Raw genomic sequence first — 144,179 nt, forward strand, 5'->3', positions numbered from 1 at the left:
CAAACTATGTAAAGATCTGGTGAAACTCTTCAATAGAAAAGGAATATCAGGTGCAAAGTTCTCAAAGCAGAAATGAGCTTGGAGTGTTGTAAAAACCTTTAGGAGGCCAATGTGACTGAAGTGGAGGGTGTGAGGAGGAAAAAAGGGGAGGGGGAAGGCTGGAGTGGAGCAGAGATCAAGTTACATAGGCCAAGGGAGCTCTGAAGAAGGAGCGAGGCTGTTATTCTAAGAGTGCTAAATCCATGAGTTTCTTTTCTTCTGTGAGGGAATCAATGAGGCAGGGGATGAGTTACTGCCGGGGAAGTGATAGAATCTGGTCTGTGGTTTAAAGAGCTCTCTGATAACTGCCTTAGGAGAAGAAACTGGAATGTTGCAAGAGCAGACACAAGGAGACCAGTTGTGAGTCAGTTTCTACCATCCATGAAAAAGATGGTATCTTAGAGTGTGATGTTTGGAGAATTGAACAGAGGTAATGGATTTAGATATTAATATAGTTTGAGAGTGAACCCAACAGAGCTTTCTGATGGATTAGATATGGGGGAATTAAGGTGAGAGAAAGATCTGAAATAATGGAGGCATCTATATTCGTGCAGGGCACAACCTTCATCTGTACACAGGTGAAGCTTTAGCAAGTAGATGAATGCTGGTAGCTACAATAAGGAGGAGAGTTAAAAAGGAGACTTTAGAGGAGTTGAGGTGGAAGTACACAATTTTGATTTGAACATATTGTATTTTAGATATCTCTATGAGAAATCTGTATGCATGCAGGTCAAGGAGCAACAGTTAGAACTGGACATGGAACAACAGACTGGTTCCAAATCAAGAAAGGAGTACATCAAGGCTGTATATTGTCACCCTGCTTATTTAACTTATATGCAGAGTGCATCATGAGAAACACTGGACTGGATGAAGCACAAGCTGGAATCAAGTTTGCTGGGAGAAGAAATATCAATAACCTCAGATTTGCAGAGGACACCACCCTATGGCAGAAAGTGAAGAGGAACTGAAGAGCCACTTGATAAAAGCGAAAGAGGAGAGTGAAAAAGCTGGCCTAAAACACAACATTCAAACAGCTAAGATCATGGCATCTGGTACCATCACTTCATGGCAAATAGATGGGAAAACAATGGAAAGAGTGAGAGACTTTATTTTGGGGGGCTCCAATGTCACTGCAGATGGTGACTGTAGCCATGAAATTAAAAAATGCTTGCTCCTTGGAAGAAAAGCTATGACCAACCTAGACAGAATATTAAAAGGCTTTACTTTTAATATTACTTTGCCAAGACCATTACTTTGCCAAGAAAGGTCTGTCAAATCAAAGCTATGGTTTTCCCAGTAGTCATGTATGGACGTGAGAGTTGGACTATAAAGAAAACAGCACCAAAGAATTGATGCTTTTAAACTGTGGTGTTGGAGAAGACTCTTGAGAGTCCCTTGGACTGCAAGGCGATCAAATCAGTCAATCCTAAAGAAGATCAGTCCTGAATATTCATTGGAAGGACTGATGCTGAAGCTGAAACTTCAATACTTTGGCCACCTGATGTGAATAATTGACTCATTTGAAAAGACCCTGATGCTGGGAAAGATTGAAGGCGGGAGAAGAAGGGGACAAGAAGGGAGATGGTTGGATGGCATCACTGACTAGATGGACATGAGTCTGAGTAAGCTCAGGTAGTTGGTGAAGGACAAGGAGGCCTGGTGTGCTGTAGTCCGTGGGGTTGCAACGAGTCAGACACGACTGAACAACTGAACTGAACTCATACTATTACTGTTAGTACTAACTACTGAGTTAAGGACAAGTCTGCAGTCAGAGAGATCTGGATGGAGAATGCATATTAGATGACATCAGCACGTCGATGTAGCATGTAATATAGCATGATACTACATAAGATACTGGGGTTGGAAGATCACTGAGGGAAGTAGAGAGAGAACAGGGTAAAGGACAAAGAATGGAAGGACAATTTTCAGGAAAGGATAGAGGAAAAGTAACTGGCAACTAAAACTGAAGTGGTCTGTGAAATAAATATATTTCTTGGAGAATAAAGAATGTGTATATTTGCAATCGCACCAAATGGTGGGGTTAAGATAAAGACATCAAACTTATTTAGTGAGAAAAAGGTGTTGGTGACATAAATGAGTGATTAGTAAGGAAAAGAGCCTGCTGTAAAGTTAAAAAGAAAATGGTCTTTAAATAAAAGTTTATATTAATCCCAATTCCATCTTTGATGTCTTAAGTTTAAGATGCCAATAAATAATCAGAATGCCTTCTGCAGATCGATGAATCTGTAGATCAAAATAGGAAGTTAGAAGGTGAAAGAAGGAATACCTGCAATTAATTTTACAGACAATAATGGTAGTAATGTATTTTTTAGAAAAATATACTACTATTGTCAGTGGATATTTCCTTTAGGATATTTTTAGGAGAGTGGAAGAGGATAGAGTTAATTGTTTAGTAACATAAGTACTTCTGTGATACCAAAGTATGTTATTTCCTGCATACTTATTCAAAGTATGCAGGGCTTCATCCAAATATCAATCATTTACAAATAAAAATATTTGTAATGCTATAAAAAAAAGAAAATGAAAGCTAAGAAAGCGGGGACTGGAATGTAGATGATCCATTCAGTGACTTTTCTCCCTAAAAATAGCAAAATAAGTTGACAGTAGCTCAAAGAGGATGTAGAATCAAGAATTTTTTTTTTTTTAACAACAGTATTTGTATGCTGTGTTAGTCAAGATACCCTAGATTGCTGCTAAGTCACTTCAGTCACGTCTGACTCTGTGCAACCCCATAGATGGTAGCCCACCAGGTTCCCCCATCCCTGGGATTCTCCAGGCAAGAACACTGGAGTGGGTTTGCCATTTCCTTCTCCAGTGCATGAAAGTGAAAAGTGAAAGTGAAGTCACTCAGTTATGCCCGACCCTCAGCGACCCCATGGACTGCAGCCTACCAGGCTCCTCCATCCATGGGATTTTCCAGGCAAGAGTACTGCAGCGGGGTGCCATTGCCTTCTCCGACCCTAGATTATGCTGCAGGAAGAAGTTAGGCCCCAGATCCCAGTGGTTTACTGCAACAAAGGTTTATTTCTCTTGCATGCTACGTGTTCTAGGAGAGTCAGTTGAAGGATGTGCTACTCATAGTTTCGGGGTTACAATCTGACTTAGATTCTTTTGCTTTATATGTGCAAGGTCTCAAATATGCAAAGTCTCAGTGGCTACAGTAGAAGAGAAAGAATAGAAAAGAATGAATGAGATTTTCATTCTGTAAGCCTGAACCAACGCATGTTTAATAGGTCACAAGTAATCACACAATCTGTCTAACTGGAAAGGAGGTGGAAAATGTAGGAGCACTAATGAAAGCTGTAGTGAGCCAGTAGGAATGATTTGACAGAGAAGGAACATTAAATGTAATAGTCAAATTCCTGAGCAAACTGGAGGACATGGGAAACAGTACACTTTCGGAGAGACTAGTGTTAGCAGCCCCATCTGAGTAAGGATGTTTTACCTGCTGCATCAGGAAAGAAAGTCGGCTAGAGGGATACTGAGTCATGGAGGCTGGGAGATTTGATGATGGAAAGATGAGAGCATTGTTTTCTGAAAACTTTATTTTCCTGGGGAAATAAAGACAAACAAACAAGATCATAAGTTAAGAATGAAGAAAGGGAAGCAATTTCTATAGATTTGAAGAGACTGTCAATAGTGGCCTCTAACAGTGGAAAAAACAAATTTACTAGTGAAACCAAAGGAGATGGTAGAGGTAGAATGGTGCACTAGTTACTCTGTATAGATTCTGGAGCGAGGCTGTGTAGGATGCAGTCTTAGCTGTGTCACTTTATGACTGTGGCCTTGGGTAACTTGCTTAGCAGTTAAGTGCCTCAGTTTTCAGGTCTGCAAAATTGTGATAATAATAACACTTACATCTTAGGGTTGTTTGGGAGATTAAAACAGCCTGACCTTATGAAGTGTCAGCTATTATTGTGAGGATAGCCTGACTGTGGGACAACTTTAGGTTTATGGTCTAAAAATGAAATAATGCTAGGTAATACAGCTGTGTGTCTTTTTTCCTCCCTCCATGTTCAACTGCTGAGTTGCTAGTAGGCAGATGTGGAATAGGCAGAAAATGATTAGATTTAACCATGATTAGACTGATGTGTATGAGACAGGGAATTTTGTCCAGTGCGCTATTGCCAGATCGTCTTAATCTCCCAAGTGTGAAGACGTCTACTTCCGTATTATTTTTTATTTGAAGTCTTAAGCATTAAAAAAAAAAAACCAAACAACAAACTATGACCTACATCAGATTTCATAAGGTAAAACTTTGCAGGAACACTTTAGATTATTTAGAACGTTGGAATTCCATTTCTGAGTAAGTTAGTGCTTTTCTCTAAGAAAAGCACCATCAGTGATTCTGTAAAAGTGGCACAGCTGGCAACCACCAACCTACAAGTCTCTCTATGAAGAAATGTCAGTTAGAGATACAGAAGTCAAGTAAATAATCGTCAAATTTTCTCTCTTAGAAATAATGAAAATTATTCTTATACAAATGAAATTGCATGATTGGGATAAAATTCACATTATTTTTCCCATATGTGACTCCTTTTTCCTCTATTTGAGAAGCCCCCAGTATTTGAACTTTGATCTTTACTGGGAAACAGCACACCAAGGATCTCTGCTTCAGTTATCCTGCCAGCTTATACACTGCTTTTTCAGTTACTAATGATCTGAAGCAAATGTCATCAGGTAGAAAAGAGGAAGAATTCTAATGAGATTAAATGGACATGCCAAATCTATCTTCTTTGCTCACTCAGGAGTCTGCAATGAGACCAAGAAAGGAATCTGTTGTTGTGAAATAACAATAGGACAGTCTTCTCCATGTTTTTCTTTGCCTTCAGAAATCTTTTTACTTTGGCTTCTCTTTCCAAAACTCATCTCTAGTTTCCTTAGTAACTCAATCTTTACAGAAATCTTTGTGATGTTTGATACTTGATAGTACTCGCTATCTAATTCAAGGGCCTTCCACATTCTATAGCTATTAGATTTCTGATTTCAAAGGGCAAGTGGGCAGTCTCCATGAAGGCCTCTTCCAGCTCTCATTTAAAATATGATTGCAAATATATGGAGTGAAAAATGTAGAAACAGCAAAAGGTGAAAACTCAGAATAAAGAAATGAAATTGGAAAATAATACCAAAAATTAAAGAAAAATTGTAATTATTTATCTTGCAGTTGGAGCCAGATGGAAAGATGGGCCATACTCCATTCTATTCCAAAATCTGGACGACCAAGGAAGCAGGCAGTTCTTCTATGATGTCAGATATGATGCTCATATTATTTGCATGATGGAATCGTGAGTGATTCTGATATATTTGCCAATATTTATTCTGTATTTTCAAATTTAAAAACCTAAATAGCTTTAAGCAAAGAGTATCTATCTATTGACAGAAGATGATCTCAAATGCAGAGCGGTTGTTTTGGGGTTTATTGCTTCTTAAATATTTTATTCCCTAATTCGTATTTTTTATCTCCAAAGTTAGAAAGACTGTCTCTTCCATGAATAAGATTTGTATATAAAAAAAATTAAAAATGGTTGCCTGGATTCTTACTCAAATGGACAGTATATTTGGGTGTTATGCCATAAAATATAGTCTAGGTAGCATGCAGAACTTACAGTGATTATTCTAGAGCTATTAGTATATTGTCCAGAAGCTAAAGCTGAGGATGACTTTTTAATAATAATCATTTTAAGAATGTGTAATTATTGAGCTAATCCATATCATTAATAAAATATCTTTAGATGCATAAGACATATCTGTGCCTTATGTATAACTGTGGCATATCTTGAAAGATATAGGAGTCATCTTCAAACACAACTAAAACTGAGGTGTGATAAGAGAGGCTCATAAGCTAATAATTTGGAAGCACCTGCTTTACACTATTATTTATTATTAAGACATAATTTACATATATTGAATGTGCAAATCTTATGTGTATAGTTCTATTACTTTCGACAAATACCTATAATCTGCATCTGTATCAAGATACAGAACATTTCTATCACTCCAGAAAATTCTGTCAGGCTTCTTTCCAGGCAATTTGGGCTCATTCCAGTTTAGGGTTTTTATGAATAAAGATGCTATAAACGGTCTTGTACATTATGGTAGACATGAACACTTATTTCTGCTGGGCATATGTGCAAGATGAAGTTTCTAAGTTATGGGTATGTTGAGATTTATTAAGTACCTTAAAACATTTTTTTCTATGTGATTGGACCAATTTACAGTCACCCTGCTAACATAAATTCACAGTTGCTCCATAGACTTGCCAACACTTAATATTATTCATATTTCTAATTTTACTCCTTTTGATATATATTGACAACTTATTATGGATTTAATTTGCATTTTTCTGATGATTAATGATGTGAGCCCTTTTGCATAGTTTATTGGGTGTTTTGATGTCTTCTGTTATGAAGAACACTGCATATCACAGTGTATTATAAATGTCTATTTGTTTGTCTATAATTATGTTCTATCAACTGGCCTGTGAATTCCCTAAAGGTAAGAATGTTTTTAATAGATCTTTCTCTTCCTGATGCTTAGCACATCACACTAGCACACTGCAGATTCTAATAAAGTATTGGTTTGAATGAAAAAAGGATAATTATTAAATAGCTTTGCCTATGTGTCAGATGCTTTTCATGTATTACCTTAATTAATCCCAAATTACTGATGAGAAGTTGAAGGTCAGAGGCTTAAGTATTTGCAGTGATCACAGAGCTCTAGTGAGTGGCTTGCATTGCTATAATCTGAAACCTAGACTTTCTCCTTTGAAAAGCGTTTCCTTTCTTTCTTCCAGTCTATCACAAAGGCTTTAGATTGGATTCATGTATTCATTTTGCACCCATTTTTACCACTCATGATGGCAGAGGATGCTATGCTAACATCCAAGTTTCTCTTTTTTTCACTGGTCACACAGCTAAATTACCTTCCCCAGATTCCATGAAGTTAAGTAGGGTCTGTGACCAAGTTGTGACAGTAGAATGCTGTTTAATGTTTAGTGTGCCACTTCTAGTTTCACCCATAAAAATCTCCCACACGTAATCTTCTACCTACTGTTTGTGTAGCACACTAGGAATCCACACACTGAAGATGGTGGTAACATGAGTTATAAGGAGCCTGGGTCGCTGAGTGGCTGTGTGGGGCAGAAGCTCCTCCCCTCTCCCCTTCATACTGGCCCATCTGAGTGAACGCTGGGCTGTCAGCATAATAGACCACAGAGATGTCAGGGTTTGTTATAGCAATCCAGTCTACTGCAGTCTCTGTCCAAGTGTTGGTCATCCAGGGATGAATAGCTGTAGCCTTTGAGAACTTTAGTTTGGTAAATAAAGAATTCTAACACATGACAAATGGTTTAGTAAAGGTACAGAGTAAGTTCTGTGGCAAATGATAGAGACAGATCATTCTGCCTGGTAAACTTAACGAATATCTCACTGAGGGAATAGTATCTTTTTTACCTTGTCCTTGGAGGCTCAGATCAAAGTGATGGGCATTTCACTTTGTAGAAACAGTGGGAGGAAATGTGTGGAATGCTAAAAATCAAGCTGTACTTCTTCCTGGAGATTTGTAAAGGTCAGTGTGACTAGATTACTCATATAAGGGGAATGGTAAGAGAAAAAAAAAAAAAAAGATTGGTGGCCAAAATTGAAGCATCTACTCTGCTATGAAAAGGAATTAGAACTTGGTGTTATGGTCAATGAGGAGCCACTTTTTATGCATTGAAGGGAAAGAAACTGAACCAGGAAAATCATTTAAAGGCCTTGCAATTATCCAGATGAAAAATAATCAGGGTCAGAACCAAGACATTATCGATGAGAATTAAGAGTAAGTAGATTTTTAAAATTAATATGGCTGCAAAGATAAAAAGAATATGACATTTAGACAGTTTCTTTTGCTGAGTGTCACCCACTATTAGAAAAGTTACATAAATCAAGTCCAAATGAATCTTTGGTATTTTCAGGTCTTATCTTTGAGTCTATGTTTCTTGATAAAATGTCAGTTGTTGATTTCTTTTACTAACTTCTCAGAACTTTTGGAAGGTTTGTTTTACTTAAAATGTGCTCGTCAATGATATTCTATCAATGGAAGAAACAAGTTATGATTCTGTAATTGCTAGTTCCTTGCATGCCATTCCCCAATTTTTCAGTTTCTTTTTTTTTCTATTTTAGATGAAAGATAAACAGTTTTACTCCACAGATAGTTATTGAGCTTCTATTATGTTCTCAGCATAGCAATAGGCAATAATGATAAAGAGAGTATAAACTTAATCTTCAGCCTTTAGGAAATTCCTGGTCTAGAGTGGGTAGGGAAAAGGAGATCAAGAAGGATGACAACCCCGGATAACAACAATACAGTCTCAAATTACTACCAAAATGAAGTATGAGGGTTCAAAATGAGGGTTCAAAGTGCTGTGAAGATTCAAAGGAATGATGTTAGGTGTTGGGAGTGTTAAGTGTGGTTCTGGGAAGACCACACACAGTGTGGTATAGGTTTCAATGATGAAGACAGTGATGCTCATGATAATGCTAGAGAACAAGTTCCTTTATCATCTATAATTATATTAGTTACTGCTGACATGCCTGTGGGCATATAACCAGGAAGACTATTCTACCTGTGCGCCTGGTCTCTTTCCTTAATGATTCAAATCACTGATTATGTAATAATGAGACTTGGTAGCCAAAGAATCAGTTTTCACTATTTGACTTGCTTCTTCAGGTGAATAAAGGCAGTTTTAGAAAGGCTCCCATGAGTTCACAGAATAAAGCAAATACACAGGAGAGAAAGTGTCACCAAGGATTAAGGAAGCTCATGTCAGAGTCAGAGTAGGGGACACACAGAAGCTTAGCAAAAAAAATGAAAAAGCAATTTCTTTCCTTACACCCCTGAAAATATACTTATAAACTGAATCAGAAGCAAAGGAAGAAAAGGTAGGCTATTGTATGATGAGGGGAGATAGAAAAAAAAAAGGCAGCAAGTAGGATTTTAGTTCAGTTTTTAGAGGATTAAATAAGGCTGATGCCAGGAACATGATGAAGTAAATTTCCCAAAGGGGTAAGACTTTGGCAGAAAATCAGAATCATGTATTTAGAAATGAGCATTATTCTTTATACCAACAAAAACTCAAAATTATTCAGCCTGGAAATGAATTTTGGAAAGACTATAATAGATGTATTCATTCATTCATTTATTCGGCAAACATACATTGAATGCTTATTATAGACCAGACAGTATGCTAAGCATTGGTAGAAAAAACTGCCAAGACTGTGAGGCCTCCCCCCAAGAAGTTCATGCAGGGTGACTCACAAGAAAACACAAAAACAACAATGAAGATATTGATGTGTATTGTGAAGCTAAAATTCTTCTTCTGGCTGGGGTAGCCAAGAAAGGCTTCCCAGAGGAGAAACTATCTTGAGTTAGGATGTGAAAGATGAATAGAAATTGACCGAAAGGAAAACGTGGGGGCAGATATTTAAGGCAAAGAGAAACAGATCATGCACCAGTGATAACTGATGAACTTAAGACTCACTGTCGGATGCTAAAATTAGTGGCTAAAACCTTTCAAATAAAATTTACACAGTCTCAAAATATGTCCCCCAAGGTATGTATTAAATACAAAGGCAAAGATAGTAATTTTTAGTAGAAAAATCCAGCAGAAACCACCTTCCAGTATGTAGAGATCAACATCACCAATAATAAGATATCAGCATTATGAACCCAGCGATACAACACACTGAAAAGAACAGAGCATTTCTATATTTCTGCAATGTCCTTGTCCAAAATAATTTCACTTCAATCATGAGAAGACATCAGACAAAAGAAAACCAAGGAGCATTCAACAAAACTACTGATTGATACTCTTCAAAGGTGTCAAAGTCAGGAAAGGTAAGGGAAGACAGAGGAACTGTTATAGACTGTAGGAGACTAAGAAGAAATAATAACTGAATGTAAGGTGGGATCCTGGATAAGATGTGGAATCAGAATAAAGTTAGTGAAAAATTGGTGCAATTTGAATAAAGGTATTGGCTTAGTTAGTAACAGTCCCAATGTGAATTTCTTTTACTCGATAAATGGACTGCTGTTATGTAAGACAATAGGAGATGTGAAGGATATATAGAAACTCTCTGTACCAGTTTTCATTTTTTCTGAAGTCTGTGGTTCATAATTTATTGACTTATTTTAATGGTTCAGAATTTAAAAGTTTAAAAAAGTCAAGTTTAAGATAACAGAAGGTGGGTACACATGGGAAGATGAGCACACTGATAATGTCTGCACGTTGGACATTTGTGGGAGGTGAGGTTGGCTGAGTGCCTCTGAAGGAGTTTGAATGTGGTCCTGTAGGTGACAACAGGCCATTGAGGAAATTAAGCAGCAGAATATTATAACCAGGTTTATGTTTCATGTATCCTTCTGGTGACAGCATGGACAGGAAGGTAGGGATGCTAGAGCTGGGGACAGTGTTAAAGTAGCTAGAGATGCAAAGAAAGATGGTAAAGACTTGTAGCAGGATGGTGGTACAGGTAACAAAATGGACTTACAGAGTTCCACAACCATCCTCTAAGAGAGTCATCATTCCCTTGCTAAAATGACCTATGAATGTTTCCTAGGCCTATTTTCTACATTCATCACCCATATACCTATGTATGTAGCTGACACTATTGTCCACTTTATTCTGATTAGGAATTTACTCATCTTCTATCTCATATGTGCTTCTGCTTCCTGAATTCCAGTCTAAAGTTTGATGTCATTACCTGGAGGTCAGAATTCTTTCAGTGGATTGTCCGTCCAACCTGGCAGTGAGCTTTTCCATTCCCAGAACACTCTCCATGTAGGCAGCAAGTAACGGAGATAAGCAACTTCTTCTCTTTCCTTGTGTTCAAGTTACTAATCCATCTAAGTGATCAAGACCACTAGAATTTAAGGTCAAAGAAGTTCTTAGTCAAGAATCACACTACCTGTTTGTTAAAGGAAGAAAGAAAAAAGGAATAAAAAAGTGAGATTGTCAAAGAGAATATTTCTCAAATTTCAAAACAGAATACCACTCCCCCTGCAAACAAACCATCTCTGTTCTTTGGGTCTTGTCACCACTTTAGAGTGCTTAGCCACTGGCTCCAAAATCCACTACCTGGGCTTCCACTTGAGGTTGATTATTTCTGCATTGTAATTTATTCTAGAGTTTCTATTTTAAAAGACCCAGAATGGGAAAGGCTTCAAGTAGGATAAAAAGACTGGCAAAGCCTCTATTCCATCCTACACCCTCTACCATATTCTTGAGTGCCTCCCTGTAAATGGAGCTCAGGTAACCATCAGATGGCTTCATAGTAAAGCAGATCTGAGTTAATAAGTAGAGGAAATAAGTTTCCTTCCCCACTGATATTTTATCTGCTTTGTTCTACTGGAGACTTACTCCTTTTTAATTAAGCATGGCTCCCAGTTCTTCCTAAATTTTTTTTGAAGTATTATTAAAAAAACTTTATTGAAGTACAGTTGATTTACAATGTTGTGTTAATTTCTGCTGTACAGCAAAGTGATTCAATTATACACATGTATACATTATTGTTTAATATTCTTCTTTCCCATTATGGTTTATTATAGGATATTGAATATAGTCCCCTGTGCTATACAGTAGGACTTTGTTGTTTACTCATTCCATATATCAGCTTATATCTGCTAACCCCAGTTTCCAACTTTGTCGCTCTCCCAACCTTCTCCCCCTTGGCAGCCACTAGTCTTTTTTTCTGTCTCTGTGAATCTGTTTCCATTTCGTCAGTTCAGTTCAGTCGCTCAGTTGTGTCCGAATCTTTGCAACCCCATGAATCGCAGCACACCAGGCCTCCCTGTCCATCAACTCCAGGAATTCACTCAGACTCACGTCCATCGAGTCCGTGATGCCATCCAGCCATCTCATCCTCTGTCGTCCCCTTCTCCTCCTGCCCCCAATCCCTCCCAGCATCAGAGTCTTTTCCAATGAGTCAACTCTTCGCATGAGGTGGCCAAAGTACTGGAGTTTCAGCTTTAGCATCATTCCTTCCAAAGAAATCCCAGGACTGATCTCCTTCAGAATGGACTGGCTGGATCTCCTTGCAGTCCAAGGGACTCTCAAGAGTCTTCTCCAAAACCACAGTTCAAACGCATCAATTCTTCGGTGCTCAGCCTTCTTCACAGTCCAACTCTCACATCCATACATGACTACTGGAAAAACCATAGCCTTGACTAGACGGACCTTAGTCAGCAGGGTAATATCTCTACTTTTGAATATGCTATCTAGGTTGGTCATAACTTTTTTTCCAAGGAGTAAGCGTCTTTTAATTTCATGGCTGCAATCACCATCTGCAGTAGATAGGTTCAATTTTGTCGTATTTTAGATTCCACCTCTAAGTGATATCATGTGGTATTTGTCTTTCTCTTTTTGACTCATTTCACTTTGTATGATTACCTTCATATGAGTATCATCCATGCTGATACAGGTGGCAACGTTCCATTCTTTTTTATGGCTGAGTAGTATTCCACTGTACACATGAGCTACATCTTCTTTATCCATTCATCTGTTGATAGTTAGATAGGTTGTTTCCATGTCTTGACTATTGTGAATAGTGTTGCTATGAACATAGGGGTGCATATATTTTTTTGGATTAAAGGTTCATCTGGATACATACCAAGGAGTGGGATTGTTGGATCATATGGTAATTCTATTTTTGTTTTTTTGATGAACCTCCATACTGTTTTCCATAGTGTCTGCATCAACTTCCATTCCCACCAGCAGTATAGGAGGGTTCCCTTTTCGCCACACCCTCTCCAGGATTTGTTACTAAATCTTTTTCTAACAAAGCAAAGACCCCCTGATTAGGAATGCTATGCCACTGCCATGTAGTGTGTTCAGTGCTATTGGATCTCTGTCTTTGAGTAAAGCAGGTCCTTTAGTAAAGCCTGAATACACCAGATATTTTAAGAGGAGCAGTGTTAGAGGTCCAGAGTTAAAAAGATATAGCAGAGATTCTGACTTTCCAAGGATGACAGACCTCCAGGTATTAGCAGAATACCCAATTATTCCCACATTTTCCCTGTTGCTCTGCATTATGCATGCGATTGCCTAGCACATGTTATATAGAGCTACCCATTGCTTTGTACACTGGGGTTGGTAAAAAGTAGCTTGGTTTTAGGTGAGAGATAGTAGAAAAGAATTTCTGAAAAAGATCTTGAAAGAAGTTCGGGAAGAGACTGTACTCACGAGAAGAACTGGAGTTAACATAGAAAAAAATCAGCTAAATGCCCAAGTTGAGTTGGGAACAAAAAAATAGCCAGAACCAGAGTTTGTGACCAGGATAATGCAAAGCCTGGTGGCAGGGAAAGATGAATCAGAAAGAGAGTATAGACCCATAATCATTTGCCTATTTGTCTGAATACCTTGGGTCTAGTTACCTGGGATGTAGCTTTGCTCCTATCAACTAATGTAAAAGACATGATAAATGCTGTCAAGGCTAACAGGTTTAGTAATAAGGTTATTGAAATCCTTGGTCTATTTTGTGACTCTGTGACAGGGAAGAGGAAGTCACTGTAGATGAGAAATTCAATAACAAAACCATCCCAGGGAGAAATTGAAGGTGTGTTTCTATGTTAGCAAATGTATTGGGAAATATTATGGGAGATTTCCAACTTGTTCTCAGGCTCCAAATTAATTGGATCTTTTCATAAGGAAATAAGGAACATTTGGAAAATATAAGGGAAACTGGACAGAAAAGTTTTCAGCAAAGTCCTTTTATTTTCTCCTCAAAATGACATTAATAATTAAATATTGCCCACATTGATTTCTTAGTTTGGTGTGAATGAATTCTTTTGCTTTTAAGTTTTCAAATGCTAGAATATAGATTCAAGATCTCTTCTGTTTTATGAGGAGGAAACAAAAGAGATTCTTTTGCAGCCAAGCTTACTGACAATGCTCCTCCCTACCAAGACCATTAATAGACATAGTAACCTGATACATTATTCCCTTTCTTATTTGAATGCAGGAGGTAGGCTGTTCTTTTCTGCTCCCCAGCTTTTACAAAGTAACAAGCAGGCAGAATTCTCTGCGCAAAATAAGATACAAAGCCCAAAGAACATGCTACATTCACTTCTCATTCTCTTGTTGTAAATTGTGCCCTGGAGTGTACCATGCTATTCTAGGGACAGTACTTAGTTCCTTATACTCATGGATGAAAGAAGTATGAAAGAAGTATGTCACATGGAAAATGGTCAGGAAGAGTTATTCATGGGACACGTGGTATGGTTCCAAAGATAAAACTTCACCTAGCTCATAACTTTATCCTGAGTGCGCCCTGAGTTCAGGGAAGAGTCCTAACAGCCATATGGACTGACCTCTCTCCATCACAACTCCACCACTCAGGACTCTGGGATTGTAGAGCTTCACCATTCCATGTACTGACTGTCCATCAGTGCTATGAATGCTGCTGTTGGGTTGCAGAGGTTGTCTGTGTGGATTGGTGGGATTTTATAACAATTACCAAGAGCTAATTTTCATTCAACCTCCATTAAGCATGATGTGCTATATATTAAAAATATTACTTACCAGGGATAATTTATCCATGACCTTTTTCAACATGAGGAATTATCTTGTCATGTATCATTATAGTAAATCTTCTCTCTCCTTTATCTAACAGCAAACATTTTTAATGGGTCTCTGAGGATCTATTTTAAATATTCAACCTAATACAGAATGCTGTAAACATACATCTTTTGCAAGAAAAACAGAGCTGCTATTCTTTTTACTTGGAGATCCTGGGCTTTAGACTGAGGTACTTCTGGGGAGGTGAAATGTTGAAAACGGTATATCTGATTCAACCCCTTCACTTTAAAGCAGAAAGCTAAGAGGTTAGCCAATTGTCTATGTTCATGGGTAAATCAGATGCAAAGCCTAGACTCAGCTAAGTTTCCTTCATACTATGTCCAGAACTCTATCCTGCACACTGACCGACAGGGTTTAGAGAAAGCTTCTGTCAAGCAAGCCAAGATAGGGAAACCCATGCAAGAATGGAAGGAAGGACTATATAACATATACAGTAAATTGTGTTGCTATTACTCTGCTGCTAAGAGATGCTTTACAATTGTGGTGCTGGAGAAGACTCTTGAGGGTCCCTTGGACGACAAGGAGATCAAACCAGTCAATCCTAAAGGAAATCAACCCTGAGTACTTATTGGAAGGACTGATGTTCAAGCTGAAGCTCTAATACTTTACACTTGATGTGAACAGCCAGTGCACTGAAAAAGACACTGATGCTGGGAAAGATTGAAAGCAAAAGAAGAAAGAGGGTAGCAGAGGATGAGATGGTTGGAAAGCATCACTAAATCAACGGACATGAACTTGGGCAACCTCTGGGAGATAGTGAGGGACAGAGAGGCCTGGTGTGCTGCAGTCCATGGGGTTGCAAAGAGTCAGACATGACTTAGCGACTGAACGACAACATAAGAGATGAAGTATTCTGTTCTCTGGACAATAAAAGAGGTCTCACTGGAATTCTAACATGGGCCACCATACGCGTGCAGGATTCATGGATGTTTGCTCTTTAAACAAATATTTATTAAATACCTCTGCACAACAGACATCATAGTAATTGTTGTCTAGGGATCCTAGAGGCTGGGTTGGGCATCTCCCTTTTCGAGCTTCAGGAGTCTATGCGAAGAGATGCTGCTTGTTGTCTCTAACCCCCTTGGCCACCTACACCCCTCCCCCATCTTCTTCAGTTAGGGAGTAAATGTGGGCAGTGACCTACTTTATTGAAGACTTTTAAGAGGAATCTGGCATGACTCAGCCCCTTCTTATTCTTTCTTTTTGGAATCTGGTCAGTTCTTGGTTATGTATTCAACTTAACAGTAAGAGCTCTGTTCTAATGGTGACCAGTCTGTGGTTTGCCCTCCATGCTTATGAGAGGTATTGTCAATTTCTCTAATATAAAGGCTCAGTTTTATGAAACCAAACTTGCCTCACACTGATGTAAAGTTTTGCATCAGCTTTATTTACAAATTTGGCTGAAGTCAGGCAAATGGTGCCAGGTCTACAAACAGCTTTTGAGCCCCCGCAGTGCAGGGCTCAGGTCACGGGTATAAAGGGAGTGCAGTTGTACATGTTCCTCTCCTTGAGGAGCCCATGTTAGTTAGGGTTAATATTTTGCTGTCATGGTCTTGAAATTTTTAAATTTTGAACAAAGGATTCACATTTTCATGTTTTGCTTCGCCTTACAAGTTGTGGAGCCAGTCCTGCCAAGGTTCTCAGCTCAACGGTGCGGGGGGGGGGGGGGGGGCGGGTCTTAGGACACAGGCTACATGGTTTAATTTCAAGTTACTCAAGATAAGCTTGGCCTGGTGTTGCAAGATCATTTTAGGCCTTAGTGGATAGAATATCTGCCACTCCTAAACAACAACAACAACACAAACGTTAAGGTGGCTGGGGTCTGCATACAGAGCACTGGTATGACTCAGGCGGTAAAATGTTAGCTTGACCTCGATTTGCTACTTCCAGATTCCATTCCATTTTCAGGACTATGGAAAGAATTCTGTATTCCTGAGGCTTATTGAAAGCCTGGAATATCACTACCCTCACCCCCTCCCAGACACACAAACTGACTTCAGATTGGTTCAGGACTAGTTAATCACTAAGCTATTGCTGCATTTTTCTGTGTTTGGAGAGCACATGTCAGAGATTTTCATCCACATACAAGTTTCAGAAGCAATCAAGGCTTTGCTCCAGAGTACTGGTCCTGCTAAGACCTAGGTAAAGAAAGGGAAAAACTTGGAGGCGATTTCATAGGCCTAATCAATTCCACAAGGGACTTGGCTAAGAGACACTGAGGTATAGAGGCAAGAATGCCTGCCTGCATTCTTAGTATAAAATATGCTTCTAGAACAAGTTATGCTCAATAGGACTCAGGGATTAAGGAGAAATATGCATGTATGCTTAGTCACTCAGTCATGTACAACTTTTCTTGACCCTTTGGACTGTAGCCCACCAGGCTCCTCTGTCCGTGGGATTTTTTCAGGCAAGAATACTGGAGTGGGTTGCCATTTCCTACTCCAGGGGATCTTTCTGACCCAGGGATCGAACCTGAGTCTCCTATGTCTCCTGCATTGCAGGTAGATTCTTTATCCACTGAGCTACTAGGGAAGTCCAAAGGAGAAATGGAAATTAGTAAAGTTTAAATACAGTGAATGGGGAAGAATGGTACCTCAAAAAGGACTTGATGATTGGACTGCAAATTTCTAAACCCCAGAAGAAATACTAAATCAAATGGCACTTTCTGGGTGACAGAACCCTTAAGTGGAGCTCCTTCTCAGATATGGTAAAGCACCAAGCCCAAATAAGCTTTCTTTAAAAAGACCTTCCAACTGAATTTAAATTGAAAGGTGATGGCCTTCTTAAATCAGCCTAATTGACATCATTTGGAGCTAAAATTTAAAAGTTCCCAACAATCCCAATTCTTTCAAATACCATCAAATCTTTGCTATTTGCTATTCTCTGGCAGCCCTAAGTTATAAGTTTCTTTGCCTGAGATGAGGACTTGAGGACTGAGAATTGCCATTGTTTTTATGTTTGAAGCACTTCTGAAATAATATGTTGTGTTCTAATAGATCTCTGAACTCTTTAAGGAGTGAGGTACATTAAAGATTTTATATGGAACTAATCCAACCAGTCCATCCTAAAGGAAATCAGTCCTAAATATTCATTGCAGTGACTGATGGTGAAGCTGAAACTTCAATACTTAGGCCACCTGATGCGAAGAACTGACTTATTGGGAAAGACCCTGATACTGGGAAAGATTGAAAGCTGAAAGAGAAGGAGACAACAGAGGATGAGATGGTTAGATGGCACCACTGACTCAATGGACATGAATTTGAGTAAACTCTGGGAGTTGGTGATGGACAGGCAGGGCTGGCGTGCTGCAGTCCATGAAATCACAAGGGGTCAGACACGTCTGAGTGAATGAACTGAACTGAACTGAATTCAACTTGTAAGGTCCAAAGGAACTGCCTGCATTCTAGTGATGAACAGTCTAGGTTGTAGCTTCTGAAGGAACCCAATTCCTTTTGGTCATTGAGAGAACACCTTCAATGAAGACAAAGCAGAATACAAAAAAGACTTCACTTTCTTTGGTCTTTTCATACCCAAGAACAATATCTAACTTTGGAATTTAATTGCTTTCACCTTTGTTGTGCTTGAATTTTCAAGGGACTCTAATCTATGACCTTTATTTTCTCCCAAGGAATTTGATCCTGGGAGGGAGTTTATATTCAGGTATTGGGAATTTTATAATTGGTTGAAGTTTCCCAATGAGTAATATTAGGTAATGTACTTGAACATAATTCAAAACTGGTCAAAAATAAGGCAGAAATTTCACGCGGTTACCATGGTTTCAGAATTAGTTTAATTAATGACCCATTTCAATGGGGAACAGTCTACGCTGTCATCTGCAACCTCAGGAGGGTCCTTAATGCAGGAGTGATTTGATTGGTGTAAGGGAGAGCTTTATGAAGGTAGAATCAAACCACCCCAATGGGCTGCCACCCTCTCCCCCACTGAGATAATCATGCCATTGTTGGCTGTGTATTTAGGATTAAGCCAAAGGAGTTAAGAGAACCAAAATCTTAGGAATGCTGATTAGAAAGCGTCGTTTATCCTGGTTCACGTTTCCGAGAGAAGAGACATCGATCATAACCTCATGGCTTTGCTCCTCTCATCTTGTTTGTTCCTCTCTAAGGCAGATGGAATGAAATATCAGGTTGGCTTGATAGGGAGGGGGACTGGGGATGCTCCGTCTCTCGCTCTCTTTTTGAACTCTCTCTCGGCCTTCAGAGAAAGTGTGTTCTTGTCTGCTCCTGGCCATGTGCTCAGCTTAGTGCTTGAGGCTTCCTTTGGGGGGGCCTGCAGTTTTCTTTTGCTGTTTGAGATGAGGGTACAGTATTATAAAGTTCACTGTTGCTTTTCACTTAAGCTGGAATCTCATTCAGCTGTATAATGGAAAAGTTAACATTTTAATCTTTCACTGCCTTGCTGTAGACGCTGGAAAGACTTCCATTTGTAAGTTAGATGATCTTTGTCCAACTACTTAACCTCTTTCTCAGTTTTGTCACGTGTAAAATAGGGAAAATACCTGTACTAACTTACACAGGATTGTTATAGATGAGAACAGTTAGTACCAAGTGCTTGGGAAAATGCTATCTCACTGTTTGCTGTTACTGCTTTATCTACCAATTCATACAGAATTTGAGGAGTAGGAATGAGAGTTGCTTTTTATTAGGTTTCCTATGCAGTTCAACAGTAACTAATAGGTACACACAAAAAAGAATGTCATGGTCCTGGCTTTAGACTGACTAGTGGGAAATACAGATGAGTGAATCAATAATTGTAGTATAGCATGTGACATGTTATAATAAAGATCTGCGCTCTGTGTTATGGGAACTCAGAGATGGGGGGCAACTAAAAATTCAACTGTTACTATAGCTGGAACTCAAAGTTGATCCAAGATAGGATGTGAATTGGAGCCTAATTATTTTTCAGCCCTGAGCTTCCCTGGTGTTATTAAATTTTAGCAAAATTACAAACTCATGTAGATACACAAACAAAAGTTAGCTTGATGCATTCTTGAAGTAGTCAAAGAATTAATGTCATTAAAATAACGTAATCCAGTAAAGAAGCTGCCTGCCAATGCAGGGGATGCAGGTTCAATCCCTTGGTTGGGAAGATCCCCTGGAAAAGATAATCACAACCCATTCCAGTGTTCTTGCCTGGGAAATCCCATGGACAGAGGAGCCTTACAGACTGTAGTCCATGGGATCACAAAAGAGCTGGACATGACTTAGTGACTATACAACAACAGTTTTTCAGATACAGAGTGCTTCATTTTAGTGCTCTCTGTCCCTGTTTTTATGCCATACCATGATCTATGCTTGTGTGCCACTTTCTGGCTTCCCTCCTGGAGTTGTTCTGTCCAACATTCAGTTTCAGATTCAGTAGCAGACCATCACAACAGCTGTCTGAGGCACTCATCCATATCAGCTGCCAGACCATCAGTTGAGGAATGAAACCATCACTAGATATGTAACAATATGGAGAAAATTGAGCTTATCAGAAAGGAAAGGAGATTGGGTATCAGATGAGGAGTATAGTTCTAAGCAACAGAAGCTAACTCAGAAAAGACTGAGCAGACAAGGAATTTATTAAAAAGATAATGAGAAGATCACAGAACCATTGAAAGCAAGCTAGAGACTGTGTTCACAGCAATGCTTTAAAACCACATTGGGCAGGAAACGGTAGCTGAGGCCGCTATAGACTAGATGACAGCGTGTGCGCTACTGTGACTGTACGTCGGGATCTCTGTTTCTGCAACCAGAGTTGCTGCCTGCACAGACCCCAAATGATGGACACATTCTTAAACCTTGCGAAGACAGCGTCAACAACAACAGGACAATGAATTCTGTCCAGTTCTTGCTTTTGCTACTGCTTACTTTTTACCACAGTATTGCAAAGATGCATCTAGCTAGTAGAAGTCCAAGTCATATTTCTGAATTCCAGGGGCAAGGCAGCTGAAAGAGCCACTTCTTTGGCTCCTCCCTTGGGGTGGTGTTGGGAAAGCATTAGCCAGAAAATGTGACAAATGTCTAGTGTACTACCAAGAGCCTTGGAGGAGGAATGAGACCTTTTAAAGACGTGAATGGATAATGATTGACGCCAGTAAGAATCTCATAAGGTTTTTTCCTTTCTTTTTCAAATGAATGGAAAGATTTTCTTTTTCTTTCTTTTACACGCAAGCATGAAACCAGAACTCAGAAAAATATGTGCAAGGCCACCTACCTCCTCTGTGGTTTCCTTTTACCCAACATTCTCCACGCAGTGATCTGCCTCTCCTTTAAATGCTGGATATAATTACTGAATATAAATGTTTAAAAGCAAATTATTCTGAAGTTGTATTCAGTTATTAGCCTACCTCAGACACCCACATGTCTTAATATGTAATGGTGTTCCATAGTAAAAGTCTTTCTCACCACCCCCTCCAAGATACACAGTCAAGGACTCTCTTATTCAATAGTGTAGTGTTGGTTATTGTCCAGAAGTCAGATCCTTCTGAAATCTGGACTAAATGATTTCTCCATCTTCCATATTCTTTCTCTCACAGATGCAGCAACCACACTGGACACAATGGACCTTGCTCAAACATTATCCAGATACTCAATATGTATTTAGTTTGTACCTCCAAATATTATAAATTCAGGCCTTGAAGCCAAAACTGCCTTCAAAGTTTATTCTGAAATGCTACAGGTGGAATACTTCCATCAAGTTTTCTTACCTAAAATGAGAAACATCAATACTATCCAGTAAATATTCAGAAAACATTAAATATTATTATTAGTTTTTCATTTACTTCTTTCACTGTTGAAGTTCTGCTGCTGCTGCTGCTAAGTCGTTTCAGTCGTGTCCAACTCTGTGCGACCCCATAGACGGCAGCCCACCAGGCTCCCCCGTCCCTGGGATTCTCCAGGCAAGAACACTGGAGTGGGTTGCCATTTCCTTCTCCAATGCATGAAAGTGAAAAGTGAAAGGGAAGTCACTCAGTTGTGTCTGACTCTGTGCGACCCCATAGACAGAAGCCCACCAGGCTCTTCCATCCATGGGGTTTTCCAGACAAGAGTACTGGAGTGGGGTGCCATTGCCTTCTCCGGTTGAAGTTCTACTCAGGCTCTAAGTCAAGATGAGATCTAAACATTCCTAAAGAACCCCACCACACCTCTTTCCCCTCAAATACAACTGTGCTTTGCTCTCCTTTTATAACTCATCACAGTTTCCAAGACAGGCCTTTTTTTGAGTCATATATTTTCCCACTGATGTAGCATCATTTGTGACCTTTCTAGAAGCCAGAATTGGTTTCATATTGGGATCTCCCACACATAGGTAAGTTGCTTACAGAGGGCAGAATTTCAGCAAGTATTTGTTGTATTGAGCTAAATATTAATTCTTATTTTGTCTCACTGCAGCCTTTTGTTAATTAGGCATAAAGGATAAAGGATTTTAATAGGATATGGAGTTATCTCTTCAAGTAACTCATTTTTTATTTTTATTTTTTTTTAATTTTAATTTATTTTGATTGAAGTTATAGTTGATTTACAATATTATGTTAGCTTCAGGTATACAGCAAAGTGATTGTTTTATATATATATATTCGTATTATTTACGTTATAAGTTATTACAAGATATTGAATATTGTTCTCAGTTTTGGTACTTATCTATTTTATATATGGTAGTGTATGAATTCAATACGTCTAATATTTGCCTTCCCCCTCCTTTTCCCCTTTAGTAACCATAAGTTTGTTTTCTAGGTCAGTGAGTCTGTTTTCTGTTTTATAAATAGATCATCTGTATTTATTTTTTAGATTAATATACTTGTCTTTCTCTGATTTACTTCACTTAGTATGATATTCCCTAGGTCCATCTGTGTTATTGCAAATGACAATATTTCATTCTTTTTTATAGCTGAGTAGTATTCCATTTTGTGTGTGTGTGTGTGTGTGTGTGTGTGTGTGTGTGTGTATAAATATATACACACCACATCTTCTCTATCCATTCATCTATCAATGGACACTTCTTGCTTCCATGTCTTGGCTATTATAAATAGTGCTGCTGTGAACATTGGAATGCTCAATGTAATGTTTTCATCTTCTCCAGACATATGCCCAGGATTGGGATGGCTAGATCATATAAATATGGGAAACCACATCCAGACCGGACATGGACAGGATTGACAGATTGATAACTCTTTCTCAATTCCGTAGGTGGTGGTGCATGGCCGTTCTTAGAAGGTGGAGGAATTGTCTGGTTAATTCTGATAACAAATGAGACTCTGGCATGCTAACTAGCTACACAACCCCCAAGCAGTCGGTGTCCCCCAACTTCTTAGTTTTTTAAAGTAACTCATTTATTTTTATAAGAAACTTCTGGAACCACATTGCAAACTTCTTAGGTAGACCCCAACACTCGCTGGGGCAGCACCAGGTCCAGTTGGGACCAACTGGTCCATCCTTTGTAAAGATGTAAATACTTAATTGTGGTTTTCTATTCCTCAGCCCAGTGTCATACTGACATTGGTGTTTCAGAATTGTTCTCAGATGGTTCTCCTGTGCTGCCCTCTTTTGCTCTCCTATTTTGGGGGAGGTTTATAAAAAGAGAGGACTGGGGAGGGGCAGGGCGAGTAGCTTCTTTTGGGCTCCCTGATTGTGGAACACACATGCACACACACTTCTGAGATTCTGAACAGGGAAAAAAATGATTGACAAGTAAACACATTTTGTTTTCTTGTGGCAATATGTCTAGAGGTCTCTGACTGGCCTGTCCATCATGGACTTAGCTCCGTGGATGGAGCTCAGATGACCTGGAGAATCTTTGGCTTGGGATGGGGGGAGAGGGTGTGGGGCAGGGGGTCATATAAGGTATAACTTAAGCTAAATGTAATCTATTTATAAAGCAAGAGACTCTCATCTATTTTTATGAAAGGAAAGGTTTTTTTAAAATCTAGGGTAGGCAGTTATGGTAGCCCAGCATTTTTCTGTGGACAAGATGCATGTTGCTGCTGGATTTAATATAATCAGTACCCCTCACCTTTTCTCCTCATCCTCACCACCTGCTCATCCATACCCATGGGCGGCTTCAGCAGCGCAAAGGTCACCCCTCACCCCATTTCTCTGTCCCTTGATCCCCCAGCTCCCTGGCCATTGGAAGGCTGGGGGGCGGGCATTTGTGGTAGTGGCTGGGCAGTGGGGAATTCAGAATGGAGTAGGGTGGTGGGAGGGAAAGGGGGTGCTGGGCGGGGGGCAAGCTCTGCTTCAGAGGGTGGGCTCTGATTAGTTGCTTCGACTCTGGTCGGCCACGATCCATTGCCAAGTCAGCTGTATTTGGGAGACAGCTGAGAAATGAGTGGAAGACTTCCAGGCTCGGGGTGGGCTGTGTGTTAGGCTCGGGCAAACCCCTCACCATTCCCCCTGCCAAGCCATCAAAGCAGTGAGGTAAAGGCACCCTCCGCCCATAGACTCCTTCGTGGACATTTTCGCATCTACCTTATTTTTAGCCCCATCCAGGGAGACTTTATATCCTGAAGTCCCATCCCACCCCACTGTTGCTGTTTGTCTGCCAGCTGGGTTTAGCGTCAAGGGGAAGGGGGGGTTTATACTCATTGAAAGACTACTGACCCTACCGGAAACCAACCTGTTTACTGTATTGTTGTAAATATCATGCCCTTTATATCCTGTATATTGGCTTCTTTTAAATAAAGTGAAATGTCTTAGAAAACAAAACAAAACAAAACAAAATAATATAGGTAAATATCCATGAAAGCAAGTCTAGTAAAGCCTCATGGCCCAGACAATAGATATATCCAGAATCACCCCCTGTGTTTCACAGGAGAAAAAAGGAAACTTTCCTGATTTTCAGAGAAAGAATGACAGTAAACTGAAAGAGCTGACTTCTAGAACCAATAAGGGTATTTCTGGGTTGAAGTCAGCACCAAAAAGTAAAGTCACTTCCAATCTCTTCTTCCCTTGAAAAATCATTAATGGAGTCTGGTCTAGTGAAAACTTAGTCATGTCCAACTCTTTGCAACCCTATGGACCATAGTCTGTTAGGCTCCTCTGTCTAAGGGATTCTCCAGGCAGGCATACTGGAGTAGGTTGCCATTCCCCCCAGGGGATCTTCCTGACCCAGGGATTGAACCTGGGTCTCCTGCATTGCAGGCAGATTCTTTACTATCTGAGCCACCTAGGAAAGCCTGCATTACTGGACATTGTTAGCCAAATTCTTCCATGATGCTTTCTGGATATGAAAAACCATGAGGTCAGAAACTACAACAGACTGATTGGAAAGTCAGCCTCTCCTTCAGACATGAAAGTCCAAAGAAGAGGGTTGGCAACCATTTTCTAAACTTCCTCTGTGAGTTTGATCTCATTTTATCTTAATTTGGAGAAATAAATTGTGTCATCAAACATTTGGAAGCTGTGACAGACTTTATTTTCTTGGGCTCCAAAATCACTATCGACAGTGACTGCAGCCATGAAATTAAAAGACGCTTGCTCCTTTGAGGAAAAGCAATGACAAACCTAGATAGCACATTAAAAAGCAGAGACATCACTTTGCCAATAAAAGTCTGTATAGTCAAAGCTATAATTCTCCAGTAGTCATGTAAGGCTGTGAGAGTTGGGCCATAAAGAAGGCGGAGCATTGAAGAACTGTTGCTTTCAAACTATGGTTCTGGAGAAGACTCTTAAGAGTCCCTTGGACTGCAAGGAGACCGAGCCAGTCCATCCATAAGGAAATTTACCCTGAATATTCTTTGAAAGGACTGATGCTGAAGCTGAAGCTCCAATACTTTGGCCACCTGATGCAAAGAGCCAACTTATTGGAAAAGACCCTGATTCTGGGAAAGATTAAGGGCAGAAGGAGAAGGGGGCAACACAGGATGAGGTGGTTTGATGGTATCATCAACTCAATGGACATGAGTTTGAACAAACTCGGAAAGACAGTGAAGGACAGGGAAGCCTGGCATTCTGCAGTTTCTGCTGCTACTGCTGCTAAGTCGCTTCAGTCGTGTCCAACTCTGTGAGACCCCAGAGATGGCAGCCCACTAGGCTCCTCTGTCCCTGGGATTCTCCAGGCAAGAACACTGGAGTGGATTGCCATTGCCTTCTCCAGTGCATGAAAGTGAAAAGTGAAAGTGAAGTTGCTCAGTCATGTTTGACTCCTAGTGACCCCATGGACTGCAGCCCACCATGCTCCTCTGTCCATGGGATTTTCCAGGCAAGAGTACTGGAGTGGGGTGCCATTGCCTTCTCCAATTCTTCAGTTTATGGGGTTGCAAAGAGTCAGAAACAACTGAGCAACTATTCAACGTCAAACTTATAGGCTGAATTACAGTATTTGAGAGTAACATATTTTCACTGCTATAGGTGAAGATTGTGAAGCTGGATGGGAAAAGTGTGACAGGATAAAATATAGGTAGAGGTGACTTAATGTGGTCACAGATAATAGCTTTTCTTCAGAGTAAGTTCTAGTTGCTATTTATTCTTCCACTGCCTTGTGAAGTCCTTTTGAGAGACGGATCACAGAATGTTTGTAGAAGAAACTTGGAAATTGTCCAGTCATTTCATTTGACAAAGAAGTACCTTGAAGGCCAGTGAGGAAGTAAAATGTAATAAAAGTCACACAGAGTAAATAGCAGAAGTGGAACTGGAATCAGATCTGTTTTGTACCACCTGGCCTGATCAAAAAATCATCTAATACCCAAAGACTCCTAATACTCTAATACTCTTTAACTTTTCTCCTAAGCATCAGGCAGACTCTGTTTCAAGTTCTCACTTGTAAAATGATTACTTTTCAAAAATTAGCAGCCACGTTGGAAAACAACAGAAGTCCAATGTTAATTACTGAATGAAAGGGGAGGGGGACTTTGCACATATTTTACACCACCCATAAGCAAATTCAGCTTTGGGGCTAATCTTTTCTTTGAGACCTTCCTCCTCAATCCCAGTCTAAAAATACTTGCTGATGAATAACTGTTCCAACTTGTCCCTTTTCAGAATATCAGCACTTCTCTTTACCTCTCTTTAACATTGGGCACCTGTGGGTCCTGTTTTGGCTTTGTTCCTAATTACTTTGCTATTAACTCACTCTTCATCTGTTCCTGTCCATTTAGTCTGTGTAGACTGGCTTTCTCTGCCCTACTGATTATGAGCTGGGCAGTAGGATAACTGAAACAATCCACTCCAACCCAATAGATAACCTTGTCCAAGATTAATTGTCTCTTTTGACCAAATTATCACCAGCCAGTCCCTGAAGCATTTCCTTTGAATTCTAATCCATTAGTTGATAAAGTTTCCAAATTACCAATCAAGAGTCCATATGGCTTAGGCAGACAAATCTTATGAGTTCATCCTATTAATCCAGTTTGTTGGTGATGAGCACAGTTTAGACCCAAGGTTCTCCTTGAGAAGTTTTATCTAGTTTTAAGGTTGTATTTGGCACCTTTATTGTGGTGAAATTTACTATATAACCTGGTATATATTTTTCTCTGGGAATCTGTGTGTGTATGAGTAGGTTCTGCACACATAACAAAGTGAAACTGGTTGATAACCCAGCTGTAGTCACCTAAATGAAAAGCATGCTCTAGATGGTCTGTTCAGCAGAAAAACGTCTGGGCCTCTGACTCATTCAAGTAGATCTGAAAAGTCCCAATTAATTCATTCTACTTAATGGACTCCATTTCTAACCATTCACTTTTTATTATGGAACAGTGAGAGCAGGGCCTCAGAAGAATCCCACAGTTAGTGTTGTGTCTACTATTGCTGTCTTGAAACATGATCATTTAATCTTTGAATGTGTTTTGTAAGTGAAGTCTGATGGAACAATGGACCATATACTTGAGCAAAGGATATATATAATATTATAGAAGAAAGGCATGAATGTGCTTTGAATGGCACTTTGCCCCTGATTTTTGAGCAAAAAATCATTTTCATGTCTGTTCTGAGAGTGGCATATATCACAGAGTCCACACTTCACCTTGGACATTCATCTTTACGTAGGGCCCTATCACTTTCTGTCCTAACCTACATTCTACTGACACTCATCTCACAGACTAAGATTCACTTTCTCTCATTTTTCCTAATAGTTAAACTATTTTTTAAGCACTTACTCTGTGCCAGACATGTATTTAATCCACATTAGTTATGTAATCACCATGACAACTCTTCTGGAATCACTCTTCTCATTAGTCCCATTTTACAGATGAGGAAATTGAAATTTAGGTTAAGCAGCTTGCCCAAAGTCACAGATAAGTGTCAATGTCAGAATTTGAACTCTGGTAGCTGAAAGCCAGACCCTATGCCCTAGATTCATGAATATAATTGAGAAATATCTTTAAAATGCTCAGTCCAAGAATATGATTGGAACATTACATTTTTATTAATCAATTTCATTAATCATTGGCCTTTTTAACCTTTTGTTAATTTACTTTGAATTCTAAAAGTATTTTTAATATAGTACTCTGTCATAGTAAGGTTCAGTTCAGTTCAGTCACTCAGTCGTGTCCGACTCTTTGTGACCCCATGAATAGCAGCATGCCAGGCCTCCCTGTCCATCACCAACTCCCGGAGTTCACTCAGATTCACGTCCATCGAGTCAGTGATGCCATCCAGCCATCTCATCCTCTGAAATCCCCTTTTCCTCCTGCCCCCAATCCCTCCCAGCATCAGAGTCTTTTCCAATGAGTCAACTCTTCGCATGAGGTCACCAAAGTACTGGAGTTTCAGCTTCAGCATCATTCCTTCCAAAGAAATCCCAGGGCTGATCTCCTTCAGAATGGACTGGTTGGATCTCCTTGCAGTCCAAGGGACTCTCAGGAGTCTTCTCCAACACCACAGTTCAAAAGCATTAATTCTTTGGCGCTCAGCTTTCTTCATAGTCCAAATCTCACATCCATACATGACCACTGGAAAAACCATAGCATTGACTAGACAGACCTTTGTTGGCAAAGTAATGTCTCTGCTTTTCAATATGTTATTTAGGTTGGTCATAACTTTTCTTCCAAGGAGTAAGCGTCTTTTAATTTCATGGCTGCAGTCACCATCTGCAGTGATTTTGGAGCCCAGAAAAAGAAAGTCTGACACTGTTTCCACTGTTTCCCCATCTATTTCCCATGAAGTGATGGGACCAGATGCCATGAGCTTATGAATGCTGAGCTTTAAGCCAACTTTCTCACTCTCCTCTTTCACTCTCATCAAGAGGCTTTTAGTTCCTCTTCACTTTCTGCCATAAGGGTGGTGTCATCTGCATATCTGAGGTTATTGATATTTCTTCCGGCAATCTTGATTCCAGCTTGTGCTTCTTCCAGCCCAGCATTTTTCATGATGTACTCTGCATAGAAGTTAAATAAGCAGGGTGACAATATACAGCCTTGACATACTCCTTTTCCTATTTGGAACCAGTCTGTTGTTCCATGTCCAGTTCTAACTGTTGCTTCCTGACCCGCATACAGATTTCTCAAGAGGCAGGTCAGGTGGTCTGGTATTCCCATCTCTTTCAGAATTTTCCACAGTTTCTTGTGATCCACACAGTCAAAGGCTTTGGCATAGTCAGTAAAGCAGAAATGAATGTTTTTCTGGAGCGCCCTTGCTTGTTATGACCTGCTAAAATCCATCTTAATGAAGCATTAATGAAGTGATGCCTGCATGCGTGTGTGCTCAGTTGTGTCTGGCTCTTTGTGACCCCATGGATCGTAGCCCGCTAGGCTCCCCTGTCCATAGGATTTCCCAGGCAAGGATACTGGAGTGGGTTGCCATTTCCTCCTCCAAGGCATCTTCCTGACCCAGGGATTGAACCCAGGTCTCTTGCGTCTCCTGCAGAGGCAGGCAGATTCTTTACCACTGAGCCATAATAAGGTGATAGTAGGTAATCACCCCACCTTCTCTCATTTTGTTTTCCTTACTGAAAGTGAGGAATATTTGAGTAAGCTATATTGTTCTGCTTAAGGTTCTTGGGTCACTGTTGCACTGTAAGTCAATTAATTATCACTGTTTCCTGATCACTCCTCTTTCTGAGACTCAGTTTAAAAAACTGTGTGCAATACAGATAGAACTCAATTTCTAGAACCCAGTTCCAGGAAAGCATCCCTGGCCTCTGTATCAATCCTGCAAATATAACCAGAAGCTTTCTTTCTTTCTCTCTCTTTTCTTTTCTTTCCTATTCACCCTCTAATTCCAAGAACAATCCACAACCCCTACCTTCAGGCCCTCACTGTCTCTCCCCTGACTGCCATACCCATCATTCCAAATTCAGAACTTAGAGCATATTTCTGTCTGTGAATGCAAGGAGTAGAAAAGTTCACTATTCATTTCTTTTCTCATCTGTCCCCACTGCTGTGAAGTCTAAATCCAAATGTTACATATTCTGTAGGGCTTCCATTGAACAAGCCCATGAGGAGCAGGCAACTGAGGGAGAGAATGTATAGATCTTATGCTGAGTGTTTCCTGTCCTAACCGTAGGCTGCTGTATTGCTGGCCCTTCACTGCAGGGTAGAGGGAGTGAGGAAGGTGCTTTCCCTCTTGCAACTATAGCAAGCCCCCTACATACAAATGAATTCTGTTCTGAGAGTGCATTTGTAAGTCCAGTTTGTTCCTAAGTCCAGCAACAATAGCCTAGGTATCCAACTAACACAATTGACTATATAGTACTGTGCTAAGTTTATAATACTTTACACACAAATAATACATAAAAACAGACACAAAAAATAAAGCATTTTTAATCTTACAGTACCTTGAAAAGTACAGTAGTACATTATAACAGGTGGCACTTCTTAGCAGTACCAGCTACATCCCCAGTGCTTTGAACATCCTAGGCTTGAAATAAAGATATTGTGCCATTGTACTCTATACAGTACTATACAGTATGGTACCCCAAAGCACAACCACTTGTAGAGGATGTACAGATGTGACAACGTATGCCAAACACATGTAACTTACATGATTAGACATGTGAACACATGCTTGCATCTTTGAAAACTGCAATTTGAAGGTTTATATGTAGGGAACTTTCTGTACTGGAATGGGCAAACTTGGTTAAAATGTACACTTTAGTCTGCCTCTCCCAGTGATTGACACAATTCATTTTTCTTATGATTTTTGATCTGAGAAGTGCAAAATGCAACTATTTTCAGGGAAACATTTTCCTTTGAATCTGTGTTCTGTTTCATGTGAGTTTTCCTCAAGAAGGCAGATGCTCTTGACTTACAAGGAGAGGGAACATGGCAGCAGCAGGAGCCTGCAGAGGAGGGTACTTGATGAGCTACCAGAATACCCGTCATCGCTGAGAGTGCCTTGGCTGTGACCTTTTTAGGCAGAAGTACTTCCAAAGAGAGGCAACTTTGCAACTTACACTGGCCTCTGTGCTGTTAGCCTGACAGTGTTTCTTGAACTTAGAGTGATTTAGTGGTAGTTTTTATCTGAGGGCTTCATTGTCCACGTTGTTGTTGTTGTTGTTGTTGTTGTTGAGCCGCTCAGTCAGGTCCACCTCTTTGAAACCCCATGGATGGCAGCACTCCAGGCTTCCCTGTCCTTCACTATCTCCCAGAGTTTGCTCAAACTCATGTCCATTGAGTCAATGATGCCATCCAACCATCTCATCCTCTGTCATCCCCTCTCCTTTTGCCCTCAGTCTTTCCCAGCATCAGGGTTTTTTCCAAAGAGTTGGCTCTTCGAATCAGGTGGCCAAAGTATTGGAGCTTCAGCTTCAACATCAGTCCTTCCAGTGAATATGCAGGGTTGATTTCCTTACACCAGCCCAACTGGTCTAGGAAGAGGAAGCTGCAGCTCCTGCTGTGACCAACAGTCAACTGCCCCCCAGGAAAGAACCACCTGTTTTGAGCTCTCTCATTGCTGCTGTCCAAAATTACACTCACCGAAGCTTCTGATACCAGCAGGGTGGGAAGTAAAGGAGGAGCTGTTTGGGCCTTATAGACAGATCCTTCTAGGCCTAATGAACACACTCCTCTGTCAGCAGGGTGCTTCTGCCATTGTTTGCGGAAGTGTAAGCATAACCAATCACCAGGCACACACCTTTCACACCCACTCCACTCTCCAACATGGAGGCTTCCCTTCCACACCCTGCTGTTCCCAAACTCTTCCACCATGCCTCTGTAATCACAACCCCAGTGGGCAGATTCCCTCATCCTTAGCTTATCTTGCAAAGGTACTCTGTCCATTTTTTTTCCCTTTTTTTAATATTTCTTTATTTGGCTGATCAGGTCTTCGTTGCAGCATACGGGATCTTTGTTACATTATGTGGCCTCTTTCATTGTGGTGCAGAATCGTAGTTATGATGCATGGGTTTAGTTGTTCCCTGGGATGTGGGATCTTAGTTCCCTGACCAGGGATCAAACCTTCATCTCCTGCATTGCAGGGTGGATTCTGAACCACTGGACTGCCAGGGAAGTCCCTATTCTTTTATTTTATCTGAACCCTGTTTCCTGTAGCCTACAGAAAAGGAGAGTTTATCTAATAATAGGGATGGGAGATGGAATTATCTCCCTTTCTCCTTGGGGCTAATTTCAGACCATTCCATACTCCTTTGAGAAGGAAAGAATTCTTCTATATCATCCTTCCAATCCTTTACCAACATGGAGATGTTATGTCACTCTCACTGAATATCATATGCCCTGTTCATTGTTTTAATATCCACCTCAACTTTGACCGCAACCCCCCCCCCCCCCCCCCACCAACCCCTGCTTCCAGAAAACTTCAAAGACAACGCCTGTCACATCTTCAGCGCGCTGGTCTCTCACTTCCCTGAATTATTTCTTCCCTGAAGAAGGGAAAGTCTACCACTCCAGCATTCTGGCCTGGAGAATCCCATGGTACAGTCCATGGGTTGCAAAGAGTTGGACATGACTGAGCGACTTTCACACTTCACTTTGAAATGGCCTTCACGTTCATTTCAGTGTGACCACCCATTTCCACATACCTGTGTGAAAGTATGATTATAAATCTATGATCTTAAATTTCAACTGAGCTTTCAGAAATGCTTAGCATCCTAACTTGTCTATGCTACTAAGTAGATTCTTCTGCATGCTTTAAAATATAGTTTGTATACTTTCTACCTTTTTCATAAAACCTAACCTTCACCTCTACTCAGTTTCATCCTTGAATACCTTGCCTCATAACACAAAGATAAAACTGAAATGTTGAAATGGGACTTCCATTTCATCCAAATCAGTTTTCCTACATAAAAACCCATCTTCCGCTTTTTAAAGGAAAAAAGTATGCTTTACAGATATCAAGGCTCACAAATACCCAGGTCCTCTTTTGCCTTCCTGGAGAAAACCTCTCTATATGAGTTATATCTTCTTTGTCTGAAATTTGAAGTGTTCTCGCTTAGTGGAGTCTTCTCATTAGCATTCAGATGTGTTCTTGAGCTACCAACTTGATCCCCATCACCATTCAGCCACTGCCCACTATTTTCAACTGGTCTTCACCATTAACTTCTTAAATCATCTGCCTCAGCATCCTTAACTTCTCTCACTCATCCGTAGCATTCAATTTAATGGCAAATTAAATCAATTGTAGCTTCAGAATATTTCCATAATTTTACCTTTTCTCATCCTGTCAACCACTAGCACCTGATGCAAGCTGCTCTCATCCCTCACCTGTCCACTGCAATAGCCACCTGCGTGCCTTCCCTCCTTCCTCCACCCTGTCTCCTGAAGCAGCATTTGTTGAGAACCCCTCAATGGCTTCCCATCTCAGAAGAAAATCCTAAGTCACAAGAAAAGATTTTCAAAGCCAGACATGATCTGCCCCACCCCCACACCATCACCACTCCAACCTCACCTCCAGGCATTTTCCACTTTGTGTAGTTACTTTAGCTAACCTGGCTTCATTGTTGTTTCTCCAAAATGCCCTGTTTGCAATTATCTTTTGTCTATGCTGCTCCTGTTGCCTGTCCTGTGTTCCCAGAAAATTCTCTGTCTCTCACTTTCTGTAGGTCTGGGCTCCAACATTAGAGAGAGGACGTCCCTATATAAAGCAACAACTGCCCCCCACTCAGTAGTTCCTCTCCCCCTTAATACCACTTTATTCTCTCCATCTGCATTTTGCATATTTAACTATTTGTGTGTTTTTTGTCTGTCTCTCCTCTATATCAGAAGTGTCTTCAGGCATGTTATTTTGTTTCTATTTTTGATTTGCAATTTACTACTCTTGCCCCAGCATCTAGAACAGAGCCTGGCACGTAGTCAGTCTCAGTAACTATTTCCTGAAAATGTCTCCATCTTATCATTCCCTCTTTATTCTCGTGGTCATTCCAAACTGGTCTGCTTCTTTGACTTCTAAATTTGTTCTTATTAAGGTCTTCACTGACCTCATTTGCTAAATCCTCACCTAAGTTTGCCTCATAGCAGGTTTCGACAGAATAGGTAACTCCTTTCCTCTAGAATCATTCCTCATGGCTTCTGTGACTTCCCTTCTGGGTCCCCGGTCCTCAGTTTCACCCCTTCTGGCTTTTACTGCACCCTTAACGCTGTGGAGTTCTTCAGAGCCCTCTGTTCTCATGTGGCACTCCTTCCTGGTGATCTCATTTCCTTCTACAGATTTATGAACACCACCTATTACCACTGGCCTCAAACATATTCTCCTGCCTAGTGTTATCTTCTGAGCTTCATGAAGAATCTCAATATGATGTGTGAACAACCAAATGCCAAACTTCCTATCCTTGAGAGTTACTTCCCTCAGCAAATGGTGCACTCTTCCATTTCCTTTATTTCCTGATTTCCGCTCCCCGTGGAGCCCTGTGCATGCTGCTGTCACTCCACACCCTGTGCCTATGGCCTTCTCTTTGTCTCCTTTGTCATATCTAAACCACCATCACTTCCCACCCATAGTGTCATCTACGTGGTCCTTCTACCTCTATTCTGTCACCTTTTGATCTGTTCTCCACACAGTCTCTAGTATGATCAGGCCACTTCCCAGCTAAAACCACTGCAAGCAGTCTTCAGCACAGTCAGTTATTATAAAGTCCATCACAAGCTGGTCTGTAGCTATTTCTTTTGCGTGATATGTTACACCTTTCCTTCATCCTCAGCTCAGTTCAGTCGCTCAGTCGTATCTGACTCTTTGCGACCCCATGAATTGCAGCATGCCAGGCCTCCCTGTCCATCACCAACTCCAGGAGTTCACTCAGACTCGCGTCCATCAAGTCCGTGATGCCATCCAGCGATCTCATCCTCTCTCGTCCGCTTCTTCTCCTGTCCCCAATCCCTCCCAGCATCAAAGTCTTTTCCAATGAGTCAACTCTTCACATGAGGTGGCCAAAGTACTGGAGTTTCAGCTTTAGCATCATTCCTTCCAAAGAAATCCCAGGGTTGATCTCCTTCAGAATGGACTGGTTGGATCTCTTTGCAGTCCAAGGGACTCTCAAGAGCCTTCTCCAACACCACAGTTCAAAAGCATCAATTCTTCGGCGCTCAGCCTTCTTCACAGTCCAACTCTCACATCCATACACGACCACTGGAACCTGCCTATACATAGCTGTGCTCATGAATGGCTTTTATTAGGGCACCTGTTATAGGTACTAAGGTAGTAATTAGATCTATGTTATCATACCCCATCAAATCTTTCATTCAAATGAACATTAATGTCCTAAATTTTTATATGAGAAAGGAATGTTTAGTTGAATTCCAAGGAAATTGATTCTGGCACTGAAATCATATTTATTGAATGAATGAATTATTGAATTTGCCTAAGACCGCGTATCTAAACATTGCAGAGCTTTTCTACCATGCAGGGTTGTTAGAATTATATACAGGCTAATTTTTTGGAAAGGATAAAGTAATACAATTTAAAGCTTTAATAATCATGGTAATTTTGGAAATGTGGGTTGCCCTGTATTACACAAGCATTACTGATGAGTTGGAACTAAATAACTAAAAGACTGAGTCCCCACCCTTAAGGAATTTATCTTCTCACTGGGCAAGCAGGGCTTACATATACTAGAACTCATAGAGAACAGTATAATATGATATTAATAAATGCTGGTGAGAATAACTGGGGTCAGACTTTTTATTTTTGGGGCTCCAAAATCACTGCAGATGGTGATTGCAGCCATGAAATTAAAAGACGCTTACTCCTTGGAAGGAAAGTTATGACCAACCTAGATAGCATATTCAAAAGCAGACACATTACTTTGCCAATAAAGGTCCATCTAGTCAAGGCTATGGTTTTTCCATTGGTTATGTATGGATGTGAGAGTTGGACTGTGAAGAAAGCTGAGCACTGAAGAATTGATGCTTTTGAACTATGATGTTGGAAAGGACTCTTGAGAGTCCCTTGGACTGCAAGGAGATCCAACCAGTCCATTCTGAAGGAGATCAGTCCTGGGTGTTCTTTGGAAGGAATTATGCTAAAGCTGAAACTCCAGTACTTTGGCCATGACATGGGAAGAGTTGACTCATTGGAAAAACCCTGATGCTGGGAGGGATTGGGGGCAGGAGGAGAAGGGGACGACAGAGGATGAGATGGCTGGATGGCATCACTGACTCGATGGATATGAGTCTGGGTGAACTCCAGGAGTTGGTAATGAACAGGGAGGCCTGGCGTGCTGCAATCCATGGGGTCGCAAACAGTCAGATACAGCTGAGCAACTGAACTGAACTGAACTGATGAGCCTAGAGCATGTGTTCTGCAACAAGAGAGAACACTGAAATGAGAAGCCCATGAAATACAACAAAGAGTAGCTCCTCTTTGCCGCAATTAGAGAAAAGCCCACATAGCAGTGAAGACCCAGCACAGCCAAAAATAGATAAACAAATAAAATTACCAGAAGAACTATTAAAAAAAAATGTGTTCCATATGATCCTGCAAACTAATATCTAGCAAAAGAGGCCCTCTCTGACCCTATGTCCTCCGTACCCCTTTAATCTGGCTCCCCTTTGATGTGATTTATTTTATTTCTTCTCACCACCTGACACCATATATTTATTTTCTTATGGTCTGCTTGTTTTTGTTTATTCTATCTCCCCCACCTAGAACCTATGCTTGAAGAAAGCAAAGATTTTGGTTCGTTTGCAGTTGTGTCCCTGATCAGTAACAGGCTCACAGTTGGCAGTCACTGGATAAATAACATGTTAAAAGCATGAATCATGATGTACTGGGTTGAATAGAGTCCATTCTTTAACTGAGGGAGTCAGTTAGGGATTTGGGTGACCACTTCAACAAAGCTCGAGTATTATCCTTTCTTGACTGGAAAATACCACCTACTTCTCTGTTCTCAATTTCCAGTTGCAGCCACCCTATGTCCCCAAGAATACGATTAGAGACCCAGGTCATGCCCTGTGAGAGCCTCCACTGGCAGCTGCCTGCCATCTCAGTGGGCCTTACTTTGGGTGTGGCTTCAATCCCCAGGATCCCCAGTTCATCTCCAAATGCACTGTTGAGATTTGATCCAGATACTGCCCTCCAAGAGGCCCCACACTGTCTCCATTCAGCTGCGACAGTGTGCCCAAAAGCTGCCACAGCTTTCACTAAACTCTGCAGTGAAAGTCAGGCTTCCTTTGCATTATCAGACACATCTTACATGGCCTCTTTATTGGGTTTTTATACCTTGAGGGGGTCCTAATAGGATGAAAGGGAGGCTGGCTAGGTGCAAATGAGTGCCGTTCGACTATTTAAAGGCACATTTAATTAAACCGAATTCATTGCCTGCATGGGGCAAGTTAAATGAAAACTAAATAGATGGAGTATGATTACATATTATTAAGAAGAGAGACAGCTCTGGAGACCAAAGTCTTTTAACACAACATTAAGCCGTGCTCATTTCATATGCACAGTTTAGCACTAGCCTATAAGGAGGACGTGTTTTGAGAAAATCAGCAGAATGGTTATGAGCACTAAACAGCTTTTAATAAAATGCAATGTTTCAGGCAAGGAGCAGCTTCTAAGCTTCACTTAAATATGCTAATTAAAGAAAATGAAGTTTCCTACTGCTTCCAGGTTCGCTTTGTTTTCCCCCTATTTTTTATGTTCATCTCAGCCTGGCTACTTTCCACTTTATTGTATAAACTCCTAGAAGTGCCCCAGATCTCTTATTTACAAGATGTCAGGACTTTCTGAGAGTTGGGAAAAATAAATAACCAACACAAGTCTGTGAAATTGATGACTTTATTCAAATAGGCAGTCTGGGTCTGATTGTCCGTAGACTGAAGTAACCCTAAGTTTCTAGCTGGTGAATAGACTATTTTAACCAAATGGGCCCACCAAACTTGGCAATAATAGTAAAAATGGCTGTGATCTGTTGAGTCTCTCTAGTGGGGCAGGTTCTTGACATACATCATCTAATTTGATGCCCGTCATCTGCCTATAAGATGGGTGTTGATATTCTCTTTCCACAGAAACAGAGTGAACAAGGCTAATAGTCATTGCTGGAATTCACAGGCAGTCTGAACGACTCTAAAATCCCTTCTCCCTCACTGCCAATGCCTGCCCCAGTCCTATCCTGGGAATTACATCTCTAGAGGAGGGGGCATTATTTGCAAAAGCATGTGAAATAGTCAACGTAATTTGATATTACAAAATAGAACAAAAACGTTTCCAATAACTTTCAGGGCTTCCCAGGTGACACTAGTGGTAAAGGTAGGTAGAAGGTAGAAGAGATGTGGGTTGGATCCCTGGGTCAGGAAGATCCCCTGGAGGAGGAACTGGAAACCCACTCCAGTATTCTTGCCTGGAGAATCCCATGGACAGAAGAGCCTGGCAAGCTGCAGTCCATGGGGTCGCAAAGAGTCATGACATGACTGAAGTGACTTGGCACACAGCACACAATAACTTGCAAAGCATGAACCCCTTTAAAGGAAGTTTTAAAAAGTTCCCTTGGCTGCTTGTCCACAGGTTAAAAAGCAAGATCAAGAAACACTAATCTGATTTTTATCCACCCTAGATATAAAACCTTCTGACTTTGCCTCACCAGGATCCCATCCTCTGATAGCAACACTTTGGTATAACTTCTTAGAATCTGCTTTCCTCCATTTTCAGACCCTGTGGCCTGAGCTATGTTTACACTGCCCTTTGGTTCCGTTTGCACATGTCCTCATTCTGGTCCACAGTGTTTCAAATTGGTTCATGAAATCCATTCCAAGAAAGGAACTTAAGCCCTTATACTTTTCACTGGAACTCTTGGGAAAGAGATGCTCTCTAAGGTTGCTAAGCTGGTCAGATATATGCCTGGCCTTGCTTCTGGCCCCCTTGTCATCATGAGGGAGAGCCTGCCTGAAATAAAGCCAAACCCAGAGATAGAAGGGCTCAGAACCCCAATGACATTGTTTGAAAACCCATGTCTAACCGTGAATGAAATCAAATATCTACACATGGACTTTGTAAGTTCATGAACCAATCAATTCCATTTTGTCATTAAAGCCAGCTCTGAGTCATTTTTCTATCACTAATACCTGAAAAAGGATGTCCTGCTTATCTCTACCAAATTTATAGTTGTAGAATCTGAAGCTCAGAGAGGGAGAATGATGTTCTCAAAATTTGTATTCCTAGTTACTGTTACAGTAAGGCCTAGAATCCGGGACCATTCTTCCCAAGTTGGTTTTGTCTCCATTGATCATTGATTCTCAAAGGTTTGATCTCCAGACCAGTGGTACCCAGATCATCTGGTATTTGTTAACAATGCAGGTTCTGCAGCCCCTTTCCAGATCTACTGAGTCAGAAACCCTGGGGTTAGAACTAACAATCCAAACTCTAGGGGTAGGACTAATGCATTAATATTTTAATACGTCCTTTAGGTGGCTTGAATGCCTGCCCATATCTGAGAACCACTGTTCTGGATCAGTGTTCTCCAACTCTGCAGTGGCAAAACATTTTCTTTAAATAGAATATTGCATAGGAATTCAATATAAAAAACAGATAAGGGCCACTTACTTTGCTTGAAAGGTGTCTAGCGACCTACTTGTTCCTGAAGACATATGGCAGCACTTGAGGACATTTTCAGGGAAGCTCTGCTGCTGCTGCTGCTACTGCTGCTGCTGCTGCTAAGTTGCTTCAGTCCTGTTCAACTCTGTGTGACCGCATAGACGGCAGCCCACCAGGCTCCGCCGTCCCTGGGATTCTCCAGGCAAGAACACTGGAGTGGGTTGCCATTGCCTTCTCCGGGAAAGCTCTAGGATCCCATGACTCACAATTCACAGAAAGACTGAAGAGATACTATGTTACATCCACGCCCCTTTTCATCACTTTAGGGTACTGTCCCGTTACCATTTATGCTCAACTTTTCTGTAATCTCTTGCAGAATCAGAGGGGAAATCTGGGACTGGGGAGTTCACAGTAACAGAGATCTGCCTCGGGATGCCCCAGGTCCTGTCTCAGCTCACCCCAGCTCCAAAGGTGGATGTAGGAAGTGAAGAGGCAGCAGTAATTTTTTTCAGAGCTCAAGAGCCAAACCTTTAGTATTTGGAAATGGTGTAGGAAGTGATTTATATTGCCCTCAAACATGTGTTGCTCTAAATCTTAGAAATTCAGTAGGGTTCCTCCTTGACAAATTTATGGAAAATGGCAATATGTTACGGAACCTAACACTTTCCTTGCTCTGTGCTCGCCCAGCCTTGCCCTTGGCAGACTTTGTCTCTTTCACAGAAAATTGTCTAATCATCCGTGTGTGCTGCGGCCTCAGATACCTGGTGGTCCACCTTCCCAGGGATGTTTGCAGGAGACAGGGCAGTGTTCAACAGAAAAGCAAACATCTGGTGAAGATTAGGGGATGGGGCAAGGAGATTTTACAGTTCCCCCAGGAACCACTGGTAACCACTTCTGTGTCTTAGCAATGGTTAGTCAAATGCCTGGTGACCTTCAACTCAGCCCATTTACAAAACTTCTTATTTTATAATAAGTTCAACTATTGGAAGTTCGACTGCTACCTCCCATGTAAAACTATGCATGGCTCCCTATCGCCCTTGTCTTCCCTGACCTCCTTTTTTAGGGTTCCCACTGATTCTTATACATGGCTCTGTTACAACATTCATCATATTATTTTAATACTAACAATATATTTATTAATGTAATTTTGGTGACACATCTCTTCATTATGTGGTAAGATTTGGGACCCTGTAGTTTCATCCGTGTATCTCAATTGTCATCTGTCATGTGACAGGTGCTCAAAAATATCTTTTCTGTGAAAAAAATAAATTTCTTGCTAGGCCTGTTCTCCCAAGGTCATCTATGGGGTTCACCAGATTGAGAACTTAATCATGGCCACTGTGAATCTACTGCCGGATACAGGCCAAGCCCAGTGCCTGGTTAGTTTCAGATGAGGAACCTTGTGAGCTTCTCCAAGATCAGGTAGCTGGCGGGTGATGGAGCAGTGACTTAATCCCAGTATTGTCTGTTTCCAAAACCTTTGCTCTTGTCATTGTATCTGTCTCTTCCTCTCATTCATCATTCACTCATTTAACCCACACTTAAGGAGAACCTGCTCTGCTTCAATAGCGTGATGTATGTATATTCTGAGAGTCTGTCTTCATCCTCAAGGGCCCAGACTTCCCTGAGCTCACAGAACGGTGGAAAAAAAGTCCCTAAAACTACTAAACAAGTAGATAAATACAATCCTGTTTGATAAAGGCTCTTGTCTGGGATCTACATAGTACTTTTCTTCTAAAGAATATAAAACTCTGACTACCTGAACAATGAGATCGTAAAGAGATTGTTGTCATTTCATTCCTTTCCCCCTGTGAAAATGAAGCCCATTCCTATACAACATCCTGAGACCTGGATGCAGATCAGATTAAGCAGGGTACCTTGGTACTGCTCATTATCCCAGACCTACCTGCCTGTCCCCTGCTCTGACTGCTAGCTTTCCTGGGCAGAAATATTTCTGAGCTGTACTCTGCACTTTTTCCTCCTTTTTAACATCATCAGATTTGAAGTAGACATACGCTGCAGTAACTTGCTGGAAATATTATAGAATTCCAGTAGGAGATCGTTTACCTTCTGTTTGACAATAACACGTGTTCACAGTCTCAGCAGTTTGTTCACTTTGTCTGAGGAAAGAGCCAGGAATATATTAGCAATCTGAGAAGAAGTTTTGGGGGATGGGGTGGTTACAAGTGATTTCACTTTCCTTAATGTTATTATTCCATGAAGTTTCTGTTTTGGCATAATTTCCTGGTACAGCCTTCTTCTGGCCTTGACAAACACAGAACCTTTTGGAATTCTCCCCAAAACGTACCAAGCATTTAGATCAGACTTTGCCAAACTGACTTTAATGACACTCATTGTTCATCCTTGACAAAGATAATTTTGTCAATTTTTGTCAATCTTTTGGATAACTACTTAAGATGTATCTGTTTTGTGAATCACTTTCAACTTTCTAAAAGTTTTTCTAAAGCCCTTAAGCAAAGGGGAATGCAAATCTGACTCCCAGATAGCTAGTTTGTAGTCTCTTTCTAGGAAGAGAATGAAGATTCTAGAAGACATGTTTTAATACAGAAAGATGAAAATTAGTGACACTGCATCTCTGGCAGACAGTGTTTGTATTAAATTATCTTCAGCTATCCCACCAGTTTACTCTAATTTTGAAATAGTTTAAAATAAATGAGTTCCCTAATGAACAGGCTGAATGACATATTGGAAAGATAATGGTTTTGATGTTAGACAGACCTAGACACAAATCCCCACTCTCCTACCTAATTGCAGAGGTCTTCTGGGAAAGTCTTTAACCTTTTTGAGACCCAGTTTCATCAGCTGTAATATCGGGACGGTCTTGCCCACCTGCATGATTCTGTAAGTTTTAAATGACAAAGAAATATGGGGGAATTCTGAGTACAAAATGCTCCAAAACTGTAAGTAGGTGTACACTGACCATACTTTTGTTCGATGACCATAATCTCGGGGTACATATTCCATTTTTTACTATATTTGTATTATAACTGTTGTGTAGTTTTAGTGCCATTACTAGCTGTCTTTGTTTCCTATGGCTGTGCTGTGCTGTGCTGTGCTAAGTCACTTGTGTCTGGCTCTTTGCGACCTTATGGACCATGCCCACCAGGCTCCTCTGTCCATGGGATTCTCCAGGCAACAATACTAGAGTTGGTTGCTGTGCCCTCCTCCAGGGGATCTTCCCATCCCGGGGATCGAACCAGAGTCTCTGTGTCTCCTGTATTGGCAGGCAGGTTCCTTATCACTAGCACCACTTGGGAAGCCCTTTTGTGGCTACTGTGACAAATTACGCACACTGAGTGGTTTGTAACAGGAAAAATGATTGTCTCACAGTTCTAGAGGCCAGAAGCATCAAATCAATACGCTGACAGGGCTGTGTTCTTTCAAGGTTCAAGGGGTAAACCTGTCCTTGCCTCTTTCAAATTCTGCTAGCTCCATGTGTTCCTCGGCCTGTTGCTGTTTGACTCCAACCTTGGGCTCTCTTCATATGACCTTCTTTTTGTTTTCTCCTATTTTGACTATTATAAAAACACTTGTCATTGGATTTAAGGTGTACCCAGATGATCCAAGAGAGCATCATCTTGAAATGCAAAGACTTTTTTCAAAACAAAATCTCACTCACAGGTTTTGGAGATTAAGGCATGTATATATCTTTGCAGGGACCATCATCCAGCCCACTACACCGTGTCTTGTGAAACCACACTGAAGCAACTTCAAAGGTTAAATTCCCTTATTTGAATGAGAGGATGGAGCAAAGTCTTTAAGTAAACTATAACCTCAGTGGACCCATGAAATGGATGTCATGAGATGATAATTAAGAAAAATTAGGCAGGAAGCCAGAAAAGAATATGTTTAGATGAGATGATCCCAGTTTATAAAAAGCCAAGTCTGTCTACTCTAAACTACTCTCCAGCTTATCTACAGTAAGCCCAGTCTTTCTAAAATTTCCCTGTCTCAAGTATTTCTGAAATCCCAGAATAGGAATAGGGGCATGGCAGTGAGTTAACTGACACAGTGAATTAGTCTTCTATAGTTCAAAGAACTGCTGCTTAAGCAGGTGGGTTAGTGATTAAGAAACCACTTGCAATGCAGGAGACGTGGGTTTGATCCCTGGGTAGGGAAGATCCCTTGGAAAAGGAAATGGCAGCCCACTCCAGTATTCTTGTCTGGGAAATCCAATGGGCAGAGGAGTCTGGTGAGTTATAATCCATGGGATTGTAAGAGTCAGACATGACTTAGATACTAAACCACCCCTACCATCATTTAAGCAGGAAATCAGACCCTGTTGAGACTCATTTGAATAGAGATATTCCCAGCTAAAGGTGTATGTATGGTTGAGTCCTTCTGTTCTCCACCTGAAACTATCATAATATTGATAATTGGCTATACTCTAAAATAAAACAAAAAGTTTTCTGAAGTCTATTTTGTATTGCTAAAAAACAGATATTCAAACAACTAGCAGCTGAACTTCATAAATACTGACCTCTGTTATAGTTCCTTGGGAACATCACTACTGCATCTAATATTTGTGAATGTTACAGGATTTGAGAATGCCGCCTGCTTTTATCTTGAGCCTTAGTCTAGGGTTTCTTATCATTGCCTCTTTGTAGTGAAAAGGAGTTGTGTTTGAATAAGGCAGAAGGATGATGCACTATCTATGTCATTCCTCACTTGGATCCTCAGTAAATAACCCAAGGCTCCAAGAGTTGCAGTTCTTCCATTCTTACCAGACCAGATGCCAGGATGAGGTCCTATTATCAACTAACATATTTGTTTGGACTCACTAATAGCATCCAACAGCTTAAGCCATGGTACTGAGTCTCATGCACATTGTCCAGGCTTCCTATTCTCAAAGGGTCCAGATTACCTTTTTTTAGAATCTGGTCTTCAAACACAATTCCTATACCCATCAAATCTGTTTTATCTCTGGATGCAGAGCTCTGGCGGTCTGAATTCCATTCCCTTTTGACCAGATCTTTTTTGTCCCTTATGCGAAAAGCATACAAATAGACATAGCAAAGTTAAGTGCCCAAGTCTACCCACAAGTTGTGCCCAAGTTCCAGACATGGCCCAGCCATGTTATTTTAGGATTTTACACCTGAATTTTTCAACTGGAACTGTAAGTGAAGCTTGGTATCACTCCCCTACATACACACCTTTTATAAACTCCTTAGAAAAATATGTCTAAGTAAGTGGGCTTCCCTGGTGGGTCAGACGGTATGGCTCAAATTTCTATTTATATGCTTAAAGACAAGAGAAGTGCAATCTTTACATTATAGGGACAAATGAAGTACAAGGATCACTGGGTGAGGACCCAATTGAGGAGGTGCACTTGGGGAGAGAATCAAAGACTAGGCACACATCCATCACTTCTCCCCTATATATTATCTTCTGGAGGTCTTTTCTGTTACCACAGTGAAGAACCTGGGTCTTTTTGATTGATGCTAGTATAGAGGGGAAAATTACAAACCTTGGAATCAGAAGAACCTGGATAGAGTCCAAATCTACCACTTACTAACTTTGCTTTCTCAAACAAGTTGTCTAGCTCTTTCAATCACTTGCACCATTATTAAGTTGAAGAAAATACCTGCTAACTTAAAGCTTTGCAAGCAAGGTTAAATGAGAATTGAAAGCTTTTAGCTTTGGCATCTGGAGAAGGCAATGGCACCCTACTCCAGTACTCTTGTCTGGAAAATCCCATGGACAGAGGGGCCTGGTAGGCTGCAGTTCGTGGGGTCGCTGAGAGTCGGACATGACTGAGTGACTTCACTTTCACTTTTCAGTTTCATGCATTGGAGAAGGAAATGGCAACCCACTCCAGTGTTCTTGCCTGGAGAATCCCAGGGACAGGGTAGCCTGGTGGGCTGGCGTCTATGGGGTCACACAGAGTTGGACATGACTGAAGTGACTTAGCAGCAGCAGCAGCAGCAGCAGCAGCAGCAGCAGCAGCAGTTTTGGCATCATAAGAATTCATTACCTTATAACTTGGCATAAGCTTTAGTAATTTACAAATTAACTATCCATGGCACCTTTAACTCGGAGCATCTTTTCTGCTAGTCCCACCTCTTTGACTTGTTATCTCCTCAGATTCTCAGGCCTGCCACAAACTTTGTTCCCCAGCAAGTTAATTGATGGGTGCTGAAGATTTAGATGGAAGTACAGTCATTTTCAGAAATCTATCCTTAAATAAATACACAATATTCATATCCTCATCTTTCATTTGCCTTTAAAAATAAACTAATACAGATAGAACTTTCTGACACACTTAAATGCTAGTTTGAGATCACTCAACTCATTTACATGGATGACCTCTGCTTGAACTCATTTCTCTGGAAATAAAAGTTTAGTGCACTACTAATTCAACTTAGAAAGTAATTGGAAGACTTCAGCAAATGAGGAAAATTCTAATTTTATAGGGACTGGGGACTTAATTCAAATGAAAAAAGCTCCATTGATGACATGAGTTAATTGTGCAGTTAACATGAAATAACCTTACCTAGCATTACAAAGATTCTAAAAGCACCAGCTTGCAGGTATCAATGATTAAAAGATTCTTTAAGGGGAAATCACATTTCTTGCATTTTCTCTGTGTTGTGTATTGAAAGAGACAGTCACCAGTCACTCGAGAGTCTAATACTACATAATATTATATAGCAGAGCCCTTTTATAGCCCCAAGGTAGCATACCCTCTCTTTTGTGGAATCCTCACCTTCTACCTCTAAATGCTGGAGATCTCAGGGTTCAGTTCTGGACCTTCTTACCTAATTACATAACTGCTTGAGATTTCATCCATTCCCGTGACTATTAATACCGTTCATATGCTACTGATGCCCAAATGCTCCATCTCTCTGAGGCTGAGTCATCTATCAATCTGCTTACTTAACACCACCACTTGGATGTCTCATCCTCATGTCAGATGTAACATGTTCAAAATTAAAATCCTCTCTCAGGCTGGGTTCCTTAGAAGCAGAGCCTCAGACAGGAATTCTCCAGTGATTTATTATATTGTTACTGATTTAGTGATATTCAGGTGATTTATTTCACAAAGGCTCTCAGGAGAAAGGGAAGGAAATAGAAGAGGGCTGGGGAAGAGATCTAAGTGAGACCAGCTTCGGTATCATCCCACAGGAGACCTCTGGAGGGCAAACTGCGCACGAGGTTGGTCTCCCCTTGAGGCAAGGGGGCTGGCAGTTTATAACCACATGGCAGGTTTCTGGCTTCCTAGAAATGGGAGGTTGGAGGACATAACTTCCCAAGAACTTTAGCTACTGTTTTACTTGGGAAAATTCTCTAGAAAATGTGGCAGCTGTAAACAATTAGCACCCAACATTTATGGCAGCTGGGGAAAGGGAGTATCTGCCAACAAAAAGGGTAAAAGCAGGGGACCTGTATCATCCACTAAAGATTCTTTTTTAAAAAGAACTCTTTTTAAGTCTTTATTGAATTTGTTACAATATTGTTTCTGTTTTATGTTTTGGTTTTTTGAGGCATGTGGGATTTTAGATCCCTGACCAGGGGCATTGGAAGGCAAAGTCTCCCTCTCTGGACTACCAGGGGAGTGTCTCACTAAAGATTCTTAACTGAGCCCTCAATATGCCACTCAAGCATATTTCAACCTTTGTCTGAAATCCACCCATTTCGCTTCAACTCCACTTCTAATACCCAGGCCAAGCCACTATCGTGTCTCAGCCACACTGGTAAAACCCTTCCAACTGGTACCCTGGATCCACTCTTACTTACCAGCTGTACATTGTCCTCCCAGAAGCTAGAGTTCTTTTCTTTGTTTAAAACACAGATCTGATCACCTTCAAATCCTCTGGTAGCTTCTTATGGCCTTTGTAATTAATTTTGAACTCAAGGCCAAGGTCTAAATTCATCAGTTAGGCCTTTGCCTCCAATGCCAGCCTCATTAGAGGCCTCTCTCCCTCTGTTGCTGCCATTTGGTCCATTCCTTGATCATTAGGAGCTTCTGCCTTATAGCCTTCTCTTTTGTTGTTTCTTCTGGTGGAGCAGCTCTTTCCTCACCCCTTCATCTTCTTTTTTCCTCATTATTCAAGTCTCTCAAGTGTTTGATGACACTTGCCTGAGGGAGGCCTCCCCTGGCCTGTTAGCTCATTCATAGCACTAATCACAATCTTCAGGGTTATTTGTTCTCTAAAACTTGCCTACTGAATGAGCTGGACTGATGTATGAATGCAGAAAACAACTATTAGTCTTGCTCTCTTAACTCATTAGCCTCCACAACAGATAATCCCATAGCTTCTCCTATTCCTCTCAGTTATTAAATTCTAATTCAGTGAAACATTTACACTTCACTTTCCTAGACTTATACTACTTAAAGCTTTTTACATTGCTCAGCTTGGGCCTGCCTCAGGCTGGAGGGACTACATTGGGCAATGAGAGCAAGATCAGCTTCTTTACTATTTCCCTTAGTTTGTACCCCTTCTCCCCCCACTGAAGGGTATAGGCTTCCTGTGTCTTCTTTAGGATTGAAGCAAGGGCAGAACAAGATGGGGCATAAAAGGAACTTACTCTACCGGGTAATTGTAAGCTGGCATCAGGGCTGTCTACATGTTGTAGGCCTGACTGCTGACCTCCAGCTGGGATGCCCCCTCTTCAATTTTCTGATACAGTTAATGCCTTAGATGCTGGCTGATTATACCTCCCTCAGCTCCTGGCTTCCTGTGGCCTCTTCCACCCAAACAGCTGTATTGGGGTCTCCTCATTCCTTTTTCCAATATACTTTTGAGATAATCCAAGTACAGTTCCCTTTTGCAAAGACTATATCTGGAACAGAGAAAATAATTCAGCCTTACATTGCCAACCTCAGCACATGCAAGACTGTCTCAATCCATTCAGGCTGCTACAACAAAAATATTATAAACTGGATACCTTATGAACAACAGACATTTATTTCTTATAGTTTTAAAAGCTGGAAAGTCCAAGGTCACAGAGCTGGCAGATACAGTACCTGGTGAGAGCCCACTTCTTCACTGATGGTCATCTTCTCACTGTAACCTTACATGATACAAGGGGCAAGGGAGCTCTCCAGAAACTCTTTTATGAGGGCACTAATCCCATTCATCAGGGCTTCACCCTCATGACCTAGTCACCTCCTAAGGGCTCCATTTCCAAATTTCCCCACATTGGGGATTAGGTTTCAACACATGAATTTTGGGAAGACACAGTCAGATCATAGCAGAGATGTTTAAGTGAAACCTGCTGCCAAAGGTTGTGCAGGGTTGGTTGGAGGCACTCAGCCATGAGTAATAAGATATTAGAACCTACGTCTCCCAGACACCTGCTTTCTGAGGATGAAGGAATCAGCTCCCCAACCCTGGGCCATACTCTGCCAACACGCTGTCTATCACCCTGTACCCCCAGGCCTCTTTTGTTTCCTGTTCTTCATAGCCAGGAGGTGAGTGTTGAAACAGATGGCAGAACTGACTATCCGGTCTTTTTGCAGAGCCAGCATAGACAATCTCACACTAGATTTAGAATCTGGAGTACATTACACCTGCTATTCTCAGCTTTAAGGCCTCAGTTAAATTCTGAGACAGGGAAAGCCCCATTTAACACCCTGTTATTTTTTCCCTTTTGTCTATAACTCTCACTAGAATATATATTATGAAAACTGGTATCCTGTCCATCTGGTGCTAGATGACTCCTCAGCTGGCTCAGTTACTGACACATATTTGTGACCAGTAAATATTTGGTGAGTAAATTTATAGTGCTGTGCATATAAACATTTTTTCTTAGTTCCTTTATCTGTAAAGTTAGTTTAAAACTTAACTCTCAAGAAAAAAAAAAAAGACTCAAATTTTGCATACAAAGAAAAAGTAGGGGACTGATGTTTGGATTATAACCTTTATTTAAGATTTGAAGGGTCTTGGAAGTCAGTATCAGGGATTTACAACCCCCCCATGGATTCCCCACAGGTCTTTTGTTTAAAATGTATTATTTAAACTCTTTAGTACTTTTTTCCTACCCAATTCATGGTAAATTCTTCCCAGCATTCATCTACACCCCTGTTCTCCCTAGAAGAACTGTTCAACATAAAATGGTCTATGTACTGATAGTTCTGTAAGGCAAGAGACCTTTTCTCCCATCAGGCAGGAGTCCCTTTCACCAACCCTGTCCTGCTTCAGCTGTTCCTGCCTCCCTCCCAGGAGTTCAGAGATCCACAGCTGTAGCTCTCTGTCTTTACCTGAGGCAGGAAAAAGAGAGCTCCCTGGAAAGTTTCCTCTGTTATTGAGTGATCAATCGATCATAGTTATTATTATAATTATTAGCATCAGTGTTATCATGTAGTTGTTTTTGTTTAGTTTGTCAGTCGTGTCTGACTCTTTGTGATCCCATGGATGGCACCATGCCAAGCTCCTCAGTCCTTCACTATCTCCAAGAGTTTGCTCAAATTCACGTCCATTGAGTCAGTGATGCTGCATAACCAACTCATCCTCTGTCACCCCCTTCTCCTCCTGCCCTCAATCGTTCCCAGCATCAGGGTCATTTCCAATAAGTTGCCTCTTCACATCATGTGGCTAAGGTATTGGAGCTTCAGCATTAGTCCTTTTAATGAATATTTAGTATAATCATGATATGTTAGTAAGCCACCCTGCCAGAGTCTATTATGTCATGGAAGTAATGAACCTCCTTTCATCACTACTTTCCTTTGTCAACACATAATGTTTCTCCAGCTAAATAAGAAAACTAGTATGTATTTTCATTGTCAAAGTGAGCAATAAGTTCTGTAAAAAATGTTCAAAAGGATGGAGTGTCTGTCAGGAAGACCTGAGGATTCCACCCTGGAAGCTTAGTTGTCTAAGAAGAGGGCCTCCAGCTCCTTATGGGGCTCCCTGTGTGTCAGGTAATGATTTTGCTGGATCAATGCAGGTGAAAATGCTGGAAAAGTGATTGATAAGTGTTGGGAGTTGTAATTTTAAATAGAAAGTCAGGGAAGGCCTCATTTAGGATGGAATTGAAGCAAAGACTTGAAGGAGGTAAAAGAGAGTCTTCTGAGTAAAGAGTATTCATGCAGATAGTAATAATTATTATCATCAGTATTATCATGTAGTTGTTCAGTTGCTCAGTGGTGTCTGAGCAGAGAAATGTAGAGGCATGAGTGAAAGAGGGGACTCAGGAAAGAACATAAGGTTTCTGACCAGAGCTTTTGGAAGGATGGCATTCCTATTCATTGAGATGGAGCAAAGATAAGGGGTTGGATTTGGGGAGATTAGGAGTTTAATATTTATGCATATTAAATTTGTGTAATGCCTATTACATGTTTAAGAAGAGATTCCACAAAGGTAGTCGTGTCTGTAAATCTAGAATTGAGAGAGAGAGATCTCAGAGTTATCAGTATATCAAGGGTACTTAAATAAATCAAATGAAAAGCTCCAAGGTAGTAAGAGTGAGCATCAGTTCAGTTCAGTCACTCAGTCGTGTCCAACTCTTTGTGACCCCATGGACTGCAGCACGCCAGGCTTCCCTATCCATCACCAACTCCCAGAGCTTATTCAGACTCATGTCCATTGAGTTGGTGATGCCATCCAACCATCTCATCCTCTGTTGTCCCCGTCTCCTCCCGCCTTCAATCTTTCCCAGCATCAGAGTCTTTACAAATGAGTCAGGCCAAAGTATTGGAGTTTCAGCTTCAGCATCAGTCCTTCCAATGAATATTCAGGACTGATTTCCTTTAGGATGGACTGGTTGGATCTCTTTGCAGTCCAAGGGACTCTCAAGAGTCTTCTCCAACACCAAAGTTCAAAAGCATCAGTTCTTCGGCACTCAGCTTTCTTTATAGTCCAACTCTCTCATCCATACATGACTACTGGAAAAAGCATAACTTTAACTAGACAGAGCTTTGATGGCAAATTAATGTCTCTACTTTTTAATATACTGTCTATGTTGGTCATAACTTTTCTTCCAAGGAGCAAGCATCTTTCAATTTCATGGCTTCACTCACCATCTGCAGTGATTTTGGAGCCCACAAAAAATAAAGTCTGTCACTGTTTCCATTGTTTCCCCATCTGTTTGCCATGAAATGATGGGACCAGATGCCATGATCTTAATTTTCTGAATGTTGAGTTTTAATTCAACTTTTTCACTCTCCTCTTTCACTTTCATCAAGAGGCTCTTTAGTTCTTTGCTTTCTGCCACAAGGGCATATCTTCAGATATGCTGGTGACACCACACTTATGGCAGAAGAGTGAGCACAGATGGACAAATAAGACTCACAATAGACTCTTTGGCACTCCAAAAGGAAGAAGTCAGGGAGATGAGGAGGAACTCAAAAAGAAGCTGTGTGAGTCAGGCTTCTCCAGAGAAACAAAACCGATAGGACTCGTATAGAGATATAGACATACTTTATTGCTGTTGTTGTTTAGTTGCTAAGATGTCTGATTTTTGTGACTTCTTTCCATGAGATTTCCCAGGTGAGAATACTGGAATAGGCTGCCATTTCCTTTTCCAGGGGATCTTCCTGACCCAGGGATTAAAACCATGTCTCTTGCATTTACCACTGAGCCACCAGGGAAGCCCATAGACATATTTAGAAAGAGATATAGAACTGGCTACATAATTATGGCAGCTAAGAAGTCCCATGATGTTCTGCCCATAAGCTGGAGGCCCAGAAGGGCTGACAGTGTAGTTTCAGTCCAAATCCAAGGGCCTTTGAACCAAGGGAGTCAGTGGTATAAGTCCTAGTCTGAGTCTGAAGACCAAGAGCATTGATATCTGAGGGCAGAGAGAAATGGATGTCCCAGTTCAAGCAGAGAGCAAATTTGCATCCTCTGCCTTTCTATTGTATTCAGGCACTCAATAGATTGGTAGATGTCTACCTACATTGTCAAGGCAGTGATCTTTACTCAGTCTACCAGTTCAAATGTTAATCTCTTCCAAAAACACCCTCACAGACCCACCTGGCAATAAGGATTTGCCACCTATCTGTGCATCTCTCAGCCAAGTCAGCTGACATGTAAAACTAACTAACACAAAAGCTTAGAAGTAGAGGCAAATGAGGTTTAAGGTAAAAATGAAAAGAGGTATCCTGAAAGTCACAGGAATGTGTTTTAAGATAGAAGGTAACAGTGCTGCTAATAAATAGAATAAGTTGAGGACTAAAGGCTTACCATTACATCTAGTCATCCAGAGATCACTGGTGATGCTGAAAAGAGCAGAATTCAGTGGAGCAGCATGAATTAAGGAGACTGGGCTTATGCGAGAATGAAATACTATGAAAATGAATGACAGTGAGCATAGAGAAAACTTTTGAGGAAAGTTTCTGTAAATGGAAAGACAGAAATGCAGCTAGAGGAAGAGGTAGAATTAGTTAAGACATTTTAACATAGGAGAATAAACAGTAAATTATGATGTTGATAAGAATGATGTAACAGAGAAAAGAAAATCATGATTCAGGAAAAGTGAATGTGATGTCGCCCAGTCATGTCCGACTCTTTGCTACCCCATGGACTGTAGCCCACCACGCTTCTCTGTCCATAGGATTTTCCAGGCAAGAGTACTGGAGTGGGTTGCCATTTCCTTCTCCAGAGGATCTTCCTGACCCAGGGATCGAACCCAGGTCTCTCGCATTGTAAGCAAGATGTTTTACCATCTGAGCCACCAGGGAGGTGGAAAGAGAGGGGGTAATTGCAGTGTCTTTGAGCAGACAGGAGGGGTTGGCACCCAGGGCACAAGTAGGGGCATCGGTGTTAGCTAACAGCATGGCTTGTGTAACCAAAGCACCAAGAGAGAAGGTGAACGGGAATAGACAAAGATAGGTAAGAAATGTGGGGGGAGATTGAAGGAGTTCTCTTTGGATTACTTGTATTTTTCTCAGTAAAATATGAAGCTGAGAAGGATGAACCAAGTCATCAACTAACAAAAGAGGATGGAGGAAGAGATATTGAAGGTTTCAAGTATGGAATAGTCCACTGGAAGAATTGATGCTTTTGAACTGTGGTGTTGGAGAAGACTCTGGAGAGTCCCTTGGACTGCAAGGAGATCCAACCAGTCCATTCTGAAGGAGATCAGCCCTGGGATTTCTTTGGAAGGAATGATGCTAAAGCTCAAACTCCAGTACTTTGGCCACCTCATGCGAAGAGTTGACTTATTGGAAAAGACTCTGATTCTGGGAGGGATTGGGGGCAGGAGGAGAAGGGGACGACCGAGGATGAGATGGCTGGATGGCATCACTGACTCTATGGACGTGAGTCTGAGTGAACTCCGGGAGTTGGTGATGGACAGGGAGGCCTGGCGTGCTGCAATTTATGGAGTCGCAAAGAGTTGGACATGATTGAGCGACTGAACTGAACTGAACTGAGAGTGGGAGAGAAACAGATATGGAAATATAATTTTCAGTTAGCACTAAGAGCACATTTGAGATAGGTGGTCATGAATTGAAAGTGAAGCCATTTATCATAGTTCTATGCTTTTCTTCAATCATGTTGAGATGCACAGTTGCAGGCATGGATTGGACAGTTGGATTTGATTAAGGGCTGTGTTTTTGCCTATAATGAAGCTGAAGAGGGGTTAAGAAGCCATGGATATATGCAAGGGAGGGGTTATAATTATTGGTCACAGAACTAGGCTGAATGAGAAAGGGAGTGAATCCAAACAAATCGGGAGCAATGAATCATTGCTATCATTGATAGATTTTAGGTCCTGAATGGACTTAAACATAGGTTGGAGGAAAGATACTGGAAGGAGTGGGATGGAAAGATAGGTGGTTATCAGAGAGTGTGATGCTGGGAACATAGAATATGGAAGGGACGCAGTTCAGATAATGACAAGGTCTATGGTATATTCATGAGAACAGAAGGCTGAGGAATACAGAGGAGTGGATCCTGGGAAGAGAAGAGCTCAGGGGCTAAGAAGCTGGGGTACCAGAAGGATCATATTGGACTAGAAGAGCACTGATATCACCAAGAAGCAGACGTGGTGCAAGAGAAAGTGATAAAGAGCCAGGATCAAAAATCTTCCAAAATTAAGAAGTGGCATGAGTATGAATTGATGATCACTACAAGGAGAAGTGGTGTTTGGAAACACCTGATCATCTCAGATTCAAAGTGTTTTTTGTGGAAAAGGAAGAGAAAATACAAAGGAAGGAGCAATGAGGGATAAAAGGACACTCATTCCTCCTATAGGCCCAGTGTAGTAGACTGCAAAAGAGCGAACAGTTATCATCCGAAAGGGACATGGGGAAAGAGGTATTCGAGAGAGAGAGAGTCAGGGATCTTCAGTTATAATAGACTGGGCATTCGATAAGTCGCAGTGGAAAAGTTTAGGAACTGGGGGGATTCCCCAGTGGCTCACTGGTAAAGAATTCACCTGCAATGCAGGAGACCCAGGACACGCGGGTCTGATTCCTGGATTGAGAAGATCCCCTGTAGGAGAAAATGGCAACCCACTCCAGTATTTTTGCCTGGGAAATTCCGTGGACAGAGTATCCTGGTGGGCTACAGTCCAAAGAGTTGCAAAGAGTTGGATGCAACTGAGCAGAAACACAGTTAGAAGATATGCTCAGAAAATGATTTCATGGAATTTCACATATGAAATATAGAGAATGATGAATTCTATATGATCTGTGTAATGGTGAAGACCAGGATTTCTGGGGTGGTTTTCTTTTGTTGAGACTTTGAATTTCTTTAACTACTGACTGATAGCTTTGTCTAATTATGGAGGGACTAATTTCTTCTCATGAGGCAAGATGCACAGGCCTGAATACATATGAACTGGGCTGTGTTTAAGCAATAATCTTCCCTGCGCTGTGATGCAATGTGCCTAAGAAATAATGTAAGGAAATTGTGTGGAAAGCAGAGTTTGGCTCAGGATAGCAAGATCTCTACAGATTAAAAGAAATTTGCATGAAAGTGGGAAGAAGGGCTTATTAGAGTGTAAAACAACATTTCTGAAATCAAGCCTGTCTTATTGTTACGGGAATACTCCTTCCACTCTCCCATCAAGGATAACATGTCATGACCTGGTATTGACAGATTTCAAGGGTTAGTTGAATTCTTCCATGAGTGACAGATATTTTGCAAGTTACAAAAGCAGAATTTTAACTTATTTTTTCACAAATTGGACTTAGTTCCTGTCTCTTTCAATTTCATTTGCACCTAAGGATGGGAACATGAAAAGGGCTTCTCTGGTGGTTCAGACAGGGAAGAATCTGTCTGCATTGCAGGAGACCTGGGTTCAATCCCTAGGTCAGGTAGATCCCTTGGAGAAGGGAATGGCAACCCACTCCAATATTCTTGCCTGGAGAATTCCATGGACAGAGGAGCCTGGTGGGTTACAGTCCAAAGGATTGCAAAGAGTTGGATGCAACTGAGTGACTAACAAAGGTGGGACAAATAATTGATTTGTCCAAATTTAGACAACTAATGGATTACTGAGCCATGAGAGGGAAATGTCAAATTCAGAAAGTCTTTATCTACCCATGCCTCTCTGTAAGTTTGGAGGCTGGGAGAGTTTGGCTTTCCCTCTAAGGGAGAATCAGCAGATATTTGATCTGCATAGTGAGAGTGAAGTAGACAAAACAGAGCTGCAGCTTCTGTCAGCAATGTTTCCTGATCGCTGGCGTCCACTGTGCTCTCAGTGGGTTCCAGCCCCTCTCCCCAGGCAACCCTCTCTGGGTGCATCTTCTCAGTATCTATAAAATATCTGATGAAGACCACTTTGCACACCTTGAGTATTAGAGGCAGAGTGGATAGGGATCTTAGAAATGCTTTTCTGTGCCACTCTTGGGCTTTTGAGAACATCCTGGAGTGTGGTGTCTTCTATTTCCCTCTCTTGCTCTTACAGGTTGAGCCATACTGTGCTAGAAGCGACAGTTTTACTTTGCATAGCCGTCTATGGTTATAGAAAGATTGCTCTATGAGGATTACAGTCTCCCCTGCTTTGACCCAGGATGGAAGACCCAGATACACTGTACTCTCAGATCTCCATATTTAAAAAGGATCTTTTGTGTTAACTTCACATATTTGACATTGAGTCGGGCTTATGTGTTTCAGTTCAGTTCAGTCACTCAGTCGTGTCCGACTCTTTGCGACCCCATGAATCACAGCACACCAGGCCTCCCTGTCCTTCACCAACTCTCAGAGTTCACTCAGACTCACATCCATCGAGTCAGTGATGCCATCCAGCCATCTCATCCTCTGTCGTCCCCTTCTCCTCCTGCCCCCAATCCCTCCCAGCATCACAGTCTTTTCCAATGAGTGAACTCTTCACATGAGGTGGCCAAAGTACTGGAGTTTCAGCTTTAGCATCATTCCTTCCAAAGAAATCCCAGGGCTGATCTCCTTAAGAATGGACTGGTTGGATCTCCTTGCAGTCCAAGGGACTCTCCAGAGTCTTCTCCAACACCACAGTTCAAAACCATCAATTCTTCAGCACTCAGCCTTCTTCGCAGTCCAACTCTCACATCCGTACATGACCACAGGAAAACCATAGCCTTGACTATACAGACCTTTGTTGGCAAAGTAATGTCTCTGCTTTTCAATATGCTATCTAGGTTGGTCATAACTTTTTTCCAAGGAGTAAGCATCTTTTAATTTCATGGCTGCAATCACCATCTGCAGTGATTTTGGAGCCCAAAAAAGTAAAGTCTGACACTGTTTCTACTGTTTCCCCATCTATTTCCCATGAAGTGATGGGACTGGATGCCATGATCTTTCTTTTCTGAATCTTGAGCTTTAAGCCAACTTTTTCACTCTCCTCTCTCACTTTCATCAGGAGGCTTTTAGTTCCTCTTCACTTTCTGCCATAAGGGTGGTGTCATCTGCATATCTGAGATTATTGATATTTATCCCAGCAATCTTGATTCCAGCTTGTGCTTCTTCCAGTCCAGCGTTTCTCATGATGTACTCTGCATAGAAGTTAAATAAGCAGGGTGACAATATACAGCCTTGACGTACTCCTTTTCCTATTTGGAACCAGTCTGTTGTTCCATGTCCCGTCCTAACTGTTGCTTCCTGACCTGCATACAGATTTCTCAAGAGGCAGGTCATGTGGTCTCATATTCTCATATCTCTCTGAATTTTCTAGTTTATTGTGATCCACACAGTCAAAGGCTTTGGCATAGTCAGTAAAGCAGAAATAGATGTTTTTCTGGAACTCTCTTGCTTTTTCCATGATCCAACAGATGTTGGCAATTTGATCTCTGGTTCCTCTGCCTTTTCTAAAACCAGCTTGAACATCAGGAAGTTCATGGCTCATGTATTGCTGCAGCAATATGTGTTTCTTTTCCATCCCCCAATAACAGAAATTCTCTGAAGTCTAACATTCCTGTTTTTCTGATAACCATAGCTGCCATTTTGAATTCAAACCATCTTTAGCTTATGAAGACATGGGAATTTGTTTGGGCAAAGAGGAAATCATAATTTACTGAAGTCATATGATTTATCCTTGGAGTAAGACATATGTTATCTTTATTCTTTGGTTCCCATGATGAGAAAACTCTGGGGATATCATTGGATCTGATACATAGTAGATTTTTACATTCTCCTGAAATATATATTTTTTATTTTAATAAGACGCTTGGGTTGATAAATGAAATAAAGTACCTGGCAATTGGCAGATTTTTTGCAAGAAAGGTGCTATGGTAATGGGAATAATTGTTTTAAATTCTTGAGTATGGGAAATAGAGAATGAACAGATGGTTCATCATGCTTTCCTTGGCTTCCAGGTTGGTTCCAAATGGCAAACTATTGCCTGGGCAAATATTTGGAATCAAAATGACCCTACTCCATTTGTTCAGAATATTTCAGTACTCTGTGTACTATGCAAGTCATGTTTGCCATTATAAAAAGGACATAAAACTTGCTAGGAAAAAAATGTGACTTATTAGAGCACTAGGATGGCATTTGAAAGAACAGAGATCTATCACCAGATGGCAAAGGTGCTAACAGAGGAAAGCAAGAGTCTGAGCACGCCATGAAACCTGAAGTTAAGGTGGTGAATATTTTATCTAGGTATGGGAAAACTCTATGTGCTTCATTGTTACAGAGATCAAAAGTGTTGTCAAGTGAAAAGTATGTCTTGAACTATGGATTTTGTTCTGAATAAGTCAAACAGAAGTGAAGTGAAGTGAAAGTTGCTTAGTCATGTTCGACTCTTTGTGACCCCATGGACTATACAGTCCATGGAATTCTCCAGGCCAGGATACTGAAGTGAGTAGCCTTTGCCTTCTCTAGGGGATCATCCCAACCTAGCGATCAAACCGAGGCCTCCCACATTGCAGGTGGATTCTTTACCAGCTGAGCCACAGGGGAAGCCCAAGAATACTGGAGTGGGTAGCCTATCCCTTCTCCAGCAGATCTTCCCAACCCAGGAATCAAACTGGGGTCTCCTGCATTGCAGAACGATTCTTTACCAGCTGAGCCACAGGGGAAGCCCAAGTCAAGCAGAATATTGTGTAAATTTGATAGAACCAATAATGTTTGAGTAAACAACATTTATTTAATTTTTTGCCTGTAGTTGAATATGAAATCACTGTATTTTTGGAAGAGCTCTTGAGAATAAAAAGGTCAGAACGATACATGAATAAAAGCATCAGTCAAATTACTTGGAGAAAGAAAGAGGGAGAAAAAGAGGGAGGGAGAAAAGAAAGAAAAAGAGAGGGGAAGGAAGGGAGGGATGAGGGAGGAAAAATAAAGCATAGTACTTAATAACATAAACTAAGTTTTGGCTGGTGGAAGCTGGTTCTCTCAAGGCTCAACTTTATTTCTTGAGATTAATTTAAAAAAATAGCAACTGGGGAGAACAGAGTGTGGCACAGCCTGTATATAGTGTGGTATAGACGTACTGTGCCACTTAATAGCTGTATGATAGTAGCCAAACTTAACCTACTTTAGGTTCTATAGCTTGCCAAAGTATCCATTTTTCCCTCTATAAGACGGAAATATTAAAACCTTCATGATTTTCAAGAACACAGTGAGATATATAGTTTGCTTAGCATACTATCTGGGACATGAGCTTAGGATTTTTGCATCCAGTCCTTCTTAGTGAAGATGCTATGCAGAGATTGCCCTGATATCCCCTGAACTATTTGCCTTTTCTTTCAAAGACATTTGGGAATAAATTCAATAAAAGAGTCCATTTGCTCTGCTTTTTTTCTGCTTAATGATTGAATAAAACTGAAGGCTCAATGTGCCATTGGAAGAGCCTAGAAGGACCTAATATTAGAGTTTCCCTGAAATAAAAAGCAGATTTATTCTTTCTGGCTACAGTTTAGTTGCTCCTCGCTCCCTCTAAGCAATTGGTACATTCTGGCTACAAGCTGGGCAAGCTGAAATTAGTCCATCCAACCCTAAGTTAATGGTCATTCTCGAAACAGGATTCTATTATTCTCCTCTTTTTATGACTTATCCCAGAAAAGGGGTTTGTGCTAGGTGATGGTGTGGGAGCGGAGTTGCTAGAGAGAGAGAGAGAGAGAAAAAAAAAAAAAAGGCTATGTAATTCTTCAAGATCCTGCTCAAAACTGTCCTGTCTCTGAAATTTGTTTCTTTCATTCTCTAGTAAGAGTTAATTGTGTTACATTCCCCCAAGTAGTTTCTACAGCTCAGTTTTGCATTTCTGGCTCACTTTATCTTGTGTTACATTTTTCTTAATTGTCAGTTCACCTGAGCACTTAGTAACTGCTGTCATAGACAGATTGAGCTTCTTCACCAGCACTTTCCCATCAAATCTAACTTTTGGTCTTGTGTACAAGTGTCCAAAGTCAGCCGCTGTCAATCATTCCCTCTGTGCAGAACCCCAAGACTTGAGTTTCTTGGTTACAGTGATCATAGTCATAGAAGAGCATGTTCAGGTAACTATAATTATCTAATTCCCCAGTTTAAAGTAAGAAAGATCAAAGTGTATGGAACCAGTTGCCCTTGTATTGCAGAGAGCCCCTTTTGGCCCTGCAGGCTTCCAGCTCCTTGGCTGAGAAATACTACAGGCTGGTAAATCTTGCCTCCAAGCCAAAGGCATATCTGTTTACACAGTTGAAGCTATTTCTGTTTCAATATTACATTTGCTTTTCCCATGATCCTTTCCCTTCTCAGTAATGTTTTCTCACTGCACCATGTAAATTCTTTCACTTTTCAGGTTATTTTATGAAAGGGGTAGAAATGGGGGGCTCTTGCACAGAAGGAAAAATCACTCGGCATATGTCATTACCCTGAATGCCTGACATTTGAGTTTAGGCATTTGAGTTTAGGCAAAAATTAAATAATGTCTTTTTAAGGCACAAAATTGTGATGGTTATAAACTCCGATTTTAAATACTTAGGTATCTGGGCCAGATCTAAACGTATATTTTTTTGGTGGAAAATGATTATGTCTCACAGGTCCCTTCAAAACTGTTGTGCACACGCCAGCAGACTTCTGTTCTTTTTGATTGGAAAATGTAAATCATACTTAAGAATTGTTCCAAAAAGAGTCTTGAGCTGAGTCCTTGGACGCAGAGTTGCAGCTCACCGCAGATTCTGATAGTTGACTTACAACTCACTGAAAATCAGCGTTTTAAAATGGAAGCACAGACAAACCTTCAAGCCAGGGCAGCACAAATGGCGCCTTGATAATTTATAATCTACAGGCAGCTCTTGGGTTTATTATCACAATGACAAATGCACTGTCATTGTTAATAGGATATTTCCCAGCAAGGACTTCTTGTTATGCAAGCCAGGTTCGGTATGTCATGCAGCACGATAGCAATAAAGTCTACAAGAATTTGTAATGAACTTCAATTACTAATAGATTATGGTTAATGGGAAATATGTGCAGTAAAGATATGGGGTTTTATATGCGCCTTCTGGTATTCTACAAGGCAATGATTTATGCAACAATTTATGTTAACATTTTCTACTATGAAAAGGCCCCATTTGGTAGAAAGCCTCTTCATCCATAACAAATATTTAAGATAATTTTGTACATAATATAAATGAAGGTATAAAATTAGATATTAATCTATTTAATTTTAGCATTCTTTTTTATTGAAAATGGAGACTTTTTCTCTCCTGAGTAGCACTGTTGGTTAAAAATTCTTGCTGTAAAACAGAAGCATGAGATATATTGATGTCTTTGAGTTAAATGTAACATTTTTGCATGTTAATTTCTTTTTTAACTTCCTGCTGTAATTAGGGACCCACTTAAGATTTGATTTATTTCTGGTGTCTTGCTTATGTAAGTATTATTTTAAATTAAGAAAATCCACAAGTATACATGTGAAATTAACAGGAATTTGTAATCCACATCATGATTCTACCTTCCACAGAGATTGATAGCTGTAATATGTGGAAGTGCACATATAAATGATTTATGTTCCTGTGTAAATGGGCAGGTTGGAGGCTGGCATACATACACACAGACACACACACACACACATATGGTTTACATACATATATACACTTAGACAAAAACTGACAAAATGGAACAATGCTTACCACAGCTTAGCCAAGTATAGTCCAAAAAAAAAAAAAATCAATACAATTAAATTACAAAAAATGAAACAATTCACTAAAGGATTTTGAGCTAAATGATAGTGTATTTAAAACTATGAAACAGAACAGGTACAATCTTGGAAAATTACTGAAAACATTTTTCCATCTATCAAATGTGTATATGAACATGCTAATGGCTAAGATGTTTTATAGAAAGCTTGAGTTTTAAACTTAGAAAAAATATTTTTAATGCTCTTTCTTTTAATTCCTGAATTCATTTTGTTTTCCCCTGAGACTGACATAGTCTCTTGCAAATGGCAGATGTAGACTAATGAACACACATGTACTCACTACCGTCCTTTCTTGAATAACCTTTGAAACATGGCTTTTCTCCCTGATCAACGATAGTGCTAAGAATGTGGAGAGGCCTTAGTATCTCAGAGTTATGCTCTTGGACTTTGGAGCAGAGACCCAGATCTGCCATGTCTTCAATTGTATTCAAGTCCATTTCAACTTATCAAACCTCATTATCTTCCTCTATAAAATGAGAACAGTTTTTTTTAATATAAATTTATTTATTTTAATTGGAGGTTAATTACTTTACAATATTGTATTGGTTTTGCCATACATCAACATGAATCTGCCACAGGTATACACGTGTTCTCCATCCTGAACCTCCCTCCCCCTCCCTCCCCGTACCATCCTTCTGGGTCATCTCAGTGCACCAGCCCCAAGCATCCAGTATCATGCATCGAACCTGGACTGGCGATTTGTTTCACATATAACAGTTTGTTTTTTAAAAATGCCTATTTATTTTGAAAATTAAATGAAACTACATGTCAAAAATTTTATATAGTGCCTGATACATAATCAGTGCTCACTTCATTTTATATGTTGTTGTTTGCAACATTTAGAGGATACTGGTCCAGATATATCAGTGAATGATGTAATATTTCTATAATTATTACTATTGTGCTAAGTCGCTTCAGTCATGCCTGACTCCTTGTGACCCGATAGACCATAGCCTGCCAGGCTCCTCTGTTCATGGGATTCTCCAGGTGAGAATACTGGAGTGGGTTGCCATGCCCTCCTCCAGAGGATCTTCCCAACCCAGGGATCAAACCTGCGTCTCTTAGGTCTCCTGCATTGGCAGGTTCTTTACCACTAGTGCCACCTGGGGAGTCCAATGACTACAGTTGGACTAATTACAATAGTCCAATTACTAGTACATATTTTTATTACCAACGTTCCATACAAACTTCCATATCTTGTAGGTTTTGAGGCTCTGATGGGCCAGACAGTCACCTGGCTGGTTCATAAAAAGACAGATTCCTAGGCCTCACACATGGTTCAGATCTAGGGTGGAAATAAGAATTTTGCATGTCTCATAAGCCTCCCAGGTGATTCTTCTGCCCACTGAAATTTTTAAAAGTAGGAAGCGAGTATGATTGACAGAATTTATTGATGTTGATCTCTCTGTAACTTGTTGAAATGAACTAAATATCAGTACTGCGATGAATAACTAAGAAATCTGCTAGGTGAATATTTGATATCATGAAGATTAAGCATCTAGAATTCAGGTAATTGATAAAATCGGTACACGTATCTTGATATTTTGGCTCTATTTGGGGAAAAAAATGATTTTTTTTTTTTGCAAAAATAGTCTCCTAGACCTAATCTGTGTTGTATTTTTCAAAGTTTTCTTTTCTTATATCCTCAATATGTCTTTGGAGTACCTTACAGATTAAAAAAGATTCTGAAAAGGATGGGAAGGACTTGGCTATGATAGGGCATGGAGTCAGTCACTGTTATTTCAAATAAGTTAGCCTTGTATGTAGGAGGCAGAGAGTTATTTCTGTCTCATAATGGTCTGAAGGTAAACAGTTCACTGCCGTCTATGGGGTCACACAAAGTTGGACATGACTGACTTGACTTACGAGTAGGAGTAGGAAACAGTCCACTCCCTTATGTGGTAACTGTGCTCCAGCAGGTCCAGGGACCCAGCTCCTGTTGCTCTGCATTTCCTGGGGCATTGCTACTCTTGTCTGCATAGTCTGAAGGAGCTCACAATCACATCCACATTCCAGTCATCCAGAAGCAAAAAAAAAAAAAGCAGATGAAGATAACATGTATCTTCCTTGGTCAGCATATACCACAATGTTACTTCTCACATCCCCTTGGGTTTAACTCAGTCATGTGACTATATGTGGCACAAAGGGAGTATGGGAAATGTAGTCTTCCTCTAAGAAGCCATGCACCTCACTTAATATTAGATATTATATTATCACAGAAGAAGGAAGAATTGCTGTTAGGAAACAATATCTGCCATATTACATTCAACTTTCTGCCAACTGGAACTGGACAAGCCTTATGATTTGCCATTGCAAAGTTTCTTGTGTCATGGATACTAAGTGAAAATATGTGTACACAAGATTAAAATAATAAATCAGCCCTCTGGGACTGTACTCTGAATAAGAAGGCAGGCACAGCCACATAGGAGCTGCTTTTGAAAATAATAAAATGTTGGATCAAAGTTGATCAAGTCAAAAAAGTGTTCTCTTTGTACCAGAGCCACCAGATGAGATCAGTCCCCAGGAGATAGAATGAAAATTCAAAGCTAGGAGATAATTCCTATAAGGAAGCTTAGAGAGTCAGGAGAGAAAGAAATCAAAGAAGAATCAAAGAAGATCACCATTAGAGGCAGCCAAGCTATGAAAACTAAGAAAATGATCTCTGGGGTTTTACCTGTATGGCTTGGCATTAGCTGTGAGAATGTGGGGTAAGTTATATAAGCAACTTTATAAAATTTCATTATTTGTGAAATTGTGATAAAAATAATAACTATTCCATAAGCTCATTACAAGGATTAGATTAAATAATGTAACACAATACCTAACACATAATCTCTCAGTAAATATTAACTATTATTAATGTGAAATCCTCAAAATTCTTTAAGGTCTGTTTTATTTAGCAAAGATTCTTTCTCCATGATCAACTCTTTTTCAAGCTGGAAATCTATAAACTAGAGAAACCAAAGGAAACACAGTGAAGCAGCTAAGCCCAGAAGCCAATATTTACTCCACCATTCCTAGGACACACAGATGGCAAACCCATGGGTTGCCAACCTTGTCCAGACAAATCATCCCCATGAGGTGTCTTCTGAAGCAGCAAGCCCTAGCTAATTTCCTTGTGCCATTTTCTCATTATCTTTTATAAACTGAGAAAGAAGTCCAAACTCTTCTCCCAATCACACCTGGAGAAATAAAAGCAAAACCTAATAAGAATAATAATAAACAAACCACAAAGACTGTTACACTTCTGCCATTAAAAACTGTTGTGGGGTAGATGAAGTCTGCACTTGGAAAATGTGCAGAATGGTAGCAGTCTCTTGAAAAATAAGCCAAGGTTGCCATGTGCTTGTGCTGATAATAAGTAGCATGGCACAACTGCCTCTTCTACAAAACCCTAGGATTTATGTCCAGTCCGCCTGCATCAGAGACTAGAGAATTAACTCATGAAACCCATCCATCAACGTGTAGAAAAAGGAATCACAGTATCGAAATGAAATTAGCATAAAATTAGTTAGCTGTAGGACATAAATAGAGGTGCTGACATTTTCCAGCATCTTCTGTATTAAGTGTCTTTGGAGAACTCACCAAGCTTGGACTGTGGTTGATAGCCTCTGTGATTTATTTCAACATTTTCTACCAAAGGCAGATTGTTTGCAAAGTCCTTCAGGTATCATTAAGACAAATCAGAAAACATGGATAATTCTACAGGAGAAGAATATGACCATGGGAAGACACTGCTCATATCAAATATCCACAACATGTCTTTGCAGCCTCTAGAACAGCACATCACTGTGTTTATTAAACCATTGCTACAGAGAGTGCAGCAATCTGACATGGAGCCCTAATGAATTTTTGGCACATTTGGAAATTGTGACTCTTGTTGCCCAGGGAGACTCTTAAATCATCCTCCCTTTTACTGCAGTCGCCTTTTCACAGTGTATATCACATTGAGAAATGGGTTACGCAATCCATAGCTTTAACTCCCCTGCATTAGTTGATCGCATTCTATGAATGCATACTGCACAGTGAATGAATCACAGGGAATCTAGGATATAGGTGACAGATTATTTAAACATGAAACAAATGGGTGATGCCTGGGACCTGAGGCATTTTGTTTTTGTTGTTTAGTTGCTAAGTTGTGTCTGACTCTTCTGCAATCCGATGGACTGTAGCCTGCCAGGCCCCTCTGTCCATTGGATTCTCCAAGCAAGAATACTGGAGTGGGGGTTAGCATTTCCTTCTCCAGGGGATCTTCCCTACCCAGGGATCAAACCCATGTCTCCTGAATTGGCAGGCAGATTCTTTACCACTGAGCCACCAGGGAAGCCCCTGGTAGGAGTGGAGAAAAAAATGAAAAGTTGAAGCAAATGGATGAGAGAACCCATGCATTCGGGAATGAATTAAAACTAACTTATTAGTGAAGCATAGTGTTTAGGAAGAGTGCTAATTCACCATTCAAGGAAGTGATTTTTTTTTTTATACTATCCTTTTACCATCTTGTTTCTTCTTTTTTGCAATGAGATCCCATTCAATTTGCAGATGGACATCTGGGCAAAGGCAATATAGTCTGATGAGCCTTACTCTGTAAAATAATCTGCATCTATGATGACCAGGGCTTCCCTGCTAGCTCAGTCAGTAAAAAAAGTCTGGCTGCAATGCAGGAGATGTGGGTTCGATCTCTGGTTTGGGAAGATCTCCTGGTGAAGGAAATGGCAACCCACTCTAGTATTCTTGCCTGGGAAATCCCACAGACAGTGGAGACTGGCAGGCTGCAGTCCATGGTGTGGCAAAAGAGTCAGCACAACTTAGCAACTAAACCACCACTGCTATGAGGACAGAGGGCCATCAGCTTAATTTTCCCAATGTATAGATGGACAGTGTGAATACAGACTAGCTTACATTCTTCTACAAACTGATTTTGAGAGCTGGGCAATTCATTTAATTTAGTATCTCAGCTTCCTTGCTTCAAAAATGTGTGTGTGTGTGTGTGTGTGTGTGTGTGTGTGTGTGTTAGTTGCTCAGTCATGTCTGACTCTGAGACCCATGGACGGTAGCCTGGCAAACTTCTCAGTCCATGGGATTCCCCAGGCAAGAATATTGGAGTGGGTAGACATTTCCTTCTCCTGCGGAACTTCTTGACCCAGGTTTCCTGCATTTCCAGGCAGATTCTTTATCATCTGAGCCAATAGGGAAGTCTCACCTCAAAAATGGGATAATAGTAATCAGTCTTTCAAATTCATTAAGCAAGAATTAAGTGAGATTCTTCCTAAGTGATCAATGCAAAGAAATAGAGGAAAACAATAGAATGGGAAAGACTAGAGATCTCTTCAAGAAAATTAAAGATACCAAGGGAACATTTCATGCAAAGATGGGCACAATAAAGGACAAAAATGGTAGGCACCGAACAGAAGCAGAAGTTATTAAGAAGAGGTGGCAAAAATACACAGAAGAACTGTACAAAAAAGATCTTCATGACCCAGATAATCACGATGGTGTGATCACTCCCAGACAACCTGGAATGTGAAGTCAAGTGGGCCTTAGGAAGCATCACTATGAACAAAGCTAGTGGAGGTGATGGAATTCCAGTAGAGCTATTTCAAATCCTGAAAGATGATGATATGAAAGTGCTGCATTCAGTATGCTAGCAAATTTGCAAAATTCAGCAGTGGCCACAGGACTGGAAAAAGTCAGTTTTCAATACCAAAGAAAGGCAATGCCAGAGAATGTTCAAACTACCAAATAATTATACTCATCTCACACACTAGCAAAGTAATGCTCAAAATTCTCCAAGCTAGGCTTCAACAGCACTTGAACCAAGAGATTCCAGATGTTCAAGCTGTGTTCAGAAAAGGCAGAGGAACCAGAGAACAAATTGCCGACATCCACTGGATCATAGGAGAGAATTCCAGAAAACATCTACTTATGCTTCTTTGACTATGCTAAAGCCTTCAACTATGTATATCACAACAAACTGTGGAAAATTCTTCAAGAGATGGGAATACCAGACCATCTTGCCTACCTCCTGAGAAACCTGTACGCAGGTTAAGAAGCAACAGTTAGAAACGGACATGGAACAACAGACTGGTTCCAAATTGGGAAAGGAGTAGGTTAAGGCTGTATATTGTCACCCTACTTATTTAACTTATATGCAGAGTACATCAAGCGAAATGCTGGACTGGATGAAGCACAAGCTGGAATCAAGATTGCAGAGAGAAATATCAATCACCTCAGATATGCAGATATGCACACCACCCTTATGACAAAAAGCAAAGAGAAACTAAAGAGCTTCTTGATGAAGGTCAAAGAGGAGAGTGAAAAAGCTGGCTTAAAACTCAACATTCAAAAAACTAAAATCACGGCATCTGGTTCCATCACTTTATGGCAAACAGATGGGGAATCAATGGGAAAAGTGACAGACTATTTTCTCAGGCTCCAAAATCACTTGCAGATGGTGACTGCAGCCATGAAATTGAAAGACACTTGCTCCTTGGAAGAAAAGCTATGACAAACCTAGATAGCGGGTTAAAAAGCAGAGACATTACTTTGCTGACAAAGGTCCGTCCAGTGAAAGCTATGGTTTTTCCAGTAGTCATGTATGGATGAGAGAGTTGCACTATAAAGAAAGCTGAGCTTGAAGAACTGATGCTTTTAAACTTTTGCGTTGGAGAAGACTTTTGAGAGTCCCTTGGACTGCAAGGAGATCAAACAAGTCAATCCTAAAGGAAATCAGTGCTGAATATTCATTGGAAAGACTGATGCTAAAGCTGAAGCTCCACTACTTTGGCAAACTGATGGGAAGAACTGACTCATTGGAAAAGACCCTGATGCTGGGAAAGATTGAAGGCAGGAAGAGAAGGGGATGACAGAGGATGAGATGTTTGCATGACATCACCGACTCAAGGGACATGAGTTTGAGCAAGCGCTTGGAGTTGGTGATGGACAGGGAAGCCTGGCATACTGCAGTCCATCCAGTTGCAAAGAGTCAGACATGACTGAGCAACTGAACTGAAGTGAGATCTTACATGCTCTTCTAACTAGGACATTTGGTGGGCAAGAGTCAGACACACATATGGATACCTTGGAGAAAGGGGTGCTTGTTTTCAGGCTGAACTCAGACAGGAATTGGAAATGGCAAGGAGCATGACTTAAGACAGCCAATGTGCATCTCCTGTTCAAAGGCTATGGGGTCTTCTTATCTCTGTGGGTCTGCTCTGTTTCTCCCTCTCTAACTGTGGCATCCTAGTGAGGTCCTCCCACATATGGCCACAGCAGTGGCTACTCTGGACTAGAATCAACCTCGTGACTTTTCCGCTCACTTATTGTAGAAACTCACCTAGCCTTCTGACTGTCTTTAGGATGTGTCAAGCTCATTCCCACACCAGGGACCCTGTACTTTACATCCTTCTTCCTGAAATGCTCATCTCCAAAGTCTGCATGGCCGCTCCTTCAATTAATTTAAATCTCTGTTCAAATCTTACCTTAAAAAATAAAAAGCCTTCCTTGACCATTCCAACTAGTATTATCCCCACCAGTATGCTTTTCTGTTTATCTAGTTTTGTTTTCTTAATAGTGACTGTCTTTATCTGACAAATATTTCCATTTCAGTTCACCCTCCTTCTAGAAATCAGTTCACTGGCATTGGGAACTTTCTTTACAGCATTAACACCTTTGCCTAGAACAGTGTCTCATACAGTTAGTATTGGTGGAATGTATATTTCATGAATGAGTGAAAGAAGGAATGCTTTATTTCCCTAGATTTGGAATTCTAAAGTTCTAACAGAATTAAAAGCATCACTTTTGTGTTTTTCAGGAGAAGTGACTGCAGTCAATGTCTGGCCAGCCTATGAAGTGCCATCCTTGGGGCAGCTGGCCCTTGGTCTTCTCAGGATTGAGATGGGGCCCCTTATCACAGTACAGAGCACTAGCACTTATAGCATCAGGAAGGCAGATGCCCTCAGGTGGGGCTTGAGCGGCCCAGCTCTGGTGGCACTTGGGCTCTGTGAAGCTCCAGCTCAGCTCTAACAGAGAGGCCATCTACCTTTGGCTAGAAATGTCAAGGCCAGGGACTAGATTGATTCTGCCAGGTCCTTGCTCTCTCTCTGGCCTCAATCATGATTTTCCTTAATTTTAATTTTAAAAAATTCATTTTGCATTTTATGTTGAATTTTTATGAGCTGTTAATAATAATCATAGTCAATATTTTTGAATTCCCTATGAACCTGCCACTTCAGGAGCATATTTATGCAGCTTAACTCCTGGATCCTCATGACTGCCCTCTGAGGTGGCTATTAGGATTATGATCTTCATTTTGAAGATGAAGAAATGTAAGAATACAGAGAAAATGAATTGCCTGAGATCTCTCAGTGAGTAATTAACTGAGAACCAGGATTTAAACCCAGGAAATCTGGTTCTACCTTACCATCTAACAAGACTGTTCTATTCAGTCCCCTGTGGTGCTTAGCAAGAAGTCCTTATTTTCTTAGAAATAACATTCTGATGGGTTTAATACATAAAAATGTGCTTTTAAAATGAAAAAAAAATATTGTATAAGCTATTTTTATTAAAGAAATATTATAAAGACATTAAATATTCACTTGGGACTGTACTATTTCACAGATGTAAGATCTAGTGTTTTCTATGACCTTTGCATCTGTTTTTATGGATACACACCAGAAATTTAAATGTTTTCTTTTGTCCAGATTGGCAGAGTTTTCTTCTTCTGTTTTGTTTTTTGGGGCTTTTAAAAAATATTTTATTCAAATACAGTTGATTTACAGTTTTGTAGTAATTTCTGGTATACAGGAAAGTGATTCAATTATATATATTGTTTTTCTTTTTCATAGTCATTTCCATTATGGTTATGACAGAGTATTGAATATAGTTTCCTGTGATATACAGTAGGACCTTGTTGTTTATCTATTATGTATATGTGTATGTATATATATATACATACACATATATATATAGTAAATCTCTCTCTCCCCCACCTCTCTCTCCCTTGGCAACCACAAGTCTGTTCTTTGTGTCTGTGAGTCTATTTCATAGATAAACTCATTTGTGTCATACTGTGGTTCCACATGGAAGTGATGCGTGGTATTTGTCTTTCTCTTCCTGATTGCTGCACTTAGTGTGATCATCTCTAAGTCCATCTGTGTTACTGCAAATATCAAACGGCATATTTCATTCTCTTTTATGGCTGAGTGCCATTCCATTATACATGTATCACATCTTCTTTATCCATCCACCTGTCAGTGGACATTTAGGTTGCTCCCCTGTATTGGCTATTGTGAATACTGCTTCTATGAACATTGGGGTTCCTATATCTTTTCAAATTCGTTTTCTCCAGATATATGCTAGGAGCGGGATTGCTAGGTCACATGGTAACTCTATTTTTCATTTTTTAAGGAACCTCCATGCTGTATCCCATAGTGGCTGCACCAATTAACATTCCCACTAACAGTATAGGAGGGTTCCTTTTTCTCCACAACTTCTTCAGCATTTGATATTTGTAGAGCTTTTAATGATGACCATTTTGATTGGTGCGAGGTGATACCGCATTGTATTTTTGACTTGTGTCTCTAAAAATTAGTGATGTTGAGCATCTTTTCATGTACTTGTTGGGCATCTGTTTGTCATCTTTGGAGAAATGTCTCTTTAGGTACTGGGCCAATTTTTTATTGTCTTGTTCAGTTGTATGAGCTGTCTGTATATTTTGGAAATTAAACCTTTGTTGGTTGTAGAATTTGTAAATATTTTCTACTAGTCTGTAAGTTGTCCTCTCATTTTGTTTATGGTTTCTTTTGCTATACAAAGCTTATAAGTTTTATTAGGTAATTCAACATTCAAAAAACTAACATTATGGCATCTGATTCCATTACTTCATGGCAAATAGATGGAGAAACAATCTAAACAATGACAAACTTTATTTTCTTGGGCTCCAAAATTACTGCATATGGTGACTACAGCCATGAAATTAAAAGATGTTTGCTCTTTGTAAACCTAGACAGCGTATTAAAAAGCTGAGGCATTACTCTGCCGATAAAGGTCTGTCTAGTCAAAGCTATGGTTTCCAGTGGTCATGTATGGATGTGAGAGCTGAACCATAAAGAAGACTGAGTGCCAAAGAATTGATGCCTTTGAACTGTGGTGTTGGAGAAGACTCTTGAGAGTCCCTTGGACTGCAAGGAGATCAAACCAGTCAATCCTAAAGGAAATCAATAGAATATTCATTGAAAGGACTGATGCTAAAACTGAATCTCCAATACTTTGGCCACCCGATGCGAAGAACTGACTCATTGGAAAAGACCATGATTCTGGGAAAGATTGAAGGCAAGAGGAGAAGGGGATGACAGAGGACAAGATGGTTGAATGACATCGCTGACTAGGGGCAAGCTCTGGGAGATGGTGAAGGACAGGGAAGAATGGCATGTTGCAGTCCATGAGTTGCAAAGAGTTGGACATGACTGAACGACTAAAGAACATTTGTTTTTTATTTTATTTATATTGCCTTGGGAGACTGACATAAGAAAACATTGGTATCTATTACTTATGCCAGAGAATGTTTTGTTGTGTTCTTTTCTAAGAGTTTTATAGTGTCGTGTTTTAAATTTAAGTCTTTAAGCCATTTTGAGTTAATTTTTGTATATGGTATGAGATAATGTTCTAACTTTAATGATTTACATGTGGCTATCCAGTTTTACCAAAAAATGACTTGCTGAAGAGACTATCTTTTCTCCATTGTATATTTTTGGCAGAGTTTTCAATTAAGAAATTTGCCAATTTTCATAGTAAACAAAGTCAAGGTCCTAAAACATTTTTTTTTTCCATTTAATATCTCCTCTTTGGATTTGGCAGTACTCTTTAACAAATACAGAAAGGTTTCAGAAACACTATAAAAAAGTTAAGGTTTATACTGAGTGTAACAGACAACTTTGTTGGTTTTCTCAAGCTCTGGTTATAATAAAAGTATAAACATATAGGTATAAGATAAATGCTTGGAAAAGAATTCACTGAGTGTTCTGTTGCTTAGCATCTTCCATATGCATGACTGTGAAAGTCCCTTAGTTGTGTCTGACTCTTTGCAACCCCATGGACTCTAGGTCTCCAGGCTCCTCTGTCCATGGGATTTTCCAGGCAAAAATACTGGAGTGAGTAGCCGTTCCCTTCTCCAGGGGATCTTTCCAACCCAGGGATTGAACCTGGGTCTCCTGCATTGCAGGCAGAGTCTTTACCATCTGAGCTGCCAGGGAAGCCCCCATATTAAACACTGGGAAATGTACAGTGATATATAAAACAACATTCCAAATTCATGCTGTAGGCTTCTTTTTCTGAAGCCCCACAACAGACTAGAAAATTAAATATGAGACTGTCTCAAGCCCTTTGTAATACGCAATACAAGCAGAAGCTGAGTTCCATCCCCTTGGCCCTCTTGTATCTTTCCATCACTGACTGGCACTGAACTCTTGAGGATTTTCTGTTTATAAAAAAACTTGATTATTTCCACTGCATTAGATTGAAGCAGATGAGAATTTATTTTTCCTTGTATTTAATAGTAAGGCCTATATGAGGAAAAAAGACTTTATTTACAAATATCCATCTATATACTGCTATTGTTTTTCATCTTGAAACAGCATATTAGTTATTTTCTTGCTTTGCACATGTGCTTTTTGGAAATAGCCATCATTTGGTCTGCAGTTTTGATTTCTATCTTTTTGGTGAAGTCGTTCAAGGTCGTCATGGTCCATATCCATCAATCATGCCTGCTTCACAGATTTCCTTTGTCAGTAGTACATATCAGTATGATTAATAGTTCAGGGTTCATATTCAGGAATGTGATTGGATAACTGTCATTTCATTTGTTGGAACTGGCAATTCAAAAAACATTGATGAAGTTGTCCAAGAATAAAATAAAATAAAATAAAATTTGCAAGTCAATTTTACTTATTATGAACAATAAAGCTTGGTACTTCACTGGTGTAAATAGACTCTGTACTCCAGTGTACGCTCTGGGCCTGAAGGAGGGGCACTAACTCTTTTAAGTGACATACTGCAGCATTAAGTGGTAGCTCTGAGATGTGAAAGAGCGAATATCATACCATGTGGAAGGCTTCATCACTGGAGAATTGGGGTCTATGAGCTCTTTAGTAAAACCTTACTTTTATTCTGTTTTTAACAGAGAGAATTATTTACTTACTTTAAAAATGTACGTATTTATTAATTACAGAATTACTCAATTACTTAAGAGGTATGCTTTTTTTAAAAGAATGACAGATGTTTATGATTAAATATGTTGTTGCTCTTCAGTCACTAAAAAAAAAAAAAAAAAAGTGCTCAGTCACTAAGTTGTATCCAAATCTTTTGCAACCCCATGGACTATAGCCTGCCAGGCTCTTCTGTCCATGGGATTCTCCCGTCAAGAATACTGATGTGGGTTGCCATTCCCTTCTCCAGGGAATCTTCCTGACCCAAGGATCAAGTGTCTCCTACATTGCAGGCAGATTCTTTACCACTGAGCCATGATATGGAGCCCATAACTAATAAGTTTACATGCAATATTCAGGCTACTACTGATCTTCAATAATATAATTAATTAATCTTCAGACTAAATTTTCATATAAAATTAAATAGTCTATTTTATACAATGAAACCACATCAAACTACCAAGGTTTTAATTTTCTCTGGGAGCTGGGAACATTCAGCTACTTTAGGAATCCTTACAAAGTTAAATTCTGATAGCACTGGATTAACCAACTAAAGGTTATCAAAAACTTTTCAAAAATTCTCTGAAATCTTACTGTTAAAGATGATTCTTGCTCTTAGAGGAGATCTTTGTCATAGAAGGAACTATGAAGTATTGAAATAGACTCAAATATTTTCTAGAAATCTAGTAAATGATAAAAGATTTATTTTAAGTAAGTGGGGTTATTTTTTGTCAACTGTGTTGATATAGATGGTTTTATTTTTGTGAAAAATCAGTTTGTTCTCAACTCACTCCTTATGTAAACTTCAAACAGATCAAAGACTTTTATACAGTGAGATTATACAATCATTTTGATAAAATATGTTAATATTTTAAAACCTTGGGTTTAGAACGCCTTTTAAAATGTTTCAGAAATCCAGAAATTTAAAAAAAAAACCCTAAATTTGAATGAATAAAAAAAACTTCAGTATATCTAAAAACAAAACACTACAACACCATAAACAAAGTTAAAAGAGAAACCAAAATCAAAGGAAATGACAACACACGACAGAGTTAGTTTTGTAACATCCTAAGTGCTTACTTTTAGTAATCACTAAAGATAAGGATAGAAACTATAGCAAATAAACGTATATAGACAAATACTTCTTTACAAAAGGGGAAAGTCAATAAACATATGCTTTCTTAATGTCTAATGTATCAGTAGGCATATACTTTACTAGCATTTTAAAAATCCATAGCACATATTTTATTAGCATTCTAGAAAATTCCATCACAGTTAATAAGTGGAGTCAATTTTATTGTCAGTAAGCCCCTGAAACTTAGCTGTCTCATTTTTCAGATTAAGTGGTATATAGCCCATACCTCATCTCTTTACCTATAGGAGAGATAAGACGAGCAGTGTCTTATATGATTCTATATGAGAGTCCAAGAATGTCCTAAAACTTCCTAGGTTTTACATGTAAATGAAGATGCTTCTGTTTATGTTATGAGATATATTTATAATTTTAATACACAAATGAATGATCAACATTGTTTAAATTATAGTTTTTTAACATTCTCATGATATGTATTTATGCCTCAACCAGTATGAAACTCAGACTATTATTGAAAAGAACCTTTCCCTCTTTCTTTATACTGAATTCAGGCTTCTGCAGATCTTTCATAATTTCTGCTTTGAGATCAGGTGGTGCTGTTGTATTAAAGTTGCAGGTTTCTGTCAAAAAATCCCAAAGGAGGTCTCCATTTTCATTGCCATCAATAAAACAGTCAGATATGTCCATGGTGGACAGAAGGTCATAACACTCGTACTTAATCCCCAACTCATCCAGGATCTGAGTGAGGTCAGACGATGTGACATACTGGCAGAGGTCATTCCGGGGTAAGCGGGGTCCGTACTTTTCCCATAGCTTTTGCCAGCTGCTGGCTCCTGTGCAACGGAAAAGCATTCATGCTCTCAGTTATTCTTCTTTTCACTTACCTACGCTGCAAGCAGTACATTAGATGCTTGGAATAGAGCAGTCCATTTAAAAAGCAGGAATGTTTGACTTTTGCAGCTCAGTTCAAGGAGTGCAAGGGGTTGGAGAGAAAGATAAATAAATGAGTTATACATCAGATGGTGCAAAGTGCTAATGAAAAACAAATCTAAGCAAGAGATAAGGGGGATCAAAAGGCTGGATGGACTGCTGCTTTATTTAGGATGGTCACAGACATTCTCTCTAATAATGTGACATTTGAGCAGAGACATGACAACAAGGCACATAGATATGTAGTGATCTATCGGGGGAAGGTTACTCCAGGCAGAGAGAAGAGCAACTGCAAAGGACCGGAAGCAGGGACATGCTTGGCACATTAAGAACTAGCCAGGGAGCCAGGGAGATCGGAATTGAACCAAGGGGAGAATGGAAAGAGATGAGGCTGGGTGACGGTGAGGAGTGGACTAGGTGCTTAATCATATGGGAAAAGATGGGAAGTCATTGTAGTGCTGTCTAATAGACTATTATGGAGTCTTGGACACGTTCCAAATTGGTAGCATTGTCCAATATGGTAGCCACTAACCATCACTTTGACTGTGTGGATCACAATAAACTGTGGAAAATTCTGAAAGAGATGGGAATACCAGACCACCTGACCTGCCTCTTAAGAAATCTGTATGCAGGTCAAGAAGCAACAGTTAGAACTGGAGATGGAACAACAGACTGGTTCCAAATAGGAAAAGGAGTACGTCAAGGTTGTATATTGTCACCCTGCTTATTTAATTTCTATGCAGAGTACATCATGAGAAACTCTGGACCAGAAGAAACACAAGCTGGAATCAAGATTGCCGGGAGAAATATCAATAACCTCAGATATGCAGATGACACCACCCTTATGGCAGAAAGCGAAGAGGAACTAAAAATCCTCTTGATGAAAGTGAAAGAGGAGAGTGAAAAAGTTGGCTTAAAGCTCAACATTCAGAAAATTAAGATCGTGGCATCCGGTCCCATCACTTCATGGGAAATAGATGGGGGAAACAGTGGAAACAGTGTCAGACTTTATTTTGGGGGGCTCCAAAATCACTGTGGATGGTGATTGCAGCCATGAAATTAAAAGACGCTTACTCCTTGGAAGAAAAATTATGACCAACCTAAATAGCATATTCAAAAGCAGACATATTACTTTGCCGACTAAGGTCCGTCTAGTCAAGGCTATGGTTTTTCCAGTAGTCATGTATGGATGTGAGAGTTGGACTGTAAAGAAGGCTGAGCACCGAAGAATTGATGCTTTTGAACTGTGGTGTTGGAGAAGACTCTTGAGAGTCCCTTGGACTGCAAGGAGATCCAACCAGTCCATTCTGCAGGAGATCAGCCCTGGGATTTCTTTGGAAGGAATGATGCTAAAGCTGAAACTCCAGTACTTTGACCACCTCATGTGAAGAGTTGACTCACTGGAAAAGACTCTGATGCTGGGAGGGATTTGGGGCAGGAGGAGAAGGGGATGATGGAGGATGAGATGGCTGGATGGCATCACTGATTCAATGGACGTGAGTCTGAGTGAACTCCAGGAGATGGTGATGGACAGGGAGGCCTGGCATGCTGCGATTCGTGGGGTTGCAAAGAGTCGGACAAGACTGAGCGACTGAACTGAACTGGTTCTGGAACATGTGAACTATGGCTAGTCTGACTAAGGAAATGAATTTTAAGTGCTATTTCATTTTAATTCATTTCAGTTTCAATTGCCAACTGTGACTTACATATCAGATGACACAGCATTAGTGACTTGACCTGATTTACATTTTCTTAAGGTCACTCTGGCCACACAGATGAGAACAGGGGCATAAGGACAGAAGCAGGAAGAACAGTAAGAAAGCTACTGCAAAAATCTGGGTGGTAGATGATGGTAAGTTGACACGGCAAGATTGGAAATAACGAGCAACGGTTGCTTCATACATATATACACACACACACACATTATACATTACACTCCTAGAGCCAATGCCATTTGCTAATGACTTGTATATTGTTAGCAATAACAATTTGGATAGTGAAAGAAAGAAAAGAATCAGTGATGACCCCAGTGATTTTGGCCCAAGCATCTGAAAAGAGAGAACTGTCATTAGAAATGGGAACAATGAGGGAGGAACATTTTTCAATGTTTTAGCAGGCATCTTGTTTTGGAAGTATGAAAGTTGAGCTATCTCTTGGACATCCAGGTTGTGATAAGAGGAAGGCAATTGTTTACATTCGTCTGGTTCAGAGGAGAGGGTCTGAGTAAAAACTGAAATGGAAGAAAGAGCACAGTAAATACAATGATAGTTTACTCAAACCAAAGGGGAGATAGCCTCTCGGGTCTATACACTTATAAGATGCTGCCTTGGAATGCAACACCTCAGTTGAGTTTAAAAATCTCGTCCCCAGCTTTAGAAGGTATATTAGCAGTGTATGATGCATTTAATTGAAAATCTGGCCCAGTGTAGCAGCTAAGAGATACAGAATCTGAGGGAGAGAGATGTTGGATTGTTCCTCTGACACTTCATGAATGACATGAGGTTTGTTATACAGTCTTTCAGAACCTCTGGTTTCTTATCTATAAGACAGAGATAACTATACTTGTTGCAACTGTGAATATCAAATAATATAATTGAAGTAAATCATGGCACAATGGTAAGCACATAGCAGATGTGTAATATGTACTTAGAAAATAAATGAACATTAAATGGAATTAATTTGATATTTCCACTGGTTGTAACCTTGAGACTGTGAAAAAAGCAAACTTGCTATTCAAAAATCTATAATAAAATAAAAATTAAAACAAATGACAATTTTATGGACTTTCTAATATAAGCATGTAATACTGGGCTGTTATATATACAGTGGATACAGTGCATTAAGAGTGGTCTGATGTTCCACTAATATTGCAGAAGAGAGTGATAACTTCAGGGTAAGCTTTAGGAGAAGGTAGAATTGCAATGAAGCAGAAAAATTAGAAAATAAGAAACCTCAGTTCAATGAAAAAAAATCAGGGTCATGAGTATGTATTAAAAAAATTTTTCATTCCGAAGACAGTGATTGTCTGCCCAAATAAGAATTTGCCTACAAATAAGACTTTATAAGAAAATAAATATTTCAGTGGTTGAGAGGCTCTGTTAGCATTATCATTATTATTTTTTAAATCTGGCAGAGAAAAAAGAGCCAAACACTAATTGCAGAGCATTTGTTGGTGTCAGTGTTTGGTGACTCAGTGCCATTTCTAAGCTGAGCAATTAGACACTTTCTGACTGATACATTATCATAATAGCTCTCGGTGGGCACAACATATGGTGTGACTTTTGTATTCAACATGATATAAACCAGGTCCTTCCCCCCAACACACTGTATTAAAAATAACACACTATGATTTGCCTCCTTCCTTAGTCAAATAAGGAGAGGGCAGGAAAGAAAACGTCACTGATCTCCCTTAACCAGATAAGTTGCATTTTAATTATTAATAGCAACTCTCTCGACTAATGTCTGGCTACTACATATGCAGAAAAACGTGCCACTGACTTTATTTTTGTGTGGGATACTCATTTTAAAAATCTACCTCTTATTTCTCTTCTTTTTCATCCCCAAATCAGATCTTTTGTCTCTATAATCAGAAACTTCTGTTTGTTATAAATAAATGACTGTTTACTCAGATGGGCTAATTCTTCAGTGGATTCTTTGGAACCAGAGGAAAGCTTCTGTTCCCTCAAGCACCATATATTCAAATAGGCTGACCAGTAAAACACTGTCATTTAATTCTAAATATAATTTCTCTTCCTTTTCCTAATCAGTTTCACTTGCCTACTCTTCTGTTGTTTCGTATGCCTCTTTCAGCAGGCACTGTTTGTGTGTGAATACGTGTATCTTCTTTATTGAGCCTAATTTTAGTCCTTTTTATGTAGTCCATCTTCAAATCTCTAGCACTGCCTATATTCCCTGATTCCATGTCTATCATGTAGTACATTTTAGCTAAAACATGGTCTCTCTCTCCTTTTTTTTTTTTTGGATGGACATTTAGAATCAGTTGTAGTTAGGATATTGTAAAGAAGAAATAATAAATAATTTTTCATTTCGACCCCTGGGTTGGGAAGATCCCCTGGAGAAGGGAATGGGTACCCACTCCAGTATTCTTGCCTGGGAAATCCCATGGACACAGGAGCCTGGTGGGCTACAGTCCATGGAGTCACAAATGAATCAGCCACTACTTAGCTACTAACACTTTCATTTTTCAATTCAAATACATTCACTGGGTGTGTTCTTCTAGGTGCCAAGGGTTTTGCAAAAATCTGGGACTAGAGAGCAGAACTCCTGCTCGTCAGGAACTCTCCTTAAAAACTCCCCATTTGCCTCTGATAGGAAACGAGCACACTGCTGAAAGTGTTTACCCCTCTCAGTCCTCCATTGGATTAGAAGTCTATCAAAGGCAGAGGAGGAGTAATAGTCATCTTTGCAACCTCAGAGCCTAGCAGTGATGAACAGTTATTGTTCAGTCATTAAGTCAAGGACAACTCTTATGCGACTTCATGGACTGTTGCATGCCAGGCTCCTCTGTCCTCCACTATCTCCTGGAGTTTGCTCAAATTTATGTCTACCTAATGATGGATTAGAGGAGCTCAATAAAAGCTGAATGAACCAAATCTGCACAATAGCTATCCTGTTCAGACAGCCTGAGACCAAGACTACAAGCTATATTTTGAATATACTGTCACCTTAACCAAGCTAGGTGCCCTGCATAATTAAATCTAGAAACAGATCCCATATTTCATTATCTTACAATCGAATAAATTGCAAAAATGGGTTTCCATATGGTACTCAAATAACTGAGTAATTCAGTTTATTCAGAGAGACAACACATCAGTTCAGTCACAGGTCACTGTCTAACTGGGATGGACAGGCAGAAACCTTAGTTATGGAGCATATTTGAGATGACCTTTAGAGCAACATGTTAATCCAGACATACCATTAGGTGCCTTGCTGAGATACTAGCTCGCTGAGTACTCATGGAAATTTAATTGAGTAACTAGTGCTAGGCTTCTGAGTCTGTTTGCAAGGAGCACTCAGTTGCTATATTGTTGTGAGGCTATGGATGACAATATTGCTGAAACAAAGGAAATATACAAACAAGCTTCTTCACTTCTAGGTTGTTGTTGTTTAGTCACTAAGCCATGTCTGACTCTTTTGCCACCCCATGAACTATAGCCCACCAGGCTCCTCTTGTCCATAGAATTTCCCTGGCAAGAATCTGGAGTGGTTTGTCATTTCCTTTTCCAAGGGATCTCCTCAACCCAATATTGAACCTGGGTCTCCTGCATTGGCAGGCAGATTCTTTACCACCAAGCCAGAGCCACTTCTAGGTAATAATGACCAAATTCCATTTACAAAGTGACCTCAACAACCTGAGTGAAAACAGAGCTGTGTGTGAACCATTTTGGTGTAGGTCTTCCAAGTTTTAAGGTAATAGTCAAGTTTAAGGCATGTTTTCATTGGGCAAGTATGGAGAATGGGGTTTCAAGAATTATAGTTTGGGCTGAGAAGGCAGTTTAGGATAATGGGTTTTATTAAATAGGAGTGAGATAGGAAGTTGATCAGGCACCTCAGGTGACTTGGGGAGTTTCCTCACACCTGTCTACTATCCACAGGTTAGCAGACTGGTCTGGCTCATAGGGATTTGTAGTGATATCCCATGGATGGAGGAGCCTGGTAGGCTGCAGTCCATGGGGTCGCCAAGAGTCGGATATGACTGAGCGACTTCACTTTCACTTTTCACTTTCATGCATTGGAGAAGGAAATGGCAACCCACTCCAGTGTTCTTGCCTGGAGAACCCCAGGGACGGGGAAGCCTGATGGGCTGCCGTCTATGGGACGCACTGAGTCGGACATGACTGAAGTGACTTAGCAGCAGCAGCATGAAATGAAAAAGTTACTAATGACAATATGGATCGATTTTATACATGTTAATTGACAATGATATAAGACAAATCTTCTTGTGACTAAATTTGTTTCCATTGTTGGAAATTGACCATAATTTATGTTTCTAAAAGCTGACCTGTATATATTTATATCAGCTTTTTTAATGCAACAAGGCAATTACTGCTCTTTTTAAAAAGGGAGACTTCAGCTACTTCCTTACACCAAGGGGCTGATACAATTTTTCTCAAAGAAATACATTATTGTTAAGATAGGTTTATAGGTGAACAGATTTATCTAGGTCAGAGAGGAAGAGCAAAGGGGAGTTAATCTGCTCTATGTAACGAGTAAGAAGGGGTGGAAGGGGAAAGTGAAGAGTTGGTATCTTAGAAAAAGCACTGAGCTAAAAGGATTATCTGTTAACGATCTTTTCCTCTCTGTGACACCTGCCTCCCACACTGTGTGCAGTCATGAAGAACTGTAAGCTCTGTACTGAAAAAGTTAGTGAAATATTTCTACCATCAAATGCAGAGTGAATAATTTTTGACTCAAAATACTTTTTTGATGAAAGCTAACTGGTTTTCGATTCTAGTAACTGTAGTCCTGATGTAGCCAGCAAAATACTGTATCCATAAGAGTACTAAGTCAATTCTCAGTTGCTTGTAGACACTCGTGCTACCCTGTAAAGCTTAGGCTGTTTTTTTTTCCTATTGGTAGGTATATATTCACAAAAGAGCTGCCTTCTGACACTCAAATACATAACTTCTGAAAATATTTAAGGATAAACTAAATATAAATGAAGTGGATCTTCATTTGATGTGGAATATACTTTAAAATCAGACATATATGACTGCTGGATGAACTGTTATTTCTGTCTGCAACACTTTCTGTATTATTGATACAGATTATCAAGAATAGGCTGAGTTATCAATTCAGTGTTGGTAACTAAATTTACTTTTGTATTCCTAAATGTTCAAAGTGCTTTATCCAAGTGTCCTCGTTTGGAGAGAGGTTAGTGGGAAGCATCCCGTTTACATAAGCCCTCCTAAATGGGAAGATAGAACTTTCTCACATAAATGAGTATTTTTAACTAACCTGAGATAAAAATGGTATATCAAATGTTCCCTTGCAGAAGAGGTTGTGTACAGGAACTTTCATTTGCCAAAATCCCACATAAATTCAAAGCTAGGATTATAGGCAACCACTGTGTTTGTGAATAAATGAATGTTATGACGTGGTTTTTGATTATAGGGTCTGGTATAAATTTAGGAAGATAGAAACTGCTGTGTATCTAGAGTCAACCTGAATAGCACTGTGTGAACAATCCATAAAGACTGCTGAATGAAGTAGTGAATTAATGAATTCAACAGTGTCAGGGTTTTATTTGCTAATCTGTTTATTTAGGTTCTCTGTGTGATACTTAATTGTATCATTGGAAACAAGGTATGATCAAATGCCGTCTATGGAAAATAACACAACACAAAACCAAACAAGTGAATCATTAGCTATTTTTGATAGTTATTTGAGAAAACCTATAAGCAGCAACATTGGCAGTGGCTCTAGAAATGCAAATTAATCAAATACGACAGTGTCACAAATATTTCAACCTTTATTTAAACATCACAGAAGGGAAAGAGACATTTAAGGGACAAAAAGGAGGTAAATAGAAATATTTTCTATTTTTAGTCTCCTCAAAACAATTCCTATCAGTTGTATTTGCTATATGAAAATAATTTATATATGAACAACAAAGATATACTTTCTCAAGAGGAAGAAGAAACAGATATTTATTTCCACTGGAAATCCTAAATTGAAAGTTTGAAGGACTTTCCTAATACTGTGTTAATTAATTGACTATGACCATAAGCCAGGTCAAGAATTTCATAATGAAGATGAAATATACCATCAGCCTTCAAACACACGAACTATTGGTTTTTTAAAATTTAGGTGGGAGGAAAATAGCTTACCTGACACAAGAATAATGAGAATCTTAGCATTGGTAGCTAAGAGACTATGGAAGAATTTCAGGGTAGCTGGGATGTCTTTAACATAATACAGCATCTAGAAATGAAGGAAAAGAGAAATGAGGCACTTTTCTATGTCAATGTCTTTGTTGCTCAGACTAGATACTCACTAGAAGATTTGATTTTCAAGTTGAATGGGTTTTTACTCAACAAAACATGTAAGAAATTTAGAAGTTAAAGATGTTATATGGAGAGATAGAATAATAATGAAAGAAAATATTTGGGGATAGGGGAAACTATGGTATTTACCCAACAAGAATCAAATAGTTTAAAATTTTCTCTTTCTGGCTTCAGTAACAGACATGTATAGCTTCAGACAGTCTCTACTCCACATGCGGACATTGATTCTGTGCTTTCTCTATATTTTGTGAATTGTAGTTCTTCTGGGAGAAAATGGTGCTGGCACCATGAAAACATTCCATTTCATGGAACGTTACTTCAAAATTAAGCCCTTTGCACTAGCTTTACCATATGCTCACCAATGCTGTTTTTAAATCACAGAAAATGCGACAAGCTTTGATGTTGACAGATTCTCTAGGAAAATGGATTGGAAAAAGCCTAAGGTTGCAGCATCATCACAAGGGGATAGGTGTCAGTCCACTCATTTTAAATAACTCTGAACGATCTCTGGTGAACTGCAGGGAGAGGTCTTTCCACCTAACACAGATAGAGCCTGGAATTATACATGGGCAATGGAAATTGTCCCCTGAGGGCTTATAGCCCTGGAATCTACCTCACCTAGACACTTACTTTTTATGTCCCATCTTCTACTCTTTTAGACAAGAATTCAATATTTTATTCAATTTTTTTATGGGCTTCCCAGGTGGCGCACTGGTAAAGAATCCACCTGCCAATGCAGGAAATGCAAGAGACATGGGTTCAATCCCTGGGTTGGGAAGATACCCTGGAGTAGGAAATGACAACCCTCTACAGTATTTTTGCCTGGAAAATTCCATGGACAGAGGAGCATGGCAGGCTCTGTGGGATCACAAAGAGCTGAGCATGATAAGCATGTACACATGGATAATAGAATTTATTGCGTAAAGCAAAAATAACCTGAGCTATGCCTCCCTCACATGAATGAATGAAATACAAGGGACCTGCACATGGCCTGTGCGGTCTCAGAGGCCATATTTAGTATCATGTCACTCCATGCTGTTCACCACAGGGACCATATAGACTGGCACCCAGATGCAGCTAGTCCACAAGATCGCTAATAATCCTTGATATGACCTAGCTCAGAAAGAGGAGGCCGATCATAGCAGATGCTCTGAAATTTGATCTAATAGACACAGATTCTCTGCAGCTGACTATGAATATTAAGTTGAAAGATGCTGTGAAAATGTTAGGACTGTAAGGAGCAATGAAGAGACAGAGACATACAACAGAAAAGTGCAGAGTCGACAGAGAGGAAGACAGTAGTAGTGCCGAGGAAGCGGAGATAAGAAAGAAAGAACAAACGTGGAGGTTTTGAGAGAAACTGGAGGATGATCTCTGAAGCTGCAACATTTTATAACAAGTGAGGAATGGGATTCAGAGCATTTGTGAAGGGATTGGCTTTTGATAAAGGGAGGCTTTTTTGTTTTTTAAGTTTTTTTTTTTTTTGGAGTATAGTTGCTTTACAGTGATGTGTTAGTTTCTACTGGACAGCAAAATCAATCAGACATACATATATGCCCTCCCTTTCAGATTTCCTTCCTATTCAGGTCACCACAGGGTGTTAAGCAGAGTGCCCTGTGCTATACAGTAGGTTTTCATTAGTTAGCTTTTATACATGGTATCAGTACTGTATATGTGTCAATCCCAACCTCCCAATTCATCCCACCCACCCCTTTTTCCCTTGGTGTCCATATATTTGTTCTCAACACCTCCATCTCTATAGTGCTGCTATGAACGCTGGGATGCATGTATCTTTTTGAATTATGGTTTTCTCTGGGTATATGCACAGTAGTGTGCCGGCTGAGTCATATGATAGTTCTGGGCTTCCCTGGTAGCTCAGTTGGTAAAGAATTCACATGCAATGCAGGAAATCCCAGTTTGATTCTTGGGTCGGGAAGATCCCCCAGAGAAGAGATAGGCTACCCATCCCAGTATTCTCAGGCTTCCCTGGCAGCTCAGATGGTAAAGAATCCACCTGTAATGCGGGAGACCTGAGTTCAGTCCCTGGGTTGGGAAGATCCCCTGAAGGAGGTCATGGCGACCTACCCAAGTATTCTTGCCTGGAGAACACTGGAGTAGGTTGAGTATACATGGAATATTCTCCCCATGGACAGAGGAGCCTAGCTGGCTACAGTCTACAGGGTCGCAAAGAGTCGGATGTGACTGGGCGACTAAGCACAGCATGATAGTTCTATTTTTCGCTGTTTTGAGGAACCTCCATACTGTTCTCCCTAGTGGCTACATCAGTTTACATTCCCACTGACAGTACAAGAGGATTCCTGGGATTCTTTTGTAATAAGAAGAAAGAAAGAAATGGTAGGTACAGGTGCATCTCTATAAATGTGGTGGGTAAAAGATGATTTTCTACCTGATCATTTTTCTTTTCACTATAGAGTAGGAAGGGAGGTAATCAGTTGGAAACCAGTGGCAAAGAAAGGATTACAGGAGTTGTAAGGAGGGAGAAGAGGTGTGAAACAGTTATACAGTTGAGCCTTGGACAAGGCAGGGATTAGGGTGCCAACTTTCTGTGTAGTCACAAATTCACATATAACATATGCGTTTTCTCTGTTTCTGGAGTGCCACATCCAGTCATGCAGCATTTAGTGCTGAAAAACTCCAGGGAATTCCCTGGAGGTCCAGTAGTTTGGACTCAGTGCTTCCATTACAGGGAGCATGGGTTCAATCCCTGGTTGGGCAGCTAAGCTCTCACAAGCCCTGTGATGTGGTCCAAAAAAAAAAAAAATTTTTTTTTCAAAAGAAAAAATTAGCATACAAATGAACCCACATAATTCAAATCTGTGTTGTGCAAGGGCCAACTATATGAGAAGTAGAAAAGTAAGTCTAGCAGAGAAATGTCTTAGGTTTGCTGGGTAATGTTAAAAGCACTCCCTTATAGTTAAAAGATTTTATCTGCTAAGAAAGCAAAGATGTAGAATTGCCTAGATATGCCAACCCTGAAGTCATTTCTTCCTATAATTTTTAGAAGTATATTCCTTTTGGCTTAACCTCTAAAATATACAAACAGTTCATACAACTCAAAAACAAAAAACACAACCCAATCAAAAACTGGGCAGAATATTTTAACAGATATTTCTCCAAAGAAGACATACAGATGACCATTAGGTACATGGAAAGATGCTCAGCATCACTAATTATTAGAGAAGTGCAAATCAGAACTACAATGAGTTACCACTTCACACTAGTCAAAATGACCATCGTTAAAAATTCTACAAAAATCAAGTATGGAGAGGGTGTGGAGAAAAGGGATACCCCTACACTGTTGAAACAACCACTATGGAAAATATTGAGGTTCCTCAGAAAACTAAAAATAGAGTTACCATATGATCCAACAGTCCCATTCCTAGGAATATACCTGGACAAAACTATAATTCAAAAAGATACATGCACCCCTACATTCACAGGAGCACTGTTTACAACAGCCAAAACATGGAAATAACCTAAATGTCTATCAACAGACAAACGGATAAGGAAGATGTGGTGCATATATACAATGGAATGCTGCTCAGCCATAAAACAGAATGAAATAACGCTATTTGCAGCAACATGGGTGGACCAGGAGAGTATCATCCGAACTGAAGTAGGTCAGAAAGAGAAAGACAGAATCTAAAAATATAATAAAACCTGTATTAATACATTTGGCACAGCATTGTAAATCAATTATATTTCAATTTTTAAAAAGTCTACAAAAAAGTTTATTCCTTTGGGATGACTGTACTTGTAGACTGTAGAAAGCAAAAGGCATCTTGTTCATCATGGTTTTTCTAAAATATGTACATCTTCTAATGGTAGTCAACACCCAAAGCCTATACACCTATATGCTATTCAGATACATCAGTGACCTCTGGAAATATGTCCCAATATCATCTACTGAAGAGGCACTCCCTTTACAAGAAATACACTATTGTATTTCTAAGAAATACACTGTTAATGCTGGACCACGGAAATACATTCTGGCAGAAGGACTGATGTCAGCAATACTTTGTTGACCTGAGGAATCATCCAGCCTGCCCCTTTGTCGCATACACACTAGCCAGGTCATGAACAGAAGGCGAAAGCAAGAGGATTCAGAAAAACTCTGGGATGTTGGTCCATTCTCAGTTTGGACAGGTAATGTTCACTTATAAAATCAGAAATCAGATTTTCATTTTTCTTTTAAAAGTTAGAATATTAAGTACTCTGAAATATTTCTGAAGAATCTTCTTTTCTGAGAGTATATAATAATAAATATTTCTTACCTGAATCATATGAATAAAGTCCCACCTCTGAAGTTCTTTTTTCTCCATCATTCTATTTTGATATTCAGATGATGTCTCCTTATGCCAAGCAAACTTTATGTTCTCAAGGTTTGATGTCTTGGCTACAAGCTCTAAAATATGGAGAAAAGGTGGCTCACCATCAATTTTAATTGCAAATTTGGAACCCATTTCCATTTAGAATTTTAATGCAATCAATATTATATACACAACAGATATAAAGCACATTTTTCTTTTTCATGCAGCTCCAGAAGACCAGAGAGTTCATCCTAGTTTTTCCTCTGGCATTAAATGAAATTGGAGATAACTAAAAAGCCAATAAGAAATAATTATGAGAATACTGATCAGACACAGTCAATATTATTGTTTAGTTGCTAAGTCACATCCGACTCTTTTGCGATACCATGGACTGTAGCCCACCAGGCTCCTCTGTCCATGGGATTTCCCAGGCAAGAATACTGGAGCAGGTTGCCATTCCCTTCTCCAGGGGATCTTCCTGACCCCGGGATTGAACCTGCTTCTCCTGCACTGCAGGAGGATTCTTTACCACTGAGTCACCAGGGAAGCTGTGTTTAAGCACGTTATCTCAAGTGTTAAGGGGAAATCAACTGGTGGATTTTATCAATGCAGAATTGACATAAAACAGGTGATATGATTCTATAACTCAGGAATCAATAAACTGTGGCATGGACCATATCTGACTTTCTACCTATTATTAAATAAACCTCAAGCTAAAAATATACATTACTCTTCTTCCCGACTTCATGCTCCTTTCCTTCATGTTTTGTGCCGTTAAACTGTTAAATGGTTGAACAAAATCAAAAGAAGAATACTTCATGATAGGTAAAAATGATATAAAATTCAAATTTAATGTTTGGCAAGAATACACAGAAGAACTGTACAAAAAGATCTTCACGACCCAGATAATCATGATGGTGTGATCACTAATTTAGAGCCAGACATCCTGGAATGTGAAATCAGGTGGGCCTTGGAAAGCATCGCTACGAACAAAGCTAGTGGAGGTGATGAAATTCCAGTTGATCTGTTTCAAATCCTGAAAGATGATGCTGTGAAAATGCTGCACTCAATAGGCCAGCAAATTTGGAAAACTCAGCAGTGGCCACAGGACTGGAAAAGGTCAGTTTTCATTCCAATTCCAAAGAAAGGCAATGCCAAAGAATGCTCAAACTACTGCACAATTGCACTCATCTCACATGCTAGCAAAGTAATGCTCACAATCTCCAAGCCAGGCTTCACCAATACGTGAACTGTGAACTTCCTGATGTTCAAGCTGGTTTTAGAAAAGGCAGAGGAACCAGAGATCAAATTGCCAACATTCGCTGGATCATGGAAAAGGCAAGAGAGTTCCAGAAAAACATCTATTTCTGCTTTATTGACTATGCCAAAGCCTTTGACTGTGTGGATCATAATAAACTGTGGAAAATTCTGAGAGAGATGGGAATACAGACCACCTGACCTGCCTCTTGAGAAATCTGTATGCAGGTCAGGAAGCAACAGTTAGAACTGGACATGGAACAACAGACTGGTTCCAAATAGGAAAAGGAGTACGTCAAGGCTGTATATTGTTACCCTTATTATTGTGCTTATTTAACTTATATGCAGAGTACATCATGAGAAACTCTGGGCTGGAAGAAACATAAGCTGGAATCAAAATTGCTGGGAGAAATATCAGTAATCTCAGATATGCAGATGACACCACCCTTATGGCAGAAAGTGAAGAGAAACTCAAAAGCCTCTTGATGAAAGTGAAAGAGGAGAGTGAAACAGTTGGCTTAAAGCTCAACATTCAGAAAACGAAGATCATGGCATCTGGTTCCATCACTTCATGGGAAATAGATGGGAAACAGTAGAAACAGTGTCAGACTTTATTTGGGGGGCTCCAAAATCACTGCAGATGGTGACTTCAGCCATGAAATTAAAAGATGCTTACTCCTTGGAAGAAAAGTTATGACCAACCTAGATAGCACATTGAAAAGCAGAGACATTACTTTGCCGACTAAGGTCCGTCTAGTCAAGGCTATGGTTTTTCCTGTGGTCATGTATGGATGTGAGAGTTGGACTGTGAAGAAGGCTGAGCACCGAAGAATTGATGCTTTTGAAGTGTGGTGTTGGAGAAGACTCTTGAGAGTCCCTTGGACTGCAAGGAGATCCAACCAGTCCATTCTGAAGGAGATCAGCCCTGGGATTTCTTTGGAAGGAATGATGCTGAAGCTGAAACTCCAGTACCTTGGCCACCTGATGTGAAGAGTTGACTCATTGGAAAAGACTCTGATGCTGGGAGGGATTGGGGACAGGAGGAGAAGAGGATGACAGAGGATGAGATGGCTGGATGGCATCACTGACTCGATGGACGTGAGTCTGAGTGAACTCCGGGAGTTGGTGATGGACATGGAGGCCTGGCGTGCTGCAATTCATGGGGCTGCAACTGAGCGAGTGGACTGAACTGAACTGAAGTAAAATTTGATTGTGGCATAGCCACACTTGTTAGTGTATGGATTGTCTCTGGCTGCCTTTGGTGTTCAGTGGCAGAGCTAATTAGTTGTGACAGGGATCATGTGGATTAGATGGTTAGATAGCATCACCGACTCAGTGGACATGAATTTGAGCAAACTCTGGGAGATAGTGGAGGACAGAGGAGCCTGGTGTGCTGCAGTCCATGGGATCACAGAGTCAGAAATGACTTCGTGGCTAAACAGGTGGCCTAAGTCTAAAATACTTACTATTTGGCCCTTTTCAGAGAAAAGTTTGCTGATTCTTGCTGTTACCAATTATGCATAAGCTTTTAGGATAAGGTTTCTGTTTAAATACCTCTCAATGAATTAATGACTGTCTCTAAAATAAACATCAAAAACAATGGTTGATGACCAGGGGATGGATGGTGAGACAATTTAAAAAAAAAGAAGGATTCTATTTGCTATTAATATTCTGAGGTGTTTAAGTCATGCCTGCCAAGAAAGTAACTAGGTTCTTCTCTCAATAAGCTTACAAAGAATGTACCACAGTAATTATGTTGTTAGTGACTGAAGGGATGCATGTGGGATGACAAGCCTTTCAGAATAGGATTTGATATACAGCACCATAAGCAACTGAGTGCACACACACACACATCGTGGGTTATAAGTACCTTTGTATTTGGTGATTTGTTCAGCACTTGGTTCAACAACTTCATTGATGATATGAACTCCTGGGTACTGAGCTTGCACTTTGGAGAGAATTTGAAGATCAATTTCACCTAGAATAAAAGCATATAGAACAGTTCACCTTGGCCCAGAAAGAAAAGAATAGAATAGAATAGAATAGAATAGAATATTTTCAACTACTTTACTATCTCTAGGGAAGTCCAGCATAAATAAAGTAGAATACTCAGCTGTTGCTCTGACACAGTGTTTATGATGAAGAACAACTAGGTTAAAAACGTGTTTTGAGGAGGGTTATGATTGCCACAATAGGAAAAGGAGTATGTCAAGGCTGTATATTGTCACCCTGCTTATTTAACTTCTATGCAGAGTACATCATGAGAAACGCTGGACTGGAAGAAACACAAGCTGGAATCAAGATTGCCGGGAGAAATATCAATAACCTCAGATATGCAGATGACACCACCCTTATGGCAGAAAGTGAACAGGAACCAAAAAGCCTCTTGATGAAAATGAAAGAAGAGAGTGAAAAAGTTGGCTTAAAGCTCAACATTCAGAAAACGAAGACCATGGCATCTGGTCGCATCACTTCATGGGAAATAGATGGGAAACAGCAGAAACAGTGTCAGACTTTATTTTGGGGGGCTCCAAAATCTGCAGATGGTGACTGCAGCCATGAAATTAAGACGCTTACTCCTTGGAAGAAGAGTTATGACCAACCTAGACAGTATATTGAAAAGCAGAGACATTACTTTGCCAACTAAGGTCTGTCTAGTCAAGGCTATGGTTTGTCCAGTAGTCATGTATGGATATGAGAGTTGGACTGTGAAGAAAGCTGAGCACTGATGAATCGATGCTTTTGAACTGTGGTGTTGGAGAAGACTCTTGTGAGTCCCTTGGACTGCAAGGAGATCCAACCAGTCCATTCTGAAGGAGATCAGCCCTGGGATTACTTTGGAGGGAATGATGCTAAAGCTGAAACTCCAGTACCTTGGCCACCTGATGTGAAGAGTTGACTCATTGGAAAAGACCTGGATGCTGGGAGGGATTGGGGGCAGGAGGAGAAGGGGACGACAGAGGATGAGATGAGCGACTGAACTGAACTGATGATTGCCATTCATTCATTCATATTTTTGTTGTTGTTCAGTCACTCAGTCATGTCCAACTTTTGGCGAAACCATGCTTGGCAGCACACCAGGCTCCCTGTCCTTCACAACCTCCTGGAGCTTGATCAAACTCATATCCATTGAGTTGGTGTTGCCACCCAACCATCTCATCCTCTGTTGTCCCCTTCTCCTCCTGCCTTCAATCTTTCCCAGCATCAGGGTCTTTTCAGATGAGTCAGGGTAAAGTATTGGAGTTTCACCTTCAGCATCAGTCCTTCCAAAGAATATTCAGGACTGATTTCCTTTAGGATGGACTAGTTGGATCTCCTTGCAGTACAAGGGACTCTCAAGAGCCTTCTCCGACACTGCAATTCAAAAGCATCAATTCTTCAGCACTTAGCTTTCTTTGTGGTGCAACTCTCACATCCATACATGACTACTGGAGAAACAAACAAACAAACAAACGTAGTTTTGAATATATGGACCTTTTCTGGCAAAGTAATGTCTCTGTTTCTTAGTATGCCTTCTAGGTTGGTCATAGGTTTCCTTCCAAAGAGCAAGTGTCTTTTAATTTCATGGCTGCAGTCACCATCTGCAGTGATTTTGGAGCCTGAGAAAATAAAGTCTGTCGCTGTTTCATTGTTTCTCCATCTATTTGCCATGAAGTAATGGGACCAGATGTCATGATCTTAATTTTCTTAATCTTTTGAATGTCTCATTTTAAGCCAGCTTTTTCACTCTTCCCTTTCACTTTCATCAAGAGGCTCTTTAGTTCCTCTTCATTTCTGCCATTAGGGTTGTGTCATCTGCATATCTGAGGTGCTTGATATTTCTCTTCACAATCTTTATTCCAGCTTGTGCTTCATCCAGTCCTGCATTTCACATGATGTATTCTGAATATAAGTTAAATAAGCAGGGTGACAATATATAGCCTTGACGTACTCCTTTTCCTATTTGGAACCAGTCTGTTGTTTCATGTCCAATTCCAACTGTTGCTTCCTGACCTGCATATAGGTTTCTCAAGAGGCAGGTCAGGTGGTCTGGTATTCCCATATCTTTAAGAATTTTCTACAGTTTGTTGTGATCCACACAGTCGAAGGCTTTAGTGTAGTCATTGAAACAGAAGTGGTAAACTATATTTAATACCTTTTATTGTATTACACAATTGCACTCATCTCACACACTAGTAAAGTAATGCTCAAAATTCTCCAAGACAGGCTTCAGCAATACGTGAACCCTGAACTTCCAGATACTCAAGCTGGTTTTAGAAAAGGCAGAGGAACCAGAGATCAAATTGCCAACATCCGATGGATCATCGAAAAAGCAAGAGAGTTCCAGAAAAACATCTATTTCTGCTTTATTGACTATGCCAAAGCCTTTGACTGATGCTTTTGAACTGTGGTATTGGAGAAGACTCTTGAGAGCCCTTGGACTTCAAGGAGATCCAACCAGTCCATCCTAAAGGAGATCAGTCCTAGGTGTTCATTGGAAGGACTGATGCTGAAGCTGAAACTCCAATACTTTGGCCACCTGATGCCAAGAGCTGACTTATTTGAAAAGACCCTGATGCTGGGAACATTTGAGGGCAGGAGGAGAAGGGGACGATAGTGGATGAGATGGTTGGATGGCATCACCGACTTAATGGACATGGGTTTGGGTGGATGCTGGGAGTTGGTGATGGACCGAGAGGCCTGGCAAGCTACGGTTCATGGGGTCCCAATGAGTCAGACACATACTGAGCAACTGAACAAACTGACTGACTTACAGTAAAGTCTAAGATGCTATTGATTATAGGATAAAAATAATGCTTCTTTTATATCACTAAGTCATAAAATAAAAACAACTCTGTCAATTATAATTGTAAGATTTCACAAACTGGAAGATATATACCAATCTGTGATATTAAAATATGAAAAAAAAAACATGCTGTAGAATTGATAAATTAGGCTAGATCAGAATTATATAAAATATATTAGGTATAAAAGAAGTATAAAAATTGTATGAGACATGTGCCCTCAAAAACATCATGTTCTCGTAGAAAAGACAGACATGGAAAGACAGACATGGAAACCCTGGCTTGGGTTGGGCCATGGAGGGGAGAAGGAAGGAAATGGTGATGGAGAGGGTAAGACAAGAGGCCAGAGAGATGGAAAGCTGCATGGCAGACCACTCTTGAGCTCTGTGTTACAGGGTAAGTGGAAGTTAGTCTGGGGACTTTGGGGAAATGGGGATTGCAGGCAGAGGACAGGAAGTGAAGTTGTATATGTGGGACTGCTGGCAATTTAGTGTTTTAGAATGTGTAGGTAAGGCAGGGCCTCCAGGAAAGAGGTGATTCCAGAGAAGTAAATGGAAAGGAGGTTATAGCAAAATAGATATTTATTCATTCACTCATGTACCAGTGATTTATTGATTATTTTACAGTGTGCCAGGCACTACACTAGGCAAATGATAAGAGGAGCAAATAAATACCTGCCCTGAGGAAACTTTAGCCTGTAGGTGATAATGTGAGAGAGACTCTGGTAAATTGGATAGACTTGAATTCCACCCCGTCTGATCCACTGACTTGATATCACGACCTTCAGCCATTTGATTTCTCTCTCCAAACTGTATTTTCCTCATCGGAAAAACAGCAATAATGATAGTACATAATTTATTGGGTGTGAGGATTAAATGAGACAATGCGCATAAAGCACACTGCAAAAGAGAGTTGGCACCTAATAAATGTTAGCTGTTCATTATTTTTATTGTTATCATTGAGTCCTTCTCTTTAAAAATCTCTCTTCTTTCCCTATTACTAATGCCTCCAAATTAAGTTTTGCACTTTTATTCTCTTAGTTATGATGTTGACCTTCACTAAAATACTTATGTGCTGGCAAGACTAGCATATGAAAATGACACTAGTCTTTAACATTTTGGCATAAATGGCATTAACAGAACCTTTCCAAGGTTAGATATGGCAGGTGAAAAAGAGGCATAGGTCATAAGACTGAGCAGGCTGGAGGAAGGAGATGAGGAAGGTAAATCAGGAACAAAAGATGCCTGACGAGGAAAAGAGAGCTGTCTAATGGTATAATGAATGTCCCGGGTACTGGTGGCGGGAGTAGGTGGGCATTAGGGTAGGGAGGAAGTAGGGGGAGGATGCTCAAGTGGAGAATGAAGAAATCTGTGTGACAGTTTTCTCCAAAGCTGGCCTGATCAACTTGAAACCTTTTAATTCTCCCTTAAGTTCCACTGCCAGAGGTTTCAATTATATGTCCCTCTTCAAATACAGGCATGATGTGTTTAAAATATGGCCCATATGAAAGAAAGATATAATCACAAAAAATATCTTACCGTAAAATTAAGTAAAACAAGCAAAGGCTTGATTCCAATGAGTTTATTAAAGGGTATCAAGGACTCAAATGCTAGTCTGAGCAAGTGAGCAACTTTGATCATCAATCACTGAAACGCATGTGAAGGGTTAACAGACTATAGTACCATGAAAATGAAAGTGAAAATCACTCAGCTGTATCTGACTCTTTGTGACCGCATGGACTATACAGTCCATGGAATTCTCCAGGCCAAAATACCGGAGTGAGTAGCCTTTCCTTTCTCCAGGGGATCTTCCCAACCCAGGAACTGAACCCAGGTCTCCCTCGTTGCAGGCAGATTTTTACCAGCTGAGCCACAGGGGAAGCCCAAGAATACTGGAGTGGGTAGCCTATCCCTTCTCCAGCAGATCTTCCCAACAGGGATCAAACCGGGGTCTCCTGCATTGCAGGCAGATTATTTTACCAACTGAGTTATCAGGGAAGTACCATAAGCCAGCAGTAAGAGATTCAAACAATGGGGGAAAAAAGGAAGAAGATCATTTGTTCTTTTTCAACTGAATCCTTCTGAGTAGGGGCCATAATAATATGAATGTGTTCCAATATTAGATATTAATCACCCTATATATGCTTTTAAAGCACACAACATGCTGGACTTGCCTGGTGGTCCAGTGGTTACAAATATGTCTTCCAATGCAGGGGACATGGGTTTGATCCCTGGTTCAAGAACTAAGATTCCACATGTCCTGGGGCGGCTGAGCCCTCATGCTATAACTACTGAAACCTATGCACTCTGGAGCCCAAGTTCTGCAACAAGAAGAAGCCACCACAATGAAAAGCCCATGCACCACAACTAGAGAGAAGCCTCCACACAATGCAGGTAGAGAAAGCCTGTGTACCACAATGAAGACCCAGTGCAGCAAAAATAAATGAATTAATTTTTAAGAAAGAGCACACAAGCCAAATTATCATGCTGAAAGAATGGGGGAAGGTAACTGGAAGTGACTCAATCAAATAATTCAGAAATTCTCAGCAAATTCAGGGGTAAACAGAAGAAATGTAGAAGCCAGCAGCCTGCTGCTTTTATTGTGTATAACAAAGCCTTCTGGGAATCTTAACTTTCAGGTCCAGAAAACCACATTTAAGGGGGATAAAGCAATACTTTATTCATTTTGTCGTTGATGAAAAATAAAATAATGAACATTTCATTGTTCATTTTATGGTCAATCTCTGTTCTAATATGATCTCTTATTACTTAATGATGATTCTCACAATTGTAGACTACTTATTGTTGACATCCTAAGCTTTTAGGCCAACAGCTGTTTCAGTTAGTTAGATAAAACCTTGCTGTATGTTTCTAGTTTTGGAACAAAATCTGCAAAGTTTTCCATGACAAATGGAAAATTATAGTGATTAAACAACTTTATTCCCATATTCAATCTTCCTGTGTTTCCTTTTTCTTTCTCCCTCACCCTCACTTCCTTTTGTGTCTTCCAAAGCAAATCAATGATTTTGGAGTCTTGGCATTTTATGTTGATGTAACTGACTTTCTCAGTTTATCAATAAGCAAAGCTTGAGCAAAGTTAGGAAATCCTAACATGTGTTGGCATGAATCATAAATTATTTTCTATTAGCCTGGTTTGTTTTTTTTTTTTTCTCTCTCTTCTGTTCACTCCTGTGTTACTTTCTATCAAACAGAACATGCTGACTTTTTTATTTGGAAAGTTAAATGAAAACTAAAATTTTTAAATTGCCTTCTTGCAAACCTCTTTCCTTTGCATTACCCTGTCCATCAAATCAGCCACAACTTTAGAATGACTTCCCATGTCTCCTTTCTGACCTACGTTGAGTGTTTCACTTAATTTTACAGGAAGATATTTTTGTGATTATATCTTGCTTTCATATGGGCCATATTTTAAACACATCATGCCTATGTTTGAAGAGGGATATATAATTGAAACCTCTGATAGTGGAACTTAAAGAAAAAGTTCAAAAATACTGAGGCAGAAATTGTTAGACAGTATAGGACTTTGAGACCTCAGTTCCCTTTTTTTAATTTCAATTTTTGTCTTCTCAAGTAAGCATCTCACTTCTTTAACCTAAAGCTAAACTCTTTGTTCCTGTTTCTAGGCATTCAGAAGAATGCTTCCCTGATCTGGAGGGTCATAATACATTCAGACCCAGGACAAGACAATCATTAACTGCTGTTCAGTTTATCAAGGAAAAAGAACTCCAGGTGGACCACTAACTCATAAACATTAATCTTGCCCCTAAATGATGGTCTGGAGTCTTGAGAACAGGTCAAGGGATGGCAACACGATGTCTGGGGAAACTGAGAAACTGGGAACCAAAAGAAAGCCACAAAAAGGACAAACTAGATACTGCGACATTTAAACTGACTGGTCAGAAATTACATGCATCTGGCCCCGAACCAACCAAATACAAACAGATGAATTCTAATAAAGACATACACTACCATTATCTGCACCTTTTGGGGTGCTTCACCCCATCTCAGTGTCTGTGCTCAGAGTTTTGCCTCTCTATTCTTTAGAATTAACTTTGCCTGTATGTTTACAAATTTTTAGAATTCATTCTTCAGCTCCAGGTCCATGAACAGAACTTGGTTTCCCATTTCAATAGGGAAAGGGTGGAGTCCAGACAACTTTTCATTTCCTGAATTTCAAGGATATACTTAATAAGATAGCAGAGGAATGTTGCCTTTTTGCTTAAAATCCAAGGTCATTGGATTAAAAAGGGAAAAAAAAAGGAAAAGTTAGAGGCTATAAAGAGACAAAATTGGACTCAAATTTAGTATTCAATGGAAATATGCAAATTTGTTAATATCTCTGCCCTTTACATATCTCTAAATTAGGGATAATATGGTCTATGCTGCAGGTCATTGTAAATGTTAAAGGCATTATATGGATATAATTTACCACAGTTCATGATATATAGTAAGTTGAAGCTACCATATATTAATTCAACAAATACTTTTAAGCACCTACTAAATGCTAGGTTCTAATCACTGGAGATACAGCAATGAATAAAATAGACCAAAACATTCAACCTTTACGGATGGTGATAAGTCCTAAAACCAAGGGAAAAAAGAGCCAGGGGAAGCCATGATGGGAGGGTTCGTGATTTTCAATTGTGTGGTCATGTAAGCTTCCTGGGAAAGGTGATATATAAGAGAAGTCTCAAGGAGGCTGGGAAAGAAGGAAATGAAGATGTGCCTTTATAAATGGGCAGCTCCATAATAAAAAGACAGTTTGAAAGAGCACTCATCATGTATTTATGATGGCTTGTCTTTCTGACTGAGCTACATTAAATGAAACACAAAGCCCAGCTGGAGAACCCTGAGGCTATGCCCCAAATAAAAACACCCTCCAGGTCAAGAAAATGGAGGATTAAAGGCTAGTCACACTATCTCCAGCCATTTGATTTCCATCCACTCTAGCTTCATTTCTCACATCCAAATATATATGAGTTCTTTAGATAATCAGCAGGAAAAAATTTATTCTATTACATGTTGCATTAAGATTATGATCTTCCTTGTTCCCTCTACCAGAATATCAGGCACACACATACACAAAATTGTCTCTAGGGAGAAAAATTGCCCAGATAACTCTCTGCTTAGTGATGAAAAATAATTTCAGCTATGAGTTTGCAACCAGAGCAAAATCAGACTTGATTTTGAGCTGCAGTGCAAAAGATAAAAGATTATTGATGAGATTCCTTTTCTTGTCTTTTTCTTTTCCCTCTCCCTTTCTGTGTCTCTCTCTTGCGCCCCCCAACCCCCGCAACTCTCTCCCTCCCTCATTCTCTCTCTCTTTTCTCCATCCACCTCTACACTGTGAGCCTCAGTATGGAGGCAGTTCTGTTGGTATGGAAAGATGAGAGTGGAATATTAAGATAGCTGGAGAGTCTCAGGAAGGGGATTATAAATATAAATTCTGAGCGGAAAAGGGCATTGCCATTTGCTTTCGTGTCTTCTGGCTGTTGGCCCAGGAAGAATACCGCCTGAATGCTTTGCAACTGCAGAAGAAAACCCTTACTACCAAAATATTCTCTGAGACACAAACTTAAAGAAAATGTCCCAAAGGGTTCTGAGCATTGAGGTGTAGTGATATTCAACAAACAACTCAAAAACACTAAATTTTGCCTTACCTTTCAATTTACATTTTTTAAATACAAAGATATTTGCTACTTCAGTACATTACATAGAGAGGTAAACTCTATACTTACAATATTGTGATGTGTAAAAGGTATATAGTTAGTTACACTTAGTTTTAAACTTTTTGCTATTATGAGGCATCTGACAATGAACCATGAATTACCGTGCAAAATCTTTTTTGCATATTCATACCAAGAATTAATGGTTAAAATGAGAACCTTGATCTGTGGTGATATTAAAACAAAACCCAAAATAACAGGTCTCAGATGCCAGCTCTTTCAAAGGATACAGGCTGAAGAACTATAGCAGATTCTCAGAAGACCCCTGGGCAGGCAAGACCAGTCCCATTGCTGGGTACCTTAGAGGTAGGGGGGTGAGATACATAGAATGGGGAGGATGTACAGACTCTGCAAGGAGGGACTGAAGAGCAGCAGAGGCCTTGTTGGGACCGCAGGGATTGGCTGTTTATGAAGTATGTCAGTATTGTAACAACCTTGTCACAAGCTCCTTGTGCATTAGATGAATATTAGAACTGTTCTACTGTTCTTGATACATAATGCCATGCTACTTTCAGGAAAATTTCATTTCATTTCCTATATTTAGCTTTTGTACATGAAAGCTTTCATGCCACTGTAACCTCATTATGGCATATTTGCTTTTTAAATCTTGTCAACTTATTCTCAATAAAAATTTTCTTCAAAATAGGTTTCTTATATTTTGTATGTCAGTAGCTTACTTCTCCAATATTTTTCACCATTTCTATCAGTTTGCTATTGTTAATAGAGACAAAGCCTCGAAGACCCTGGGTTTTGACCCCCAATCTCTAGGACTGCTCCCCCCAACCTCCTTGTGGCATATAAGATTAGGATGGAAATGAGAGTGGAAATAGACAACCTATACCAGGGTTATATGACTGTGTGTGTTAAATCACAAAATTTTATTCACTAGTTTATGTCAGGTAGAAGCACATTCACCAACTAAGAGAATGCATCCTAAACTGGCATAAGAACTGGGCAGACACAAATCTGTCCCTCAACAAAATTACAGATAGCCACATGCCATGAACTTTCTAAGTACATCGTAAATAGCCAACCTGTAAATGAAAAACATTAAAATGCTGGCAGAAAGAAATGTGGATCTACCATATTGCTTTCTTCCTATTTACCTGTATCAGGCCATTACTACATTCTTATTGTGCATTCTTATTAATTGTAAGGCTGCACGACTGAGTTTATTTGCTTTTCTAAGTGTACAGTCATTTAATCTGCAGATAATGATACTTTTGTCTTCACTCTGCTCATTAAACCCTGTTTTCCTGCTTCAGGCCTTATTGAATTAGCCAAAACAATCTTGTTTACTTTGGTTTTAATGACAGTGGTGCCAATATTGTAGTATTATGCTCATGCCTCTCAATTCTGTAGTATACCTGTCTTTAACAATACTTCACTCAAAGTTTTAAATACAATACAATGAGGTAAACTATTTTGGTAAATTTACATATGGAGAATAGTTTATTTTAAAATAGCACAGTTATGAATACCTTTAAGAATACTTTACATCTGAGGCCCCAAATTATCTGAAGTAGACAGCCCTAAATCCTACAGGTTAATGATTAACTAGAACCCAAGTCCATATCCTTCTGGTTGTGAAGGAAATGCTGTACATAAGTGAACCAGTTTTACTCAGGTCAAGTTATAAAGCAGTTCAAATCCAGACTAAAAATAATCTGCATGTCTAGAAGTTCTATTTGAATTTCACTTCTTTAGTATAACCAAAAGTGGTGCCACACCACTCTTTCTAGAAGGTTACTCATAAGATCATAGGTTTACTGGACTGAAAGCACCTTTAGTAGCCCAACTACCCAACATGTCAGTGCCTGAGTCCCTTGAATAGCATATGTGAAAAGTATTTTTCCAGCCTAAGCTAATACTCCTAACATGACAGGTAGCTCTTTATGTCCAAAGATACGTGCTTTCAGAAGTGAAAGCACATATCTTGATCATTTATAAACTCTAATACTGAACAACAACAAAAAACTTTCTCTTTCAACCACTGGCTCTTTAGGGCCAAATATTCTGTGGTTTGCTTAATAGGAAATATCTGAAGATGGCAATAAGCATATTCAAATACTTTTTATTTTTTCAGGCAAAAAAATCCTGCATTTCCTTGTATTTCCTCAATCATTCCTTAGTTGCTGATGTAGACTAGCAGCTTACCTGAGGACACTGGAAACATTAACCTTTGCTTCCTACCAGCTTCTGCTTCTAAACTGGATAGACCAACTTTTCCAGTTCTTGCCTTAATTACATTCATTTCAACTTCTATTCACCTCACTTAGAAAATTAAACTTCAGGGTCACCTTAACATGTCATTTATGAAAGAAAACAAGCTTAAAAATCTGATAAAATTAGATTTCCAAATAGCTGGTCCTTACTAAATACCCAGTCTCTCTTTTGCCAAGTTAATAATTAACTTTTATATCTGTTTAGTACAGTTTGTTGGACTATTGTTTTTTTAGTTAAGAGACCTAGGTTTTATTCTTTCTTGATTGTTCTCAGGTTTTTAGTTTGTAGAGTGAGGGTGTTGATGATCTCTAAATTCTCTTCTATGTTTTAATCTTTGTCTTATTGTTGATGTTTATATGTCATAGAAGAAAACCACCTAACCCCTCTCAACATGTCAGCATAATTATTATCAGAAAAATTATATAAGAGGGTCCATACCACCTGTATTTCATATGTGAGTTGCTTCAGTGGATTGAACAATTTTGTATAAATGTAAACACTATTATATAAGGTATGACAGCTGATTTGGTACATAATAGGTTAATAAAAAGAAGTAGAAAGCTGGATACAATGAGATTATTTAAGTTATAGTCCTGTTTAAACCTAATAAAATTTTCTGGCATTTGAACATAAGAATTGAACAATGAAACAGATAAAATGATTCTCCTTTTAGCAGAGCCCAGAGCAAGAACACATTGCCCATTACTGCTTTCTGGAACATTTTTCCAGGCATAAGTTGTGCACTGCAAATTAATAGCACTCTCCCTTACCAAAAAGAATATGGGTTTCTTTTTCTCTATGTACCATCAAACATAAAGATAATACTCATTAAAAGTTGAATAATAGCTCCATTGGGTAGTTTAATTTTAGGAAGCATCAATGTTGACAATGGACCAAAAAGCATATTCTGTAAGGTTTAGAATACAATGTGGTTCCTCTCAATATCTAAAAACAGTTGCTGAAATCAGCACGACACAAATGCTCTGATACCTCAAATAAAGCATTCCCACTGCACACTTTATTTCATTAAAGCACACAAACTCATGCACATATACAACTTTACACTTCCTTATTTTGCCTCTGGGCTTCCCTCGTAGCTCAATTAGTAAGAATATGCCTGCAAGGCGGGAGACCCAGGTTCTATTCCAGGGTCGGGAAGATCCCCTCGAGCAGAAAATGGCAACCCACTCTAGTCTTCTTGCCTGGAGAATCCCCCTGGACAGAGGAGCCTGGCAGGCTACAGTCCATGGGGTCTCCAGAGTTGGGCACGACTTAGTGACTAAACCACTACCCCCATTTGGCCTCTGTAAAAACTCCATGGTCTATATTTCTGTACATGATTTTTTTTCTCCTGATTTCCTCTTTTTGAATACCCATAGTATTTATTTCAAACATTCTCCTAACAGTAAACATAATCTATGAATAATAACGTTGCTTATTAACTGTATTTTATTGATGTGGTAGATCAGTTATGGGTAACACTGAAAAATTTTCCACCAATTTCCTTTCTTTTGAACTGCACAGAGCCTTAATAATTGCTTGGTTTCTGAACTGAATTGCCAAATACCTTTTTCAAAATTCTTACATTCTTCCTCAGATTATGAAATCCCTCTCCACCCAAATACCAATCGAGTTAGTGGTAAAGAGCTTGCTTGCCAATGCAGAAGATGTAAGAGACGTGAGTTTAATCCGAGTCAGGAAGATACCCTGCAGAAGGGCATGGCAACCCAATCCAGCATTCTTGCCTGGAGAATCCTATGGATAGAGGAGCCTGGTGGGCTACAGTCCATAGGGTCACAAAGAATCAGACACAACTGAAGCAACTCAGCAACAACAACAACAAATAGAAGAGACAGAAGACAGAAAGGGTGCATAGCACCCCTACTCATGGTTCTGAGAAGAATCAAACAGGTCCCCAAAGAGCATGAACATTAAGTAATATAAATGCTAGAATCTGATTTAGGAAAGTTTTTAGTCTGCTTCTTTCAGTAGATTTTTTTTCATTGTGATGGTAAGAAGTGGTAGCACCATTGTGAATGCAGAGAGAATATTTGCATTAAATATATGGAGAATATGATCTAGAGGTACCTAGGCATCCAGGAAGAAAACATCTAGGAAGTGAAAACAGAGAGGCTCATAAGCTAAGACTGGAGCAGAACCCTGTAAGATGCATTAGAGCAGAACACAAGGTATAAGGCAGGGCCAATGACCTTATCTACTGGGGACTGGAGTTCAGCAGTGGATTTTTAAGGATACTTAGCCACAGGATAATGCAAAATCTCAGGAACACTGTAGATCGTGAAACATGCAGGGAGACCATTTCTCTAAGGCAAGGACAGAAACTTCCTCACTATATAATAAAGTGTGTTTCTTCTGCACACCCAGTACTTGCATTTAGTCAATGACAAACTATTAGATAAGTATCTCCCAGTTGGTATATAAACACTCAAACTAACTGAGTGGGGTGTCCTTTCCCTTTAAACACCTTTCTGCTCTTTCATGCCAAGGGCTTTTAGACCTAGGGATTTTAAGTGTATTACTTTTGATTTCATATCTTACTTGAGCAGTGAGGGCTAAGTATTTACAGCTTGAATTTCTCTTGCAGTTCTTATGTTTTTGATCAGTGTCTTATGAAGAGTGACCTTAACGGGCACCCATATTTCCCTCAAGGCAGAGCTTGTTATTAATACAATGTTAAGGTTCAGTCAGAAGAACACCAAGCATTACTCCCTCTGTTCTGAAAAGTTCTCTATATTAGCCCCTATTTGCACCTTTATGTAAGGAATCACTGTGTAGGGCAAATGTTCCTTTCTCTAGATAGCTTATAAGCATCTGGATAAATTTACATTAGAAATTCAATTAACTTTATATTAAAAGGTCAATTAACTTGGCCATGGTAGAGACTGTTTTTAATTACTTTTCCTTGTAGGGCTTCTCTTCTTGTCCAAGCACAAGTGACACTATCAAATGATAAGTCTCATTGCCTGTGGTGGCCTTAAATTCATATGCAAAACACACTGGAAATGACTGTCTTGGTTAAATGAATTAATAGGACACTCTTTGAGCAATTCATCAATCTTATAATCCTTAGGACATAAAATATCACAAGCAATAATAGAGTATTTTAGCTTAAACACAATGTATTAGATCATTCATGACAGTATCTTTCATTACCTGTCCTTGTTGGTTTCTGTTTTCTTGCTGAAAGATGATAATAAAGTAAAACTACTTTAACAGTCAGTCCTTATTACATTATACCACAGTGTATTTTATGAAAAATGAGCACTAGATGACATAAAAAACTATCCTATTCCATGGGAGGGCTCTTGGTTATCTTTGTGTTAAGATGTGTTGTGTTGCCACAACTGAACTCACTCATGTAGGATTAGAACAATTACACTTAAGAGACTCAAGAAACCACTATTTAACACTGTGTGACAAGTGGCAATGCAGTGTTCACTTGTTACCAAGTGGTAACCTTTACTAACCATCACTCCATGATTGTTTTAAAATAAAACAATAATAAGGATCTCAACACATAAATAATATATATGACTCTATATTATTATATATGAGTACATTATATAAAATAAATAATATGACTATATATTATGTTAATATATATTATTATATATACTATATGTGTTATCATTATATTAACTCAGACTTTCAGACGACTAGCAATTTAAATCAAACACTACTCAGGAGTTTGATATGTGGCAAAGTCTGGAGATAAATTTTCTTATTTTGTAGAAAGGACCTACCTGCACCTTATAAAAGCAGTTTATAAACTTATCTGTATAAATCTCACTACAACCTATGAGATATAATTCGTTGCCCCCATTTTACTGATGGGCAAACTGAAGCTTATGTTTTAGCCAGGTTGACACAGTTCATTAGTGGCAGAGTTAGAAACTACACCCTCATTAATCTGCCTATCCAGACCTCCCATTTCCCTTTGGATAAAAGCACTGGTTCTAAGTAGTGAGACCATGAACTGTTTATGAAAGGGAGTTGCGGAATGTGCTGAATGCTTAGAGGGCAGCTGTGAACCTGAGTCAGAGGAAAGGAATGGCTTAGGCCACGGCAACTCAAAGACTGGGGCCACAAGAGGGTAAATTCACTATGTCATGAAGCATACTTTTCTCCATAGTGATGCTTTCTCAATGAAAGGAGCTGTGTATTGATTTACATTCCAGGGTATGCTTATCTCCTCATGCACCAGCAATAGTTCGCAAACCACTAAACCGTCTATTGATCTTGTTAAAGCGGCACAAACTTAAGGAATGTCTTTTGAAATTTTCCTTTACTATGAACAGTTAAATCATCTGATTCAATGTCATCTTCAAAATTATTCTGTTTTTCCATGCTTTTTATATGTTTAAAAAAATAAAATCATACTTATCCCTATTACAGATAATAATGAAATCTGATGTCCTAGACCCAATAAATATATGGGGACATTAATCTTAGTTGAAGTGATATGGCGCTTACTAGTTTTAATAAACTAATCTCTTCCAAAAGTGAAGGAAAATGACTTTTCTAAAGAACAAACAAAATTGCCATCAAGCAGCATGATGTCTGGTGGTTTAGTCACTAAGTCATGTCCGACTCTTGCGAACCCATGGACTGTAACCAGCTACCTAGGCAAGAATACTGGAGTGGTTTGCCGTTTACTTCTCCAGGGGATCTTCCCAACCCAGGAATCGAACTCAGGTCTCCTGCATTTGCAGGCAGATTCTTTACCGACTAAGCTATGAGGGAAGTTCATGATGTCTGGAGTGAAATACACATTTTAAAATGCATTGTTCATACCTGCACCACCGCCAATGCTTAGAATCTTAATTTCAGATTTTGTGTCTCCAATCCTGAAAAAAAAATTATATAGTTTAAGAAAAATGTGCCAGGAAGTTTATAAAATCTGATTATCAGGTCTAGTTGAAGAGAACAGATGAAAATTACAGTGAACAAAAATTAGGCCAATATGAAAGGTATTGATCATTTCAGTGGTTATATTGCTGTCTTTACAAATCCTTGGAAGTAAAGATTCCACTCATTAACAGTCTTAAACTGGGAGACTTTTAGAAATAGCACTATAGACATCTCAGAGGTAGGAAATAACATTTGTTTAAGGACTGTTCAGAGAATAAAAGCAAAAAAAGTGACCTTTGAGTCTGGTCATTATAATAAGCCATTCACTGTAAATGGGCTTCCCTCGTGGCTCAGATGATAAAGACTCCACCTGCAATGCAAGAGACCTAGGTTCAATCCCTGGGTTGGGAAGATCTCCTGGAGAAGGGAACAGCTACCCACTCCAATATTCTTGCCTGGAGAACTCCATGGACAGAGGAGCCGGGTGATCTACCATCCATGGGGTTCCAAAGAGTTAGACATGACTAAGTGACACACACTTCTTTCATTGTAGATGGGAGAAAAGCTAAGGTGATTCGTACTATCTCTATGATAGTTGCCTTCTTTCCTTCCTCTTGCTAACTTCCTTTCAATAAACAGATGTTAATTAAACATTTATTATGTGCCTGTCCTAGGCACTGATATATAAACATGAGTAAAATACTACTTTTCTCTCAAGTTGAATTTTGAGATAATAAAAGACAAGTTTATGACTCTGTATAGGAATAGAGTAGACTTGATGGACTGGGATGTGATAGTAGGACTTTCCTTAGATTGATGAAAAAAAAAATTTTTTTTAAAATAATGGGTCAGAAAAAAGTAGGAGATGCACAGTGACTGCCACATGTTTCCAGTTTGGATGACCAGGTATTGAAAAAGAAGCTGGGGGATGTAATTTTATGACGTTTATGTGTTTTGTCAGTTTTTTGTTTGTTTTATGTTTTTAGGGTTTTGATAAATCTGAATTCAGCAGATATTTGAATATGCAATACTGAAGTTGGGTAGAAGAGAGATTTGGATCAATGATGTATTCTGGAGAATTATCATAGAGCAATGGTCAAAACTAAGAGAACAGAGTCTATCTCGCAAGAATATTGCAAAGAGAATAATAGTGGTATCATGACACAGTACCAGGTTTTAAAAGTAATGGGATAATGGGAGAACACACAAAGAAGACACAGAGGGAAACAGGAAAGCTCAGAGAGGTGATCGGAGAATTAGAGAAGGAAAAAAGCCAATGATAGTGTCAGAGGCATAAGAGTGTACAACTAAATAATAAAAAAGAAGACAACTCTTCATTGAATTTGGCAATATGAATATCTGATAACAGCAGCTTTAAAGGAAGTTGAGAGCTGGAGTCAGATGGCAGTGGGATTAAAAGTGAAATTGGTAAAGAGAAAGAAGATATAGAGATTTTTGAAAAAGGATGAAAGAGTGAAAAGGAAAAAGAGGAGACTGGAGGGGAAACGTGAACTGAAAGAATGGTGCTTGTTTGTGTTTTAGGATGCTAAACAAGCTAGGTTTTTGGCTAAAGTCCGGAGCCTGCCAGAGAGACAGGAAGAACACAGATTCAACCAGGGTTCTTAAAAATACTAGAAAGCATAGAGTCAAGAACATCTGTGAATGAGTTGCCTTCCTCAGTTCTAATTATCTTCCAACTCATGATCACAAGTCTTAATATACCCATCCCTGTCTGTGCACTTGATTAATTCTTGAAGATGCTTCTATCTGTGGATAGAATAGTGAGGTTACAGAGCAGAGCACCTAGGCACATAGGTTGAAATCGTAGCTTACTAATATGTTACCTTGAATGAATTATTCTCTGTACCTTTATTACTAAGAAATAGTATAATAATACCTCCTACCATATAGGGTTATAATTATAGTATCTGCTTTTTGAAAGACTTGTGAGGATTAAGTGACATAATTTATGTGAATCCTTTAGAAATGTGTCTGCACATGACAAGTACCCAACTTATTATTGTTTTAAGCACAGCTACGTAATTTACATGAATCGTTTTTCTAAATTTTTATTATTGAAATACAGTTGGTTTACAACATTGTGTGAGAGCAAAGTGATTCAATTATACATTGATACGTGCATTCTTTTTTATATTCCTTTCCATTACTGTTTATCACAGAATATCAAATATAGTTCTCTGCATTATATGACCGTGTGGTTTATGAATTCTGTATATGAAAGCTTACATCTGCTAACCCCAACCTTCTGCTCCACCCTCCCCAAATCCCTTCCCCCTTGGCAACCACAGTCTGTTCTCTATGGCCAGGATTCTGTTTCTGTTTCATAGATAGATTCACTTGTGCCATTTTTTAAATGCCACATATAAGAGATCTCATATGGTATTTGTCTTTCTTTTTCGGATTCACTTCACTTATAATCTCTAGTTGTATCCATGCTACTACAAATGGCATTATTTGGTTCATTTTTATGGCTGAGTAGTATTCCACTGTGTGTATACACCACATCTTCTTTAGTCATTCATCTGTTGATGGACATTTAGGTTGTTTCCATGTCTTGGCTATTGTGACAAGTGCTTCTCTGAACATAGAAGTGCACGTATCATTTCGAATTATGGTTTTGTCTGGATATATGCCCAGGGGTGGGATTGCTGGAATTATATGGCAATTCTGTTTCTAGCTTTCTGAGGAACCTCCACACTATTTTCTATAGTGGGGGCACAAGCCTACATTCCTACCAACAGTGTAGCAGGATTTTCTTTTCTCTACATCTTCTCCAGCAATTGTTATTTGTTGACTTTTTAGTGATGGCCATTCTGATCAGTGTGAGGTGGTTCGTTATTTTAGTTTTGATTTGTATATCTCTAAGAATTAATAATGTTGGGCATTATAACTTGCGTCTATTGGCCATCTCTTGTGGGGTCACTGCTCCTTTCTCCTGGGTCCTAGTACACACAAGGTTTTGTTTTTGCCCTTGCAGAGTCTGTTTCCCCACTCCTATGTAAGTTCTAGTGGCTCTATGATGGGTTAATGGTGACCTCCTCCAATAGGGCTTATGCCAAACCCAGGTCTACTGCACCCAAAACCCCTGCCCCTATAGCAGTCCTCTGCTGACCCATACCACCTCAGAAGACACCCAAAGTTCTGTCTCAGACTTCGTGGGGAAATCTGTATGCAGGTCAAGAGGCAACAGTTAGAACTGGACATGGAACTACAGACTAGTTCCAAATTGGGAAAGGAGTATGTCAAGGCTATATATTGTCACCCTGCTTATTTGACTTATAGGCAGAGTACATCATGAGAAATGTTGGACTGGATGAAGCACAAGCTGGAATCAAGATTGCTGGGAGAAATATCAATAACCTCAGATATGCAGATGATACCACTGTTATGGCAGAAAGTGAAGAACCAAAGAGCCTCTTGATGGAAGTAAAAGAGGAGAGTGAAAAAGTTGGCTTAAAATTCAGCATTCAGAAAACTAAAGTCATGGCATCTGGTCCCATCACTTCATGGCAAATAGATGGGAAAACAATGGAAACACTGACAGACTTTATATTTTTGGGCTCCAAAATCACTGCAGATGGTGACTGCAGCCATGAAATTAAAAGACACTTGCTCCTTGGAAGAAAAGCTATGACAAACCTGGACAGCTTATTAAAAAGCAGAGACATTACTTTGCCAACAAGGTCCATCTAGTCAAAGCTATGGTTTTTCCAGCAGTTGTATATGGATATGAGAGTTGGACAATAAAAAAAGCTGAGCACTGAAGAATTGATGCTTTTGAACTGTGGTGTTGGAGAAAACTCTTGAGAGTCCCTTGTACTGCGAGGAGATCCAACCAGTCCATCCTAAAGGAAATCAGTCATGGATATTCATTGGAAGGATTGATGCTGAAGCTGAAACTCCAACACTGGCCACCTGATGCGAAGAACTGAGTTATTTGAAAAGACCCTGATGCTGGGAAAGATTGAAGGTGGGAGGAGAGGGGGATCAGAGGATGAGATGGCTGGATGACATCACTGACTCAATGGACATGAGTTTGAGTAAACTTTGGGAGTTGGTGATGGACAGGGAGGCCTGGCATGCTGCAGTCCATGGGGTTCCAAAGATTCAGACATGACTGAGCAACTGAACTGAACTGAACTGATTGGCCGTCTCTAGTAACTCAGAAGGTTAAGAATCTGCCTGCAGTGTGGGAGACCAGGTTCGATCCCTGGGTTGGAGAATCCTCTGGAAAAGGAAATGGCAACCCACTTCAGTTTTCTTGCCTGGAGAATTCCATAGACAGAGGAGCCTAGTGGGCTACAGTGCATGGGGGTGCAAAGAGTCAGACAAGACTGAGCAACTAACACTCTCACACTTTTCATTGGCCATCTGTAATGAATTAACCCTTTGAATTCTTACAACACCTCTGTGAGTTAGACAATACTGTTATTCCATTTCATATAGTATGATGATACCTAAGAATTATTGAAAAGTTGCTATTTTCCAGGCAAGGGTCTAAATGCATTACATGTGACAACAATCAGTTCAGTTCAGTTCAGTCACTCAGTCATGTCTGACTCTTTGTAACCCCATGAACTGCAGCACCCCAGGCCTCCCTGTCCATCACCAACTCCCAGAGTTCACTCAAACTCATGTCCATTGAGTCAGTGATGCCATCCAGCCATCTCATGCCCTGTCATCCCCTTCTCCTGGCCCCAGTCCCTCCCAGCATCAGAGTCTTTTCCAATGAGTCAACTCTTCACATCAGGTGGCCAAAGTACCGGAGCTTCAGCTTTAGCATCAGTCCTTCCAAAGAAATCTCAGGGCTGATCTTCAGAATGGACTGGTTGGGTCTCCTTGCAGTCCAAGAGACTCTCAAGACTCTTCTCCAACACCACAGTTCAAAAGCATCAATTCTTCAGCGCTCAGCTTTCTTCACAGTCCAACTCTCACATCCATACATGACTACTGGAAACACCATAGCCTTGACTAGATGGACGTTTGTTGGCAAAGTAATGTCTCTGCTTTTCAACATGCTATCTAGGTTGGTCATACTTTCCTTCCATGGAGTAAGCATCTTTTAATTTCATGGCTGCAGTCACCATCTGCAGTGATTTTGGAGCCCCCCCAAAATAAAGTCTGACACTGTTTCCACTGTTTCCCCATCTATTTCCCATGAAGTGATGCGACCAGATGCCATGATCTTCGTTTTCTGAATGCTGAGCTTTAAGCCAGCTTTTTTACTCTCCACTTTCACTTTCATCAAGAGGCTTTTTAGTTCTTCTTCACTTTCTGCCATAAGGGTAGTGTCATCTGCATATCTGAGGTTATTGATATTTCTCCCAGCAATCTTGATTCCAGCTTGTGCTTCTTTCAGCCCAGCATTTCTTATGATCTACTCATGATGACAACAATAAGCTACTATTTATAGCTATATACTATAGCCCTCTCCACTCTGCTCTCTACCCCCAGACAGGAGATTGAATAATTCTTCCCTGAGGAAATAACCCATCTCACCAATAAACTTATCTATATTGGTACCTGAGAATCCTCCATCAAGAGCTAAGTCCACATCTAATTACTACAACAAGTCAGCTGCTCAACAGACTATTTCAGTACATACACAAAGAGGATTGGAACCAATTTTTAGTGCCTCATTATTTAACTGGATGGACAACCAAGGCCTATCAGGTAGTTGGGGAGCTCCCCTAACATGGTGGTGGTGGTGGTTTAGTCATTAAGTCATGTCCAACTCATTACAACCCCATGGACTATAGCCTGCAAGACTCCTCTGTCCATGAGATTTCCCAACCAAGAATACTGGAGTGAGTTGCCATTTCCTTATCCATGGGATCTTCTCAACAGAGGGATTGAACCAGGTCTCCTGCTTTGCAGGTGGTCTCAAGCATTGCAGACTGATCCTTTACTGACTGAGCTAACAGGAAAGCAATGACAGAGAGACCAGAAGAAACAGAAAAGGTGAATTCAGAAGAAACATGCAGAAAGCAGAGGACAATTTTATAACAGATAAAGGAAGGTAGACTATCTATGAAAGATGAACAGGATACTATAAAAAAGGAATATTCTTGGAAATTAAAAACACAATACTGAACAATAGAGGGCTAAAAGATAAAATTGGGAGCAATTGGAAACAGAAGAAAATTAGAGAATTGATTTAGGAGGTCCTCTGTTTGATGAATAAAAGTTCCAGAAAGACAAAAAAAGAGGGGAGGAATGATTAAATAATACCAAAACTTCCCTGAACTGAAGGATCTGAATCTTAATTGAAATGGCCCAGGGACTACCCACAAAAATGGGTGAAAGACACCTATACCATAAAGTATTATCTTAAAATTTCAGAATATTAGATATAAGAGAAGATCCTAAAAAAGAACCAAAAACAAAACACAGTAGCAAAAGGTCACAAGCTAAAGATGAAGAATTTGAATGGTATTAGGTGTCTCAGAGGTAACTTTAGTGGCTATGGCGGTGGTTTAGTCGCTAAGTCGTGTCTGATTTTTGCAATCCCATGGACTGTAGCCTGCCAGGCTCCTTTGTCCATGGGATTTTCCAGGCTAGAATACTGAATTGGATTGCCATTTCTTTTTCCAGAGGATCTTCCCAACCCAGGAATCAAAACTGGTCTCCTGCATTGCAGGCAGATTCTTTACCAACTAAGCTATGAGGGAAGCCCTCTAGTGGTTATAAGACCATGGAGAAACATCTTTAAATTTCTGGTATAAAATCATTTTCAGTGCAGAGTTTTATACCCTAACTATCTAACTCTAACAAAGACGAGCGGAGAGAAGGCATTTTTAAACATGCAAAGTCTCAAAAAATTTACTTCCCACGCACTCTTTCTTAGAAAGCCCTTAAAGGATTAGCATGGGGTTAAGAGATTAAAGAAACCAAGGAAAACACAGCATGGAATCCAGAGTTAGAGAATTTAGCACTGGAGAGAGGAGAAGAGAATTTCTATAAGGTGAATAAATTCCCTTATCAGGCCAAAAGCAAATCAAGCCAAACTGGAAAAAAAAGAACAGAAAAGTCCAGAAACAATGTTCCCATGAGGAAAAATTAACAGATTACTTGATCTGTTGGAATATGTTGAGAGATTAATATTTCTGTTTGGGGTATAAATAGTGATAGGTACATAGAAAACTAAGAATATAAACTAAAATCAATAGGTAACTAGGAAAAACAAAAAGTTATACATGAAATGAAATGTAATGATAGTATAAATGCATTGTTCAGTTATGAATAATATGTACAGACAAAATGATATGATATAAACTAATAAAAATTTAGGCATATGTAAGGTATACATGCACGTATAAATACACACACATATATATACATGCTATATATGTACATATATATATTGTATTGACATGGTGGGGAGAGAGATGTGCATGTTTATTTAGCACTTTTAATACATCAAAATTAAGGAAGAGAATAACATGTTATTTAGAATCAGGAAAGAAAATTCTATAAAAAATAACTAAATAATTTCACAATGTTGAAAATCATTGTCTCTATAGAGAGCATCAATCAGGAATGGGAGTGGTTAGGGCAGGAAACCACTATTTTTGTTGTTGTTGTTACTGTAAACTTTTCAGAATCATTTGACTTTTTAAAATATGAGCACATCTTGCTTTAATAAAATTGAAAAATTAAGCAGACATATTGCCTATTGATAACTGATAAACAACTTTAAGTAGCAGTTTTGAAAGTCCTTTAGCTAAATTTCATTTCACATCACCTTCAGAAAAAAATTACTTTAAAATGATTCAGATGATTTCTAATTGGATATTACCACTATAAGGCAAACTTAGTTAAGGATCTGCATAACCACAGACTAGAACACAGATGCTTAGTACTGCAAAAGAACTCAGAAATCAACTCATTACCTTTAATTTTGGAAATGAGCAAAAAGACCCAAAGAAACTATAATTTGTTTTTGGATTAAAAATTGTTTATTTGCTGTCTGCTTTGATTTTTGCTTTATTTTCCTATTGTATGTATGCTCAGTCACTCAGTCATGCCCAACATTTTACAATTCCGTGGACTGTAGCCCACCAGGCTGCTCTGTCCATGGAATTTTTCCAGAATACTGGAGTTGGTAGCCATTTCCTCTTCTAGGGGATCTTCCCCACACAGGGATCAAGCCTGCGTCTTCCGCATCTCCTGCATTGGCAGGTGGATTTTTTACCATGGCGCCACCTGGGAAGTCCTATTATCCTATTATTTTTTAAAATATAACACTCAGTTTAAAAAAAAAAGAAAACTGAACCATGACAAATAAAAGATAGAAAAGGGAACAAAATTCCACATATTATACACCCAACAATGTATTTTCTAGTCAGGCAGATTTAACTGCCCTGGTGAAAGAATTTCAGGCCTATAACAGAAAAATCCAGCAGAAAGACTAAAATATCAGTTGTTGTTGTTGTTGGGTTTTATTTTTTGCTGTTGCAAATTGGATCCACAGTCATTTTTCCCAGTTTTCCATCATTATTTCCTGAAGCAGAGTCAGGTTACAGCAATCCGCCCCCAGATAGGTGATTTGATTATCTTTACCATGTGGAATCTGTTACTCTCATAATGCTTATCAGCTCTGGCACAAATTGAACACATTAATCACCAAAAAAAAAAAAAAAAAGCAGTCTGCCAGAAGGATAAGAACTAGTGAGTTTCATTGATAATGGAAAACTGCTTTGGTAGGGCCACATTGTTAATATTAACTTGAAAGTAAAAAGACAATTTTTCTTTTGGAGAGTGGTAACTATGATAATGGATAAGGAAAATGAATTGAAAGGGGTGTTAGAATTGAGAGGCATCCACTCAATCCCCAGGGGTAAACAGTATTTGGTAATTATTTGATTCTAATTCAAAGAACACTAGACTCTGGGATTTTTTGAAACATAAAATTTGGAGGAGGGCCGAAAAATCTCATCTGAAAGATTTGGATCTTATCTTTTCCCAAAGGAACGTGAATTTGTGCCTTCAAAGGGTTAACGCTTATCTCCGAGCAGCTTGAAATCCGCACAAATCAGAGCTTTTGAATGTTTCTAGTGATCGGCTAACTGAAACGCGGCAGACGGGGTGCAGGGCCGCTCGGGGACAAGCCGAGCTGCTATCAGTTCCCCTTATCCCGCAGCCCAGCCTGCTGCGCGCATGACCCATCTATCACTGCACAGAGCGCGCCCAGGCTTGTCCCTTGCACAAAAGACGGCCTGTTTTCTGTTGCTGTTACCTTGCTATCATGCCCGGCAGCTTCTTGTCCATGAATTCCTGCATACACTGGTGCTCCGTGGAATTGCTGAGAAACCTCCGGAAAGACTCAACGTATCTGCTGTGGTCAGTAAACAGGCTCCTCATGGAAGATGCCATTTTTGGTTTTCTGAGAGACAGGGAGGGAAGGGGCGTTTAACTTCCTTCCTTTCCCTTCCTAGTTCCTTCTTTCTCTCCTCACTCCCCACTGGGTTCTATCCAGGAAGAAAAAAAAAAAAACAACACACAAACCCGACGACAGTCTTGCTTTGAACTGAAAGTGCTGGCAAGGCTGGGTGTGCAAAAGCTGATACTAAGTCAGTATTTGCACAGGACTGTGCCCCTGAGACTTCACCGGGCCACAGTTATCTTTTTTTAAAATTTTTTAAAATAGAAATTTATTTATTTTAGGCCGCAGTTATCTTAGAAGAAAAGGAGGTGGTAACAGAGAGCAGTAAATCCACTGCTGAAACTTGCTTGACAACTCAAGCTCAGAATGTTGTAAAAGCAGACAACATTCAGATCACTTCCTGTTTTGGCAGCAGCTGCCTCCCATAAGTTCCCTGTGGGAAAGTGGCCACCAAAGCAGTAACCACACTGACAGAAGAAACAGGCCAGTTCAAGGCTTTCCTTCTCTTCTAGAGACAGCTGCTGAATCTGTGACAAACGATTGTCATCTGCCTCCAGGCTTTCTGTAGGAGAGTTTCCTGCCTTCACACCCCAGCACATTTAAACTTGAAACTCTGCCGCACTTCTTCAGGTGCTCGTTAGTTTGTTGTGATTCAGGAACGGAGCTTTTGGGTTGGCCATAAAGGTCATTCAGGTTTTTCCATAAAATGTTATACCAAAACCCTAAGTGAATGTTTCGGCCAACCTCAAATTAACTGAAAGGTCTGAGAAGCCTGTTTAGGAGATGAGGGTGGAGGAGGGAATGAGGAGTATGAGAGCCCAGTCGCAGGTGAAGAAGGTGGGGCACTGGAACCCTTCAACCCATTGGAAGCCTTTCCTAAGTACTTATGAACAAGGGATTCTAGACTTTTAGGGCTGGATGAATCTTTGGAGGCCATGTGATGTCCCCTGTGAAAAGACTCAAAGTGTTTGAGCCTTTTATCTAGGAAATGGTCTTTAAGAAGGCCACCCCTATACCAACATGGGATATTAATAATAATACGATCCAAATCACAGAGCAGTTATGAGAATTAAATTAATTCATATACCAGTCTTAGAAATGTGTCTGCCTAAACCATTCTCCTCTTCTGATTCTGTTCCAAAGCTGCCCTGTAAGCATTCAGCACACTCCTCAACCCTCTTTTATAAGCACCTCATGGTCTCACTACTTCGAGCCAGGGCTTTTATCCAAGGGGAATGGGAAGTCTGGAATGAACTGTGGGAACTTTACTGAAATATAAGCTTCAGTTTGCTCATAGGTAAAATGGGAATGAGTTATGTTTCATAGGTTGTAGTGAGATTTATATAGATAATATTTATAAAGTCCTTTTAGCATGTTAATACAGCTTAAGGAGCAGGCTGGTCCTTTCTGCAATAATAAGACAACCAAAAAGCAGTTATTTTATTTATGGACACTGAAAATTGAGTTTAATATTTATTTTCCCTTGTCACCAAATATTTCTTTTCTTCAGATGTTTTTCTGATCATTTAACAATGCACAAGTTATTCTTAGCTCGTGGGCTGCACAGAATCAGGTGCTGGCCAGGATTTGATCCTTGGGCTCTGGTTGTCCTTGTGTGCTTGTGCTCAGCTACTCAGTCATGTCTGACTCTTTGTGACACCGTGAGCTGTACCCACCAGGCTTCTCTGTCGATGGAATTTTCCAGGCAAAAATACAGGAGTATTAGATTGCCGTTTCCTCCTCCAGGGGCTCTTCCCCACCCAGGGAATGAACCCCTGTCTCCTACATCTCCTGCATCGGTAAGCAGACCCTTAATCTAGCTCCTAGGCCTCCCTCCATATGTGTAACTGCTTAACTCCCATCTCTATGCAGCCAGCCTCACCCTCTTCATACTGACTCCCACAGCTTTAATTCATCTATTATCATTTTCCACTCTTCTATTTAGACCTCAATCCAGATCATTCATTCATGTAATTCATCTACTGAACAAATATTTAGTAATGGTTTCCTATGAGCTATTCTGCTGAGAAAAATTAACCTTAGTCTTGATCTTCCTACTGAAGACTACCTTTAACTTAAACTTCACTTGAGCCCATCACCGTCTAACTTACTGTCAGATCTTTCCCAACAACCTGCTTTCCATATGTGACTCACTAAGGATTTCTTCTCCATTCTCCTTGCTTCCATGATGTTTGAGATTCCCCCCCACACACACACTTTTTTTAACCTATTGTGCTATTTTTCTTTATATATATATATATAAATTTATTTATTGTAATTTGAGATTAATTACTTTACAATATTGTATTGGTTTTGCCATACATCAACATGAATCTGCCACAGGTATACACATGTTTTCTTACTGGCTTTCTTGCGCTGGGAGTCACACAGATCCTAGCCAAGTTTATTGTCACTGCCAGATTCAGGTTTTGAAACAGTGTTGATAAAGTCACTCCTCTCCCCAGATATCCACTGTCCATCTCCTCACTGATCTCCAAGTCCAAGACTCATCCTGTGACCTACCCCCACCTCCACATCATTTAGATTTATGTTTCAGTTTTCTTGAGACTTGCCACTGGATCCCTGCAAACCCTGCTGCTTATCTGAATCTGTCCCTGTGTCTGCCTGCCTGGACCTCTCTTCACAAGAGATCCTCCCTGTATATAAAGTGCTGCTTCTTCTGTTGCCCCACCCATGAAAATTTTCCCCATTCTCCTTAAGCTACCACTTTCACTAAGCCTTCCATATTTCCCTCCAAAGGATTAGCACTCATGTACTCAATTTCTGAGCCTCTTGTAACTTTGATAGCATTTGTCTTTGTGTCGTGGTTTATTAATGTATTTGCCTCACTTCCCTGGCTGGTCCCCATGTGATTGCTAGTTCAGAGAGATAGAAACTGTGTCACAGCTACTCTGACATGTGCTGCTCACAGTAGGCTTTCAGTTGTTTTAAATGATTAAAAATGTGCTTGATCATTTTCACTCTGAAGATGCTTTCCATAATCAGAGGTTCTTCAACCTTTTTCTTGTTGGACAACACTAACTGTTATTAACACAATCAGAGTTCCATTTATTGACTGTTCATGTGCCAGGAACTATGTGAATTTTTTCAAATTCAGTATAGGATTTTTACTTTGTAGTCCTTCTGTGAATGTTCCTACCTGACAGATAAAAAAACAGATTCTGAGGGGTTGGGTCCTTTGCTCAGTGTATCTAGGGTGTTGTAGGCTAGGCGTGTAACTCCAGTCTGTCAAATCCCAAGACCAGTGCTCTCACAAGTCTTTATATTCAGCCAAAATCTGCACACATTGCCTCCCTATAATTTCTACATAACACTCTTATCTCTGGTTGTTTAAACAGAATGATTCTAATTCCTTGTCCATATAACTAACTCATTAAAAATTTTGTAATTGACTGATGGAATAGCCCTATTCCCAAAGGTGTCTCTTCCATAGTGATTCTTAGCCCATTTGGACTGCTCTAACAAAAATACTACAGAATGAGTGACTTAAACAACAGCATTTATTTCCCATTATTCATTTTAAAAATATTTATTTTTGGCTACGTTGAGTCTTAGTTGGCACCTGGGGTCTTTCATTGTAGTTCATAGTTTTCTCTCTGTTGTAGCTCTTGGGCTTAATGGTTGTGGCTCAAGGGCTTAGCTGCCCCACAGCATGTGGAATCTTAGGTCCCCCAACCAGGGATCAAACCCATGTCCCCTGCATTGCAAGGCAGATTCATAACCACTAGGCTGCCAAGGAAGCCCCTATTTCTCATGAAATAGGGACTGGAAAGTACAAGATCAAGACCTAGCAGATACATGTAAGGTGAGGACTCATTTCCTAGTTCTTAAACAGCCATCTTCTTGTTACATCTTTATCCATAAGAAGGAATAAACAAGCTGTCTGAAATTTCTCTAAGAGTATGAATCCCATTTGTGAGGATTCTACTCTCACGACCTAACACCTTCCAAAGAACCCCCCACATCCAAGTACAATTATATTAAGGATTAAGATTTCAGTGTATGGTTTGGGTGGGGAAAATACACAAATATTGAGTCCATCAGTTCAGTCCAGTCACTCAGTCGTGTCCAACTCTTTGCAACCCTATGAATCACAGCACACCAGGCCTCTCTGTCCATCACCAACTCCTGGAGTTCACTCAGACTCACGTCCATCGAGTCAGTGATGCCATCCAGCCATCTCGTCCTCTGTCATCTGCTTCTCCTCCTGCCCCCAATCCCTCCCAGAATCAGAGTCTTTTCCAATGAGTCAACTCTTCACATCAGGTGGCCAAAGTATTGGAATTTCAGCTTTAGCATCAGTCCTTCCAATGAACACCCAGGACTGATTTCCGTTAGAATGGACTGATTGGGTCTCCTTGCAGTCCAAGGGACTCTCAAGAGTCTTCTCCAACACCACAGTTCAAAAGTATCAATTCTTCAGCGCTCAGCTTTGTTCACAGTCCAACTCTCACATCCATACATAACCACTGGAAAAACCATAGCCTTGACTAGATGGACCTTTGTTGGCAAAGTAATGTGTCTGCTTTTGAATATGCTATCTAGGTTGGTCATAAATTTTCTTCCAAGGAGTAAGCGTCTTTTAATTTCATGGCTGCAGTCACCATCTGCAGTGATTTTGGAGCCCCCCCAAAATAAAGTCTGACACTGTTTCCACTCTTTCCTCATCTATTTCCCATGAAGTGATGGGACTAGATGCCATGATCTTAGTTTTCTGAATGTTGAGCTTTAATAAGTGTTATTGAGTCCATAACACATCCTAATTATTTTCTTTAGAATGTATTGCATTTTTTAAAATATATAGCTTTATATAATGTATTATGCTGGTCTCCTCTTTGGACATACTCTAGTTTCTCAGAATTTCTTTAAAAAATGGTGTTTGGAGATAAACAGTATCTCAAAGACTACCTGACCCATGCAGAGTGTCACTGTCCAGGCTTAGACTAGATTTGTGTTTCTCTACAATGTTCTGCCTAACCTAGTTTCTTTCAGCTGCTCTGCAGATGGGGGAGGGGGGTGGGAAAGGCACAATGCAAATAATCTAGAGAGTACTGTATTTTAGTAGCTCCCTCTGGATATTAATAAGTGTATATTACAGGTTTCTGAAACCTTTGTCACATACCCTGTTGAAATGCAGATACATTGTGGCATTTCTCTGATTAGGCATTTAGCCCCTCCAAGAAAAAAAGAGGAAACCTTGTTGCTGTCAGCATGACTTGCACTTGACTAAATGCCGGCTTTAGCAATCACAACTTCCTTTTAAAATTGCATTTAGAATATCCATTTCATAATCCGTAACTCATCTGGAATGTCGTGGAGATTAAAACATCTAGTTGCTGGTTGGAATTACTAAGTTTTGAGAATCCTCTTTCCCCCTCTTTTTTGAAAATTTGGGCAAGCAGTTTAGCACATCTGTCATTTGCCATGACTTCTCAAAGACTGGTAGCAATAGCATCATTATTGCTGTTAGAAATTATTTCAGTACATTGGGATCCGATTCTCCAAGGCCTTGACAGATTGTTAAATTTAGAATTCTTAGATAGTTTTTAACCTACTTTGGGCTTCTGTCCCCTATTACCTACCACTTCTTGGACTGTTTCTGTGTCAAAGTGCCTTCTATGCATTATCTCACTTAATTCTCTTTACGCTCTGGGGATGGAACTATTGATATCATCAAGCAAGACTCAGAGCAAATAAGTTGTATGAGATCATATAACTCATGAAAGAAGAGTCTGGATCCAAATTTGTGTTGTTGAACTCCATGTATCATTTTTTAAAAATTATGTCATATTACTTCTCACTGTTTTTGTACCTTTCCAACTTGAAGATTATGTTCCATGTTACAGACAGTTAGAACAAAGAAAAAGTGGAGTAATTCTGTATTGTTCTGTCTTATATTAAGTTATCTCTTAATATAATACTCTCTGTGCTAGGTCAAAAAGCAAATGATTTCCCTTGTTTATTCTTACTAGTCTGTATTTTCTATACCAAAAAACAGAAAATGAACAAAAGAGAAAAATAAACAGCAAAATTCTAATTTTGATCCATTTTTATTGTGCATAGGATTCTTTGGTTCTCCATTCACCCTGATATATAGTCTTCTGAGCACTGTTATTATTGGACTGGCTTCCTATCCTATCCTTAGTAATATGCTGCATAGCCTAGCATATATGTATATGACAATGGTGATATTGTTAAATTATCATAATCAAATAGTTAGAAGAGTTCCATTTTGTTTTCTCTTGGCAAGAAAGGAGGAGGAAGATGTTTTATACAGATTGATTGGCTCACTTGATGTGTTTGTTTCTTTGGAGTTTAGCAAGTCAGTTGCCAACAGTGGTCTTGAAGGGAGGTTTGAAATCAGGAAATCATAGTACGTAAAAATTTAGAGTTCAATCAGACTGGCATTTTCAGGCAAAAATAATGGGTATCAGGAATCTTAGTTTCAGCAGGGTGTTTGGCTAAATTTCTCATGAGTATAGAAACAAGCCAAAAAGCAAGAGACTCAGTGCTATACAAGCTTAACCCCTTGCTAACTAAACAACACTGGATAAATGATGTAAGCTTCCTCCCCTACTTTCCGTGTTATATGTAAATTTGGAGAAAGAAGGTGAACTAGATGATCTTTAATATTCCTTGAAGTCCTGATTAGTCTTCATCTTAAAAAAAATTATTGTAGGCTTGTGAAACTACAAGTAGATTCATAGCTAGTAGAGCCACTGTATCAAAACTGCCAATAATTGATAACCTAAAGATAGTCTATGGATAGGCAGCCCTTGACTTTATATAAGATGTCATTGTGAAACAGGTAAGCACAAAATCTGACTCCCTGTTAGATCTGTTTCTTTTACTTTAACCTTTGCTTTCCATTACCTGTTGCTCAGCTAGTTAAGAATCTACTTGCAATGTGGGAGACCTGGGTTTGTTCCCTGGGTTGGGAAGATCTCCTGGAGAAGGAACGGGTACCCACTCCAGTATTCTGGCCTGGAGAATTCTGTGGACTGCATAGTCCATGGGGTCGCAGAGTTGGACACTGAGTGACTTTCACTTTCACTTTTCATTACTTTTGTTGGTATAATCAGTAAAAAGATGCTGTCTAAAGATGCTGTCTATAGCTATACGGAGAAGGCAATGGCACCCCAGTCCAGTACTCTTGCCTGGAAAATTCCATGGACGGAGGAGCCTGGTAGGCTGCAGTCCATGGGGTCGCTGAGAGTTGGACACACCTCAGTGACTTCAGTTTCACTTTTCACTTTCATCCATTGGAGAAGGAAACAGCAACCCACTCCAGTGTTCTTGCCTGGAGAATCCCAAGGATGGGGCAGCCTGGTGGGCTGCCGTCTATGGGGTTGCGCAGAGTCAGACATGACTGAAGTGACTTAGCAGCATAGCTATAAGCCTACATGATGACCTTGGGGAAACCTGCTCTTCTACCTGAATGTTAAAGTCCCTTTGTTCAGCTCACAGGGAGGCTTTCTGACCTTGCCTGTCTGTGAAAGGCTACAGGAAAGAAGAATTTAATACATCCCCTCCACTAGGCTTTTACTTTACTTCCTCATCTCCTCTTCTCTGCTCTATAAAAGAAACTAGCACCCAGACCCTGATAAGACACTCTAGGACCCTAGTCTGCCATCTTCTCAGATGCTCGACTTTCTGAAAAGAGCAACTATTCCTTGCCTCAACACCTCCCAGTTAATGACCGAACTTGGACTAGGTAAGAGTTGACCATATTTTATGAATGTAAATTGCTGAAGCTCACACAAGCGATGATATGTCATATGTCTTGGTTTTAATGGCACAGTTGTTTCAATCACACTTTTTTAATATGGTTTCGTTTTAATTGTAATAGGAATAAAAAAAGAGAGAGAGAGAGAGATCCGGAAACAAACCAAACAAAATAATGCAGAAGAAATATTTGGGAAATTATTACTTAACAAGACGAGGGTTTTTTGTGCAGACAAATAATATTAAAATCTGTAGATGAGTAAAGAGTGATGTTCTAGAGATATAAAGCTTGTACAAAATGTTTAAGGGTGATAATCAGACAAGACAAAGAAGAAATAGTCCAATAACTTATTTCCTATTTAATAAACCAACAATTTTAAAAGTCACCTGAAAAAGTCTAGATCTCCTTGCAAAGACAGAGGTTGGTAAGTATTTAGAACCTGGTAAATTATCAGGAACTGGATAATTGACCAAAAAAAAGAAAGAAAGAAAAGCATAAAATAATAAACTCATCCAACATGGTTTGCCTGAGTCTGTAATACAGATCATCTCAGTTACTGACTTAGTGGCCCTAAGCTTTAGGTCTCGTGTTGAATTAAGGATCTAGTGAAGGTTAAGGGTTCATGTAAGAGAAATTTTTATAAAGAGAGCAGTCATGGTAAGCAAACTTCTATGGCATTTGATGCAGGGGCACGTGCTCAAGAATATTCTGGGTTAAAACATCCCTCTAACTGAGACCTTGGCTGTGAATGATTCAGAGACTAAAAGGATGCACTTGCCCAAGGAGTCCCAAAATTCAATTCAGTTCAGTCACTCAGTCACGTCCGACTCTTTGAGACTCCATGAATCACAGCACACCAGGCCTCCCTGTCCATCACCATCTCCTGGAGTTCACTCAGACTCATGTCCATCGAGTCCGTGATGCCATCCAACCATCACATCCTCAGTCATCCCCTTCTCCTCCTGACCCCAACCCTCCCAGCATCAGAGTCTTTTCCAATGAGTCAACTCTTCGCATGAGGTGGCCAAAGTACTGGAGCTTCAGCTTTAGCATCATTCCTTCCAAAGCAATCCCAGGGCTGATCTCCTTCAGAATGGACTGGTTGGATCTCCTTGCTGTCCAAGGGACTCTCAAGAGTCTTCACCAACACCACAGTTCAAAAGCATCAATTCTTCTGCGCTCAGCCTTCTTCACAGTCCAACTCTCACATCCATACATGACCACTGGAAAAACCACAGCCTTGACTAGACGGACCTTAGTCGGCAAAGTAATGTCTCTGCTTTTGAATGTACTATCTAGGTTGGTCATAACTTTTCTTCCAAGGAGTAAGCATCATTTAATTTCATGGCTGAAATCACCATCTGCAGTGATTTTGGAGCCCCCAAAATAAAGTCTGACACTGTTTCTACTTTTTCCCCATCTATTTCCCATGAAGTGATGGGACCGGATGCCATGATCTTCATTTTCTGAATGTTGAGCTTTAAGCCAAAGTTTTTGCTCTCCTCTTTCACTTTCATCAAGAGGCTTTTTAGCTCCTCTTTGCTTTCTGCCATAAGGGTGATGTTATCTGCATATCTGAGGTTATTGATATTTCTCCTGGCAATCTTGATTCCAGCTTGTGTTTCTTCCAGCCCAAGCGTTTCTCATGATGTACTCTGCATAGAAGTTAAATAAGCAGGGTGACAATATACAGCCTTGACGTACTCCTTTTCCTATTTGGAACCAGTCTGTTGTTCCATGTCCAGTTCTAACTGTTGCTTGCTGACCTGCATACAGATTTCTTAAGAGGCAGGTCAGGTGATCTGGCATTCCCATCTCTTTCAGAATTTTCCACAGTTTATTATGATCCACACAGTCAAAGGCTTTGGCATAGTCAATAAAGCAGAAATAGATGTTTTCTGGAACTCCCTTGCTTTTTCCATGATCCAGTGGATGTTGGCAATTTGATCTCTCGTTCCTCTGCCTTTTCTAAAACCAGCTTGAACATCAGGAAGTTCACGGTTCACATATTGCTGAAGCCTGGCTTGGAGAATTTTGAGCATTACTTTACTAGCATATGAGATGAGTGCAATTGTGCAGTAGTTTGAGCATTCTTTGGCATTGCCTTTCTTTGGAATTGGAATGAAAACTGACCTTTTCCAGTCCTGTGGCCACTGCTGAGTTTTCCAAATTTGCTGGCATATTGAGTGTAGCACTTTCACAGCATCATCCTTCAGGATTTGAAACAGCTCAACTGGAATTCCATCACCTCCACTAGCTTTGTTCGTAGTGATGCTTTCTAAGGCCCACTTGACTTCACATTCCAAGATGTCTGGCTCTAGATTAGTGATCATATCATCATGATTATCTGGGTTGTGATGATCTTTTTGTACAGTTCTTCTGTGTATTCTTGCCACCTCTTCTTAATATCTTCTGCTTCTGTTAGGTCCAGACCATTTCTGTCCTTTATCGAGCCCATGTTTGCATGAAATGTTCCCTTGGTATCTCTAATTTTCTTGAAGAGATCTCTAGTCTTTCCCATTCTGTTGTTTTCCTCTATTTCTTTGCATTGATTGCTGAAGAAGGCTTTCTTATCTCTTCTCGCTATTCTTTGGAACTCTGCATTCAGATGCTTATATCTTTCCTTTCCTCCTTTGCTTTTCGCCTCTCTTCTTTCCACAGCTATTTGTAAGGCCTCCCCAGACAGCCATTTTGCCTTTTTGCATTTCTTTTCCATGGGGATGGTCTTGATCCCTGTCTCCTGTACAATGTCACAAACCTCATTCCGTAGTTCATCAGGCACTCTATCTATCAGATCTAGACCCTTAAATCTATTTCTCACTTCCACTGTATAATCATAAGGGATTTGATTTAGGTCATACCTGAATGGTCTAGCGGTTTTCCCGGCTTTCTTCAATTTTCTGAATTTGGCAATAAGGAGTTCATGATCTGAGCCACAGTCAGGTCCCAGTCTTGTTTTTGCTGACTGTGTAGATCTTCTCCATCTTTGGCTGCATAGAATATAATCAATCTGATTTCGGTGTTGACCATCTGGTGATGTCCATGTGTAGAGTCTTCTCTTGTGTTGTTGGAAGAGGGTGTTTGCTATGACCAGTGCATTTTCTTGGCAAAACTCTATTAGTCTTTGCCCTGCTTCATTCCACAAATTTCAAGGCCAAATTTGCCTGTTACTCCAGGTGTTTCTTGACTTCCTACTTTTGCATTCCAGTCCCCTATAATGAAAAGGACATCTTTTTGGGGTGTTAGTTCTAAAAGGTCTTGTAGGTCTTCATGAAACCGTTCAACTTCAGCTTCTTCAGTGTTACTGGTTGGGGCACAGACTTGGATAACTGTGATATTGAATGGTTTGCCTTGGAGACAAACAGAGATCATTCTGTCATTTTGAGATTGCATCCAAGTACTGCATTTTGGACTCTTTTGTTGACCATGATGGCTACTCCATTTCTTCTGAGGGATTCCTGCCCACAGTAGTAGATATAATGGTCATCTGAGTTAAATTCACCCATTCCAGTCCATTTTAGTTCGCTGATTCCTAGAATGTCGACGTTCACCCTTGCCATCTCTTGTTTGACCACTTCCAATTTGCCTTGATTCATAGACCTGACATTCCAGGTTCCTATGCAATATTGCTCTTTACAGTATCGGACCTTGTTTCTATCACCAGTCACATCCATAGCTGGGTATTGTTTTTGCTTTGGCTCCATCCCTTCATTCGTTCTGGAGTTATCTCTCCACTGATCTCCAGTAGCACATTGGGCACCTAATGACCTGGGGAGTCCCTCTTTGGTATCCTATCATTTTGCCTTTTCATGCTGTTCATGGGGTTCTCAAGGCAAGAATACTGAAGTGGCTTGCCATTCCCTTCTCCAGTGGACCACACTCTGTAATTTACATGCAATGAAATACTTAAATTTCAAATGTACAGGTTGAAGAAATCTTATGAATGAATACATCCTAGAAGATTGAAAGTGAAAGTTGCTCAGTTCAGTTCAGTTCAGTCGCTCAGTCGTGTCCAACTCTTTGCAACCCCATGAATCACAGCACGCCAGGCCTCCCTGTCCATCACCATCTCCTGGAATTCACTCAGACTCACGTCCATCGAATCCGTAATGCCATCCAGCCATCCCATCCTCGGTCGTCCCCTTCTCCTCCTACGCCCAATCCCTCCCAGCATCAGAGTCTTTTCCAATGAGTCAACTCTTCACATGAGATGGCCAAAGTACTGAAGCTTCAGCTTTAGCATCATTCCTTCCATAGCAATCCCAGGGTTGATCTCCTTTAGAATGGTTGGTTGGATCTCCTTGCAGTCCAAGGGACTCTCAAGAGTCTTCTCCAACACCACGTTCAAAAGGATCGATTCTACGGTGCTCAGCCTTCTTCATGTCCAACTCTTTGCGAGCCCATGGACTAAGCAGTCCATGGAATATTCCAGGCCAGAATATTGGAGTGGGTAGCCTTTCCCTTCTCCAGGGAATCTTCCCAACCCAGGGATCAAACCCAAGTCTCTAACTACTGCGTATAATCAATAATACTCCCTATCCCCCGACTCTAGATAACCATCATTCTGACTTTTATCCCCATAGATTAGTTTTTTCTGTTCTTGAACTTCATTTGAAAGCTCCACACAGAATGTATTCTTTATGTCTGGCATCTTTGGCCCATCATCATATTTTTTAAATTCACCCATATTTTTGTGGGGGTGGGGCTTCAGCTGTTCATTCTTTTTTAATGCTAGACATTATAGTGTATAAATATTTCATAATTTTTAAACCTTTTTTCTCTTAATGGATACATAGGCTATTCATAGGGTAAGCACGTGTTTAGTTGTAGGAGGCATTGCAACAAGGTTTTGCAAATGTCCACAATCACTGCCAAAATATGAGGATATTAGTTTCTCCACATCCTCATCCTGGTATTCTCATCTCCACATCCTGGTATTACCCATCACTATTGCCAACCCTCTGGGAATATATCATAGCAGTATTGCATCATGGTTTAATTTGCATTTCCCTCAGAGTAATGATTCTGAGTGTTTTCAAATACTTGTGAACCATAAGAGTTGGATATAGTCTTTAATGAAGAACCTGTGAAAATCTTTTGTTTATTTTTTAAAACCGCTTTATTTGCCCCTTTTCTTATTGACTTATGCAATATTTGTTTTTATATTCTAGGCATCTTATCACATGTTTACATATGTATGTGTATACATGAACTATCTTCTCCCAGCCTGTGATGTGCTGTTCATTTTTTGATGATGTCTTTTGAAGAATAGAAATTCATCAACTTATCCTTTTAGTTCCTGACTTAATCTGAAAATACATGTGCTTAATAGAATGAAGTCAACAAGAACTAGCCATGTACCTTTTATTCCTTTAGCCATTGGAGTGGTAGAGTTTATTGTTGGAGTTTCAGGAATCTCAAGAGCTTATTGATATCACATTTGTTGCTTAAAATCAGCCATATTGGGAATATTTACACTATGGAAATTGACAAACAAAAGGAATCAATACTTTTTCTCCTGGAGGGTGGATTGTGAAACAATTAGCAGCACACAGCTGCTTTTAGCTCTGTGATATGGACAGCCTTTTGGTAAACTGGCTGATTTGGCTAATGCAGCAGAGACCTCACTTTCCAGTCTGCAGCATGAACTTACTGAAGAGTCTGACCAATCAGACTCTGGAAAAAGTAGTACCATCTTCAGGCATATCTTAATTAATTGGCTGTATGCTCACCATGATCTAGAGGCTGATCTTAGTATGTTATCAAATATAAGTCCATGTGCCTGATGCACAGTGAGGTCAAATAAACTGAAACATCAGAGTCTGGAGGAAAGCCAGGTGAGGAAACTGGTTGCTCAGGCTCCCCAAACCCCAGATTCCTTGAAGTGTTTCTGCAAAGTCTTTTCAAAGGCCAGGTAAGGGAGGGGGTCCCAGGGTATATGACCAACTTGTGCATAGTTCTCTGATTGGTTGATGAGGTAACAAGGTGGTGTCATAGGGTTAGCGTTATCAGTCTCCAGGTGAGCCAGTAGATCTGGGAGCTATATGTTTATGATCATCAAGTAGTTGATTTCTTCCTTTCAGTTTTTAGCATCTGAAAAACTCAGTAACTATGCATGAGATACTATTATCTGGGTATTACAGAGAGGAGCTAAGACAGAGGATATGGGGGAGGGGTCTGCCCTGGGCACACCTTGTAGGATCCTGCTCTGTTACAAGCATAGCTCCAGGTCTGCTTATAAATAGTAAGATGTTAGCTAGATTATTTATGTTCCCTGAGCCTTATTTTCTTGTCTGTAAAATAGAAATTATATCTACCTCACTGTATTTTTGTGAGAATGAGATATACTATATAAAAGTGCTTGGCACAGTGTCTAACACATAGTACTGTCTCTGGTGTGAGACAGGCTTCTCCAACCTTCATGGCCTTCATTTATAGGAGGAAGACAATCATGAGATTCAAGTTCAAATAACAGAATCCATGTCAAGAGGTCCAGTGAAGTGAAGTGAAGTGAAAGTCTCTCAATTGTGTCCAACTTTTTTGCGACCCCATGGACTGTAGCCACCAGGCTCCTCTGTCCATGGGATTCTCTTGGCAAGAATACTGGAGTGGGTTGCCATTACCTTCTCCAGGGGATCTTCCCAACCCAGGGATCAAACCCACAACTCCTCCATTGCAGGCAGATTCATTACCATCTGAGCCACCAGGGAAGAGGAAATTTTTAATATTGAGAGCTAATTGTAAAGGTACCAGGAGAGCTGAAATGGTCAACTGAGGCGCTGAGATACCCCGCCAGGAGCTCCTGCCACCTGTAGGGTTGGAGGGACGAAGGGAGCACCCATGTTACCAAAGCCCTGGAGCCCAGCCTGCGTAGTGAAAGCCAGAACAATGGAGGGGACACAGGTGCTCTTGAAGATGCGGCCTGAAGCTGAAACAAATGGACAGAAATGTCCAGCATCTCTCTTCTTTCTACTTTCTCATCTTTGTCACTTTCCTTCTTTACTAAAACTAACTGAAAACCAGTTGGGTAGGAAAGCTTAGGTGGTGGAACTTGCAGGACTCAGCCCCTTTTAATATTGCACAGAACAGGGGAAAAACCAGAAGTAAATCTGACAGCAAACAGGCAATAATAATTAGCACAAGTGCCTACTAGATCAATTTATTGTGAGAGTTAAAATTTTTTTTAAATGGTATAAAGCAAAACACCTATAACATATTAAATGTTCAATTAAAATCAAGGATACTTCAAGAAAATATTGTTTTTTAATGCTCAATGAATGCCAGATAATCACAGTAAAATCCTGAAAATAAAATCTATTTTCATTGTATTATGTGTTATTGTAACTGTTATGGCATTATTGCATATGTTATATGTTATATGATACTATTATAATTCTTATAGCTTACAGGGTCAAAAGAAGACTGGTAATTATAAAATTTTAAAACTAAGGAGCTGAGATGTGATTATTAATTCCCTCCAGTCGTAAGGAAGATTGTCTTTGTTTTAGGAGGAGGATATTTGGTTGGTATTTCTTGGGAATCTGTCAGGGTTCAGTAAGTTCATCAGAAAGAGCCATCAGTGGGCTGGGATCCCTGATACTGCTCTGTTCTCTGAACTTTTCAGAGCCAGCCAGGTTCCAGAGAAGAAAGAAAAGAAGTTCCTTTCTTCTCTGGAACCCAGAGTTGGTAAGTAGAGCAGCATATGACTTCTGGTTCTACTTCTTGCAACTCTGCTTACTAACTGCATGTGTGACTTTGAGCAAGTACTTAAATCATTTGGGCTTGACTTTTGTCAAATATAAAGCACTAGATCCCATCATCCACTTCTGGTTATAAAACTCTATGATCACTTGGGTTTAAATCTGTCATTCAGAGATGTGGCTAAGATTTCAGGTAGGAAAGCAGGGTGCCACTTCTCAGAAATTTAGCCCTCTGTATGCCTCCTTCTCTGACTCTTTAGTGCTCCTCCTTCACTAAATTCAAGCTATTTTCCATTTTTAAGCATAAATGATACCATCATAATGCACTAATTATTTGGAAAACATAAGGAGATTATAGTAATTACCCATATGCTCTCAGGCAGTGGAAAATAATTAAGATCTGTTTATCAAGATGGCTGCTTAAAACCAAAAAGCATCAAAGTCTATTTTTATTATTTCTTATATAGGCTTCTAAGAGTTGTCGTTACCTACAGGACCTGAGGAACTAGCTCTTTTCCCAGGTAGTTTTGTAATCAGACTTTATACACAGAGTTTCAGCCAGTTTCAGTAGCTAGAAGACAGCCTCCCATAAACACAACTGCTGTTACATTTCCGAGTTACCAGTTCTGAATGCATTTTGTGCAGTGAAGTGAAATTTGCAATCAGTAAACACATGATTTACGGAGGAGGCATCGTGTATGCAAAGTACATAAAAAACCTCTCTGGTTCTGTTAGTCCAAAGAAATACTTTGAATTGGGACAGTTCTAGCAGCAGCAAAATGTAGACTGGATCAAAGATGGTTTATTTAGTTCCTTTGGAAATTTGCTTTGGAGAATTCTGAATACATGTATGGGCTATATTGCCTCTGAAACATCATACCACTCCCCCCCACCACACTCCCCTAAAAAATGATCACAGAGATATTTACCTTCTGCAAATGCCTGCTCTGTTTCATAGTCTGCCTTTAATTTTTTGGATGCCAAAGGAAACACTGGTTGGAATTCCAAAGTTGATTAAAACTTTTCACAGTATTTAGCCTTTCTCTAGCCAGATAAACACTGAAAAGTTCACCTGTTTTTCATATTACTGCTAGAATCATTTTCTTAAGTCTCATGTTATCAGCTTTTTATCTCCAGTCAGGAAAAGAAATGAATGCATATTGGAATTTCATTTGTGTAGGGAATTCATTTTGTTTAATTTGGTTTTAAAATTCTAACTGTAATCCAGTATTGAGAAGAGATAGCTCACACTCCTTAATAGCCTTATCCAGAATGATTTTCATAGTGAAAATGGAGGGAGAAGGGGAGATAAATATTGATGATAGTCAAGCAAATAATTTTAGAAAACCCATGGAATGAACCAAAATTATGTATAAAAACTCGAATTGGAATTAGAATTCAAAGCAAAGTCTCAGTGAAAATGGGGCCCTCTCACTGCAGTTAGATGGCAGACAGAGGGAAGAATAAATGAGCTCCAGCTTTTCAGAAACTTAATTAAAAGTTATATCAAACCTAGGGTTCTCCTGAAAGAATTTGTACTTTCTTTAACAAAGGCTGTTTCTCATTGAGAAGCAATTCTAATTTTATACCAGGTTTGTATTCTGTGCTGAAAATGGCCTTTCTATGAGATCATGTTCATTTTTGCCAAAAACAATATATCACCACCCCTAGGACCTTCCTCTGGCACCCAGACAGAAGAGCATTTGCCAAAACAATGATAGGGATGCTTAGAAGGCAATCCTTCTTCTTTGAACTTTATTACTTTGAGCTAGAGTACAACCCAAAATCCAGACCAAGGGTAATGCAATGCTGAGAAAAGAAGGAAACCACATTTACCATCCAGGTGGGAAATTTTCATTTCTGCATTTAAAAATCTGGTAGAGTCAGAGAACAGATCAGTGGTGTTCAGCTCAGTTCAGTCACTCAGTTAATTTTGCTCAGTACGCCCTTTGCTTAAAAATAATAATAATAATAATTAAAGCAGATGTACTTTGTATGTTTGATAGGCTAAAAACAGGCTGTTTTGCTTAGCATAAAATTCAAGTTCAGTTCAGTTCAGTCACTCAGTAGTGTCTGACTCTTTGCGACCCTATGAATCATAGCACGCCAGGCCTCCCTGTCCATCACCAGCTCCCGGAGTTCTCCCAAACTCATGTCCATCTAGTCAGTGATGCCATCCAGCCATCTCATCCTCTCTTGTCCCCTTCTCCTCCTGCCCCCAATCCCTCCCAGCATCAGAGTCTTTTCCAATGAGTCAAATCTTTGCATGAGTATTGGAGTTTCAGCCTCAGCTCAGTCCTTCCAATGGACACCCAGGACTGGTCTCCTTTAGGATGGACTGATTGGATCTCCTTGCAGTCCAAGGGACTCTCAAGAGTCTTCTCCAACATCACAGTTCAAAAACATCAGTGCTTCGGTGCTCAGTTTTCTTCACAGTCCAACTCTCATATCCAAACATGATCACTGGAAAAACCATAGCCTTGACTAGACGGACATTTGTTGGCAAAGTAATGTCTCTGATTTTGAATATGCTATCTAGGTTGGTTACAGCTTTTCTTCCAAGGAGCAAGCGTCTTTTAATTTCATGGCTGTAGTCACCATCTGCAATGATTTTGGAGCCCCTCCCCATAAAATCAGTAGTGGCCAGGGGCTAAAAGTTGAGGGGAGGTTAGACTATAAATGAGCAACAGGAGGGAGTATTTTGAGGGTAATGGGACTGAAACTGTGCACCTCAGATTGGGACTTGAACCCCTGGGCTGGGACTCCAACTCAGTCAGGAGCCAAACTGGGACTTGAACCCATAGTCTGTTAATTGCGACCACATACCTGGTCTCAGGACTTAATGAAGCTCAGGTTCTTGATGTCTTTTTGCAGAAAGAATTCCATGAGAGACAAAGTGATAAGTGAGAAGTAGACTTATTTAGAGAGAAATATACTCCACAGACAATAGTTTGGCCTTCTCAGAAGGTGAGAGACGCTAAAATATACCATAGTTCATTTTCATAGGCTAATGAGGGGGAGGATTATTCAAACTATTTCAAGTAAAAGGTGGACATTTCCAGGAGCGGGGTCACTACCCACTTTTTGGCCTTTTATGGTTAGCCTCAGAACTGTCATGGCATTGGTGGGTGTGTTATTTAGCTTGCTGATGTGTTACAATGTGTGTTTAATGAGTCTCAAGGTCTAGTGGAAGTCGACTCATCTGCCATCTTGGACCTAGCCGGTTCTACCCAGTTTTGTCATGTCCTATGCCTATGTCATTCTCTTAAAGGTAGTGCCTTCCCCACTTCCCTCCTGTTACAGGACCATTCTGTAGTCTAAGCATAGTTGTGGTATTTGTCAGGACTTCTAAAACTGTATGAAAAAATGAGTGCACTTTACTGTATGTAAATTTTAAAATAAATGAACAAGCATTTTTACTTTGACTTTTAAAAAAAGTGAGTCAGTTTAGCATTTTGTTAAATGAGTCCATCAATAGATTTGACATTTGCTGGTACTCCTCCACCTCCCTAATTATGATTTCAAAGGCCCCCTCCCTCCTTCCTCTCCTCAGTTTCCCTGATTTCTCTTCTTTTGTAAAAAACAAAAGCCTTTGCTAGCCAAGGCCTCAAATTAATGATGAAAAAAATTCAGACCTGGGATAGAGCATCAGGTGGAGAAATTGTGCTGATGGAAAAGCTTCACACAGAAAGGTAGTGGGGAGGGGGCTCCTTTTCCTGCAAGACTCCTGAAAGAGGGGAAGTAGGGAAGAAATGAAGAGAAGGGTTTAATAATCCTGCCTTGTATTTTTAAAGTGTGTTATGTTTTATTAATATACTAATCTCAAACTAACTCCTTTAATGTTCCATCCATCTGCTCATGCACGTAGGGACCGTTGCCCCCATTTTATAGATAAAGAAACTGTGGCCCCAAATAGTGTTCTCCTGTGGTCATAGGGCTAGTATGTGAAAAACTTGTATGTGAACTAGGATTCTTGTGTTGAATAAAATGAAAACATATAACATGAGACTTGTGAACTTCAGTTTTATTTGAAGACTGTACTCCCAGGAGACAACTTCTCAGGTAATTCTGAGGAACCCCTCTGAAGGGATGAGGGGAGAGACTAGCATATATGTGATGTTGACGAAGGCATGTATGCAATCGAGGAAACATCTAGTTAGATTACTGCTAGTCACGAGGAACAGATATCTCAGTAAGTGATTTCAGGGCTTTTCTAAGTATGAAAAGATGGAAGAATCCAGGTTCATAAAAATTTTTTCCTAAAAGATTTCTGACTATCTAGGGGCCTGTTTTGCCTGCTCTCCCAGAGTACAGAGTGCCTAATCCTGATTTTCACTCTGAATTCCTTTCAGGGTGTTTTGTAGGTCAGCAACTGAGTGGCTAATGACTTGATTCATGTAGGACTGGACAATGGGCACCATTTTTTGTTTTACACCTGGTTCTTAACAATGACTTCAGTCTAGAACTCCAGGTAGCCTCTGCCAACATGCTGTGAGTCCAGAGCTACTGACAGTGATGTACCCCCAGTGAAATCCTTGTGGGCGGTGGCCCAAGGGGTGTGGGTGGCAATGAGTCATCAGTTTCCACTCTGGGTGTGTCTTTCAGCAACGACATTTCAGCCAGTGCTGTATTGATGGGTTTGTTATTACTATTTTAATTTGGTCTAGAAAAGCCATCAATATAGGTAGCTCGGGTTAGGGCAGCATTCTCTCAGTCAGAGGCTACCTCCACAATAGGCAGCATCAGTTTGAAAATCCGAAGAGTACCTGAGATCTTTTTTCCTGTGTGGTGAAGGAGAAGGATTTGACCAACTTAAAGATGAACATGTCAGGCAGGTTTTCCCTCAGGAGGCAGGAAGTAATTAACTAGAGATAAATACATGCGTTTATTCTGTTTCTTGTTACACAAATGATTGAGAAGGATAGTTAGGCAAACCCAGATCTAGTCCTATTAAGCAACATAGTTCACAGAAGTTGGGCCCCAGCACTTACTGAGAAATTTCCTCAAGAGCCTTGGCCAAATGTGGTGTGTTTTGCTGTCTATAATGGATTCAGTATTTCTCAATATGTTTCAAAGTATAAATAGCAAACCAGTTGAGCAAATGCCCATCTGGTTGTCTGATCTCCTCTTTTTAAATAGAGAAAAAGAAATTGCCTTTGACTTAAAAACTTGGAAGAGAATTAGTGGCTCTATTTCAAATCTGATCTGGTCACATTGACTAATATCAGAAAGTCATTTTATCAGAGGGACAATCCCTTACCCTGCCCCACCCTGCCCCTTCCAATCCAGTCCTTTTCTTGGCATCCTCCAACCTGTTATTCTCCAATATAACAGATCTTTCCCTTCAAAGCATCTATAAAAATCTTCATTAGCTTGAAATACCACAAGGGCCAGGAACGGTGTGTTTGAGCTGCATGTAGGTCTCTATGTATTCCTCGTGTCTCTCACAGTCCCTGACACATGAGATAGGTTAGATTAATCAGTCGAATGGACTGCTATCGAGTACCCATAACTGTGTGCCAGAAAAGCCGGCTGCCTTCCCTTTATAAGCAGAAGAAGACTTTTTCCCCCCTTCACTTTCATTCCTCCCTTTATATGATAAGAAAAATGTGTCTCATGTCAGACAATTGTGGGTACATAGGTAGCCCCCCAGGGGTGTATGCAACCATGGGAGAATATAAAGCCACTCTTCTATCTTCAATGTCTTCTCTTAAGGAGGTTGAATCAGCTCGAAGGCAGAAATTAGGATGATTATTCCTGCTTTTTTTTTTTAACTTTTATTTTGTATTGGGTATAGCTGATTAACATTGTGATAGGTTCAGGTGGACAGCAAAAGGACTCAGCCATATGTACACACGTATCCATTCTTCCCCAACTCCTCTCCCATCTGAGCTGCCACATAACATTGAACAGAGTTCCCTGCTATACAGTAGGTCCTTGTTGGTTATCCATTTCAAATATAACAGTGTGTACATGTCCATCCCAAACTCACTCACTATCCCATCTCCCCAGATTATCCCTGATTTTGTTCCATTTGTGTTGTGAGAAACTAAGTTTCTTAAGAAGTCAAATGCAAAAAGTTGTGGAAGGAGCACTGGATCTATAATGGAATCCTAAAAACAGAGCCAGAACTACTTTAGAATCCATCTCAGCTGTTGGTTTTCAACCCTCTCTCTGTGTTAGATTTCCTAATAGAGACAGAAATAAATGTATGGAAGCCTGGGTCCCATGTTCAGGGATTCAGATTTGGTTGGTTTCCTTGGTATGCTGTCATTTAATTTGCTTTCAGAGCAATCTCATGTGATTTGTCTGTACCGGCATTTCAGAATGATGCCTGTGAACCAAACGTATAACAAACTTTGGTCACCTGCTTTGCCTGCCCAGTAGCATCAGATCTTGGGCTCTGTGTTCAGGGAATTCCCCACCTTGTGAATTGTGGTGGAGGCAGCACCTTTTCCCAGATTCCCCAGCCTCCCTCATAGCTAGAAGGTCATGAGGACCTGTAGTGAAGCGCTTCCAATTGGACACACCAGCCTTGCATTTTAAATGGAAACTGGAGACCCAAGGACTCTCAGGTCTCAGCAGGTCTCTGCTGACAATAGCTTTGACACCAAGAATAATTTTCTGGTGCAGCAGTGGAAGTAAGTCCATCACAGCATCAGTTCTAACAGCAGCAATGGTATCCTTATCGCATTAGTCATGGCTTGTTTCTAGCAAGCTGCACTCAGATCCACTTTTCCAGGCCTCCTGTGAGAGAATCAAATTCCTTCAGAAGATTCAAGTGAATAATACATGCCTTTTCTGCCTAGATCAGCTAGAATCAGGTTCTTTTGCTTGTAAAGGGAGGGAGATCTTGAATGCTGCAAGTGCTTTTTTTTTTTTTAATGACTGTATTTCTTGGAATCTTGGGGTTCTGTGGGTACCCCAGGAGCAATGTAGAGAAGACAAAGTAATGCAAGCCTGCATTTCTCTGGATTCTCTACCCACTTCAATCAGAGCAGTTCCAGTTAATGTTCTCTTATGAAAAAGGGTTTCTGCTGCCAAGGAAAAAGTATGCAAACCGCATTTGGGTTTCAGGGAAGAAGTTCTTTGGTTTCTACCAAATTCCATTAATTTTGTTCCTACATTTTTCCCAGATACCAAGACAAAGCTATTCTTCCAGACTGGGGTAAAATATTCTAGTAGTAAAGTGAGCCAAGGTGACCACCTATTCTTTTCTGACATTCAAAGTTCATCCAGCTTATATTTTAACCAGGAATCTGGAGATCCAGTGTAGGTCGTATTTCTGCCATTTCTTAGCCATATCACCACAGGCAAATTCCTTATTCCCACTAAAATTATATTTACCTTTCTGTGAAATGTAACAACTAATACTCTTCTGTTAACCTCATATGAGACCTGCAGGCTCCAATGATATAGTAACTTTGAATGATATAGTAAGTAAAGGTGTCTTATGCACTTATAAACTATTATATGCATGCAAGATGAAATTATTATTACAGTTACTGTCAGCATGAAATCTCAGATCAGTTGGTGAATTTATTTACTGGAAATGAGTGAACTAAACTAGTAAACCCAATGGAAGATAGAGCTGGTTAGTATCACAGGCAGAGAAGGCAATGGCAACCCACTCCAGTACTCTTGCTTGGAAAATCCCATGGATGGAGGAGCCTGGTAGACTGTAGTCCATGGGGTTGCTAGGAGTCGGACATGACTGAGCAACTTAACTTTTTTCACTTTCATGCATTGGAGAAGGAAATGGCAACCCACTCCAGTATTCTTGCCTGGAGAATCCCAGGAATGGGGGAGCCTGGTGGGCTGCCATCTATGGGGTCACACAGAGTCGGACACAACTAAAGCAACTTAGCAGCAGCAGCAGTATCACAGGAAGATGTATAGTGTTCCTGGGTCTGTGGTTAAATTCTGAGGTGATACTGAAATTTTACAATATATAGTCTTTATAGTTAAAGGGCCTATAGGCTCTGAATGACATTTGCTTTTGGTATATTTACAGAGAGACCCAACAGTAATAAAATGGTTGAAAGATACTATCCTTTACATTTTCATTTATATAAATTTGTTTATCTGTAATTATATATGAGTATCAATGAAAGGACAGATTTTATTAAGCACCTTCAAAGTGCAACACTGTCTTTTTCTATAGTTATATATAAAGGCCAGTGTTGTTAGAGCACTGGTTATTAGTCTGAAGTGCTTTAAATCGTTGGAAGTATTTGAGAAGATTCGTATAACAGCACTGTTTTAGTAAGAAACAAAGATTAATTGGATAATAATAAAAGAATTAGAAGGGTGAAATATCATTCAGATTTCCTTACCTGAGGAATTGAGACAATGGTATATAGAAAACAAAGATATGGTTAGATTTTCAGATGAAGCTTTAAAACATGTTAAGAGTCTTCAAATGTGACCAAACTGAAAAGCGGTACAATGAGTACAGAATATTCTTGACTTTCATCCACTTTAAACAACCACTGCCACCTAGTCGCTTGCGACACTGTTGACGTTGAAGGAAGAATTCTTATTGAGCCTGGATCCTGTAAACCTAAGCAGGGTTGAAACAGAATAGAAAGAACGCTGAGCTGATATACAAAGAGATCTAAGTTTTTGGAGCACAAGGATTAAGGGCCGTATCACCTTGTGCAACATTATAAAATGCCTAGTCTTTTTCCAGTGGTCATGCATGGATGTGAGAGTTGGACTATAAAGAAAGCTGAGTAAAGAAGAATTGATGCTTTTGAACTATGGTGTTGGAGAAGACTCTTGAGAGTCCATTGGACTGCAAGGAGATCCAACCAGTCCATCCTAAAGGAGACCAGTCCTGGGTGTCCATTGGAAGGACTGATGTTGAAGCTGAAACTCCAATACTTTGGCCACCTAATGTGGAGAGCTGACTCATTTGAAAAGACCCTGATGCTGGGAAAGATTGAGGGCAGGAGGAGAAGGGGACAGCAGAGGATGAGATCATTGGATGGCATCACCAACACAATGGACATGGGTTTGGGCAGACTCCTGGAGTTGGTGATGGACAGGAACGCCTGGCATGCTGCGGTTCATGGGTCGCAAAGAGTCGGACATGACTGAGCGACTGAACTGAACTGAGTCTGTAAAGACTGTCTAGCCATAAATGTCATTGTTCAGTCGCCCAGTCATGTCTGACTCTTGGCAACCCCATGGACTCCAGGGCATCAGGCCTCCCTATCCCTTACCATCTCAGAGTTCACCCAGCTTCATGTCTGTTGAGTCAGTGATGCCATCCATAATGGCAAAAACTTATGCTAGCCATAAATGAGGCATGTAGGATCCCAGTTCCTTGACCAGGAATTGAACCTGCACCCCCAACATTGGAAGGCAAAGTCCCAACCACCCGACCACCAGGGAATCCCCTTTCTCTTTCCTTTCGATTCAATAAGCCTCATATCTATCCTGAATTATTGAGTAGTGGAGGACAGTAAGAACCAGAGTAGTTAAGTAAAAAAGTAATAGGTAGGCAGACAGAGGCACAGTGAGAGAGAAAATGAAAATGAGCAGCCCCAAATCTTTCAAGGAATAAGTTCACAATTGATTTTTTCTAAAGTATAATAACATTATGATATAAGTACATAACTGCTGATGACCTTGATTATGAGAGTGACTATTTACCCTCAGGGCCAATATTCCATCACCCATAACTTCTTATCTTTTTCCAAGAATAACAGGCCATTTTCAGATTTCTTGGTACCTTTTCTAATGCAGCCTGCTGCTTGAAAATTTCACCCTACTATCTACACTGTTCTCTCAGAAACTCCTTGTTCCAAGGTTCCTCATGTGGAAAGCCTTCTGAAATTTTCCCCAAACAGAGATGACATTTCTTCCCTCTGTGACACCACTGATTGCATTTTGTTTTCATCTTGCTATGTTCTTATCAACTCCTCATTATACTTCTATCAAAACAGTGTATATTATATCAGTTTAAATGTGTATCAGTGTCGCTGTAGTTTGGGCTTCTTCAGATCAAACACTTTGTCTTTCAGTTCTGTATTCTAGATATTCTTTTAGTTGATAGCTGCTTGAATAGATAACACCCCTCTTTCATATCTCAGGAGGATAATTCTGGGGAGAAATTGAGTAAGTGTTTGATAGACCTACACATTACTTTCTTATGAGGTTAGAGAATGAAGACAGAGTTTGTATAGACATCAGCATGCCTGTACTCATAAATCCTGAGCTTCTAAATACTGTCTTAGAGTCTCACTCCGGGTGCATAGAGAGAGTTTGCCTGCTAGTAGATTTTATCAGGGAGGTTTACCAAATTTTGACTTTCTTTTGTAATCAAGGACCTCTGTACTGATGATATTCAGACATAATTTCTGGGGTTCTTCTATTTCTCTAGAGAGTACCCCTACACCTTTACCCAGCGTTATAGCTCCTGACTGCCAGTCACTGCTCTGGAAGCAAGGCAAGAGAGGATGCCCAGGAACCTAAGTTAAATATGCAGAACATGGAGGAAATAGAGATCATCCAAAAGAGGAAGAAGGATTACAAAGCAAAAAATAGTATGATTATTAGCAGTCTCCAAGGGTAAGAGAAGTTATTATATCCATAGGACTAGGGTGCTATGACAAAGGAAATAAAAATATGCTAGCCAACATAAATGCAATAGAAATGTCAGAAAATAAAATGAAAGATGTGTCCTCAAAAGCAGAGCAAAACGGTTAAAAAAAAAAATGTGGAAGAGGTAGAAACAGAGGAATGACATCATGAGAAGAATTTGATGGAGGGGGCCATGCACCAAGGCATGCAGGCAACTCTAGAAGCTGGACAAAGCGAGAAGATGGACTCTCTTTTAAATCCTCCAGGAAGGAAGGCAGCCTGGTCAACACCTTGATTTTAGCCCAGTGAGATGCATTTTGAACTCAGCTATAAGATCAAAAATTCATGTTATTTAAGCCAAGCGTATAGTAATTTGTTATAGAAGCAAGAGAAAACTAAAAAAAGGCCATATTGTATTTGTTATTTATTCCTTCCCTTAATTGCTTTAGGGCATCTACCCTACCCCTGCCGTCCTTGTCCATAACCCTTGATCCCCAGAAGTCTCTCCTTCCCACAGGATATGGTCTCTGCTTTGCGAGAATACACAGCCTTCTCTACTCACTGAACTGGACCAGTCTCAACTCCTCTTTGGCGTTGTGTCAGTACTGCGGAGGGTCACTGAGTTAGCTCAGACTCTGGCTGACCTCCCTCATGTCCACCCTAAGCCCCTGGTGAAAACAGCATTGACAAGGATAACAAACCCCTTGAGATTCTTTAGCATCATCACATGAACAAAGAGGGTTCCATCCTGTGTCATCCTTTCCCCTCTCAGGCCTCAAATGCACTTACCTGACTGCTTTCAGCATAAAGATGCATCTCAATTATCTTGAGTGAACTCTCCATGCATGGTGTTTAAATAAACAAACAAACAAAAAATGCCTTTAATTTCCCAGCTTATCTCTGACTGAATCCCTGATGTGAGTCAGCAAAACTATCCCAGTAGGGTTCAGTTCTTGCCAATCCACAGATAACTATTAACTTAAGAGCATTTCTTTTAGAGTTGCAACATCTTGCAAAGACTGCTGGAAACTGGAATCCTTAGTCAGATCTAAAGGGAAAAGAGTCAGTGGGTCTACCAAGAACATAGTGACTAGCAATCCCAAAGAAGACTGCTGAATGCAAAGGGCCATTAGTAGTGGGGGAACCAGTGGGATGGGCAGGCGAGATTCCACAGAGGCAGGACTCTCTGCAAGAGAGGCTGAGTTCATTTGAGTTAAGAATCTGAGTCATATG

General features: G+C 39.9%; 1 protein-coding gene across 9 annotated transcripts; it reads right to left on the reverse strand.

The window, feature by feature from the left end:
* Positions 1-62,520: 62,520 nt before the first annotated feature.
* Positions 62,521-116,911, reverse strand: HNMT (histamine N-methyltransferase). Of its 9 annotated transcripts, none has more exons than XR_009599617.1 (8): positions 116,763-116,911; positions 107,447-107,499; positions 91,746-91,853; positions 88,583-88,713; positions 84,111-84,204; positions 76,215-78,490; positions 74,832-74,920; positions 73,545-73,901 (listed from the first exon to the last, which is right to left on the reverse strand). XR_009599617.1 is itself a non-coding variant. In XM_004004724.5 (6 exons), the coding sequence occupies exons 1-6, from the start codon at positions 116,897-116,899 to the stop codon at positions 75,808-75,810; spliced, it is 879 nt and encodes a 292-aa protein (XP_004004773.3). In that variant the 5' UTR covers positions 116,900-116,911; the 3' UTR covers positions 73,545-75,807. The 9 variants fall into 9 exon arrangements, 2 of the variants coding, with proteins under 2 accessions (XP_004004773.3, XP_042099868.1); XR_009599619.1 differs by adding an exon at positions 107,798-107,873 and having other exon boundaries at positions 73,545-74,920; XR_009599618.1 differs by lacking the exons at positions 73,545-73,901; positions 74,832-74,920 and adding an exon at positions 62,521-65,219.
* Positions 116,912-144,179: the final 27,268 nt, after the last annotated feature.

The sequence above is a fragment of the Ovis aries genome, chromosome 2 (genome assembly GCF_016772045.2).
Source record: "Ovis aries strain OAR_USU_Benz2616 breed Rambouillet chromosome 2, ARS-UI_Ramb_v3.0, whole genome shotgun sequence".
NCBI lineage: Eukaryota > Metazoa > Chordata > Mammalia > Artiodactyla > Bovidae > Ovis > Ovis aries.

Coding starts and splice junctions, on each gene's coding strand:
- HNMT (XM_042243934.2), bottom strand. CDS start 116,899: ATGGCATCTTCCATGAGGAGCCTGTTTACTGACCACAGCAGATACGTT. Junction 107,500..116,762: donor CTGCCGGGCATGATAGCAAG/GTAACAGCAACA, acceptor TTTTTTTTTCAG/GATTGGAGACACAAAATCTG. Junction 91,854..107,446: donor AAGCATTGGCGGTGGTGCAG/GTATGAACAATG, acceptor CTTTTATTCTAG/GTGAAATTGATCTTCAAATT.